This window comes from Nycticebus coucang, chromosome 5 (genome assembly GCF_027406575.1).
Source record: "Nycticebus coucang isolate mNycCou1 chromosome 5, mNycCou1.pri, whole genome shotgun sequence".
Classification (NCBI taxonomy): domain Eukaryota; kingdom Metazoa; phylum Chordata; class Mammalia; order Primates; family Lorisidae; genus Nycticebus; species Nycticebus coucang.
The window spans coordinates 62,474,553-62,618,731 of record NC_069784.1 but is presented as its reverse complement, the minus strand read 5'-3'; the positions used below and the strand labels follow the sequence as shown (position 1 = coordinate 62,618,731).

General features: G+C 40.7%; 2 protein-coding genes and 1 pseudogene across 5 annotated transcripts; 2 read left to right on the top strand and 1 right to left on the bottom strand.

Moving 5' to 3' along the window:
• Nucleotides 1-88,067: 88,067 nt before the first annotated feature.
• On the bottom strand, nucleotides 88,068-88,163 carry LOC128586845 (uncharacterized; annotated as a pseudogene).
• Nucleotides 88,164-89,026: 863 nt separating this feature from the next.
• LOC128585696 (elongation factor 1-alpha 1-like) lies at nucleotides 89,027-90,773 on the top strand. The gene has a single exon (XM_053590857.1). The coding sequence runs from the start codon at nucleotides 89,085-89,087 to the stop codon at nucleotides 90,471-90,473; it is 1,389 nt and encodes a 462-aa protein (XP_053446832.1). The 5' UTR covers nucleotides 89,027-89,084; the 3' UTR covers nucleotides 90,474-90,773.
• Nucleotides 90,774-106,370: 15,597 nt separating this feature from the next.
• Nucleotides 106,371-133,954, top strand: CNR1 (cannabinoid receptor 1). Of its 4 annotated transcripts, XM_053590853.1 has the most exons (4): nucleotides 107,676-107,799; nucleotides 109,247-109,284; nucleotides 110,345-110,449; nucleotides 128,490-133,954. In XM_053590853.1, exon 4 carries the CDS (start codon nucleotides 128,550-128,552, stop codon nucleotides 129,966-129,968), a length of 1,419 nt encoding a protein of 472 aa, XP_053446828.1. In that variant the 5' UTR covers nucleotides 107,676-107,799; nucleotides 109,247-109,284; nucleotides 110,345-110,449; nucleotides 128,490-128,549; the 3' UTR covers nucleotides 129,969-133,954. The 4 variants fall into 4 exon arrangements, with proteins under 4 accessions (XP_053446830.1, XP_053446829.1, XP_053446828.1 ...); XM_053590855.1 differs by lacking the exons at nucleotides 107,676-107,799; nucleotides 109,247-109,284; nucleotides 110,345-110,449 and adding an exon at nucleotides 106,371-106,476; XM_053590854.1 differs by lacking the exons at nucleotides 109,247-109,284; nucleotides 110,345-110,449 and having other exon boundaries at nucleotides 107,663-107,799.
• Nucleotides 133,955-144,179: the final 10,225 nt, after the last annotated feature.

Genomic DNA, 144,179 nt, shown 5'->3' with positions numbered 1-144,179 from the left:
GGGAAAAAAAGACTAGGAGAAAAAAGAAAAGGCAGATAGAAAAGGACAGACTGAGATAGGAAAAGAGCTGAAAAAGAGAGGGAAAATAAAAGTAAAATTTTTTTTTAAAGGAAGTAAAAAGGCCGGTAAGTGAGAAGTCTGTGAGCTCTATGACAAGAACTGGAGTCTTGCTTGCAAATCTTCTGGATACATGTATCCTTTCAAATCCTCCTAGTCCCCAAGTAAAATTTCCAGATCCTGGATGCAGCCATAAGAAAGAATCCTGTGTATATTTCACAAGTATCCTGCAATAACAGATCCAGGGAATATTTTTGCTGGCCTATTTTTAAGATATTTTCTGACCCTGCCTTAGGCTTCAGGAATTTTAGAATTATGAGATAAATCACCGGTACAGTGTCTCTAAAGTGTACCTGATCTTAGACACAAAAACAGTAGGAGTGAAGCCACTAGACTATGCGATGCTAAATCAGAAATACAGCCCCATTCAGAGTGCCTAAAGTTTCAGATAAATGGAAAGACTAAACAATATTCTCTCCTATAATGTCCTTTGAAATTTTCAGTAAAAGCTAAGCTATTTGCATGTACTTCCTACTTCAGTTTGATGGTCACTCTTGCACAAAAGTTGAGTGAGATGCCACTTGGGATCACAATGACATCATTTTTAGAAACACAATTTTCAACGTAAAAGCTGCAATTATTACTATTCAAAACAGCTTTAATCTCTTTCTTTAAATGCTGTGCCTGAAAAAAATAAAAATAAATAAATAAATGCTGTGCCTGTTAAGTGCCCCATTTTACTCCTTCATACTATAATGTTATCAATCAATAGTGATTTATTCTAGAAAATAAAAGAATAAGAACTGAAAAGGAAGTGATTCACTAGAAGAGTTATAACTATATACCACTTTAATGTTTATTTGGTAGAGATTTGAACAATTGTCTGCTAAATTCTCTGAACTATCTTTTCACCCTATGTGAATTGTAAAAATATTATAAAGTCTTATAGTTTGAAGATTATAAATGTTCAGGATGTTTTACAAGAACATTTAGAAAAATATGTAAGTGTGAACAAAATCATCACTGCTTCTTTGAAAAGCTTTAGCCTTTATATATTCTTTATAGGATGGGAGAAAAAAAGGTCAAATCTTAATGTTTAATATGGAGCTTGCCTGTTTACTATTGTTGGGACAAGGCAACTTCAGGTGTTGAACATTCATAAAACTGAGATGAATTCAAGTCATGACATCAGAACAAAAAAATAAAAGATAGGGGTGGCGCCTGTGGCTCAAAGGAGTAGGGCACCAGCCCCATGTGCTGGAGGTGCAAAATAAATAAATAAATAAACAATATATACTCCTTGATTCCTGTGCTGCAGCAAAAGACAAATAAATAAAAATTATAAATGTACTCTTCCCAGAGTACATTTTAGTTCAGTAGAAATGTCAGTTTCAGAGCCTCATGACAGATATGCATACACAGCACCCACATAAGGGCCCTGCCATATACATGTTACAGGTACCAGATAGACATGTACCATGTACACACTGAAATCATACAACCGCATATCACACACACACCACATACATACACACTTAGACACAGTTACACACACACACACATGCTCACTCATACACACCACACATTCACACACACACATCAAATACACACACGCATGCAGTTCTGTATATATTCATTTGACAGCATGAGATAAATAGATGAAAGGTTAAGGAATATTTTATTCATTACTTTTCTTTACTATCCTCATGAACAAAAAATTTTGAAGGAAATTTGGTCCTGATATTTCCAAACTCTCTCTCTATATTGCATACATATAAACCATGGGAAAATGTGAGGCCTTAGATTTGCAGCACATTTTTTTATGCAACAAAAATGCAAAGAAATATTGTTCTATCTTTATCTTAGCCACTCTGGTCCTCTCATAAGTGTATACTATCTCATAATATTTCCAGAGTAAATTAGAATTTGCACAGTGCTTTCAGATAAACAGTATTATGTAATCCTCACAGTGATGTCCTTAGATAAGTATAACTACTCCCTGATGCAGGCAAAAAAATCTGAGGCTTGGCAAGTTTAAGTTTCTTGTTGAAGGGCCATGATTAGGAAGAAACAGTGTTACAATTCCAAACTAAACCAAAGACATTTGCTTTTTCTACATGACTTTTCCTGTTCATACTTGCCCTTTAAAGCTGTTGTGTGGATTACTGGATATAATTTCTGTGCTTTGAACTGCTCTAACATGATCCTCTTTAATTTCTATTCTAGATATTGCCACAAGACCTGGCTGACAATAACTGTGGGAAGACTGAAGTGCACAGTCACATTCAGGACACTTGGCAAGCTCAATTCCCTAGCTAACTCGTGGATAGATTGCTCTAGTTTACATGATAGTTAGAGATACTCTCTGAGAAGCTGATTACATGTAGGGACTTCCCCATCTTGGAAATGGTCAGTCGTCTACTCTATCAAAGCAACCAATACATTGTAGAAAGGAAGATTTCAAGGCTGAGAGAAAACTTTCAGGTCATATACAACTTCTGTGTTGCCCTGCACAGTGCCTTCACATTTCATTTGTCATATATATCATGTGTTTGAAATTAGGTGACACTTAGTATATCCTCTATGGAAAGTAGTATGGAGATATATTAAGGAACTACAACTTGACCTAAGTTTTGGTTATAAGTAGCAATCCCACTACTAGGTATTTACCCAAAGGAAAAAAAGACATTTTATGAAAAAGACAATTGCACTCAATTGCTTATAGCAGCACAATTCACAATTGCAAAGTTGTGGAAACAACCCAAGTGTTGACCAATATATCAACAGTCTTAAATTGTGGTATACATATGCCATGGAGTACTACTCAGCCATAAAAAGATGGTGATTTAGCATCTTTTGTAAAAACCTGAATAGAATTGGAGATCATTTTTCAAAGTGAAGTGTCACAAAAATAGAAAAACAAACACCACATATACTTAGTACTAAATTGAAAATAGTCAATAAACTCTCAAGTACATAGATAGAAGCAAAACCCAAAAGAAATTAAGTAGGTAGGAGAGGAGAATAGAGGTTGTGTAAATTCCCACACCAAACTGGTGAAATGCACATATATTCTGGGTAAAGGATACTTTTTTTTTTTTTTTGAGACAGAGTCTCACTCTGTCCCCCTTGGTAGAGTGCTGTGGTGTCATAGCTCGCAACAACCACAGCCTCTTGAGCTCAAGTGATCCACTTGCCTCAGCCTCCTGTGTAACTGAGACCACAGGCGCCCACCACAATTCTTGGCTATTTTTCAGAGATGGGGTCTCACTGTTGCTCAGGTTGGTCTCAACTCCTAAGCTCAAGCACTCCATTCACTTTGGCCTCCCAGAGTGCTATTGAAGGGCATATTCATAACATTGACTTGCAATGTGCAAAAGCAAATTATGTAACCAAAATGTGCATACCTCTGTAATATTCTGAAATTAAAAAAAAAGAAAGTAGGTGACACTGAAAAAAATTATAAAATTTATTTTATTCATTTTGCTACCAAGATTTCTCCACAATGGAAGGTCAGATATTTTTCTTTCTTTTTTCCTGTTAACTCATTTTCTTCCTTCCTTTCTTCTTCTCCTTCCTTCTTTATTTTTCATGGGTAGCTTATTTACCTCATATTTTAGCAACAATTTATATCTATGCTTATCTTCACCAAGTTAAGAGTTACAAACATCAATTCATCCATGTGTAAACTATACCATAGCCAATTACAAAGCTCTGACCATAGCATGAGTTGTTTGGAAAAGTATTCTTTCCAGAAAGAAATGTCCATGCAATAAATGATGAAAATTTCTGGTTGGCATTCACAAGCTCTCTCTCTACTAATTATCATTTATCAAAATGTCAACATAAAACTCTGCTCCACTTATAAATAATAAAAGAATTTACCCCCCACAATTCCAAATAAGAAAAACAATTATCTCATGTTCATTTCCTGAGTTTCTTTGTAAATAGCACCTCTATTTGGGGGAGGCTGGACGCCCCTTTTAAAGTGACTTTCTTTGTCTCATTGTAGTGAAGTTATCTAAGTTACAATCATGTCAGCAAATAAACATACATGTTAGTAAAGTATATTTAAATCAAGGCATTTCCTTGGCATCTAGTTTCTATACATCCAAATACTTGTGTGAAATATAAAACTTTGGTAATTCATTTGAGGTATTCATAGTCAATAAGTAGAAATAATTTATGAATAAAAATAGCATAATATCAAAGTGGAAATGTTGAACAGGCCTATATCCATTCTGCATATGCTCTGCATCTGGATCTTAAAGGCTGGAACTAATGTTTGTTAAAGATTCAGTGGGAAACAGCATGAGGATCCCTAGGGTTAGGGTCTATTACTAATCTTTGTCCTTCTGAAAAACACTTAAATTGAGAATAGGTGGCAATTTGGTCATGAACTTACTGCATTTGGCTCCAAACTTGACAGTTGCTGCATATCAGCACCCGGGACAGATGCTCTCCATCCGAGTACTTTTGAAATGATTCCAGAGCAAAATACGGCAGACTACCTTGTGTTCCCCTGCAGGATACGGCTAGCATGACATCTTTAAACATTTTGCTTTAATTCACTTTCCAGAAAATTTCACAATGATATTTGAATCCAACATTCCAAACAAAACATCTTCTGGTTTTCTAAAATGAGTTAATTAAAAATTTCACAGTCTATACTACATTATACTATTTTTTGTGGTAAATTACATTTTTTTATTGTTAAATCATAACTGTGTACATTAGTGCAATCAAGGGGTACAATGTGCTGGTTTCATATACAATCTGAAATATTCTCATCAAACTGTTCAACGTAGCCTTCATGGCATTTTCTTAGTTATTGTATGTAGACATTTGTATTCTGCATTTAGTAAGTTTTGCCTGTACCCATTCTAAGATGCACTGTAGGTGTGGCCCAACCCATTACTCTCCTTCCGCCCTAACCTCCCCCACTCCCTTCCCCTCCCTTGGCCCTTTCCCCATATTCTTATGCTATGGTTGAGTTATAGCCTTCACGTGAAAGCTATAAATTAGCTTCATAGTAGGGTTGAGTATATTAGATACTTTTTCTTCCATTCCTGAGATACTTTGCTAAGAAGAATATGTTCCAACTCCATCCATGTAAACATGAAAGAGGTAAAGTCTCCATCTTTCTTTAAGGCTGCATAATATTCCATAGTATACATGTACCACAATTTGCTAGTCCATTCGTGGGTCGATGGGCACTTGGGCATCTTCCATAACTTAGCAATTATGAATTGGGCTGCAATAAACATTCTGGAACAAATGTCTTTGTTATATTGTGATTTTTGGTCTTCTGGGTATAAACCTAGTAAAGGAATTATAGGATCGAATGGCAGGTCTATTTTTAGGTCTCTAAGTATTCTCCAAACATCCTTCCAGAAGGAACGTATTAGTGTGCATTCCCACCAGCAGTGTAGAAGTGTGCCCTTTTCTCCATATCCACGCCAACATTTCTGGTTTTGGGATTTTTTTATGGATGCAGACAAAAGATGTGCATCTCAGGACCCAAAAGCCAACTAAAGAGTTGTATTTATTATTTTATAATAATTTTATTTATATAGTGAATTATTTTACTGTGCATAGTTGTTATTGAAGATATAAGAGTTTAGTTGTGTGTGTGTGTGTGTTTTTTTTTTAATTTTGACACTCAATAACTCTGTGACCTGAGGAATTTCACTTATCTGTCTGAATGTGAGTTCCTTTGCTTGTAAAAGGAGAAAATAAGTATTTCCCATGGTTTATTTTCATGGGAAATATTTTCTCTTACTTACCTAAATGAAAGCTCTCTGAAGACAGGGATTTATTTTTATTTTATTTTATTATTATTATATATATATATATTTTTTTTTGCCAAGGCTGGGCTTTAACCCACCACCTCTGGTATATGGGGCTGGTGCCCTGCTCCTTTGAGCCACAGGTGCCGCCAAGACAGGGATTTTTATCTACTACTTTGCTCACTGATCTAAGTGCTTAGGCTAGTTTCCCAGAACACAGTAGGTGTCCAATAAATAGTTGCTAAATAAATAAATCAGCAAAAAGAAATTTCATTATCTTGGAACTAGCTAGGAGAGACATAAGGTAAAATGGAGTTAGATAAGTAAAGGTAGAAAAATAAAATAGAAAAAAAAGAAAATGAGAATTTAAGAGAAATGTTATGTTTGATAAGACAAATTTGATAAAAACCAACTGGTAGCTGAGTATCCACTTGGGGGAATATATTTCAGGGGCATAAGTCTTTACCCTAGATACTTGGTGCATTTTTGGAAAGTGCATTATTTTTAAAAAGCTACAGTACCTAACAATATACTAGCATTACAACAGGTACTTTGGATCATTTAGAATAGGCCTATGATATTGTCAAGAAGTCGTACTTTGGCCCCTGGGGTAATACTTACTGAGGCTTTATGTTTCAGAGAGAGAAATACAGTGGAATCTCTGTAAGTTCACCGCCGAAGGGACTATAACAAACTGGTCAACATACAAAAGTGGTCAACTTCAGGAACTAGGCGTACTGTACTGATATGTACATGTGGTACATGTCAGGTCTAAGAAAATTAAGTCAACTTGAGGTGATCAGTGTAGGAGGTGGTCAGCTGTGGAGGTTCTACTGTATTAATCCAGTTCCTCTTTTAACCTCCTATTCAAAAGCCCTATCTTCTGGGATTTCTTACTGTGACCCTGTCCTCTATTTTTCACTGTTGTGGACAGCCTGGCTCTTTCTTACCCTTGTACATGTTCATAATGTTTTTTCCTGTCAGGAAGAGTGGTCTCTTTCTTTTCCCCTAATAAAATGCTACATGATTTAAAGGTACACTTAAATATCAGCAACTCTCATGATAATACCTCACTCTATTCCTACACCATTGATCTCTTCCATTAATAAGCTTTCATTATCATTAATGCTATGCTATTCACTTTGTCATTTGTACATATATCACTCAATATTATATAGGTGTTTTCCTTGCATAAGTGTTTTCTCATTATTTGAAGGTGATTTCTTATATTTCTATCATATACTTCAAAATACCAACTACATTCCTCTGATGCATAAATGGCACAAAATAAATGTAATTGAAATAAAAAACTGATTTCTAGAGTTTCTCTTTACATATACCTCACATAAACTCCTCTTGAAGAACCATGAATAATTAAGCTTTGTTCTACAAATGGGTCACTTCATATTCTTCTGGTCAGTGTAAGGTTCATTGCCATTTAATATTTTGTTAATGACACATTTTGTTGTAAATTTTCATGACACATGTAGATGATACTAACATGGAATCATTCCTAGTAATCTGAAGGAAGATAAGAATTTAATAGAATTAAATAAGAATTTACCTCATTGGAAGTAAAGTCATTGACAATGAAATTAGGAAATCAAATAATCAAAAGTATATTATAGTACATATTGTAAAAAATAAATGCTGTAGAAGTCCAGTAAAGAGTCCTATATTCCCAGAGACAAATATCACTCACTTCACATCATATCTTATTCATGTCATTGCTTTTTGGGAGCACCTACATTTGTGAGCACTTATTTTCAAGAATGAAGCATGTTAAGTGTAAAATTAGAACCAAATATCTAATGAGCCCTTTGAGAACTCATTGAGAATTGCAACTACTTCCATCAAACCAGTTATTGAGGCATTGGTTTCTCAGATGCAATGTCAAAGATCCTACCGGTTTTATGTTGCCCATTTTTCTTTTACTTTTATAATAAAAAATATTTTTAAAGTTTTAAAAAATAAATTCTATAGATAATTACTTAGAAACAAATCAAGAAAATTAAAGTGTCCTTCTTGATTCTCATACATATTTTGAATCTTACACCCACTAGTCTGCCCACCCTGACCCCTGGTCATCAATCCTATTTCCCCTACCCAGAGCTTCCTTTCCACATTCACTTTTGTCTCTCTACCTTTGTTCAACACATCCGTCACATGGCCCCAATTTCTCCTCTTTCTTTTTTTCTCTGGGAGGAAACTCTCTCTTCACTGGGAACTGTGAAGACTTTTTTGATAAGCCCACATCACGCAAAGGACTAAATTTACCAAAGATTGTAGAACATATTGTTTATTCAATTGATTATTCCAAGTCTTAAACCAATTTTGGCCTAAGTCTTATCTTCATAGATGGCTGGCAAACTAATTAAGTGGAGAGGTGTCTAGTAGAACTTGAGTGTGACATCGGTGCACAGGAGAGAGTCTATGTGGAAAAGAGCTGTCCCTCTACCTGGAGCCACTCTCAGACAAGGGCAATTGTAGTTTTATAAAGAGGTAAAAAGGTATTATTTCTCCTGAGAGGTATTATTTCTCCTGAGAAATAATAAGTGCTCCCACCTACTGAATGGTAGCCTAGACACCATTTCCTTAGGCGAACTTACTTAATCCTAACAACGTTATAAGGTAAGTATTGTCTTAAACTCAATTTTACAAATGAAGAAGCTGAAGTTAAATTTTGATAATTTCTAAGAGCTAATAAGTGATGATACCCACAATGTGAACTCAGGCAGGCTGACTGCAGAACCTGCACTCTTAGGCTAACCTGCCTCTCAGAAACTGATGCTAGTGTCAGGAAGAGGAATAAAGGAAACAAACTCCCTGCAATGGCTGTTTACACCATGTGGCCATCTTATCCACATTCAGCTGCAAGTCACTCTTAAACTAAGCTGCACCAATAAAAACTTCAAGAGTAGCCAAGGACATAAAGATTAATGGTGTTTATTAACAGAAGAAAAGGAATTCTTCACTGGCAAAAACTTTCACAGCAAAATTGCAGCATTCTAACAAAGAAAAGGACAGGAAAAGATAAAGGCACACACACAGTGGATGAGGAGGAAAAAAGCTAGAAGTTAAAAGGAGAGTGAGTCTGTAGAAAATATTATGAAGAGTAAAGACAGTGACTGAGGTGACCCCCTCAAAGGAAAAGGAAAGAAACCACGGCTAACGTAGCACAGTTCTTGAGGACTCTGTGGAAAGCTCTCTTGAAGATATCACAGGAGAAAAGGACCCAGTTCATGTCAATAAGAGCAGTCTGGCAGCACAGCATGGTAGGACTGTGTGGGAATGAAAATGCTCAATATTAGCAGTGCCCAGCTTGGTGGCAAGTAGCTATCTGTGGCTACTGAAGAGTTGAAAGGTGACCAGTGCAGATGAAGGATTATACTTTTATTTTTTAAGTATAATTAGTTTAAATGTAAATAGCCACATGTGGCCAGTGACTACTGTATTTATTAAACAGCAAAAGTCTATTGCTTTCAGGTGGCAAAGTGATTCCAGGGATTTCTGTACAAAAGTGTATTCTATAATCCCCTCACTCTGTATGCTGACCACACAGAAAAATACATGATGTCTAAAACTCAGATTCTGAGCAAGGAAGAAAAGGCAACTTTAAATTCTGCTTATTAAATATTATGGGCTAAATATGACCTCTAGAAATTCCTTTGTTGAAACCCTAACCCTTAGTACCTCAGAATGTGAATGCATTTAGAGATTGGACCTCTAAAGAGGTGAATAAGTCAAAATGAGGCCTTTTAGGTGGGTTCTAACCTAATCCAGCTGATGACCTTATAAGAAGAGGGAATTTGGCCACTCAGATGCCAGAAATGCACATACAGGAAAGGCCAGATGAGAGCACAGCAGGAAAGTGACCATCATTTAGCCAAGGAGAGAGGATTCAGAAGAAACCACACCTCATCATGGACTTCTCACCTCCAAAACTGAGAGAAAATAAATTTCTGTTGTTTAAGTCCTCCAGTGTATAACATTTCATTATAGCAGCCACAGCAAACTATTACATGAAGACAGTTAAAACAAATGCAAGATTTTTTTTAGCTCAGTGTGATTTAAGTCAAAAGTTTCAGGACCTAAATGTTTAACCTTTATTTATTTGTATTTTTTTTTAAGTTTATAAGGAAAATGATTTTAATAACAGTTAAATCTGATCAATTCAAAAGAATAAACCTTATCACTTCATTTCATTTTAAAAGATAATTCCACAAACTATCGAATAATTCTATTTCATAAACACTCAGACATAATGAAGGATCATATACACATTCAAAAAGTGGCACAAAGCTAAGTACCAATAAAATTTCCAAGGTACTTTATGAAAATTAATCAGAGTTGATCACTTTTGCTAGACTGTAGTATATATGTAATTCTTTTCTTTTTCTTTTCTTTTTTTTTATTATTAAATCATAGCTGTGTACATTAATGCGATCATGGGGCACCATACACCGGTTTTATAGACCTTCTGACACATTTTCATCACACTGGTTAACATAGCCTTCCTGGCATTTTCTTAGTTATTGTGTTAAGACATTCATATTCTACATTTACTGTTTCACATGCACACTTGTAAAACCTTATTTATTTATTGACCCTCAAAATTGAGAATTCATAATCAAAAGCTATGTGTAAGGCTCAGAATTGTATAGCAGGACATTCAAAGAAGGAAACAAATTAGAAACGACAATTACCTGCTGCTAAGAAATACTTTATATGCCATTCTGTTTAAAAATTAATGGTATTTCCCTATGCAGTATGACAGGTTCTAAAATGTGACCCTTTTGTGCCAGACAGAGGGGAAATTTTTGGTTGCTGGGCCCTGGTTTGGTGCTGGGAAGGTCAGCATTCTTAAGTAGGAAATTCAGTGTCTGGGTGTTACAAGAGCTGCATAAACTGCCTATGCAATAGCCAGCTCTTTTAAAGATCCCTGCTGGCAGATCCGGTGAGTGTGGGAAAGACAGAGGGAGGCTCTCTCTCTATTTTTCTTGTCAACAAAATATGTTGTCATGTTTTATCCCATTTTTTTTCTTAAAATGAATATTGTTTTCATACATATTTTGTTTTGTGTGATATGCTTCAATTAATTACATGATGGTAGGCCTGGCCCAACCTGTAACTGTATTTTGAATCTTGCAGATATCAGTGTATTATGATAAGAATCACTATTTTGCTGAAACGCGAGGAGGTCCGCAGCCTAGCAGAAAGCTGCATGCTTCAATAGAAATTTTCTGTGAATTGGAACAACTGCTACATATCTGGCAGCAGATGAGCAATCTCACCTCGCAGACGGGAGAAGGTGCACATTTATTGACAGAGGCTCGGGGGTCTTAATAGGAAGCTGCTTTCCCCTGATGTATTACTGACATACATCTCTAATTATGGATGTTTTTCTCAAGAAAAACCTCATTTGGAATCAGTGTTGTTAACTGGCTGTTCTCCAGGATGATATCATGAAGCTGGCAGAATCCGTTGCTCACACTCTCCCACGCCTCCCGAGTTACTTTTCCCTGCATGGAGTTGGTTTGTTTGGGCCATCCCAAAGACTGCCCAGATGGTCATTGTCTCTTTCTTGAGGCTGGACTGTAAGGGCCCTCTTGCCACTATGGTTTGTGGATTTCTAGTTAGTAAACAACTCCTGCTAATATGTTAATGGTTATAATGGACTTTAAACCTTTCTAGGCATTATCTTTGTCACCTTCTGGTGACAATGTTGCAGGTTAAATGTACATGAATGTAGGAAATTTGACTTCATGGTAAGTTGTGTGTGTGTGTGTGTGTGTGTGAGAAAGAGAGAGAAAGAGAGTGTGAGAAAGAGAGAGGGAGAAAGGGAAACAGAGAGAGATTCCCTTGCAGATGGAACCTTTGTTCTTCTGAAATCATACTTCCCATGAAGCTCTCTACTCTTTCCAGCTTCGTAAAGGCCTTGGGGATAGGTAGGTTATTAGACAAGAGGATCCTACTTACAAGCTGAAAGAGTAGATACACTCACCATGTAAGATGCCCGTTGAGCATTTTGTAAGTCATGTGCCTGGTCTGTTCATTAGAACCAGTGGAAATATCTGAACCAGATAGACTCAACCTTTATTTTCAGAGTAGGAATTTAAAATACAGTTGACCATTCAAAGCACCTGTATCAATCCACGTAGTCTAGGGAATACTTCCATAATAAGTGATTCCCAATTCTTAGTGACTTGCTATAATAACATTTATTCCTCTCTTGTGCTGTATATCCATCACAATGAGCAGGTGCTCTGATCCAAAACTCCTCTGCCAATGATCTAGACTAAGAACATAGCCATACTATCAAACATTGCCAATGCCAAGCCGGAGGAAAAAGAGATCTCTGGAAAGCCTCACACCAGCAATTCAGTGCTTAGCCAGAAATGACATATATTAGTTATGCTTATAACTCATTGTCTGAAAGTAATCATAGAGCTTGCTTATGCATAAGGGTCTCAGAAATGCCATTCCCATTTACTTCTTTCTGAAAAAGAGAAAAACTGAACACATTTGGCCAACAGCATGAATGACAGCCCCAGTACTCAAGGCACTCTTTTACTTTGGAATTTTATAGGTACAAGCATTGGCTAAAATTAACCAGATGTATATTATGAAAGGACTGTATTCATGTTACTAAATAGTTACAACAGTTATAAAACATTGTGTCACGAATTATAAATAACTCTAACCAAAGTGGCCAAAGAAGCATCTTATTCCTAGGCCTGGTTGAGATGATCTTATTTTGTTGCCCTGCCCTGTACTGTCTGCTTTGGCATTCTGGGTGACTATGTGTCAAACTGTCAAAGTGTCAACTTTTATCAGCATTGATGTATTATCTACAATGAGTTCCCACTTTTTACCTCCTCTTTAATTTTCAATGCATAGAAAATTTCTGCTTAAGTATATAGACTTTAAGTGATTATTCTCCTTTTTATTGTACACAATAAAAATATGTGAGTCATAGGAAATGTAAAGTGGTCCCCACTATGAATGTGCCTTGCACATCTGTGAATGTATTCTACAAAAAGAGTTACAGATAGATATGATCAAATCAAATGGCATTTTTACAGAACAAACAGTTGAATATTGTCAATTTCATATGTTTCAATCTAATAACATCTCCGTGGATTTAGATTTTAAAAAGTCTTTTAAATATTGCCCTTAGAGTCTCTCTCCTTCAGTGGTTATCCCTGGCAGGGTCAGTGGTGTGGCGTGTGAATTCGGAGAAACTTGTGCTTTCATCAAGGCTCTCCTCTTCTTAGTTACATGGCCTTATGCCGACTCTCTGGCCTTCAGATTCCTTGTGGGCAGAAAAATGATACCAACCTCATGGGAATGTTGTGTGAATAAAAGGAGATTGTGGACACATAGCACAGTTTCTGGCATTTAGGAAATGCCCCCAAATGATAGTATATATTTTTTCTTGCAAATACTATCAACTGCTACAGCTGTGTTAAAAATTGCCAATTAATAACTAAATTCTGCCCAGAGTTTTCCTGATTTTGTTTGGGTGCTGAAATAACACTTGCTTTTACAGGAATGGTCCACTCAGTTTAAGGACAGTTGGTACAAAGAAATGCCCTCACTAGGCCCCTTAACAGCCTCCACACCATGGCAAGTACGTTTGAGTTCCCTCTAGAGCAAGGCAGAACCTAAGATAAGGGCTAGAAAGAGATGGCAAGAACTCTTGCATTACCATGGTAACTATGATGCTGCCCAGGAGAGACATGGGGTGAGGGCTAGTAAAGGTGTGTGAGACTCTATCAGACAAAGAGCATTGCATTTCCATGGCCAGGCTCACACACTCCTCCTCCTGATCTCTCTCTGGAAAGTGCTGAGTTGGGATCACAGCACAGTAATTTGTCAGCACCTCTGTTTCTTTTCCTCAAGTAAAAACTTGTGTAGATTTAGTTAGATAAGGAGCACATGAGGGGTTGCCAATCTGTAGGAGTAATTAGTGTCTTTTACCCCCACTCTTCTTCCTCCTGTCCCCAAATACACATTTAATCGGAATTCAGTGTACTTACAAGCAAAGTTCATTCCTATATGAACTTTACTGCCATTCCTTGGCAGTCACCAAACTGAGAAGCCACTCAAAGAGAATTCCAAATTAATATTAATAGTAACAAAACATTAGGACAATTGCATTTCCTCTTCTCTAATATCTAACTAGAGACAGCACACGGAGTTGGTGGAGCATCTGTTTTAATTTCCTGTATGCTAACCATGATTCCTTAGAATTAAAGCTTAGAGCCATGTGATGTGAGACAAATAGGATGAATCCTCAGTGCCTGTTTAAGATGTTCCATCATATAGTTAGACACTTACAGTACACAAAGGGGGTTCCCAAGTTCCCAAATTCATTAAGAATACTTATCAATATTCATATCATATTATATCTTTTTATTTACTTAGTCCCTTTCTTAAATAGGTTACAAGTACTAATTGAATAAAGTTTCAGTTTTTAAAACACCTCTCAGAGATAGGAAGGAATTTCATCTATAATTTTATATGATGTCTCAGTCACCCTAAACATAGAAACAGGGTTACTTAAAAATCAGTAATTTTACAACCTCTACCACGAATAAGCATTGTTCAATACTTGGTACATACCAACTGTCATAGAAAAGTAGCACAATTAGAAATTGATCAGCACGAGAGAAATTGATGACAGTAAGAATCAGCTGTCACCCTGCATACTCTGGCACCATGGTGCTCTCCATTATCTGGGCTGGGCTCCCTGGCACTGTGTGATCAGCCAAGCCTGGGCCACTCCTCAAGATATGTAAACATATGCCTAATCAACACTCTACCATATTGTGGTGGAGCCTTGCCTGCCACTGGGCACAGGCCAGGTTGTGGACACACTTAACGACGGGGGTGCATTCTGAGAAATGCATTGTTAGGTGATTTCACTGTTGTGCAAACACTGCAGAGAGTCTTCCCATAAACCCAGATGTGACAGCCTATCACATACCTGCTTACCTGGAATGGCCTATTGCTTCTGAACTACAAACCCATACAGCACTTACCATGCTGAATACTGTAGGCAGTTGTAACATGACAGCAAGTCTGTGTATCTAAACACATCTAAATATAGAGAGGTACAGTAAAAGTAGGGCCACCATTGCTTATGGGGTCTGTTGTTGACAGAAAAGTCCTTATACTGCATGCAACTGTAATCAAAGGCCAGCCCAGGGAGCCCGTCTGGAGTTAGCACCCCTGCCAGGACAAGCTTCATCAGAAGAAAGAGGCTACCACATCCTTTCTCAGGATTCCTCCATGGAGCACACTTATGGAATCAGTGAGTTACATGGTCCTCTCTCTTCCTTATTTGGTAGGAGGCATTGTCTCTGGTGCCAGCCTCCCTGTGAGAGTTCAATCAATATTAATTGAAGGAATGAATGAACTGACATGAAGTATGTAGTAGGTGATACTGAGGGACTGGCCCTGCAATGGTCGTATGGCCCTACTGGCACACAAATAATAGAATTTCTGAAGGTTATTACTTTTCCTAGTTGGTGGCCAAGACAGTGGCTTTGCAATTGACAGTGCCCTGCTCTGTGAGAAAATGACAGCCTGCCTTCTGCCAACATTTGTTCTCATTCGGAATTAAACAGGGCTACAAAATTGGTTCATTCAGATAGCATTTTGGGTAAAAAAATAAAGGTGAGATAATGGGAGGCACACTCTGCCTTATAGTCATAAACTTGTAAGAGCTATCCAAGAATCTGCATTATTAAACAGTAATTTTTGATGACTTATCTTCATTGTATTTTTCCAAAGCATTTCATTTAATTTTCAAAACTGTACTTTTTCATATTCATTTTTCATTGTATTATATTTGTTTTAATTATTTTATTATACAATAATAATATGACTGGCATAAGTAAATTTGGGAAATAAACACAACTGACTTTGGTCAACAGGTGCAACACTATCTCAACAAATGACAGCAGAGGTGACTCATGTGTGGATCACAGGAAATACTTATGTATTTGTTGGCCTAGCAAATCCAGGCTGCTCATACAGCTATCTCCAGGCCCACTGACACAAGCATACTTTAATTTTCTCAGGCATGAGTCTTTGTGCCTCTCAATTCCCAACACATGTCAAAGTTCTCCAAGTCACCCCATGTAAACCTCTCTCATGAAGCTTGGGATAATGGAGCTAGTACTGCCCCCTTTCTTAGGGGATTCACAGAGTGGTAACAGCTCTCTCAAAAAAAGTCCTTACTAAGTTTTCTCCTTTTTTCATGCACTTTCACTATTGCTGCTTCTGATCTGGTTGGGGATGAGTCCAGAAGTCCTAGAAGCAGTTCTCCATCATTCCCTTTGCAATGTCTGCAGATGGGTTTTTCCTCATTCTCACTCTGGCTATCTATTCTGTTGGTACTTACGTCAAAACTGAGCCTTAAAGACTTCCACTCTAACAGCCTTTTAAATACTTTCTATATCATGCTCCTGGTAGAGATCAAAGCTGAAGAAACTGAGGCAAAGTACACAAGAAAGAAACAAGTCCAGGCACATCTAGAATCTAAGTAGTCCTCTAAAAGTCTATTTTATTTGATTCATAACAACTTTCCTCCTGTAAAAATTTGTTTTATGAAGTCTTTCCCCAGGCCAATATCTTCCAGTGTTTTTCCTATGCTTTCTTTGAGGATTTTTATTGTTTCATGCCTTAAATTTAAGTCCTTTATCCATCTTGAATCAATTTTTGTGAGTGGGGAAAGGTGTGGGTCCAGTTTCAGTCTTTTACATGTAGACATCCAGTTCTCCCAACACCATTTATTGAATAGGGAGTCTTTCCACCAAGGTATGTTCTTGTTTGGTTTATCAAAGATTAGGTGGTTGTAAGATGTTAGTTTCATTTCTTGGTTTTCAATTCGATTCCAAGTGTCTATGTCTCTGTTTTTGTGCCAGTACCATGCTTTCTTGAGCACTATGGCTTTGTAGTACAGACTAAAATCTGGTATGCTGATGCCCCCAGCTTTATTTTTGTTACAGAGAACTTCCTTAGCTATACGGGTTTTTTTCTGGTTCCATACAAAACGCAGAATCATTTTTTCCAAATCTTGAAAGTATGATGTTGGTATTTTGATAGGAATGGCATTGAATAGGTAGATTGCTTTGGGAAGTATAGACATTTTAATAATGTTGATTCTTCCCATCCATGAGCATGGTATGTTCTTCCATTTGTTAATATCCTCTGCTATTTGCTTTCTGAGGATTTCATAGTTTTCTTTATAGAGGTCCTTCATCACAAAATCTCAAAACTGCAGATGCTGGCGTGGATGTGGAGAGAAGGGAACACTTTTACACTGCTGGTGGGACTGCAAACTAGTACAACCTTTCTGGAAGGAAGTATGGAGAAACCTCAAAGCACTCAAGCTAGACCTCCCATTTGATCCTGCAATCCCATTACTGGGCATCTACCCAGAAGGAAAAAAATCCTTTTATCATAAGGACACTTGTACTAGACTGTTTATTGCAGCTCAATTTACAATCGCCAAAATGTGGAAACAGCCTAAATGCCTACCAACCCAGGAATGGATTAACAAGCTGTGGTATATGTATACCATGGAATACTATTCAGCCATTAAAAGAAATGGAGACTTTACATCCTTCGTATTAACCTGGATGGACGTGGAAGACATTATTCTTAGTAAAGCATCACAAGAATGGAGAAGCATGAATCCTATGTACTCAATTTTGATATGAGGACAATTAATGACAATTATTATGGGGGGGGAAAAAGAAAGAGGGACGGAGGGAGGGGGGTGGGGCCTTGGTGTGTGTCACACTTTATGGGGGCAAGACATGATTGCAAGAGGGACTTTACCTAACAATTGCAATCAGTGTAACCTGGCTTATTGTACCTTCAATGAATCCCCAACAATAAATAAAAAAAAAAAACCTCAAAAAAAAAAATTTGTTTTAACCTTTCATAATTCTTGGATCTGCCATAAAGGAAGCAATAGTGGTCACAAATGAAAACTACAGTTCCATAGAGAATGACACTAAAGGTTAGAGGCAACTCTTGATCAGAGGTTCCTGTGCCCTGGAGGGCTGGGACCATCTTTGGGTGGTTACTCTCCTGTTGGCTTTATTCCTCCCCCAGAGCCCTAAGAATATCTCTCCATTAGGAAGCCCACCGGGCTAACACACTAGTTTTCTCTTTCCTCTTTAAATTGAACACGTAAGTTCACACATAATTATGTTGGCACAGAATAACAAAAGACAATGTTAGTAAGAGAGAGAAAAAACAAACAAACAATGGTTATCAGGGATTAGACCCAGAGAGACGACAGCAGCCCCAAATCCTACAATCCTTATAACAGAATTTCCCAAGTATCATTTCCAATTTCTGAAGAAAGGACCTTTTCTTCCTGGGACTTGCTGTCACCTTTGCTGTGTTCTGCTGGCGTGAGCTGCTGCCATGTGGTTGGTTATCTTCCCCCTGTTAGCAAAATTGCTTCCACCTAGTCTACTCTGCACCAACACACACACACTCCCACCCCCCCACCCCCCAGGACAATGCCTGGCCTGGCCCACTCACCTCCCTCTTACGGAGCTTGATCTCCTGTGCTGAATTAATTCTTGGCCTGCTCCCCTGAATCCAGTGACCTTAATTGTGCACCTGTTCTGGGGAAGGCACTGAAGTGGACAGTGCTTTCTGGTTGCAAATGATAGAAAGACAATTTCAATTTGATAATTTGAAGCTGGAAGAAAGGGGAAAACGTACTGACTTGGGATCCAGGGTGGAAAAGGGATGACTGATGATGTGGTATCCGGGACCCACTTCACTAGGATTCCATTCCGTGGCACTCATGGCTCTCTCTCTGGCTTCATTCCCTCCATGTACAATTTTTTTCTTCTAGGTACTGAGGATATGTGCATGACCCACATCACAATCACACAGGTTTATGAAAGAAAGAGCCCCCATTTCTCTCGATTTCTGGGGTGAGCAGAATATTCTATAGAATGATTTGGGCTCACAAAGTATGAGTTCATGTCCTGGGCCAATCACTGAAGCCAGGAGGGAAGGATCATATCAACTTCTATTGTGGGAAGACAGCGTGGTGTGGAAGATGAAGGCTTTCTGGACAGTCTACACACCAAAGGCCCAGTGCCAAGCATGATGTAAATGGGAGAAAGCCTAAGATTCTCCTGACACAGGGATTCTTTACAGGCAGGCAACCTCTGTAACAAACTTCTGCTTTTACACTAAGCTATCAAGACAAAGAACTGCCCTTGAGGCCAATGGCTACTTGGGTTGTGGGGGGCCATTCCCAAGGGGAAAACTCTTCCATCATTCAGAAGTCCTTATGGCTTGACTTGGAAAGGAGTTAGGAGAGTTAAGTAAAGGTATATAGTGCAAGTTAGAACATCTCTGGGATCTTAATATTCTGCTAATAATTTTATTTGATTTATCAAATTTTCTCCTTATATAAACCTTGCTAACTTTTGAAGAGTTCTTGAAAATACAGAACGAACCAGTTGCATACAGAAAGAACCAGTTGCTGACAGAAATCAGAAAGATAGACTTCAGGAAGATATTACAGAAGACATTGTCATCAACTGCCCCTGAGACCTGCAGTGGGACAGGATGTGGAGGTGGAAGATGATCCCAATCCCAGGTAGACTGAGACTAGTGTGTGTTTGTCTTAATTTTTAACAAAAAATAGCTTAAAAAGTTAAAAAAATTTTAAAAGCTCATAGAATAAGGATATAAAGAAAGAAAACATTTTTGTACAGCAATATAATGTTTGTGTTTTAAGCTAAGTCATAAGAATCAGTAAATTAAAAATATTTCAGAAGTTTATGAAATTATAGTAAGCTAAGATGAATTTATTATTAAAGAAAGAAAACTTTTTTAATAAACCTTGGTGTGCAGTGATTTATAAAGTCTACAGTAGTGCACAGTAATGTCGCAGGCCTTCACCTCCACTGGCCACTCACTCACTGACTCACCCAGAACAACTAGCAATTCTTTCAGCAAGTGTCCTCTATGGGGGCACCATTTTTTAAATCTCTTATACCATAGTTTTATTGTAACTTTTCTGTCTTTAGATATGTTTAGATACACAAATACTTACTGCTGTGTTACAATTGCTCACAGAATTCAGTAGGGTAACTGCTGTATAGGTTTGTAGAGTAGGAGCAATAGACTGTACCACGCAGCTTCAGTGTGGAGTGGGCCACATCGTATAGCCTAGGTGTGTGGTAGGTTATGCCATCGAACCTCTGTGTGTAGTATGGTTCCCCACTTAGGTTTTTGTAATTACACTCTGTGATGGTTACAATAAGACAAAATTGCCTAACAATGCATTTCTCAGAATGAACCCCTGTCATTAAGTAATATATCGCTGTAATTGAAGCAAGTAATTATAGGTTTCCAGTTGTACCCAATTTCATTTTTACAATGAAAAATAATCAAATGCTGCTTTTCTAGAGATAAATTTCATTTTTATTATCAATTTTTAATTACACAATTAGTGCATCTAACTGCTTCCTTCTGGAATTCATTTTCTTCTCCCTGGGATATATTCTCTAGCAATTATTGCAAAGGGATATATGGATGGCAAGCCTTCTGAGGACTTGAATGTTTGAGGATGTTATACTCCGCCCTCATATTTGAATGGGAATTTATGTGTACATAAAATTATAGATGTAAACCTATTTCCCCTCAACTCTTTAAAGGTGTGGCTCCAGTAATCCCCATCACCAGTGATGCTGCTGCTGAGTATGAGTTAGTGTGATCCCAGTTTCTTCATAAGCAATCTGGATTTTTCTCTTCTAGAATTTGGAACTTCCCATTTATGCTTGATATAACTATGAAATGTCTAGATATGGGTTTTGTCACCACTGTTGCTCTTTTTGTTGTTTGTTCCTTGGTAGACTCAGAATTTTAGGACTTAAGTCTTTCTCAAGGTTTAGAATTTTTCTGGCTTTTATGTCATTAAATATTGTTCCCTCTACCTTCTTTATAGTCTCTCAGCTCGATTGAGAGATTGATGTTGATTCTCAAGCCCTGTTTTTCATGTTTCATTTTTGTTTTAACTTTTCTTTTATGATTGTTTTTCTTTTTCCCTTTATGCTACATTCTGGGATAATTTCCTGGTATAGTCTTCCAGATTATTAATTTCTCTCTAATTATGCTTATTCTGCTATTCATCTATTTTTTAATTTCAAAAGTTATATTAATTTCATTTCTATAACATATAATTGGTTCTTTTTCATAATCACTCATCCTGGTGTATTGAACATGACATTTCTTCCTATCTCTCTGAGGACATAAAATTAGCTTGTTACAGTCTTTTACTACTTCCACTGGTGTAAATTCTTCCATTTGTCCAGTTTTTTTTGCTTTCTGAAAAAAGTTGTCCTTCCATGGTGTTGATGTTCCTTGACCCTTAAGAATATTTTCGTCTGTTTTATGAATTTATTTTTGGCAGGTGAACTTCCCTGTGGGGAGAGGCAAGTACCTTGATCCAGGGAGGGTGAGGAGTGAGCCAGGGTACTCTGTGAGGTAGAAAAGTACCTGTTTCTTCTAGGGCCTTGGAGACACCTGAGGCAACTCATTGCAATGGCACCCCAGGCACCCACACTCAAGTCCCATGTGAGCTGGATGTGTGGGCTGTGCGTGTGCTGGGGTCAGTCTGTCTGGACAGCCCCAAGCTGGTGCCCTTACCCCTCACTCCCACTGGAAATGGAGTGATTGTGGTGCTACTCCTGTGCATGTTCTGAGAAGCAATTTTCCAATTAAATCTTAAACAATGTGCTTCCCAGTTTTCAAGTATTTATCAATTTCTCATCAAGTAAAGGTCCCCTTAAATTTTATTATGCATATATATTTTAGATGTGTGTTTTTCATCAATCGTATGGATATTACTTAGGAGCAGTATTTACTAATTAAATGTTCTACCGTTTTGAAACCAGAACTTTATTTTTTAAAGCTCATATTTACCAAGCCAACAATGTGTCAGATGAAGGCAGGCGTGGGGATTAAAATAGTCCCCCCAAAGTCCCTCTATTTCTCCTCATAGAGATTTTGCCTTGCCTCTTTAATGCAAAATTCAGACTGGGAAAGTAGAAGAAAGAAAAACATTGAGTTAAGGGAACACTCAGCCATCAGCTCAAAAGGTCAGATCAATTCTATCAAGTGAAGCGACATGTCAAACAAAGAGAGAAGTGGCACGGCAAGAAATGAGCTCTGCGGTCCTGCAGCGTCTTCAGAGTCCTCTATGGGCAGGGCAACCACGGGTCCCAATTTGCCCAAGACAGTTCTGGCTGATGCCTTTTGCCATGGTGTAAGTGCTAACAACATCCTTTTGACTCTCCAAAGTGACATATATGATCATCCTATTAAGACACTAAGTGAACGAGTTTCTTTTTTTGGTGATATTATTTGGAGCAGTTGGGGTCATAGGGAACAGGCACTGGGGTCTCCCTCCATGCAGCGGAGGCTGACAGGGGCCACAGGGAGCAGGTGGTGGGTCCCCCTCCATGCCCCAGAGGCTGATGGGGCCACAGAGAGCAGGTGCAGTGGGTCCTCCTCCATGCCCTGGAGGCTGACAGGGCCACAGGGAACAGGAGCGGCAGGTCTCCCTCCATGCAGCGGAGGCTGACGGGGCCACAAGGAGCAGGTGCTGCAGGTCCCCTTCCATGCCCCGGAGGCTGGCCGAGCTCTGCTGCGTTCCAGGCACCATGCTAGGCTTTGAATGTGCATTGGCAAGCAGCACAGACACACTCATGGACGTTTCCCTAAGAAAAGATTAGCAAACTAACAAATCTATTTCTCAGGTAAAACCAAAGATGAACTGTATGAGCTCTCAACATTTTTTCTAGTTCAAGGACTTGATAAGACACTGTGAACTCTCTGCCTACTCACTCATACGCTGACAGGTAAGTATTGAGTTAGCATAGCAAAGACACATCGTTGTATGGAAGAGAGATTAAATATTTATCTGCCAAGCAAGAACAAAGCGGGTCACTGTGCAGATGATAATGTATTTGAAATCACTGGATAACCAGCTTAGATAATTAAGCAAACAAAACATGCCTGTGCAAAAATTATCAACGTTGATGATTAGCATGGTTTGAAATTCAAAGAATAATTTCAGTGCCCTCTTTTTCACTTAGACAGTGAAATTATGTATATAATGGATCGATCACTTGCAATTTTCTATTCATTATGCGCAAACCCTCTTCATCAAATTCCCCACTTGGTATGCACATTTCCACAAAATCAGAAACAAAAAGTAAGTTGCAATCTGCAAACACTATTGTTCTTTGTAAAAAATGCAATTCCTTTGAAGAGTTTGAATAGAAAGTGTTCCTTTTGTTATGTTATTTAGACAAAATTTTGCAAGGAATTTTCCTCATATTTCCTAGAGATCAGTATTCTTAGAAAGACTCTTCGTTCTAAGCCCAGGGGAACTCTGAAAATGTCAGGAGCTTCTTAAATGGTGTGAAACTCACTTACAGCTTATTTCTTAGAAGCTTTGATATGGAAATAACAGAGTTAGTATATAAAGAAAAGAAATCCAGTGGCAATAGGAACACATTGTTTGTGGTATTATCCTAGTCAGTCAACTCCTGCTGAGAGGACACAGCTGAGGGCTCCTAAGGATGGGGACACCCTCCTGGGCGGTTATTTCCTCAGGTCCTGCTGAGAGGACACAGCTGAGGACTCCTAAGGCTGGGGACAACCTGTGGGCAGTTATTTCCTCAGGTCCTGCTGAGAGGACACAGCTGAGGACTCCTAAGGCTGGGGACAACCTGTGGGCAGTTATTTCCTCAGGTCCTGCTGAGAGGACACAGCTGAGGACTCCTAAGGCTGGGGACACCCTGTGGGTGGTTATTCCTCACTTGCTGCTGATAGGACACAGCTGAGGATTCCTAAGACCAGGGACACCCTGTGGACAGTTATTTCCTCAGGTCCTGCTGAGAGGACACAGCTGAGGATTCCTAAGACTAGGGACACCCTGTGGACAGTTATTTCCTCAGGTCCTGCTGAGAGGACACAGCTAAGGACTCCTAAGACTGGGGTAACCCTCCTGGGTGGTTATTTCCTCAGCTCCTGCTGAGAGGATATAGCTGAGGACTCCTAAGGCTGGGGACACCCTCCTGGGCGATTATTTCCTCAGCTCCTGCTGAGAGGACACAGCTGAGGACTCCAAAGGCTGGGGACACCCTCCTGGGCAGTTATTTCCTCACTTCCTGCTGAGAGGACACAGCTGAGGACTCCTAAGACTGGGGACACCCTCCTGGGCAGTTATTTCCTCAGCTCCTGCTGAGAGGACACAGCTGAGGACTCCTAAGACTGGGGACACCCTCCTGGGCAGTTATTTCCTCAGCTCCTGCTGAGAGGACACAGCTGAGGACTCCTAAGACTGGGGACACCCTCCTGGGCAGTTATTTCCTCAGCTCCTGCTGAGAGGACACAGCTGAGGACTTCTAAGACTGGGGACACCCTCCTGGGCAATTATTTCCTCAGTTCCTGCTGAGAGATGAAGCTGAGGACTCCTAGGGCTGGGGCCACCTTGTGGGCAGTTATTTCTTCTGTGGAGTATGACCTTTGCCTTGGTCTGAGCTTTTTGACAGATATGATCACAGAGGAGGATGAAAAGGTGAGTGTAGAAGGCAGTGAAAAAATCTATCTTCATTGCTATTAAAAGAAGAAGAATTCAAAGTCAATGGAGTCCAAAAAAACTATTAAGGTAAATATGAATGTCTTGATAGTATCTGTCAAGATATCAAATAAAGAATGTGTTGTCTCATGTTTGCTCATATTGTCATTCAGAAACTTCTTTCTCTCTGCCTCTAGACCAGCTCTACTTCTCTGTCATCTCACTTAGTGGCATCATGACCTACCCTAAGTCACCTGCCCCCAAAACTGAAGCTACCCTCAATATTTCTTTCCCCCTCCACATACAATCATCTTCAAATATTTCTACAGGTCTCCAACTGTATTGTCCCTTCTCCTGCTGTCCTGCTGCTGCCTTACATCACACTTCATGTCTCTCTCAGGCCACAGTGGCAGCCTTCTTAAGATCTCCTAACTTCATTTTCTGCCTCCTCCACTACAGGGATATATTCCTGAACTTGCTTCTCTCTGGGCTTAGGACTCTCCAGTGGCAGCCCTGCCACAACGAACAATAATCTGGACCCAACTCCACCCTGTGCCTCATGTCTCTGGACTGCCTCACTATGAGGACACACTGAAATATTTGTGCTCAAACACATGGACTTCTTTGAGGTGTCCACGATTTGGTATACTTTCAAAAATTCAGAAAAGCTCCTGCCACTTCTTTACATAGCAAACTCCTTTGCATCCTTCATAGCCCTGCTCTGCCAACCCTCTTCGGCACATATAAATCCACCACTGGAGTTTCTGTGACATAGTTATTTACTTACTTTTCTGCACCCATAAATCTTTATAATTAATTCCATTACATACTGTTATAATTACTTGTGTCTTCCAGAAGGCTCTGGGAATCATATTCTTTCTCATTATGCCTAATCCTTGAAGTTTTTGGAATGGCATGCCTTAAATATTGACCAAATATATTAGTTAGCATTTCTTTGATAAATAATACAATCTTCAAGAGTTACTATAAGTCTTGTCTATGAACTATTTCACAGAGATTCCCTTTTTTATTTATTTATACCACACTGGAATGTAGTGCATGTGTACAGATGATCTGTGAGTTGCCCCTGTGCTTCATGCCACCAAATAAAAGAAACAGGATGTTCTGATAATGCCTGCAGAGCCAGAAGCCACTCTGCTGGTGACAGAGCATGAGAGAGCTCTCTGCAGCCTCTTTTACAAGGGCACTAATCCCATTTCTGAAGGCTCCTCATGACCCAATCACCTCTGAAAGGCCCCACCTCTCAATACCATCACATTAGGGGTTAGATGTCAACATAGAAATGTTTGAGGGACATAAAAATTTAGTCCATTATAAGTGGATTCCCAAAGAATGGAGCCTGAGGCAAGGATTCCAGTGCATGTTGTTCTTTGGAAGGGGATCTGAGGAAGTGTGGGTAGGATGTTAGGCAGTGGAGAAGGAAAGGACAGGCAGCCATCAGAGGGTGCTAGAGAGGACCATGTGGTAGTGTGGGGTTCAATCCTGCAGGGACAGAACACACCTTAGTGATGGCCCAGAGAGGTGTATTTAGTCACCAGCTCCCGCTGTCACTAAGGGGTGTTCCCATGGGCATTTTCCCAACCACCTTGGCTCACCCTGCTTGGGCTAGTGTGCTGATGAACCAGAGAGTCTGGATACTTGCAGGAAGAAGACTCCATGAAACTGTGGATAGACACCAGTGGGGTCTTCCTACACTTCAGATGTAGACTCCAGAACACACCAGCCCAGCAGCACCGTTCATCAGCAGCTATCCAGCTTCCCATGTCCTTGGTAGTCAGCTATGAAGGGGTGGGGCCTTTCTTGAGTTTCCTCATCCCCATATTTCCTTGTTTCTCTTCATAAATCCCTCATGAAAAATGGAATCCCATGGGCCTCTTTATCACAGAAGATATTCTTAGTAGCCAAGACACACTTTGGATGTATTGTGAAGTTGCCACTCAACCCAGAATGTGAATAGAAATCTGAGAACTCTGATGAAAGCAATTATGAGACATACACTTTCCCACATTCATTTTTGCTACTGCCCCAGGTCAAGTCTAAGTTTCCTTACCCGGTACAGCCCATATCTCCTCAGCACCTGCTATGCCAACCTGCGGATGTGACACCAAGCTGACGCTTTCTCAGGGACAGAGTAAAACTGTTAAACAGTTTAACTATTAAAAACATGAGAAAGGCTAGTGACTTGTTATAGCACATAAACATGTGTATAATTTTTAAAGACTCTCTTGCACTTGCTGCTGTAAAATTTAAAGCACAAGTTGTGTTGGACACTGTAGTTAAAATGACCCAGTGATATATTTTGCCTGAAGAGTCCCCTCATAAAATAAATGCTACAATCTTACCTTTCTTCACAGTCAGAATTTCACTTTAGCTTTGTTCCATTTTGATCTTTGTAAGTTATTTTAAAGATTATATGTGCCTGACCTTACTGTATTAAGTGTCTCAGAATGATTTTTGGTCAGATGTAATAAAATTCTGCTATACTGCAGCTTACTTGTCTTACCCATCTCATCCATCTCACATTCCCTATCCTGCTTTACAGATGTTTCCACTGTGGCAATCTGTGCCCTGATAGCACTTGTTTGGAAGCTGTCCTTGAACCTCACCAGGAACCCATGTGGGGTGGAAGGAAGGCAGTTACTCCACATCTCAGGGTAGAGTAAGCTGGCCCCATGTTCCCTGGAATGCCAGTGACCTCACAATTGGCCCTCACCCCAGGTAAATAAGATGCCATCTGCCTTTTAGTTTTATAAGGTCTTGATCAATTCATTAGCCCCGTTGATCTCACCAATGCAAGCACACAAGGTGGGCGGTGTAACATGTCACAGCTGCGTGAAGCCATTGCAGGAGTGTGTCCTCAATTTTCCTGCTGGGCCTTTGTTCGTGCCTATTTCTTCCTGGAATGTCCTTCTCTGCCTACTTTGTCCTGATATTCAATTTTGTCTATTTATTTAACAAGGGTTAACTGATTTTTATTATAGGTGAGGCAAGTTGGTAGGCCCTGAAGACACAGTGATATGTGAAATGGACACTGGACTCCAACAGAATTTAAGTCCAGTAAGAGGAGAGAAACAATGAAATTGCAAGGCACAAACAAGTAAATGAATATACAGTTACACAGTGAGAAAATTGTTACAAATTATCTTCATGGTGTCATTGGGAAGGAGTATCTATGGAAAAATAGAGACAGTGAAGGAACAGCCTAGAACAGAGAAGCATCAGGCCCACAGTTTTTGAGACACGCAGGCCCACACCTCACATGAGCGCACCATGCAGCGCCCACTTTCTCTGCATATGACGCTGAGTAAATTACTGAGTCTCTCTCATCCTTAACTTTCTCATCTGTAAAATGAAGATAACAATGCTATCTACCTCTAAAGGTTCTGGGAAAATTGGACTGATTTATATAAAATACTTGGCACAAGGAACACATTCAGTAATGATCACAAGTAATTATTATTGTTAAGCTGAGATTTGAAGGCCAAGTATGAGCCAACATACTAAGTGTTTCTGGGAAAAACATCCCAAGGTAGGCCTCGGTTTTTTGTATGGTCTATCAAAAGATGAGCATTGATGGGCATTGCTGGAACTGCATGAGTAAGGGGAGGTTTCCTGGGAGGGGCCATGTGGTGACTGTGGGTTCTCCAGGAATGCAAAGTGCATGAGTGCCAGCCTAGGGAAGGCAGCCATGGGTTCATTCAGAATTAGTTTATCCCCCAAGAAAATGTGAAAGAGGAAGGTAAGGCAAGGATATAAGTGTAACAGGATGGTTCTAGTGAAAGACCATGAAATCTAAAGCAGATAGGAGAGGATAAAAGGTAACTGGAACTAATGAACAGAGAGAAAATATACTTTAAATCAACTCTACATTAATTGTGATACATAATACTATGTGTAATGTTATTACACTGTATTTTGTAATTTAATTGTTATATTCATATTATAGAAGAAAATAAATGAGTGGTATTATCGATAAAGAAAAATAATTTCAAGAAGATATTTGAGTAAGTGTGCCAGGGAGACAGGAGGTTAAGGAAGAAAAGTAAGATCTTTAGACTCATTGTTTTGAGGGTAGTCTAATCTCTGGGGGTTATGACATCCAAGGAGTGACTCTGGGATCATATGGCTGTAGTGGGGTTGCAGTCTAGGTGAATGGAGGGACCTGGGTATTGAATGAATTATCCTTATGCAGCCCTGCTGCTGCTAAGTTAATGTGGTGCCCTTATGCAAATTAGAATATGGCCCTATTTATTTAAGATGCTTCATCATCATCTGCCAGAATCTGTCAAAATATCCATGCAAATTAATGATGGCATTCTTGAGGCAGTGGTCTCTGGACTCACACAGCTGAAAGCAGCAGCCTGCCTATATTTGTGTTGAATCCAGCAAGAAAAATAGGTCAGTGTAAAGAGAAAGATGTTTCAGGCCAAGGTCTGCAGAGATTGAAAGGCAATGATCAGAGGTTGATAGCAACAAGGAGGGAAAGAAGTGGAAGCCCAGTGGCCTGCACCCTAAGGGGAGCAGAGTGTTTTCAGATGGGGGAGGAGCAATAATAGGGTGCAACCAGAGGACTCCAAGTCAGGCATTTGGGATTTGGGAAACAAGCAGTGTTCACTGGGCTGTGGCAGATAGTAGGGCTCCGACTTCCTTGGGCTTGAGCTCAAATGTTTTATCCTCTGTAAAATAGTTCCTGATTTTTGTAGCTGGAAATAATTTTTTTCTTCCTTGAAATCTCTAGTAACTAATTTATGCTTCTTTTATCTCTAAATCTTTTTCTTTCTTAACTGTAAGTCATTTGGGTAGGTTCTCATCAACCTCAGCAGAATGTTTGCTGTCAGGGCCTGGGACTGGCCAGGTCTCAGGCCCAGCTTAACTAGGTTCTGGACGCAGACCCCTAAGCTACCTTGTTCAGGAACAATTTCTCTTAGGTGCCTGAGGACTATCTACTTTAACAGGAGAAAGAGAGTCTTACAGAGAGTAAAACAGTCTTAGAATAGATAGATGTTAGTCTTTAGTAGAGCTTGGTAATCTTCAGCAGACAGACACTGTGTTGGCATTATGCAAGCAGGAGAGGAGACAGAGTCAGAGTAAGCGGATCCATGATAGAATGCACATGCTCTCAACTGCCTTCTCCTCCAGCCTAATATAAGGTTGATCTTGTGCCTCTCAACACCACATGTGTAGAGACTGTGAATTCACCAATGCTCTCATCTCGGGAGCTCTCATGCTTGTTAGGAGAGCTAAATCCCTCTCTATGCCCTGTTCACAAAGGTGTTCCATTATTGAGCTATATAGGTGTTTCTTATAACTCTCTCTCCTCCTAGCCATAGGCTATGCGGCTGCTACAGTTTGCTCTTGAAGGGTGGATCTCTGTTTGATGCACCTTTGTACCAACTATAATACTATCTCATTACTTCCTTAGCTGTGGTAGGGAACTAATAAATATAGAGTAAATTATTGGAGATTACTTTTTCTTTTGGTCCCAAGTCTTAGTTGGAAAAATTAGACCTGTTTATGAACTAGCCTTTTCTATATTGCATCTAGAGTCACTGTAAATGTGAACTTCTGATTTTGTTACCTGGGGACAAGGTACCACTTGAATTGTATTTAATTGTAGTGTCTGTTTTTTTCTCCTTTTAGTACAACAGAGTTATTCCTCCTTTTGTAGTTTTAGAGTGGCTACTAATAACTATTTGATAAAATTATCTTTTACAGCTTGCATTTTTATTAAACAATAAGAATCCCTTTTGTGTATTTAGAAATCTTACATGTATCTCAATAATTCAATTGTGTATTTTAAATTCACATTAATATGCTTCATCTCAGTATAACAGTTGAAAACAGTGAGGTACATCTCTGTTTTGCAGACAGTGGAATATATAAATAAGTACTTTAGAAGGCCTAAGATAGGTGACCATTAATTGCTTTATGCCAAATATTTGTGAATTTGACTATGGTAGAGTATATTTTTACTGTGGAAGAGGAAATAAAGTTTCTCCTTTATTTCATAAGAGATATCTAAACATTTTAAAAATTCCTTTTCTCTTTTCTTCAGGCAGAATGGGGACCGAAGACCCCATTCTTGGCAGGGTAGGGCATCCCCAGAAAAAGCATAAATTAAAAAGTAAGCTGAAGAAATGTCAGCTAGTTTACCTTTAAGCCAGCCACTAAATTTCTTATCTTAAAAAGTTTCCAGCTGAAGGACCCAGTGATGCCATTTTGGGCATTTCATCTTTTCAGTCTTTTGTCCTCCATTTTAAAAGCAACCCGAAAATCCCCAGTTTCATTTTCTCCCAGTTTTGTTTCTTAGGAAACCACATCTCTCCTACTTCCTGAAGTGCACCTGCCTCCCAGCCGTTAAGATTGGTGGGACCCTATCAGCTTTAAATTCTAGTATAGGCATAAGAGATAACCAATCCAAGGGCCACACTTTGTTTCCCACGCCCCTCATCCCATATCCACTGCATAAAAACCTCATGCACCAGGAACACAGCGCTCTCAGTCCCAGCTGCCTCTGGGAAGGCCTACAGCCCTGGATCGAGCCTGAATAAATGCCCTCATGTGATTGCACTGGTGTCTGGCTCTCTCGTATGGTCATTGGGGATTCTGATTCTTGGGTGTAACATTTGGTCTATTGGCCGGAAATCCCGAAGACCCCGAGAGACCCCACCCAGAGGGCCTGTAAGTGTACATGTCTTTGTCTTTGTGCTTTTTGTTCTGCTCAGGTTTTGAGTTGCAGTCGGAAGATGGCCTAGATGGACGCACTGGTGGGCCACCAACCAGAGGTAGTGGAAGATGTTCCCGCCTCCCTGGGGGAAGGCTGGGAAGTGGAATCCCCAACCTCCTACAGTGGGGATCACGTGGAATCTATCCCCCTAGGACTTTTGAGTAGGAGCGGGCTATGCCTGTGGACGAGCGCCAGGCCCTCCATTCACTTACAGTTTTGCTTCAATTCAGCCCTCGGCTGTGTCTGCCTTTGTCTCTGTGTAGTGTGTGTTGTGTTTTGTGTTGGTTGGGTGACTCTGACGATGGGACAGACTCAGAAGAATCCCCTTTCACTTATCCTTGACCACTTCCAGGACTTCCGGGCCTGAGACTAGAACCTGGGTCTAGTGGTAAAGAAAAATAAACTTGAAACCTTTGCAGGAGCGAATGTCTGATTTTCCACACTAGATGGCCACCTGAAGGAACTTTTCACCTCCCCTTTATCCTCCAGGTTAAGGATATTGTCTACAGGCCTAAGACGGGCCATCCCAATCAGGTCCCATACATTACCACCTGGCAGGACCTGGTTGAACACCCCTTCCCCCCGGCTGAAAATTATCCTACCACCCTGGTAGGAAAAAATTGAGGCCAGCACTGTGTTTGTCCTGCGGGAAAAGCCTAAACCCAAAGAGACTAGACCCCCCGCCTCCGCCCCCATGTATTCTGTGTGGCTGAGCCAGGCAAACCCGGAAGAACTTTTTACCCAGCCTTACCCTCCTTTGATCCAGGCACGCCATAGTGCTCAGCCAGTCCCAGGAGAGGCTGAAGCAGCAGCAGCACCACCTGTTGGCAGTCCACCACATACCTGCAGGAGGCCCTTAAAGGACACAGCTGGGCAGTCTGGGTGGGCTATAGCCGATTCTACGGAATTACCACTTGGGGCAGTGGGCCCTCCTGAGGAGGGTACCCTGCACTATTGGCCCTTTGCCACGAGTGACCTATACAATTGGAAAATGCAAAATCCTAAGTTCTCAGAAAAACCCACAGCCCTTATTGTCCTATTAGATTCTATCCATCAGCCCACTTGCGATGACTGCCAGCAGCTGCTACAAGTCCTCTTCACTACCGAGGAGAGGGACCAAATCTTGGCAAAGGCATGGAAGTCCATCCTAGACAACAATAGGCAGCCTACTACAAACCCAGTATTAATTGAAGCTGCGTTCCCACTGACCCAGCCAGATTGGAATTTCAATACAGCAGAAAGTAAGGAGAGACTCCGAGTTGATCGCCAGACTCTACTGGGGGGCCTCCATAAAGTGCCAAGGAAGCCAGCTAATTTGGCCAAGGTAGGAAATGTACAGCAAGAGAAAGATAAATCCCCTTCCGCCTTCCTAGAGTGGATCATGGAGGTGTTCCGCACTTACACGCCCATGGATCAGAGGCGGAGAGTAGTAAAGCTGTGGTTATGATGGCTTTTGTTAATCAGTCAGCTCCAGACATTAAAAGAAAACTTCAGAGAATAGACAGGTTGGCAGAGAAGTCCCTGCAGGATTTGCTGGTGGTGGCTGAACGAGTATACAACAACTGAGAGCCCAGAGGAACAACAGATGCGTGCAGCAACAAGCAAACCAAGGACCTCGCTAAGATTCTGCTCGCCACCACGGTAAGCGGCTCTGAAGAGAAGGAGCAGAGGCTGCAGAAACTGGCCACCAGAAGAGGTAGAGAGTCACCCTGGGGGGATCAAACTTGGCTACGGAGAGATAGTGTGCATACTGCAAGGAGACTGGCCACTGGACCAGAGAATGTCTAAAAAAACAGGACAAGAAGGATCTCCCTCACAACCAAGCCCATGTCCTAGAACTTGAGGAACTCAGTGACTAGAGGGGATGGTGTTCAGATACCCTCCCTGAGCCCTGGGTAACCCTCAAAGTGGAGGGGGTGCCAATAGACTTCTTAGTAGATACAGGTGCACAACACTCAGTCCTAGTTGAAAGTAGAGGCAAGTTAGCCTCCAAGAAATTCTGGGTGCAGGGTGCTACTGGAGTGAAATAATACTCATAGACCACTTGAAGAACAGTGGACATAGGGGCAGGCCAAGTGTCACACGCATTTATGGTTATCCCAGACTGCCTTTACCCCTTACTCGGTAGAGACCTCTTTAGTAAAATCGGAGCACACATTTCTTTCAAACAAGGAATGCCACAGGTTACAGACAGACAGGGACAGCCTGTCCATGTTCTCACTCTGTGCCTGGAGGATGAGTATCGACTCCATCAACAACGTCTGCCACCGGCCCAAGCAGATATCTCCGGATGGCTGGACTCCTACCTGTGAGCCTGGGCTGAAACAGGGGGAGTGGGGCTGGCAAAACACGGGGCCCCGGTTATAGTCTAGCTCAAGCCTGGGGCTGAACTGGTGTGGGCAAGGCAGTACCCTATGACCCCTGAGGTCAGAAAAAGAGTTCTGCCACACATTTGGCGGTTATTAGATGCCGGGATTCTAAGTCCCTATCAGTCCCCATGTAATACCCTCTTGTTACGAGTCAAAAAACCCCTCACTAATGATTACCAGCCAGTTCAAGACCTCCGGGAAGTTAATAAGCGGGTAATGGACATTCACCCAACTGTACCAAACCCCTACAACCTCTTGAGCTCACTGGCCCTGTCCCAGACCTGATATACGGTATTAGATTTAAAATATGTTTTCTTTAGCTTGTTGCTGGTGCCCCAAAGCCAGGCCCTGTTTCCCTTTGAGTGGAGTGATCCAGAGAGAGGCATCAGTGGACAGCTAACATGGACCCACTTGCCACAGGGTTTAAAAACTCTCCAACTATCTTTGATGAGGCTTTGCACGAGGACCTGGGTGAATTCCGCAGGCAGCACCCCAACCTAACTCTCCTCCAGTATGTAGATGACATCCTAGTGGCGGCCATCAATGAACAGCACTGCCTGCAAGGCACGCGAGACCTGCTCATCACACTGAGGAACCGGGGGTATCGAGCATTGGCAAAGAAGCCCCAGATCTGTCAGCAAACTGTGAGTTACCTGGGATACACCCTTAAAGATGGACAGAGGTGGCTCACTGAGGTCAGGACAGACTGTACTTAAGATCCTGACCCCAAAAAACCCCAGGCAAGTGTGAGAGTTTTTGGAGTTTGCAGGGTTCTGTCGACTTTGGGTACCAGGCTTTGCTGAAATTGCAAAACCCCTCTATGAAGCCATGAGGGAGGGGCACCCCTTCGAATGGACAATAGAAAGAGAACTAGCCTTTCAGAAACTTAAGACTGCTTTGCTCTCTTCCCCCACTTTGGGACTCCCTGATATTACAAAACCATTTCATCTATATGTAGATGAATATAAAGGAGGTGTTGACCCAGACCTTGGGGCCCTGGAACAGCCCATTAGCCTGCTTATCAAAAAAACTAGACCTGGTAGCATCAGGATGGCCCCCCTGCCTCTGCATTGTGGCAGCCACTGCGCTGCTAGTAAAGGACGCAGACAAACTCACCCTGGGGCAGGAACTGTTGCTGACCACTCCCCATGCCATTGAGGGGGTCTTGAAACAACCCCAGGACTGGTGGATGAGCAACACGTGTCTAACACACTATCAGAGCTTGTTACTAAACCCACCATGAATCTGGTTCTTGCCCAGCACTGCCTTAAATCCCACCACTCTCCTGACCAACCCGGATATAGAGACCACTCCATAATTGCCAGGATATCCTAGCCCAAGTCCACAGCATGTGCCAAGACCTGACTGAACAACCAGTGTGGGATGCTGAGGAGACCTGGTTCACAGATGGTAGCAGTTTCATTAAAGATGGCCAACAGTACTCAGGGGCGGCGGTGGTCTCCGAGGCAGGTACCCTTTGGGCTGAGTCTCTTCCAGCTGGAACCTCTGCCCAACAGGCTGAATTAATTCACCTCACCAAGGCTTTAGTTCTAGGCCAAGGAAAAAGCTTACTATCTATACTGACAGTCGGTATGCATTCGCCACCCCTCACATACACGGGGCCATCTACCGGGAGAAGGGGTTACTGACAGCAGAAAGGAGGACCGTCAAAAACAAAGAAGAAATATTAGACCTACTAGCCGCTATCTGGCTACCAAAAAAGCTAGCCATAATCCATTGTCCAGGACACCAAAAGCCCAATACTCCAACGGCAAAGAGCAATCATCAGGCGGACAAAGCCGCCATAAGTGCAGCCCTCAGAACCACACAGGCCTTGACAGTTAACTTACCTGATACTGGGCCTCTTGTCCTGCCAGAAGAGCCTGAACACACCCCTGAGGACTTGGCATTGAACCACACCATCCCTCAGGCACATAACTCCTCTCAGTAAAATGGCTGGTAGTGCACAGCCGATGGAAAAACAATCCTCCCTGCACAGCTGGGACTAGACATCTTGCAGTGTATGCACCAGGCAATCCATATGGGCAGTAGGAATTAAGAGATCTAATCCGACATGCATGGATTAAGATCGAGCAAATGGATACAAAAGTGGACCAGATAGTAAATGCTTGCAAAGCTTGCCAGCTTACTAATGCCCGAGCTGGGCTTAAGACTCAAGGCACCCGTACGAGAGGGACCATGCTTTGTGCATATTGGGGAGTGGACTTCACAGAGATTAAGCCTGGTCGGTATGGGTACAAATGTCTCTTAGTCTTTGTAGATACCTTCTCAGGGTGGGTAGAGGCCTTCCCTACCAAAAAACAAAACCGCGCAAACTGTGGCAAAAAAGCTGCTTGAGGACATTCTTCCCAGGTATGGACTGCCAGCTTTAATTGGCTCAGACAATGAGCCAGCCTTTATTTCTCAGATAACTCAGGGGGGAGCCACTGCACTGGGAACAACCTGGAAGTTACACTGTGTGTACAGGCCCCAGAGCTCAGGACAAGTAGAAAGAATGAATAGAACCTTAAAAGAGATCTTAACCAAATTAACCCTGGAGTCTGGCAGAGACTGGGTGACTCTCCTTCCCTTTGCCTTATATAGGGTCAGAAATTCCCCTTATACCCTAGGTCTCTCTCCCTATGAAATTCTCTATGGGAGCCCATCCCCTATTATTATCTAACAACCACATAGATCTTTTAACAGAGGCAAATGATGAAGATTTTCTCCTTTCCCTCAGCTGTTACCAGCACGTTCAAAAGAGAACTGGAACCAAAGAGAACTGGAACCACCTGAGTGCCACCTAGATGGCAGGTTCAATCCAAGAGCCTCACAAGTTCTGGCCAGGGGACTGGGTCTATGTCAAGAGACACTGGCAGGAGACTCTCAAACCCCAGTGGAAATGGCCTTACATTGTGATCCTGACCACCCCCACTGCGCTCAAGGTCTACAGCATCGCTGCATGGGTTCATCACACCTACGTCCAATTGGCAGACCCATTTGTCATCAAGGAAGATTATATGCCACAATGGAAGCTCGAGAAAGACCCTACCAACCCACTCAGGCTCAAATTCAAGCGTCCAACACAGTCACCCTGATGACAGTCCTGACACTCTTGTTAACTGTATGTGTCCCTTGCTCAAGCTCATGCCAAGTCCCCAGCAGCCCACACCAACTTTTTAACATCACCTGTCAGATCCTGGGAGGAGCCAGGGGAGGAATTCTAAACCAGGCCTGGGGCTTACACCCTCAGGGTGACTGGTATCCAGATCTACAGGTAGACTTAGACGATTTAATTGGAACCATTGGATGGGATACCAGCCCCTATTATGTGTGCCCTGGTTACAGGGTAGACAAGTGTGGCAGAGCTGAACATTTCTTCTGCCAAGCTTGGAGTTGCATCTCCACGAGCAATATCTGGTGGGATCCCCCTTACAAAGGGGACCTCATTACAGTAAGGTGAGCCACAGCAGCCCCACCATCTTGCCAGTGACCGGGAGCGCAGGGCCCTCCAGATCAACTTTGCCGCCCTGTCCTCATTAGATTCACAGCAGCAGGGAGAAAGGCAGAAGGATGGGAACGGGGAAAGACTTGGGGAATTCACCTGAATCACAGAGTTCAGATGCCCTACATGGACAAAGGGGGTATGTTCACCTTAAAAGTTATTTACTCCACCCCCAACTCAGGCCCCTCTTTAGCTGTTGGTCCTAACATGGTTTTGCAACCACACCCACCAGTTCCGGCTACTCCACCCCTACTCCCCACCTCTACACCCTCTGCTCCCCTCTCTCCTAGCCCCTTTCTCAGTCCCTCACCAATTAATCTCACCGGGCCCCTGGACCTATTTGGAACCTTCTCGTCAGCACCTATCAGGTACTTAATCAATTGCGGTGGAGTTGACTAACGTATCTTGGCTTTGCCTTAATGTGAAACCCCCCTATTATGAGAGCTTAGCCCTCCAAGATAGACTCCTGGTGAGGCCACAGCTTGCCGCTGGCATCTGCATAGTCGTCCTCTCCTCACCCTCCAATCTGTCTCAGGGAAGGGAACTTGCGTGGGACGGGTGCTCACCTCCCACAGGCACCTATGTAACAATATCTACCAGCGGAATGGAATCGAGTATTTACTGCCCCCCCCAAAGACATCTGGTGGGCTTGCTCCATGCATACATTCAGGAGTCTTAAATGCAACCAAAGATCACTGTGTCCTTGTGCAACTAATACCTACATTAATTTACCATGAGCAAGAAACTGTTTTTCAGATACTTGAAAGCACAGGCCTTCATTTCAAAAGGGAACTGGTGATGGCACTCACCATCTCCACCCTGTTAGGACTGGGGTTAGCAGGGGCAGGCACTGGGATCTCAGCTCTAGTCCTCCAAGATAAAAACTATGGGGCGCTAAGAGCAGCCATCCATCTAGATATAGAAAGGATAGAAAAATCCATTAATCTACTTCAGGACTCCCTCACTTCCCTCTCTGAAGTAGTGCTCCAGAACTGGGGAGGGCTCGATTTGTTGTTTCTGCAACAAGGGGGATTATGTGCTGCTCTGGGCGAGGAATGCTGTTTTTATGCTCACCATTCTGGGATAGTTAAAGAATCTATGTCCCTAGTATAGGAAAGATTACAGAAACACAGACACGAAAGAGAGCAAGCTCAGAGTTGGTATGAGACTATGTTTAATTGGTCCCCGTGGCTCACCACCCTTGACCCCTAATTCTGCTCTTACTAGCCTTAACAATAGGAACATGTATAATTAACAAACTTATAAAATTTATAAAAGAATGAATAGGGATGATGCAACTAATGGTTCTCAGGGCTCAATATCAGCCCTTGAGCTCCCCCCAAAATCTCAAACTCACCACTGAGGTCCTATGATTGGGTCCTCCTAGTTACAATGAGAAGGGGGGAATGAAGGACCCAGTGACGCCATTTTGGGCTTTTCATCTTTTCAGGCTTTTGTCCTCCATTTTAAAAGCAACCTGAAAATTCCCAGTTTCATTTTCTCCCCGTTTCATTTCTTAGTAAACCACACCTATCCTACTTCCCCAAGTACACCCGCCTCCCCACCGTTAAGATTGGCGGGACCCTATCAGCTTTAAATTCTAGTATAGGCATAAGAGATAACCAATCCAAGGGCCACGCTTTGTTTCCCAACCCCCTCACCCCATATCCAATGCATAAAATCCTCACCCACCATGAGCACAGCGCTCTCCATCCCAGCTGCGTCTGGGAAGACTGACAGCCCTGGCTCGAGCCTGAATAAACGCCCTTGTGTGATTGCATTGGTATCTGGCTCTCTCGTTTGGTCACTGGGGATTCAGATTCTCGGGTGTAACACAGCCTTTCCTGAAACACTGGCCTATTGGGAATACAGTTCACACAAATACCCCCTGCTAAGTCTATGAGCGCTCTGAGGAAAATAATGGTCATAAAAGAGCATATGACAAGTCCTAGAAAAAGTACATCTTCTAGGTCATTTCCTGTCCATTAAACAAACAAAGCAGATACCCACTGTGGAGATTTGCATTTGGCTGGAGTAGAGATCAATGGAACAGCTCCAGCCCCAACATACAGGCAGGAGGGCTTACATCCCATATTGCAGAGGAAAATCCTGTGTGGTGGTGATGAGAGGAAAATGCCTCTCTCCCACTGATTCCTCAGAAGAGATTAACACTGGTGGTATTTTACTCCACAGTGAATTAGCACAGTTTAACACCTTCCTAGGAATCTGTGCATGTGACTTCAGACAGTAGCCTTCCCCCACATGAGGCTCAAGTCTCAGATTCCTCAAAACTGCTCAAATTCTTAAAGTTAGTAATAATAACAATAGAAGCTGATATGCTCACTCAGAGAAACTACTGGTGTCTTTGTTCCCTCCCTCAGCTTACCACCTGGGCAAAGAGATTGGAATAAAAGCTGAGTGGAACAGAGACGGGGCCACTTGCCAGAACCCACAAACAGGGAGTGGTGTCCTGAATTCCCACCTTTGAAAATTCTATTCTGTGTCTCATGTCTCTTTCTTTATCATTGTTCCTAACTTTATATTTCTTCAGTCAGTCCCAGCAGTTCCATAGGTCTTACAGAACCCTGCCCCTGGGGCAGAACCCCAACATTTTCTTTTCAACAACTGATGCTAGGACAACTGGACATCCACATGTAAATCAATCAGTTAATTTATAGAGACACAGACACTTCACAAAAATTAACTCTAAATGAATCATAATGTAAACATAAATGTAAAACTATGAAACTCCTTTAACATAGGAAAAAACTAAATAACTTGGATATGGAAATAAATTTTTAGATATAACATCAAGGGATGGAACATGAAAGAAAAATTGATAAGCTGGAGCTGGAGTTCATTAAAATTAAAAACTTCTGCTTTGTGAAAGACACTGTCAGAAGAATGAGAAAGCAAGCTATCAACTGGGAGAAAATATTTGCTAAAGACCTATCTAATAAAGGTTGGTTAGCCAAAATATGTTATATGAAGAACTCTATAAACAATAAGAAAACAAGCAGCCAGGTTTTTAAAGAATGGGTGAAAGAGTGAAGAGACATCTCACCAAAGAAGATGTACAGATAGCAAATAAGCATATGAAAAGATGCTCAATCTCATATGTCATTAGGGAATTGTAAATGAAAGAACAATGGAACACTGACACCACCAATTGCTGGCAAGGATGTGGAGCAACAGGAACGCTCACTCACTGCCCACAGGAAGGCAAAACCCTAGTCTCTTTGAAAGACTGGCAGTTTTTTATAAAACTAAACATACTTTCACCATGTGATCCAACAATTGCTCTCTTTGTTATTTACTCAAATGAGATGAAAATTTATGTCCATATAAAAATCTGCACATATATCTTTATAGAAGTTTTATTCATAATTGCCAAAATTTAGAAGCAACCAAAGCTGCCCTTCAGTAGGTGAGTAGGTAAATGAATTGTAGTACACCCAGACAACAGAATGTTATTCAGCACTAAAACAAAATTAGCTATCAATTCATGGAAAGACACAGAAGCAGCTTAAACACATATTACTAAGCAAAAGACACAAATCTGAAAAGGCTACAGACTGTATGATTCCATCTACATGATGTTCTGGAAAAGAAAGAAACTGTGGAGACAGTAAAAGAATCAGTGGTTGCCAGATGTTAGTAGGGAAAGATGAATAGGCAGAACACAATTTTTTTATTATTATTATTTGAATGAAGTAGAATTGAAAGTAGCTTCTCCAACATGAATGAAAGAACGTCATTAACATAATAGGTAAAATTCATAAAAATGTTTCAAAATACATAATGCAAAATTCTTAGCATATAGCAATAATTTGACATAGACACTTATTAACTTTAATAGATATTTCTGAGCCTTTAAATAATTATATAGAATATATAAGAAATTAGAATAATCAAATTCAAATTTTATATATAACAAATTTTGTAAGCCTTTAAACCAAGTTAACCAGTATATATGGTCCTTAAAAAAACTATACAGATAGATAAGTAGTCTGCAAAAAGACCAGATAAATTCCAGTGTTAAAAATATGGTAAGTACATTCTTTCTGCAGAAGAGCGGAACTAGATATTGAGAAAAATATTAAAGAAGGACTCCAATCAGTTGACAATTTGAAAATCGTTTCCTAAATGTATATCAAAAATACAAATCTATAACTTTTTGACTGTGATTTTTTTAAAATTTCAGAATATCAGTGAGTACATATGTATAAGAGTCCCATTTATTATTTGAAGCTATTCTGCATGTTACTGTAACAGTGGATCCACTGTTACAGATCTGCCCAAACTCCCAGGATGTGCAGCACCAAGAGTGAACCCAAATGTAAACTAAAGACTTTGGTGATTACGATGTGCCAATGCCAGTTCCCTGAGTATAACAAATGCACCTTCAAGTGAAGGGTGTTGATAGTGGGGGAGGCTGTGCATATGTGGTGGGAGGGGTTAGATAGGAAATTTCTGTATCCTTTGCTCAATTTTACTTTGAACTAACAACTTCTCTAAAAATAATAAAGTTTATTTAAAGAACCAAACCAAAACAAAAAACACTCTTAGTCTTCCAGGTAAAGATTATTTTCCTAACATGGTATGCCTGTCTCTTCTCAATCTGCCCATTATATATCCCTTCTGCTTTGTCTCCCACCACATCCCTCCATCCATCCATCTATAGAATATTTATTTAGGCTTGGCGCCCATAGCTAAGTGGTTAGGGCACAGGCCACATGCACCAGAGCTGGTGGGTTTGAACCTGGCTCAGGCCTGCTAAGCAACAATGACAACAACAACAACAACAAAAATAGCTGGGCATTGTGGCAGGTACTGTAGTCTCAGCTACTTGGGAGGCTGAGGCAAGAGAATCACTTAAGCCCAAGAGTTTGAGGTTGCTGTGAGCTGTGACTCCATGGCACTTTACCAAGGGTGTGAGACTATGTCTCAAAAAAAAAAAAATATATATATATATATATTATTTATTTAGATTTTCCTGTGTGCCACCTGTTGCTAGATGTTTAGGCAAAATAGTAAGACAGATACTATTATAATATTTATGAGAATTGTAAATATCAATTTTTTATTATTTTAAGATTTTGAATTTTTTGAGGATAAAGATTTTATCTTGTTTATCTGTATGATAAGTATTCAAACAAAGGTTGTGGTTAGACATATGAATAAATAAATAAATAACAAATAAAAAATTCCTTTACAACATTTTAAAATTGGGGGTCCAGTTTGTATATTTATATTTCCCTCTGCAATTTTTTTCTGAAGACTTTTAAATAAATGTGCACTTATTAAAGCACATATACATTATTAAAATATTATCCTCACTATCCAGTAGCTCCTGAGTCACAACCCAACAGCACAGCTCATGGTTGTAGCTGAACTTGTGTCCCTTTGGAACAGTGGGAAGGCAAACACTTTCTCTGACTGCTGACTGCCAGGGACTGCCTGGCATCTTGGAAAAGGAAACCATAGCTTCAGAAAAAGAGTTTTCTTTTGAGTGTTTACCAATGGAGGAAAAAAAAGATTTCTGATTCATATCTGAGTTCTTATTTGGTCGTCATTGTTTTCTTTTACTTTGACATGGACAGGCAAGAAAAGGTATTAGAAAATTTTTTTAAGGAAAAAACCTTCAAAAATTTGTTAAATATTTAATTATGGAAAATGTCTAATATTTACAAGTGTTGAGAAAGTAAAATAATGAGTCTTCACAAATAAGCTCTTAGCTGCAATGATTATCAACTCATGGCCAGATTTGTCCTACCCACATCTTCTCTCTCTGTTAACTACCTGTATTATTTTGAAGCCATCCTTATCTGTAAATATTTCTGCATATAACTCTAAAAGAACTTGAAAAATATACACTTAAATAATAATTGCTTACTATTGTCAGATATTCTGTTAGTGTTCAAATTTCTCCTTTTACCCATCGTTTTCAAAATGGTTTTACTGTTGAATCAGTCTTAAATAGGATTCATGCATTGCAATTGGTTGATATATCTCAAATCGCATTTAGTGTATAGATGCTTCTCCCCTTTTGTTTCCCTGGTAGCTTATTTGTTGAAAATAATTTTGGTTTCTTGTTTGTCCCGTAAAGTTTCCAGATTTTGCTGACTGCATTCCCATGGACAGGTTTAATGTGTTCCTCTGTCCTCTGCATTTCCTACAATATGGTCACTGGTTTCAGGGGCTGACAAGATCAGGCTCGATTTTTGCCAGGGCTGGTTCACAGTCAGGAACGTTAACTCCCACCAAAGGCACATGGTGTCTGCTGGCCTTTGTTATTGTGGTGTTAGAAGCTCACGATAATCACTGCTGTTGAATAATGGATAATCAATACATTATTTCAAGATTGAAAAATGTCGATATTCTAATTTTCTCATTCCTTTTAAAACTATTGGCTGAGATTCTATAAGTGAAACTTTCCCTCTTCAAATATTTGGTTATTTTTTGGGACAGTTCACCAGAATAAATATTTGATTCTTTCCCTTTATTTACTAGTTTTCAAAATAATGAAATGATTCCCTAGCAGCCTCCAAAGCTGACAAATGAGTGTTTTCTTCAATGAATTTATCCCCCAGTGTCATTATGAACTTACGAATTCAAGTATCTTTTATGTGTTTCAATATGGGAATCAAATATATTTGATAATCTAATAATTCCATCTTTGAGTGAGTGAATTTCTCTATAAGTTAGCTCCTGATTTTTTTTGACATGATTCCAATTGACTTTAATAGCTTCCTAGGTTTCTTTTATTATTATTATATTATTTTTCACTATTTATTTAAATTTCAGATTAATGTGAGGATACAAATGATTATTTGCATTAAAATCCCAGTTGTAGTTGAGCCCTTCAGCCAGGGGGTGTGCTGTGTACTCCTACATTGTGCCCATTAGATGAGAGCTCACCAATCCCTCTCCCTTTTCTCTTCTCCTTTTTCCCTCCTCTTCCCTCCCCCCACTTGAATTTAATTGTGTTTTTCTCTTATGTGGGCATGTCATCATTTTTTCTATTGGTTTCATATTAGTATTGAGTACATTGGATTCTTGCTTTTCCTCTTGTGATACCTTACTAATAAGAATGTGTTTTCTGGCTCAGCGCCTATAGCTCAGCAACTAGGGCATCAGCCACATGCACCATACCTGGCAAGTGTAATCCAGCCCAGGTCTGCCAAACAACAATGACAATTACAACCAAACATAGCCAGGAATTGTGGTGGGCACCTGTAATCACAGCTACTTGGGAGGATGAGGCAAGAGAATCACTTAAGCCCAAGAGTTGGAGGCTGCTGTGAGCTGTGACACCACGGCCCTCTCTCGTCGGTGACATAGTGAGACTCTGGCTCAAAAAAAAAAAAAATCGTGTTTCCATCCAGGTAAATACAAAAGATGTAAAATCTCTGTCTTATTATGGCTGAATAGTATCCCATGGTGTACTAATGGAATTCTATTAATATACCACAGTTCTTTAATGGGTTGCTTCCATGTCTTGGCAATTGTGAATTGAGCTGCAATAAACATTCTAGTGCAAATGTCCTTTTTTCTTCTGGGTAGACACCTAGTAATGGGATTGCCGCATCAAAAGGAAGGTTAACTTTTAGCTCTCTGAGTATTCTCCACACTTTTTACCATAGTGGCTTGCAATTCATGTAAAAGTGTTCCCTTCTCTCCACATCCACACCAGCATCTATAGCTTTAGAACTTTTTGATGTGTGGTAGTCTGCTGGGGTTAGGTGATATCTCAGAGTTATTTTGATTTACATTTCTCTGATGATTAGGGACAATGAGCATTTTTCATCTGTTTGTTGATCATTAATCTCTCTTTCTGTTCAGGTCTCTTTCCCTGTGGCAGATGAGATTGTTTGCTCTTTTCTGATTAATTTGAATTATCTGTAGATTCTAGTTATCAGCTTTTATCAGATTCATAACATGAAAATATCTTCTCCCATTGTGAAAGTCATCTTTTTCCTTTAGTTATTGTACCCTTAGATGTGTAGAAGGTTTTTAGCTTGATCATTTTCTATTCATATATTTTTGCTATTGCTGCACTTGACAAGGTAGTCTTCTTCATAAAATCTTTTCTAAGGCTGACATTGACAAGAGTTTTTCTTATGCTTTCCTCTAGAATTTTTATTGTTTTTTGTCTTACATTTAAATATTTTATTCAGCATGAGTCAATTTTTGTACATGGTAAGAAGTGCAGGTCCAGTTTCAGTATTCTACATGTGACTAACCAATTCTATCAGCACCATTTATTGGACAGGGATTCCTTTCCCCAGTGTATGCTTTTTGTTTGCTTATTGGTGATACATGGTTGGTTTTGTGTTTAGATTCTTTTTTATGATTCCATATTAAATGAACTACTACTTTTTCAAGATCTTCAAAGTACGACCTTGGTACTTTGATGGAGATTGAATTAAATCTGTAGATCTCTTTGGGTAGTATGGAGAATTTGACAATAGTGTTTCTTCCCAGCCATGAGCATGGTAGGTTCTTCCATTTGTTAATGTCTTTTGCTATTTCTTTTCTCAGGGTTTTGTGGTTCTCTCTGTAGAGATCTTTGTTAAGTATATCCCCAGGTATTTCATTTTCTTTGATGCTACTGTGAAGGGTAATGTGTCTTTGATTTGATTTTCAGCTTCACTGTTATTGGCTATAAGAAAGCTACCGATTTGAGGACATTAGTTTTGTATCCCAAGACTTTACTGTATTCCTCAATCTGTACTCCTGGAAGTAAGTCCCTGGAGTTTTCTAAATATAAGATCATATCATTGGCAAAGAGCAAGAGTTTTATCTCCTATGTTCCCATTTGAATGCCTCTGATATCCTTCTCTTGCTTGACTGCATTGGCTATAACTTTCAGTACTCTGTTGAATAACAGTGGTGATAGTGGACATCTTTGTCTGATTCCAATTCTAAGTTGAAATGCTTTCAGCTTTACTCCATTCAATATGATATTCTCTGTAAGATTATTGTAGATAGCCTCTATTAGTTTCAGAGATGTCCCATCTATGCCTTTTTTTTTTATTAAATCATAGCTGTGTACATTAATGTAATTATGGGGTACAATGTGCTGGTTTTATATACAATTTGAAATACTTTCATCAAACTGGTTAACATAGCCTTCAAAGCATTTTCTTAGTTATTGTGTTAAGACATTTATATTCTACACTTAGTAGATTTAACATGTACAATTGTAAAATACATCATAGTTGTGGTCCCACCAATTACCTCCCTCCATCCTCCACGTCCCTCCCCTCGCCACCCCCTCCACTTTCCCCTTCATCTTGGGCTATAGTTGGGTTATAGCTTTCATGTGGAAGTATGGGTGATTATAAATTAGTTTCATAGTAGGGCTGAGTACATTGTATACTTTTTCTTCCATTCTTGAGATACTTTGCTAAGAAGAATATGTTCCAGCTCCATCCATGTAAACATTAAAGAGGTAAAGTCTCCTCTTTAATGTTTAAAGCTACACAATATTCCATTGTGTACATATACCACAATTTACTAATCTATTCATGGGTCGATGGGCACTTCAGCTTCTCCATGACTTAGCAATTAGGAATTGGGCTACAATAAACATTCTGGTGCAAATGTCTTTCTCATAATGTGATTTTTGGTCTTCTGGGTATATACCTAGTAGAGGAATTGGAGGATCGAATGGCACTTCTATTTTAGATCCCTAAGTTATCTCCAAACATCTTTCCAAAAGGAATGTATTATTTGCACTCCCACCAGCAGTGCAGAAGTGTTCACTTTTCTCCACATGCACACAAACATCAATGGGTTTGGGATTTTGTAATCTTGCTGCAGTTAGATGATATCTCAAAGTAGTTTTGATTTGCATTTTTCTGATGATTAAGGATGATGAGCATTTTTTCATATGTCTGTAGGCCGTGCGCCTGTCTTCTTCAGAGAAGTTTCTCTTCAAGTGCCTTGCCCACCCTGAGATGGGATCACTTGTTCTTTTCTTGCTAATATGTTTGAGTTCTCTGTGAATTCTGGTTATTAAACCTTTGTCGGAGACATAACCTGCAAATATCTTCTCCCATTCTGAGGGCTGTCTGCTTGATTTACTTACTGTATTCTTGGCTGCACAAAAGATTTTTAGTTCGATCAGATCCTAGTAATGTATTTTTGGTTTTGCTTCAATTGTATGGGGCGGGCGTATCCTCCTCATAAAATATTCTCCCAGACTGATTTCTTCAAGAGTTTTCCATGCACTTTCTTCTAGTATTTTTATAGTTTCATGTCTTAAGTTTAAATCTTTAATCCAGTGAGAGTCTATCTTAGTTAATGGTGAAAGATCTGGGTCCAAGTTTCAGTCTTCTACAGGTCACCAGCCACGTTCACCCAAAACCATTTGTTAAATAGGGAATCTTTTCCCCACTGAATGTTTTCAAGGCTTATCGAAGATCAAATGACGACAAGTCACTGGGTTCATCTCTTGGTTCTCTATTCTGTTCCATACATCTACCTCTCTGTTTTTGTGCCAGTACCATACTGTTTTAATCACTAACAATTTACAGTATAATCTGAGATCTAGTAGCATGATTCCTCCTGCTTTGTTTTTATTTCTGAGTAATGTCTTGGCTATTTGAGTTTTTTTCTGATTTCATATAAAATGAAGTATTATTTTTTTGAGGTCTTTAAATTATGACAGTGGGGCTTTAATGGGAATTGCATTAAAATTATATATTGCTTTGGGTAGTATGGACATTTTTAACATTGTTGATTCTTCCCAGCTGTGAGCATGGTATGTTTTTCCATTTGTTAACATCTTCAGCTATTTCTTTTCTCAGAGTTTCATAGTTCTATTTATAGAGATCTCTCATGTCCTTTGTTAGGTAAATTCCCAAATATTTCATCATCTTTGGCACTACTGTAAAAGGAATAGAATTCTTGACTATTTTTTTAGCTTGAATATTATTGGTATATATAAAGGTTACAGATTTGTGAGTATTAATTTTTGTAACCTGAAACATTGCTGTATTCCTTGATCACTTCTAAGAATTTTGTAGTTGAATCCCTGGGGTTTTCCAGATATACAATCATATCATCTGTGAAGAGTGAAAGTTTATCTCCTCTGACCCTATATGGATACACTTGATCACCTTTTCTTGCCTAATTGCAATGCAATGACTAAGACTTCCACTACAATTTTAAAAAGCAGTGGAGACAGTGGGCAACCTTGTATGCAGCAGACATCTGGCCTGAGTTTTTGTATCCATTCAGCAATCCTGTGCCTCTTTATTTTATTATTATTATTTTTATTTATTTATTTATTTTTTTATTAAATCATAACTGTATACATTGATATGATCATGGGGTATCATACACTCGCTTCATAAACCATTTGACACATTTTCATCACAGTGGTTAACATAGCCTTTCCGGTGTTATCTCAGTTACTGTGCCAAAACATTTACACTCTATCCTTATCAAGTTTCGCAAATACCCCTGTAATATGCACCACAGGTGTGATCCCACCGATCCCCCTCCCTCCACACCCCCTCCCTTTCCCACTTCCCCCTATTGTTAAGTTGTAGCTGGGTTATAGCTTTCATACCTGTGCCTCTTTAGAGGACAATTTAAACCATTCACATTAATTGAGAATATTGATAAGCCTGGCAGAATTTTGGGTATCAAGTTTTTCAAAAGTCCAGTAGACATTTTTAATCCTTTCACCACTGTGGAAGTTGGAATTTGATCAAAAGTTTTTGAGTGAGTTTACTTTGGTGATAGAGCATTGTGCTGGTCATTGTGGAGGATAGGTCAGAGAATATCCTGGAAAGCTGGTTTAGTTGTGGCAAATTTCTTCAACATGTGAATGTCATTAAAGTATTTCATTTCTCCATCAGAAATAAAATTCAGTTTAGCTGGATACAGGATTCTAGGTTGAAACTTATTTTGTTATAGGAGGTTAAAGTACCACAACCACCTCTTTTAGCTTGAAAAGTTTCAGCAGAGAGATATGCAGTCATTCTAATATTCTTCTCCTTGTAGGTTATGGTTTTCTTATGTCTGGCTGCTTGCAAAATTTTCTCCTTCATATTAACTTTGGCAAAGTTAATTATAATGTGTCTGGGAGATGCTTTATTTGGAGTGAGTCCTGCTGGGGTTCTGAAACTATCTGTTATCTGAATTTCAGTGTCTCTTGCCATGTTTGGGGAGTTCTCCTGAATTATCTCTTGGAGTATAACATCTGGGCCTTTCAAAGAAACCTCATCACTTCAGGAATTCCTATAAGGCGAATGTTTGTTTTTTTGGAATTTTCCCACTGCTCTCTGAGAGAATGACCCATTTTTGCTCTTCACTTCTCTTCCTCTTTGAGCATTTTGGAGTGTTCAAAAGCTTTGTTTTCAATGTCAGAAATCCTTTCTTCTGCCTGCTCCATTCCGTTACTGAGGGATTGTAGTGTATTCCTCATATCTTGGAAGGCTGCAAATTCTTGTCTCAATGTGTCAAAATCTTTGGTGATTTTGTCTTTGAATTCATTGAATTCTTGAGACAACTTTTGAATTATTCCTAGAATTTCTAATTCCAACTTTACTTCCATTTTGTTAATCTTATTTGCCATCCAAATTCTAAACTTGATTTCTGACATCCCAGACATTTGTTTATGAATGGAATTTTGTGGTGTGCCCACCTTATCATTACTTGTGGGAGTTGATCTACTCTGAATATTCATGTTGCCAGAGTTTTTCCACTGATTCCGCCCCATTATTATTTTTCAACATTTGGCTAGATCGGGCATCCTCAAACTGCGGCCCGCAGGCAACATGAAGCGGTGTGAATTGTATTTGTTCCCGTTTTGTTTTTTACTTCAAAATAAGATATGTGCAGTGTGCATAGGAATTTGTTCATAGTTTTTTTTTTTTTTTTAAACTATAGTCCGGCCCTCCAGTGGTCTGAGGGTCAGGGAATTGGTCCTCTGCTTAAAAAGTTTGAGGACACCTGGGCTAGATGAACAGGTAAGGTGAAATTGGATTAGGGGCTCACTAATCCTTTGCAACCAGCCCTTTGCACAAGATCTGGGACTGGTGACTGCAACTTTCTTCCTATATCTTTGCAAAGGACCCATACAGTACTACAGCCTGAGACACAGGGGACCTGTTTGGTGGGGCTAGGTGGCTCTGTCTTGATTTTAGCTGGTCTCTGTCCAATCCTAGTGAATCAATTACTCTGGGTCTCAGCTGTGGAGAAATACAAGCAACTAAGACACTCAGCCCACCATGGGCAACAATTGGAAAAGGAAAATAAAAATTTCCCATAGCAACACTACCAGAGTACCACCTTGGATGGTCCTTGGGTGATTGGTCCAGGTCAAGAGTTCCAAATCAATTGTCCCAGGCAGCACCAAGTGTCAAGTGGGAGAGTTCATAAGGTCTCCAGCAACAAGATAGCAGGGTTCAGCTGGCAGCTTAAGTGTGGCTTGCTCTGGTGCTCTATGGAGTCAGAAGGGCCCACCCAGAAAATGAGTTAGTCTGGGGAGGTTGCTGCCTCCTTTCCCACCTTGCATCTCTGTCACACCCAGTTACTGGTAACCCCACAGGGCTGTGGCCCAGTTCCCCTCCATGAGCAGATGTGCTAGGCATTTGTGCCTGCCTGAGTCACAGGGAGATCTATGTCTCCTCAGCCAGGCTGCCACTGTCTGCCTCCAGCCAGCAGGGGTAGCTGAAGCCTGACTACCTTGGGTGCTTAATGGAAGCTGGGGAGTGTCACTCAGTTCCAGCCCCACCCCAGATTGATGTTGCTGCGTTTATATATTCTCGGGGAATTTGTGTTTCTGTCATGGTTGTATTCCACTGCAGGCCAGGCACTGTTTGAGTTCACAGAAACTGTGACTCAGCCCCACTCTATGCCGCTGCTGCTGTGCCAATTCTCAAGGAGCTGGCCTCTCTGTCTTCACTGCACTCTATGATGGGGTGAGCATGGTTAGAGCTCACAAAGGGCTCTCAGTTCCTGCCCCTCCCTGCACTCATGCTGCTGCTATACCTGCTTTTGTCCCAGCTATGCTTCACTGGGGGTCGGGTGCATCTTGGGCTCACAAAAGCAGCAATTCTGACTCAGCCCCACCCTGGGAGTATGCTGCCTCTGCAACGTACACCACCAGGGCAGGTATGGCTTTGGACATACCCTTTGCTTACGGGGCCTGTGTTTACCTCCCAGATCTGTTCCGCCTGTGGCTGCCACTGGAGTAGAGGCCAAGTTCCTTCTGGTTGCTAAGAGAGATGGAAAGTGCTTCTCCAAAATATCACCAGGGGTCTGAGACCCATTGGTCCTGCTGCGACTACCACCACTGCGATGTATTGTAGGGCACCATTTCTCCCTCTCCTGTATGGCTCGCTCACACAACAGTCCTTGCCTTATACCTGTGCAACTGATTCAGCACAAACTTATAAGAGTCCATGCCTTCTCCATACCTCTAGAGACAATGCCAAAGAAACTGGACTCCGTGGGGGACAGGCTTCCAGACCTCGGGGTGGTAGTGAAGGGGAGTGGTGGGAGTTCATAATTGCAGTTAGAGTATATGCTCAGTTTTATGCCTGGCTCAACATTGCCATGGCACACTAATGGGTCCTCTCTGGGGAAGGAGATCTGGTATTTATTTATTTATTTATTTATTTATTTATTTATTTATTTTGAGACAGAGCCTGGGTAGAATGCCATAGCATCACAGCTCACAGCGACCTCCCACTTCTGGGCTCAAGCGATTCTCCTGCCTCTGGCTTCCAAGTAGCTGGGACTACAGGCACCCACCACAACACACAGCTATTTTTTGGTTGCAGCCGTCATTGTTGTTTGAAGGGCCTGGGCTGAATTCGAACTTGCCAGCTCAGGTGTATATGGCTGGAGCCTTAGCCACTTGAGCCACAGGCGCCATGCCTATTTATTTATTTTTTAATTAAATTATAGCTGTGTACATTAGTACAATCAAGGGGTATAGTGTGCTGGTTTCACGTACAATCTGAAATATTTTCATCAAAATGTTTAATATAGCATTAAATGTTCATGGCATTTTCTTAGTTATTGTATGAAGACATTGCATTCTACAATAAGTAAGTTTCGCCTGTACCCATTCTAAGATGCACCATAGGTGTGGCCCCACAACTTACCCTCCCTCCACACCAACCTGCCCCATTCTCTCCCCTCCCTTGACAATTTGCCCATATTCTTGTGCTATAGTTGAGTAATAGCCTTCATATGAAAGCTATAAATTAGCTTCATAGTAGGGCTGAGTACATTTGATACTTTTTCTTCCATTCTTCAGATTCTTTGCTAAGAAGAATATGTTCCAGTTCCATCCATGCAAACATGAAAGAGGTAAAGTCTCCATCATTCTTTATGGCTGCATAATATTCCATGGTATACGTGTACCACAATTTATTAATCCATTTGTGGGCCGATGGGCACTTGGGCTTCTTCCATGACTTAGCAATTATGAATTGGGCTGCAATAAACATTCTGGTACAGATGACTTTGTTATATTGTGATTTTTGGTCTTCTAGGTATATGCCTGGTAAAGGAATTATAGGATTGAATGGCAGGTCTATTTTTAGATCTCTAAGTATTCTCCAAACATCCTTCCAAAAGGAACGTATTAGTGTGCATTCCCACCAGCAGCGTAGAAGTGTTCCCTTTTGTCCACATCCATGCCAACATCTCTGCTTTTGGGATTTTGTTATGTGGGCTAATCTTACTGGAGTTAGGTGATATCTCAAAGTAGTTTTGATTTGCATTTCTCTGATGATTAAGGATGATGAGCATTTTTTCATGTGTCTGTAGGCCATGAGCCTGTCTTCTTTAGAGAAGTTTCTCTTCAAGTCCCTTGCCCAGCCTGCAATAGGATCACTTGTTCTTTTCTTGCTAATATGTTTGAGTTCTCTGTGGATTCTGGTTATTAAACCTGTGTTGGCGACATAACCTGCAAATATCTTCTCCCATTCTGAGGGCTGTTTGCTTCCTTTACTTCCTGTGTTCTTGGCTGTGCACAAGCTTTTTAGTTTGATCAGGTGCCAGTAGTGTATTTTGACACTGCTTCAATTGCCTGTGGAGTCCTCCTCATAAAATATTCACCCAGGCCGATTCTTTCAAGAGTTTCCCCTGTACTTTCTTCTAGTATTTTTATAGTTTCATGTATTAAGTTTAAATTTTTTATCCAGTGAGAGTCTATCTTAGTTAATGGTGAGAGATGTGGGTCCAGTTTCAGTCTTTTACAGATTGACAGCCAGTTCATCCAGCACCATTTGTTAAATAGGAAATCTTTTCCCCACTGAATGTTTTTAATTGGCTTGTCAAAGATCAAATAATGGTAAGTAGCTGGATTCGTCTCTTGGTTCTCTATTCTGTTCCATACATCTACCTCTCTGTTTTTGTGCCAGTACCATTCTGTTTTGATCACTATCGATTTATAGTACAGTCTCAGGTCTGGTAGTGTGATTCCTCCAGCTTTGTTTTTATTTCTGAGTAATGTTTTGGCTATTCAAGGTTTTTTCTGACTCAAGATCTTTAAAATATGATAATGGAGCTTTAATAGGAATTGCATTAAAATTATATATTGCTTTGAGTAGTATAGACATTTTAACAATGTTGATTCTTCCCAGCCGTGAGCATGGTATGTTTTTCCATTTGTTAACATCTTCAGCTATTTCTTTTCTGAAAGTTTCATAGTTCTCCTTATAGAGATCTTTCATATCATTTTTTAGGTATACTCCCAAATATTTCATCTTCTTTGGCACTACTGTAAAAGGAATAGAGTCCTTGACTGTTTTTTCAGCTTGGCTATTGTTGGTATGTATAAAGGCTACAGATTTATGGGTGCTGATTTTGTAGCCTGAGACACTGCTGTATTTCTTGGTCACTTACAAAAGTTTTGTAGTAGAACCCTGGTGTTTTCCAGATATACAATCGTATCGTCTGCGAAGAGTGAATGTTTGATCTCTTCTGACCCTATGTGGATACCCTTGATCTCCGTTTCTTCCCTAATTGCAATGGCTAAAACTTCCATTACAATGTTAAAGAGCAATAGAGACAATGGACAACCTTGCCTGGTTCCTGATCTAAGTGGAAATGATTTCAATTTGACTCCATTCAATATGATGAGTTTGCTGTAGATGGACTCTTTAGTTTAAGAAATGTCACTTCTGTACCAATTTTCTTAAGTGTTCTGATCATGAAGGGATGCTGGATATTATCAAAAGCGTTTTCTGCATCAATTGAAAGAATCATATGGTCTTTATTTTTTAGTTTGTTTATGTGCTGAATTACATTTATAGATTTACGTATATTGAACCAGCCCTGAGACCCTAGGATAAAGCCCACTTGGTCATGGTCTATAATTTGTTTATTGTGTTGTTGGATTCTGTTAGTTAGGATCTTATTGAATATTTTTGCAACAATATTCATTTGTGATATTGGTCTGTAATTTTCTTTTTTTGTTGGATCTTTCCCTGGTTTAGGGGTCAAGGTGATGTTTGCTTCATGGAATGTATTGGGTAGTATTTTTTTGTTTTTCTATATTTAGGAAGAGGTTTAGTAATATAGTTACTAGTTCTTCTTTAAAGGTTTGATAGAATTCTGATTTGAAGCCTTCTGGTCTCGGGCTTTACTTTTTAGGGAGATTTTGTATAGTTGGTGCTATTTCAGAACTTGATAAAGGCCTGTTGAACATTTCCACTTCATTTTGGTTAAGTCTTGGTAGATGGCATACTTCCAAGTATTGATCAATTTCTTTTAGATTTTCGTATTTCTGAGAGTAAATTTTCTTGTAATACTCGTTAAGGATTTTTTGAAGTTCTGAGGTGTTTGTTGTTATTTCATCTTTACCAGTTCTGATTGATGAAATTAGAGATTTTACTATTTTTTTTTCTGGTTAGGTTAGCCAAAGGTTTATCTATTTTTATTGACCTTTTCAAAAAACCAACTTTTTGATTTATTGATCTGTTGTATAATTCTTTTGTTTTCAATTTCATTTAATTCTGCTCTAATTTTGGTTATTTATTTTCTTCTGCTGGGTTTGGGGTTGGAATGTTCTTTCTTCTCTGGTTTCTTGAGATGTCCCATTAAGTTGTTAACTTCCTCACTTTCTGTTTTCTTGAGGAAGGCTTGCAATGCTATAAATTTCCCTTTTAGGACTGCCTTTGCATTATCCCAGAGGTTCTGACAATTTGCATCTTCATTGTCGTTTTGTTCCAGAAATTTGGTAATTTTCTTTTTAATCTCATCTATGACCCATCTATCCTTCAGCACAAGGTTATTTAGCTTCCATGTTTTGGTATGAGTATGCAGATTCCTGTTGCAATTGAGTTCAACTTTTATTCCATGATAGTCTGAGAAGATGCTAGGCATAATTTGTATTTTTTAAAATTTGCTGAGGTAAGACTTGTGACCTAGTATGTGATTTATTTTGGAGTATATTCCATGGGCTGATGAGAAGAATGTGTATTCAGTTCCGTTGGGATGCAATGTTCTATAGATGTCTGTTAAATCCAGATGTTGAATGGTTAAATTTAAATCTAAAATTTCTTTTCTTAGCTTCTTTTTGGAGGATCTATCCAACACTGCTAAAGGGGTGTTAAAGTCTCCGACTACTATAGAACTGGAGGAAATCAAGTTGCTCATGTCTGTTAGAGTTTCTCTTATAAATTGAGGTGCATTCTGGTTGGGTGCATAAATATTAATAATTGAAATCTCATCATATTGAGTATTACCTTTAACAAATATGAAGTGTCCATCCTTATCCTTCTTTATTTTGGTTGGTTTAAAGCCTATTGTATCTGCGAATAGGATTGCAACGCCTGCTTTTTTCTGCTTTCCATTTGCCTGGAATATAGATGACCATCCCTTCACTTTGAGTCTATATTTATCTTTTAAGGTAAGATGAGATTCTTTTATGCAGCAGATATCTGGCCTGAGTTTTTTATCAGCCAACCTGTGCCTCTTTAGAGGACAATTTAAACCATTCACATTACTTGAGAATATTGATCACCCTTTCAAGAGTCCAGTGGACACTTTTAATCCTTTTGCGACTGTGGAAGTTGGAATTTGATCAAAAGTTTCTGGGTGAGTTTACTTTTGTGATGGAGGATTACGCTGGTCTTTATGGGGGATAGGGCTGAGAATATCCTGGAGAGCTGGTTTATTTATGGCAAATTTCTTCAACATGTGAATGTCATTAAAGTATTTAATTTCTCCATCATAAACGAACTCAATTTAGCTGTATTCAGAATCCTGGGTTGAAAGTTATTTTGTTTTAGGAGGTTAAAAGTCAATGACCATCCTCTTCTAGCTTGAAAGGTTTCAGCAGAGAGATCTGCAGTTATTCTAATATTCTTCCCCTTGTATGTTATGGTTTTCTTGTGTCTGGCTGCTTTCAGAATATTCTCCTTCATGTTAATTTTAGTGAAATTGATTATGATGTGTCTGGGGGATGTCTTATTCAGGTTGAGCCATGGGACGTTCTGAAACTGTCTGCTATCTGAACTTCAGAATCTCTTGGTATGTCTGTAGAGTTCTCCTTCATGATCTCCTGGAGAAGAGACTCTGTGCCTTGTGAAGCTACTTCATTGTTTTTGGGGATCCCTATAAAGCGAATATTGGTTTTCTTCAAATTATCCCAGAGCTCTCTGAGAGAATGATCTGTTTTTGCCCTCCATTTCTCTTCCTCTTTGATAGTTTGGGAGCATTCAAAAGATTTGTCTTCAATGTAAGAGATCCTTTCTTCTGCTTGCTCCATTCTGTTACTGAGGGATTCTACTGTATTTCTCAGATCTTTGAGGGATGCAACTTTTTGTCTCAATGTGTCAAAATCTTTGGTCGTTTGGTCTTTGAATTTGTTTAATTCTTGAGACATATTTTGGATTGCTGCTTGGAATTCTAATTTGATCTTATTTACTATCCAGATTCTGAAATCGGTTTCTGACATCTCAGCCATTTGTTTATGCTTGGGATCTTGTACTGCGTCTGCCTTGTTTTTCTTTGGGGGAGTTGATCTACTCTGATTATTCATATTGCCAGAGTTTTTCTGTTGATTCTGCCTTGTGATTGTTTTTCACTGTTACCTCTGGCCGTCCTCAGAGTTGAGGAGGTTTCTCTCAGAGATTAGACCCTGGCAGGATCAATATTATTACTGCTGCCTCTTTGTAGGTTGTGACCCTGTGTAGCTCCTCTGGGACTGCCCCAGTCAGGGAGTTCTAGCTTTGGGAGCTGCTCCAGAGCATGGCACACCCGGATCCAACAACAGGGTGGGTGATGGTGCACATGGTTCTGTTAGAACCTGGCTTCTGTTGACTTTGGCACAGAGATCCCAAAGCTCCAGAAATCTCTGGCCAGGAGAAGGGCTCCGTGCATAGGCCAGGAGGGCTCCAGAGATTGCTCGGTTACCAGAGTCCCTGGCCAGATAGGTGGAGGCAGGGAGGTTACAGGAGGAAGGATGTGGTTTGTACATTTCCCAGAGTTCCTGGCCATTTGGGCGAAAGTCCTGTGGGCACCGGGTGCAGGCATGGGGCCTTGCCTTTGTCGGCGGAATCCCTGGCTGGGGCGGGTGTGGGGAGGCCCGGCGGGCGCGGTGCATGCCTTACTGTATTGTGCAGTTCCTGGCAGAGTTCTCTGGCAGGGGCCGGCGTGGCTCACTGGGTCACACGGGCACCTGCAGAGTCCCCTGTCCTTGGTGGGCATGGCTCGCTGGGTCACGAGGACGCTGGCCAAGTCCCCTGGCAAGGGCGGGCGTGGCTTTCTGGGTTGTGCAGGTGCTGGTGGAGTCCCCTGGCAGGGGTGGGTGTGGCTCGCTGGGTCGCGTGGATGCTGGTGGAGTCTTCTGTCTGGGGAGGGCGTGGCTCACTGTGTCGCGTGGGTGCTGGCGGAATCACCCTGCTGGGGTGGGCGCATCTCTCTGAGTCACATAGGCACCGGCTGAGTCCACTGGCTAGGGCAGGCGTGGCTTGCTGGGTCATGTGGGTGCCGGGATATTCCCTGATAGGGGGTTCTGGGGGTGGGACTCAGCTTGGCCCCCAGAGTCTCTTGCTGGAGAAGCGCTTGGCCTGGCAGACAGGGAGGTGGGGCACTACTCAAGAACTTCCTCCCTCAGTCTCAGCAGGGGTTACGCTTGTGGTTCATCTAGTAAGGGGGAAGGGTGTACTGGAAGTTTAGAATGGCAGTGAAGACTTTAGTTCAGTTTTTCTGCCTAGTGAGATAGTGTTCAGAGTCACAGCAGGGTCCCTCTGAGGAAGTTGTCCCCACGTCCCATAGCACTCACCCGTGGGGTTAACAAGATGTCCACAGTTCACCGTTTGTCTGTAGAAAACCCACAGGAGCAGACAAGGAGAAAAAAACAAAGGAAACAGAAGAACAAAAAGACCACAGCTTTCTTGGGGGAGGGGACGGACACTTTTCCTTTCAGATGAATTTTGTACCTGAAGCTTGGTTTCTTAAAGTTGCAGCTTGCCTCAGCAGAGGTGACCTGCAGTTATCATTTCTCTCTCAGCTGGGCTCCCAGTCTTCAGCTTTATTGGGCTGTCTTTGGACAGTGTCTTCCCTTTTGGAGAGGAGCCTCTTTTGGAAGCTGCTTGCAGTCAGCCATCTTGCCCTTCTCTGATATCTGGTTTTTAGCAGCTGTCTCTCATGGGATAGAATAAGAAGAGATCTGAACTCTGCTCACTTGTTTGTAGAAAGTGCACTGTAAGCTGTTCTCATGGAGGAGGGGACTCCCATCTGCTTGGCAATGGGTTTTGTACCTATTGTTTGTTTCCTTGGGGTCGCAGCTCATCTCAGCAGGGCTGATGTGCGTTCTTCAATCTTCTCTTTTGGTTGAGCTCCAAACCATTAGCTTACTTGATAAACTTCAGTCCTTTAACTCTCCTTCTGGATGGGAGCCTCTATGGAAAGCTGGCTCCAGTTGGCTATCTTGCCTGCCCTGCTTTGCCTATTTTCTTAAGTGTTCTTGTCAGAAAATGATGCTAAATTTTGTCAAATGCTTTTTCTATGTCTATTGAGAGGATCATATGGTCTTTATTTTTGCTTCTATTTATGGGATGAATTACATTTATGAATTTACATATGTTGAACCAACCTCATACTCCTGAGATAAAGCTCATGTAATCAAGGTATATAATTTTTTTTTTTTTTTGAGACAGAGTCTCACTATATTGCCCTCAGTAGAGTGCTGTGGAGTCACAGGTCACAGCAACCTTAAATTCTTTGGTTCAAGTTATTTTCTTGCCTCAGCCTTCCAAGTAGCTGGGACTACAGGTGCCTGCCTCAACTCCTGGCTATTTTTTTCTTGTGGTTGGTATTATTGTTTACCATGCCGGTACCAGGCTTGAACTCACCAGCCCAGGTGTATGTGGCTGGTGCTGTAACTACTGAGCTATGGGTGCTGAGCCAGGATATATAATTTTTTTAATGTGTAGCTATGCTCTGTTTGCTAGGATTTTAATGAAAATTTTTGCATTGATGTTCACTAATGCTATTGGTCTGTAGTTTTTTTTTTGGATCCTTTCCTGGTTTTGTCATAAGGGTGTTTCTTGCTTCATAAAATGAATTGAGAGGGTTACTTCCTTCTCTGTGTTTTGGAATAGGTTCTGTAATATAGGTATAAGCTCCTCTCTGAAGGTTTGGTAGAATTCTGGTATGAAACTATCTGGTCTAGGACTTTTCATTTTTGGAAGACATTTTATTGTTGTTGCAATTTTGGTGCTTAATATTGTTCTATTTAAAATTTCTAATTCTTTCTCGTTGGGTTTAGGGAGATACTGTGATTCCAGGTATTGTTCCATTTTTTTCCACATTTTCAAATTTCTGGGCATAGAGTTTTTTTTTATAATAATCAGTGATGATTATTTATTATTTGTCTCTCTGTGGTATCTGTTGTTATTTCTCCTTTGTTATTTCTGTTTGAAGTTATTAGAGATCTCACTTCTTTGTTTCTAGTTAATCTGGTGATGAGTTCATTGATTTTTTTTTTTAATCTTTTCAAAAACTCAACTTTTTATTTTGCTGGTCTTCTGAATATTTCTTATGTTCTCAATTTCACTTGGTTCTGATATAATTTTGATTATTTATTTTCTTTTGTTAGGTTTGGGATTAGATTGCTCTTCCTTTTCCAGCTCCTTGAGATACTTTATTAGCTTTTTCACTTGTTTTCTTTCTGTTTTTTTAATGTGGACATTCAATGTGATAAATTTTCCTCCTACAACTACTTTTGCAGTATCCCACAGGTTTTATTAGCTTGTGGCTTCATTGTTTTTTTTTTTTTAAGAAATCGAATGACTTTCTCCTTTTCTTCTCCCAGACTCACCTTTTTTTCTGCATAAGGTTTTTTAGTTTCTAAGGTTTTATGTGGAGATAAAGATTTTTGTTGGAGTTTTTTCTACTTTTATTCCAAGATAGCCTGAAAAGATATATGATATTATTTATAGTCTTCTAAATTTGTTGAGATTTGACTTGTCCCCTAAGATATATCAATTTAGGGGGATGATTCATGGGCTGATGAGAAGAAAAGATACTCAATTTTATTGGGATGGAATGTTATGTATATGTCTGGTAAGCCCATTTGTTCTAAAGTCATGTTTAAGTCCATTGCTTGTTTGTTTAGTTTCTGCTTAGAGGATCTGTCCAGTTCTGTCAGAGGGGCACTAAACTCTCCAGTTATTATTGTGTTGGAGGATACCATATTTTTAAAATTAGTTAGGGTTTGTTTTATATATTTGGGAGAATTTAAGTTGAGTACATAGACATTTAGGATTGAAATGTCTTCTTCTTATACTGGTCCCTTGGCCAGAACATAGTGTTCATTTTTTTTCTCTATTTTTGTTGTTTTAAGTCCAATTGTATCTGCAAGTAAGATTGCAACCACTGCTTTATTCTGATTTCTATTTGTCTGAAATATTGTTTTTCAACCCTTCACCCTGAGTCTTATTTTGTCCTTAGACATTAGATGTGTTTCCTAAAGACATCATATAGATAGTTTATGCTTTTGTATCCAGCCAGCCATCCTGGGCCTCTTCAGTGGGGAATTCAAGCCATTCACATTTATTGAGACAATTGATAAATATGGTGGAGTTCTGTTTGTCTTATTTTGTGAAGGTTCCATTGCTTAGTTTTATCCCTTGTACCATTGTGGAAGCAAGGTTTTTTCCATTAGTTTCTGAGTAACTTTACTTTGCTGGTGGTCTATTGTGATGGTCAGTGTGAAGAATGCATCTGAGTAATTCCTGTAGAGCTGATCTTATTTAGGAAAATTTCCTCAATGTTTGTATGTCATTGAAAGATTTGATTTCTCCATCAAATAAGAAACTTAGTTTAGCTGGATATAGAATTCTAGGCTGAAATTTTCTTTTGCTTAGGCAGGTTAAAGGTGGATAGCCGCCATCTTCTGGCTTGAAAAGTTTCAGCTGTAAAGTCTGCTGTCACCCTGATACCCTTATATATTTTCCCCTTGTAGGTAAGAAGTTGCTTACACTGATAACTAGCATAATTTTCTCTTTCACTTTGACTTTGGCCAAGTTAATTATTATGTGTCTAGGGGATATTTTGTTTGAATTGAGTAATTTTGAGGTTCCAAAACTAGTACCCAAATTTCTGGGTCTCTTGTAATGCTTGGTAAATTTTCCCCCATTATGTCTTGAAGTAGAGTTTCCATATATTTAGGACTCTCTTCTCCTTCAGAAATCCCCGTGATGTAAATATTTGTGTGTTTGGTGTAGTCTCATATCTCTCAGAGAATTTTCTGCTTTAATTCTCTTATTTTTTGCTTCTTTGAATGATTGTGTTAGTCTTGTCCTCAATTTCTGAGAGCCTTTCTTCTCCATGTTCTCAGTCTATTACTGAGACTCTCTACTGTGCTTTAAACAATACTTGAATGCACTTTCAATTACTTAAGTTCTGCTATATCCTTCCTAATTATGTCCAGATCCTTGGGAACTTTGTCTTTAATTTCACTGATTCTTGAGACAGTTTTTGGACTTCCTTTTGGATTTCCTTTCCCAATTTCTCCTCAATTCCATTCATCTTGTTTTCCATCCATATTCTGAATTCTATTTCTGTAATTTCAACAATTTCTCTGTGGATAGTATCTCCCTTGTAATCTCATGGGCAAATTGGTCTGGTTAATATAGCTTTCCTGGCATTTTCTTATTTTGCTAAGACCTTTACATTCCACATTTACTAAGATTCACATATACCCTTGTAAGATGCACCACAGGTGTAATCCCATTAATCCCCCTCCCTCCACCTTATTATTATTATTTTAGAGACAGAGTCTCACTTTTTGACCTCTGTAGAGTGCTGTGGTATCACATCTCACAGCAACCTCCAACTCCTGGGCTTAGGTGATTCTCTTGCTTCAGCCTCCCCAGTAGCTGGGACTACAGTTGGCCACCACAATGCCCGGCTATCTTTTTTGTTGCAGTTTGGCTGGGGCAGGGCTTGAACTCACCACTCTCCGTATATGGGGCTGGCATCCTAGCCACTGAGCCACAGGTGCCACCCATATATGTTTATTATACTATTAAAGCTGGAATGTTGGGTTGTCCCTAAATTTTTACTGAGAGATATTATAGTTTGGGTCCCTTAGGCATCATCCAGGAGACCTACATGGATCCTAAAACTGGTGGCTGAAGTCAGATCCAGAGGCCCCAGGATGTGGAGTTCACCATTCCCCTTCACCACTGACTGTTCAAAATGGCTGGTGCTTGTAGCTGTGGCCCTTCCTGCTCACAGTCCACCAAAACTCCCTTACAGAACTACAACATATGATAACCTACCCTGTTTTATCCAAGCTGGATGGCATGAGACTAGGGACAGGACCTCCAGATGACACTCCTAGGCCATAAGTGGCTCCCAACCTGCAACCAGAACTGCTCCCACACCAGCAAATTGAAAAAGCTGTGGGCTTTGCCCCAGTCCCTGCCCAAACATATTCAAAATGCTGAGGCTTCATCTGCAGTTGGGAGAGGGATTTCTGGCTTGTTGTTTGCTTACAAGGCTTTCTCAGAGTGAGATCATCCTCTCCAAGTCAGTAGGAGGGGAGCTGAAGGCATCCAGCAGTTCTGCTGGGCACAGATGCTGGGTGAACAGCACCACTCCAGAGGGTAGGGCAAGTTTCCTGGTAACATTCTCTCAGGAGAGATCTGGCTTCACCAAAGCTAGTGTCATTGAGCCACCATTTCCTCCTGTAGCGAGGGTGGGGCACACTCAGTTGGCCTAGCCAGGCAATGTAGAAGTCCCTCAGAGTTCCTGCAAGACACATTGCCAGGCAGGGCCTGTCTCCTGTTCCTCCTATGGCCAGCTAAGGATCTTGCTGGTTGCTGGTGACAGAGCAAGTGGCCTCTGTAATTCTTGCTTCCTCTGTTGGTCTGGGGGCTGGGTAGGGTCCAAAGCTTCTTTGCCTTTTCGGTGACTGGGGTGGAGCAGCCTCTCCAGGCTGTCTGGCCATGGCTAGTGTACTGACCCCACCCATGCTGAGAAGTTGGACTCTTGGGGGACAGTCTTTTGGGCCACCAAGAATGAAGACAGATGGGTTGTGGCCAGAAGGGCATCATGTTAGAGCCAAAATTGCATTCTGCCCAGCAGGTTGGGGACCCACGGGAGGATATTCATAGGTACAGGAAAACTAGGTCTTTCTTCCCTCACAGCCCCCTCTTGGAGTGAGAGCTCCTTTGGCTTGCTGCTCCTAGAGCCCCTGTGGGGAGGTGGCAGGGAGGACTCACCCTTCTATTCTCCAGTTCCAGCCTGGCCTGCTTAGTGTGTGTCCTCTGTTCTCTTTCTTCTTCTTCTGCTCTTCCTCACATTGTGTCTCAGTGGGGGATCTGAGAGCCTTGATTTCTTCTCCTTGCAATCTACCAAGACTTTCAACTGCTCTGGGTTCCCTTCAGTCCAATTTTCCTTCTCTGGATGGCATCTTCTAACAAACACTGCCTCTAGTTGGTCCTCTTGCCCTTTGCTTTCTGGGCTACATGGTCCAGACTACTGTCCTGAGTGTAGCATTTCCCAGCTTGTGGGTGTCCCCCAGAGTTCACTGTACCTGCAGGTCACAGTGCAACAAGGGAGGCCTCAGAGTGCCCAGCCCTTGGGAACGTGAGAGTCACAGTCACCTGTTGGCTTTCATATATGACAAGCAGGCCCATAGCCCCTTTGCTTGAAATCAACCACTCTACTAGCCCTTGCTGTGTTTCAAAGGGAAAGGGTTATTTAGATACCACAGGCTGGCTGGAGTGGGGCTTCATTGAGTTGGTCACTGTTTCTAGGCCTTTTTAGTAGATCCAGCAAAATATTAGTATATAAAATATATTTGTTTTAAGGAATATAAATAAATATGATGGTAAATGCTTTTCATCTATTTTTACTCAAGTTATTTGATTAACAAAGCAAACTATTTTCACATATACTATTGGAGTGACATTATCAAAGGCCTCAAAACTTCAAACTATAATATCTACCGAGAGTGGGAGATAATATTTGAGTAAAGAGTTTATTTTAAACAATTGTTCTTCTGATATGAAGCCCTTCCTTCAAATGAGTTGTTCAGTTGAAAGGTATATTAAAATTTTAAAATTGAACTTATGAAGTTTAGAACTGTCCACAATGTTGAATTATTTTAAATCATCTTTATGACAAAAATAAATATAAAATTATATTTCATAAAAAAGTAAAATATAGAGGGAAAGTGCACATAGCACAAAATGATTGTGGTTAAGTATGGTGCCACAGAAAATAAATCTATCTGGAGCAGTGTTGAACACTTAATGAATGTCCTTTGTAAGAAATATAAAATTCTAGTATATTAAGATTTTTGTTTTGAAGTTGTAAGACACTCAGAAAAATAAATGTACATAAAACTCTAGTATCAATTTTCATCTTTAAAAATTTGCATACCTATTTTGAAAAATAGTATTTCCAAAAAATAAAAAGTCTTCTTTCCTACATTACACATGTATACTACATCCTTAGCCTAACTACTTTTGCTTCTAGAATAATAGATGGATTAATTTCCAACTTTATTGAATTTCCTGGTTATATCAGATTTGGATAAAGTAAAATATTTTTAGATATTCCTGTTCATTTCTTTAATATTCTGTTACATCACATACATTAGATTTCTGGGTTTGTCATTTTTTGGCATTTTCATCTGCTGTAAATGGATGAGAGGGGAAAAGCGCAGAAATAGCTTTACCCCAGAATCAATTTCCCATACATTCTAATTCAGGAGTGTGGAGGAGAGGCAAATTATGAAGTCCCTATTTTTGTCAGTCTCTTGCTCCCCACCATTACATTCTCATCCCTGAAAGGTTTCTATCCTATCATTAAAAGGACTGCCAGCAAAGTATGCCTGTATTTCTGCCTTAAACTGGTAACTATTGAGAAGGCGTATATGTCTCCCCTCCAGCTGGATGATGAATGCATCCTTAACTGTTGTTGAAGGAGCCCAGTCACCAACGTCAATGCCAACCATTTCCATTTCCATGTGCCTCTGATGTTGCCAGCCTGCTGAGAGCACTGCTTAGACCCACCAGGGGCCTACCTTACATGAAGAGCAGTTGCCAGGTGCCTGGGCTACAGGCTCCACAGCAAACCCAACCTGATACAGACAGCAAACGGCACACTGAGAATGATACCTTGCTCTGTGTAGTGTCAGGTTTTTTTCATTCCACCTTAAATGGGAAGCAGATGGAAAGATACAAAATGGAGAATGAATCTCCCATGTAAAGATGAAAGGAATGAGGGTAGTTCAGTGTGATAGAAAATTCCAGGTTTTGTTGCTGCCACACTGGGCTGGGTACTGAAGCTGGAAGGGGGACAAGGGGCCCAGGAATGAGGAAATTCCATTTCTTATCAGAGAACATGCCTTCATTCCATCCTACCCTTTATTTTAACACAGATTCACTTCACGTGTACAATGAAATTTCACTAACATGAAGGAATTTAGGAATGAACAACATATACTTGAGAAGAAAAAAAAATAAATCTAATCTTGGGTTTATCAATGCTCTTGGCACAAGTGTAAAACAAGCAGTTCTTTTAAGTGGTCCCTAATGATGAAACATTACTCCCTAAATGTTATATTTCATTTTTAGTTTAGTGACTTTTTGCTAGGTTTTGTTGTTGTTATTGTTGTTTGAAGTGGGTAGGAGGAGAAGGTGGGATGAGCAGCACTGACCTCTTTGCAACCCTGATGCCTGCTTACAATGTGACCTTCTCCCCAGGGAAAAATCCAGAGGTGCACACATTTTTACACACAGAACTGTGCTCACTCTCCTTTCTGTACCTTTGGCCTCTGCACTGACTCTGTTTTTTTCTCTCTAATCTGAACTTTTAAGACTTTTCCACTCTTGCCTTCTCACTTGCCATCTCCAGACTGCAGGACCATATCAGGCCCTTCTCAGGGTCTCCAAGCTGCAGGAGGTGTCTTGAAGTGCAGAGATTCAGTGCAGCCTCCTTCCCCTTTACCATCACAGGATAATGACAATTCTGCAGTCTTTCCTTGCAAGTTTTTTTTTTTCCTTGCAAGTTTTAAGGCACTCAAGGCGGTTCCATTTACATTTAACAGGAGAATCATTAGTCCCTTGATGAAAAGAGCTTAGCTCTCCAATCATGGCATTTGAAAAAAAATTTTTTTTATTATTATTTTTTTTTATTAAATCATAACTGTATACATTGATATGATCATGGGGCATCATACACTCGCTTCATAAACCATTTGACACATTTTTATCACAGTGGTTAACATAGCCTTTCTGGCGTTATCTCAGTTACTGTGCCAAAACATTTACATTCTACATTTACCAAGTTTCGCAAATACCCCTGTAAGATGCACCACAGGTGTGATCCCACCGATCCCCCTCCCTCTACCCACCCCCCGCTTCCCACTTCCCCCTATTGTTAAGTTGTAGCTGGGATATAGCTTTCATGTGAGAGTCTCAAATTAGTTTCATAGTAGGGCTGTGTACATTGGGTACTTTTTCTTCCATTCTTGGGATACTTTACCAAGAAGAATATGTTCCAGCTCCATCCATGTAAACATGAAAGAGGTAAAGTCTCCATCTTTCTTTAAGGCTGCATAGTATTCCATGGTATACATATACCACAATTTATTAATCCATTCGTGGATCGATGGGCACTTGGGCTTTTTCCATGACTTAGCTATTACGAATTGGGATGCAATAAACATTCTGGTACAAATATCTTTGTTATGTTGTGATTTTTGGTCTTCTGGGTATATGCCCAGCAGAGGAATTACAGGATTGAATGGCAGATCTATTTTTAGATCTCTAAGTGTTCTCCATATAGCTTTCCAAAAGGAATGTATTAATTTGCATTCCCACCAGCAGTGCAGAAGTGTTCCCTTTTCTCCGCATCCATGCCAACATCTCTGGTCTTGAGATTTTGTGATATAGGCTAGTCTCATTGGAGTTAGATGATATCTCAAAGTAGTTTTGATTTGCATTTCTCTGATGATTAAAGATGATGAGCATTTTTTCATATGTCTGAAGGCCGCCCGCCTGTCTTCTTCAGAGAAGTTTCTCTTCAAATCCCTTGCCCAGCCTGCGATGGGATCCCTTGTTTTTTTCTTGCTGATGCGTTTGAGTTCTCTGTGGATTCTGGTTATTAAACCTTTGTCAGAGATATACCCTGCAAATATCTTCTCCCATTCTGAGGGCTGTCTGCTTGCTCTGCTTACTGTGTTCTTAGCTGTGCAGAAGCTTTTTAGTTTGATCAAGTCCCAGTAGTGTATTTTTGAAGCTGCTTCAATTGCCCGGGGGGTTCTCCTCATGAAATACTCACCCAGACCAATTTCTTCAAGGGTTTTCCCTGCATTCTCCTCTAGTATTTTTATAGTTTCATGTTTTAAGTTTAAATCTTTAATCCAATGAGAGTCTATCTTAGTTAATGGTGAAAGGTGTGGGTCCAATTTCAGTCTTCTGCAGGTTGCCAGCCAGTTCACCCAGCACCATTTGTTAAATAGGGAATCTTTTCCCCACTGAATGTTTTTAATTGGCTTGTCAAAAATCAAATAGCGGTAAGTAGCTGGATTCATCTCTTGGTTCTCTATTCTGTTCCAGATATCTACTTCTCTGTTTTTGTGCCAATACCATGCTGTTTTGATCACTATCGATTTGTAGTAAAGTCTGAGGTCTGGTAGTGTGATTCCTCCTGTTTTGTTTTTATTTCTGAGTAATGTCTTGGCTATTCGAGGTTTTTTCTGATTCCATATAAAACGAAGTAATGTTTTTTCAAGATCTTTAAAATATGACAGTGGAGCTTTAATAGGGAGTGCATTGAAATTATATATTGCTTTGGGTAGTATGGACATTTTGATAATGTTGATTCTTCCCAGCCATGAGCATGGTATGTTTTTCCATTTGTTAACATTTTCAGCTATTTCTTTTCTTAGAGTTTCATAGTTCTCTTTATAGAGATCTTTCACGTCTTTTGTTTGGTAAATTCCCAAATATTTCATCTTCTTTGGCACTACTGTGAATGGGATAGAGTCCTTAACTGCTTTTTCAATTTGACTGTTGTTGGTGTATATAAAGGCTACCGATTTATGAATGTTGATTTTGTAACCTGAGACGCTGCTGTATTCCTTGATCACTTCTAGGAGTTTTGTAGTAGAGTCCTCAGTGTTTTCCAGATACACAATCATATCATCTGCGAAGAGCGAGAGTTTGATCTCTTCTGACCCTATATGGATACCCTTGATCGCCTTTTCTTCCCTAATTGCGGTGGCTAAAACTTCCATTACAATGTTGAAAAGCAATGGAGACAATGGGCAGCCTTGTCTGGTTCCTGATCTGAGTGGAAATGATTCCAATTTAACTCCATTCAATATGATATTGGCTGTGGGTTTGCTGTAGATAGCCTCTATCAGTTTAAGAAAAGTCCCTTCTAGACCAATTTTCTTGAGTGTTCTGATCATGAAGGGATGCTGGATATTATCAAAAGCTTTTTCTGCATCAATTGAGAGAATCATATGGTCTTTGTTTTTTAATTTGTTTATGTGCTGAATTACATTTATAGATTTACATATATTGAACCAGCCTTGACACCCTGGGATAAAACCAACTTGGTCATGATGTATAATTTGTTTGATGTGTTGCTGGATTCTGTTTGTTAGGATCTTGTTGAATATTTTTGCATCTATATTCATTAGTGATATTGGTCTATAATTTTCTTTTCTTGTTGGGTCTTTTCCTGGTTTGGGGATCAGGGTGATGTTTGCTTCATAGAACGTGTTGGGTAGTCTTCCTTCTTTTTCTACATTTTGGAACAGGTTGAGTAATATAGGTACTAATTCCTCTTTAAAGATTTGGTAGAATTCTGACGTGAAACCATCTGGTCCTGGGCTTTTCTTTTTAGGGAGGTTTTGTATAGTTGATGCTATTTCTGAACTTGATATGGGTCTATTCAACATTTCCACTTGATTCTGGTTAAGTCTTGGAAGGTGGCACGCTTCCAAGTATCGGTCTATTTCCTTCAGATTTTCATATTTCTGAGAATAAAGTTTCTTGTAATATTCATTAAGGATTTTTTGGATTTCTGATGAGTCTGTTGTTATTTCGTCTTTGTTGTTTCTGATTGATGATATTAGAGATTTTACTCTTTTTTTCCTGATTAGGTTGGCCAGAGGTTTATCTATTTTATTGACCTTTTCAAAAAACCAGCTTTTTGATTTATTGATCTGTTGTATTTTCTTTTGTTTTCAATTTCATTTAATTCTGCTCTAATTTTGGTTATTTCTTTTCTTCTACTGGGTTTGGGGTTGGAATGTTCTTCCTTTTCCAGTTGCGTGAGATGTCCCATTAAGTTGTTAACTTCCTCTCTTTCCGTTCTCTTGAGGAAGGCTTGCAGTGCTATAAATTTCCCTCTTAGAACTGCCTTTGCAGTGTCCCAGAAGTTCTGATAGTTTGTGTCTTCATTGTCGTTTTGTTCCAAAAAATTGGCGATTTCTTTCTTAATCTCATCTCTGACCCAGCTATCATTCAGCATAAGGTTATTTAACTTCCATGTTTTTGTATAGGTATGCAGATTCCTGTTGTTACTCAATTCAAGTTTTATTCCATGATGGTCCGAGAAGATGCATGGAATAATTTCTATTCCTTTAAATTTACTGAGGTTAGACTTGTGACCTAAAATGTGGTCAATTTTGGAGTAAGTTCCGTGGGCTGATGAGAAGTATGTGTATTCAGTTTTGTTGGGATGAAATGTTCTGTAGATGTCTGCTAAATCTAAATATTGGATGGTTAGGTTTAAATCTAAGATTTCTTTGCTCAGCTTCTTTCTGGAGGATCGATCCAACACTGCCAAGGGAGTGTTGAAATCTCCGACGATTATGGAGCTGGAGGAAATCAAGTTGCTCATGTCCGTTAGAGTTTCTCTTATAAATTGAGGTGCATTCTGGTTGGGTGCATAGATATTAATAATTGAGATCTCATCATATTGAGTATTACCCTTAACAAATATGAAGTGACCATTCTTGTCCTTCCTTACTTTTGATGGTTTAAAGCCTACTGTATCTGCAAATAAAATTGCAACACCTGCTTTTTTCTGATTACCATTTGCCTGAAATATGGATGACCATCCTTTCACCCTGAGTCTGTATTTGTCTTTTAAGTTGAGATGTGACTCTTGTATGCAACAAATATCTGGCTTGAGTTTTTGTATCCAGTCAGCTAACCTATGTCTCTTTAGAGGACAGTTTAAGCCATTCACATTGATGGAGAGTATTGATATGTCTGGTGGAATTTTGGGTATCGAGTTTTTCAAAGGTCCAGTGGACATTTTTAACCCTTTCGCCAGTGTGGAAGTTGGAGTTTGATCCAAAGTTTCTGAGTGAGTTTACTTTTGTGGTATAGGATTGGGATGGTCATTGTGGAGGATAGGTCTGAGAACATCCTGAAGAGCTGGTTTACTTATGGCAAATTTTTTCAACATATGAATGTCATTGAAGTATTTAATTTCTCCATCATAGATGAAACTCAGTTTAGCTGGATAAAAGATCCTGGGTTGAAAGTTTTTTTGCTTTAGGAGATTAAAAGTTGATGACCAGCCTCTTCTGGCTTGAAAAGTTTCAGCAGAGAGATCTGCAGTTATTCTAATATTCTTACCTTTGTACGTTATAGTTTTCTTTCGCCGGGCTGCTTTGAGAATCTTCTCTTTCATGTTAACTTTAGTGAAGCTAATTATGATATGTCTGGGGGATGACTTATTGGGGTTGAATCGTGCTGGGGTTCTGAAATTGTCTGCTATCTGAATTTCAGATTCTCTAGGCATGTCTGGAAAATTTTCTTTCATAATTTCATGCAGAAGGGCCTCTGTGCCCTTGGAGGCCACTTCATCATTCTCAGAAATTCCTATAATCCTTATGTTGCTTTTTTTCGAATTATCTGAGAGTTCTCTGAGTGAATGATCCATTTTTGCTCTCCATTTCTCTTCCTCTTGGAGAGATTGGGAGCGTTCGAAGACTTTATCTTCAATGTCAGAAATCCTTTCTTCTGCTTGCTCCATTCTGTTACTGAGGGATTCTACTGTATTTTCCATATCTTTGAGGGCTGTAAGTTCTTGCTTCAGTGTGTCTAAGTCTTTGGTGGTTTTGTCTTTAAATTCGTTAAATTCTTGAGACAATTTTTGAATTTCTCCTCGAATTCCTAATTCCATTTTATTAATCTTGTCTGCAATCCAAATTCTGAATTCGATTTCTGACATTTCAGCCAGTTGTTTATGAATGGGATCTTCAATCATATCTGCCGTATCTTTTCTTGGGGGTGTTGATCTATTCTGGTTATTCATGTTACCAGAGTTTTTCCGCTGATTCCGCCCCATGGTTATTTTACTCCCTTTGGTTTTTCCCCTGGGGTTTTATCGAGGGCCCGTACAGTGTTGTGGCCTGAGAAACTGGGGCCCTGTCTGGTGTTTTGGAGTAAAGTGGTTCTGTCTTGCTTTCAGCTGGTTTCTGTTCGATCCTATTGCAACTTCTACTCTGGCTTGAAGTCTCAGCTGCGTGGAAAAATCAGCAATTAAGTCACCCCGCCTGCCCACCTCTGGCCCCAGTTGGAAAAGGAGAATCAAACCTTCCTACAATCGCACACCCAGGGCACAGCCTGAAAAGTCCTCAGTCTATTAGCCCAGTTCAAAAGGTCCAAATCCGCTGTCTCAATCGGCACTTGTCTTGGGTGGGAGAGTTCAAGAGGTCTCTGGGAACTGGATCACAGGGGCCTGGTGACTCCTCTGACATGGCTCACCCCAGTGCAGCGTGGAGTCAGGAGGAGCCACCCAGCAAACAGAGCAGTCTAGGAAGGTTGACGTCTCCTTCCCCACTTTGTCCCTCCATCGGACCCAGTCACTGGTATCTCTGCAGATGGCTAACCCAGTTGCCTGCAGTGAACAGACACTCCAGGGGTTTGTACCTGCCTGAATCACAAGGAAGTCTGCCAGGCCCCCGCAGACTGCTGCTATCTAGCAGGAGGAGATGGGGCCTGACATCTTTGAGTGTTTAATGTAGGTGATGGGAGGGAGGTGTTCACTCAGGCTTAGCCCCGTCCCTGATGGATGCTGCTAACAGAACAGAACAGAACAGAACAGAACAGACAACTTTGCGGGGTTCTGTCTCTGTTCCTGTCGAAATCGCCTACAGAAGACGGGCTGTTTTGAGTTCAAACGTCTTTGCTGCTGGAAATTTGCGTTCGAACACCTCTCTGGGTCAGCCCCGCCCTGGAAGTTTCCCGGGTTTGTGAGCCGTGCCAGGAAATCCCCCACTCAGCTCACCGGTGGCCTCCTCTGGTTTCCCAGGGAGACAGGGGGTGTGGCCTCAGATTATCCAGAAGTGAGCGTTCTGCCGTTAAAGAAAAAACAGCTGTTGATCTACCTCCAGGGAACTGCTGCTCTGGTGTGGGCACTCAGGCGACCCTTTTCTCCTCTGTCCCGTGCCCCAGAGTCAGCACTGAGTGGCCGCAGTTTGTGCTGGATCCACACTCCTCAAGAGATCCCCCAAGAATCAGAACTCTTGGGGGATGGGCCCCCAGACCCCGATTGGGAGTGGGAGTGGGGAAGCTAGAGTTTCATTCAGTTTTATGCAACACTACGGCCCGGGGAGGGCTCCTGCACTGCACCGCAGGGAAGTGCCGCCAAGGCTTGATTTCCCCTCAGCAGAGTGCCCTCTCCTCGCTCACATATCCCAGAGTCAGCGCTGACCTGACGCAGCTCAGGCACTGTGCACTCCCCTCGAGAAATCACCCAAGGATCCGAACTCCTGGGGGATAGGCCCTCAGACCCCGAGTGAGAGTAGGGGCTCTCAGCTCTCAGCGGGGAAGCTAGAGTCTTATTCAGTCTTGTGCCCCGTAATGTTGCCCGGGGAGGGTTGGTGCACTGCACCGCAGGGAAGTGCCGCCGAGGCATGACTCCCCTTCAGCCCGGTGCCCTCTCCTCACTCGCGTGCCTCAGAGTCAATGCTGACCAGTCTCAACTCTGGGACTGTCCACTCCCCTTGAGAAATCACCCAAGGTTCCGAATTCCTGGGGGACAGGCCTCCAGACCTCAGTGGGCGGGAGGGGAGCACTGGGGATTCAGGGTTGCCGGCAAAGGATTCCCAAAGTTTTATTCAGCCCTATGTCCGGCAGGAGAACGCCACGGCACCCCAGTAGAGGAGGTAGGTCCAGTTTTTAGAAGGTCTCTCCCTGGAGTGTAGTGGGAGGACCTTTAATTTCTGCCCGCTTGTTCAATTGTGGGGCTCTTGAGCCGGTCTCATGGGGGAGGGGGACTCCCGTCCGCCTGGTGGTGGATTTTGTACCTTTTGTTTGCATCCTTGTGATCACAGCTTGCCTCAGCGGTGTTGATGTACATTCTTCAACCTTCTCTCTTGGTGACGCTCAAGTCCACCAGGACACCTACTAAATTCCTGTCCCTTAACTCTCCTTCTGGACGGGAGCCTCTGTTGAAAGCTGGCTTCAGTCCGCCATCTTGTCTCGATCCTGAAAAAAAATTTTAACAGTAGGGAACATTTTATCACAAGCCCAGATGAAGAAGATAAATACCGAGTTAATGGGCTGCCTTCATGCATATATTTTAGTAGAGACTGCTCTATTTTCAGAACTACCAAAATCACATTATTTTCATAAATTGAAAATAAGTTAAAGTGGCATATTTCTTACCCGACCAGTTGACATTTTACCACAAAAGTGACAGGATGTGAAAGCCCACTTAACATTTTTCTTATTTTTATTGATATATAACAGAAAGTTGATTAAAATTACATTGTATAACATCCCTTTACACATGATATGCATAGAGTCCTTAATCACAAATTTAATTATAAACATAATAAAAGTATTATTTTTTCCAGAGGTAAAGTAACTTTGAACAATTCTAATTAATGACTGATCTGAATTTCAGGTTATACGTAGTTTGTCACCAAGTACATTTTTATCATTATTTGCTTTCTTTGTGCTTCTTTTTTTTGTAGTTTTTATTTTTGGCCTGGGCTAGGCTTGAACCCACCACCTCCAGCATATGGAGCCTGGTGCCCTACTGCTTTGAGCCATAGGTGCCGCCCTCTTTGTGCTTCTTTTTTCTGTGTATGTATGTACCTTAACGAATTGTTAAGGATAATGCCTACTGAAAACAAACAAACAAATAAAAAACTCTGAGACGTCTTATAATAGTAAGGCAAACCTTATTCAGAACCACTGTGGAAAGAATAGGGGATTAATTACTTCAATGGGGTTTTGCAGCAGAGCAGAGAGATTGGGTTTAACACTGAATACAACAAGAAAAAGTAGGGGTTGATAGCCAAGAAGCAGATCTGGAGGTTTGATGGATGTGTTAGGTAGATAGTGAGGGACCTTCAGCTCTCCTGGGGACAAAGGCAGGTGCCTTGAACAATTGCCACCCCTGAGGAGGAAGGAATGCCTTGCCAATCTGTCAATCAGAACTTAGTGGCTAACTTCAAAAGAACACAGAGCATGCCCCAGCCCACAGGCCAGATAGCCCAAGCACAATGGGTTTGGAAGATGGCCTACTGCAGCATAAGGCAAATTATCATGTCATTAGCTTAAATCTGAACTGTCCCCCTGTCCATGGGCTTTCAGAGAGGCTTATGGGAGACCCACCTGTGCACTAAGACTCAAGTCATGTAAGTCTCAATTGTCCATCAAAATGGTTTGATGGTGACATTTGAACCACAAGGAGGGCCCAGCCTAGGCAATATAAAACAGGACCCCAGATCATAATTAGTACCCTCCTGCTACTACAAGGGGTCTGCTTGCTGCCTGTGACAAATGTATCACTGTGTGCAATAAACTTCACCTCAGGATTACCTTCCTTCCAGTGTGACTGGTCATTCTTCAACCAGAAGAACAACAAGAAGCAGGAACAGACTGCTGACCCAACAGACAGAAAATTCCTAGGAAGTAGGGTGATTCTGCACTAAACTTACCAAATCATCAGGCCAGGGTGATCAGATGTCCCCTGAGATATAGTGGGAATGGGTACAGGTAATTGGATGAGATGTGGAGGGTGGGCTATCCCTGCTAACCTGAGTTGGCAGGATTCTTGCTAAAACTGGACTCTAATAATGCAGGAAGTAGAGGCCCAAGAAGGGCCCAGTCTAGAAGGGGACTCAGAGACTTACTAAAGTTTGGTCAGGGAGAAAGTCTTTGTCAATCAACACAACATAGAGCAATTTGAAGAGCGCCCTATGTATTCTTTATTTGAATAAAAAAAATTTTAAAGATTTTTGACAAGACAGCAAATTTTTCAAATTTCTGGGAAGCTGAACCGTGTTAGTGGCACTATTTCTCCTACTGTGATAAGGTTTAGCAGCAAAAAGAGATAAAAAAGTGGCAACAGAGTAGTATTGCAAACTCCTAATATACTTTTGAGACTATGATTTTTTAATTTTTTTGTTTTTATTAAATCATAACTGTGTACATTGATGCATTTATGGGGTTCAGTGTACTTATTTGATATACAATGTGAAATGCTTACATTGCACTGATTAACATATCCATCACAATTTTACTCTTTTCTTAATAGTTTTGAAATGTACCATTACCTCATGCACATTAGGTGAGGTACCCCCAAATACCCTCTCTCCTCCTACCTCCCCATTCTCCTCCCTTCCCTCTCCTCTTCCCTTCTATATTCTGGACTATAGTTATATTTTACCATTCATATAAATGTGTAGGGGATTATATATTGATTTCATAGTATTATTGAGTACATTGGATACTTTTTTCCCCTTTCATGAGATACTTTACTAAGAAGAATGTATCCCATCTCCATACAGGTAAACATAAAAGATGAGAAGTCTCCATCTTTTTTATGACTGCATAGTATTCCATGGTGTATGTATATCACAATTTGTTAATCCATTCATGGGTCGATGGGCACGTGGGCTGTTTCCATATCTTGGCAAGAATGAATTGGGCTGCAAGAAACATTCTGATGCAAATGTCTTTGTTGCAAAATAATTTTTGATCATTGGGGCATACACCTAGTAGAGAAATTGAAGGATAGAATGGTAGATCTACTTTTAGTTCATTGAGTATTCTCCAAACTTCTTTCCTCAAAGTTATATTAGCTTACATTCCCACCAACAGTGTAGAAGTGTTCCCTTCTCTCCACATCCACGCCAACATGTATAGTTTTTGGATTTTGTGATGTGGGCTAATCTTACTAGAGTTAGATGATATCTCAAAGTGGTTTTGATTTGCATTTCTCTGATGATTAAAGATGACGAGCATTTTTTCATGTGTTTGTAGGCCATGTATCTGTCTTCTTGAGAGAAGTTTCTGTTCAAGTCTCTTGTCCACATAGAAATAGGGTTATTTGTTCTTTTCTTATGATTAGTTTGAGTTCTCTGTGGATTCTAGTTATCAGACCTTTGTCAGAAGCATAACCTGCAAAAATCTTCTCCCATTCTAAATGTTGTCTGTTTGCTTTACTTACTGTGCTCTTGGGTGTGCAAAAACTTTCTAGTTTGATCAGATCCCAGTAATGTATTTTTGGTGTTGCTTCAATTGCCCAGGGGGTCCTCCTCATAAAATATTCTCCCAGGCTGATTTCTTCAAGTGTTTCCCCTGCACTCTAATCTAGTATTTTTATAGTTTCATGTCTTAAGTTTAAATCATTTATCCAGTGAGAATCAATTTTTGTTAATGGTGAAAGATGGGGGTCCAGTTTCAATCTTCTACAGGTCTCTAGCCAATTCACCCAGCACCATTTGTTAAATAGGGAATCTTTCCCCCACTAAATGTTTTTGATAGGCTTGTTAAAGATCAAATGATGGTAAATAGCTGGGTTCATCTCTTGGTTCTCTATTCTGTTCCATAAATCAACCTCTTTGTTTCTGTGTCAGTACCAGGCTGTTTTGATCACTATAGATTTACAGTATAACCTAAAGTTTGGTAAAATGATACCTCCTGATTTGTTTTTATTTCTGAGTAGTGTATTGGCTATTTGAGGTTTTTTCTGATTCCATATAAAACAAAGTTCTATTTTTTTAAAGCTCTTTAAAGTATGTCAATGGTGCTTTAATAGGGATTGCACTAAATCTGTGGATTGTTTGGGTAGTATGGACATGTTAACAATGTTGATTCTTCCCAGCCCTGAGAATCATATGTTTTTCCTTTTTTACACATATTCAGCTATTTCTTTTCTCAGAGTTTCATAATTCTCTTTATAGAGATCTTTCACATCCATTGTTAGGTAAATTTCCAGATATTTCATCTTCTTTGGCACTACTGTAAAGGGAATAGAGTCCTTCACTATATTTTCAGCTTGACTATTGGCATATATAAAAGCTACTGATTTTAAGTATTGATTTTGCATCCTGAGACACTGTTGTATTCCTTGATCACTTCTAAGAGTTTTGTAGTTGAGTCCCAGGGGTTTCCAAGTACAGGATCATATTATCAGTGAAGAGTGATCATTTGATCTCCTCTAACCTCATTTGGATATCATTCACTGCTTTCTCTTGCCTGATTGCAATGGCTAAGACTTCCATTACTCTATTGAGTACTGGAAGTGCCTTCTTTTGCCTGATTGTGATGGCTAAGATTTTCATTACTATGTTGAATAGCAGTGAAGACAGTGGGCATCCTTGCCTGGTTCCTGATCTGAGGGGAAATGCTTTTAATTTTACTCCATTCAATATGATATTGGCTGTGTGTTTGTTGTATATGGCCTCTATTAGTTTAAGAAATGTCCTTTCTATGCCTATTTTCTTAAGTTTTCTGGTCATGAAATGATGCTGGATATTATCAAAAGCCTTTTCTGCGTCAATTAAGAGTCATATGGTCTTTGCTTTTTATTTCATTTATGTGATGTATTATATTTATAGATTTATGTATGTTGAACCAACCCTGTAACCCTAGAATAAAATCAACTTGATCATGATGTATAATTTTTTGATGTGTTGTTGAATTTTGTTTGCTAAGATCTTAGTGAATATTTTTGCATCAATATTCATTAATGATATTTGTCTATGTAAAGGATTATTTGATCCTTTCCTGGTTTGGAGATCAGTGTGATATTTGCTTCATGGAATGTGTTGGGAAGTATTCCTTCTTTTTCTATGCTTTGGAAAAGATTGTGTAATATAGGTATTAGTTCCCCTTTAAAGGTTTGATAGAATTCAGATATGAAGCCATCTGATCCTGGACTTTTGTGGGGGATGGGGGAGATTTTGTATTGTTGATGCTATTTCAGTGATTTATATAGGTCTATTCAAGATTTCTAATTCTTTCTGGTTGAGTCTAGGAAGGTGGTGTGCTTCCAGGTATTGGTGTATTTCCTTTAGATTTTAATATTTCTGGGAATAGAATTTTTTGTAGTAATCATTGAGGATTTTTTTGAATTTCTGAGGTGTCTGTTGTTATTTCCCCTTTATCATTTATCAAAGATGATATTAGAGATTATACTTTTATGTTTCTGGTTAGGTTGGCCAAAGGTTTATTAATTTTATTAGTCTTTTCAGAAAACCAACTTTTTGTTTCATTGATCTTCTGAATGATTCTTTTTTTTTGTTTCAATGTCATTTAACTCTGCTCTGATTTTGGTTATTTATTTTCTTCTGCTGGATTTGGGGTTGGAATGTTAATCCTTTTCCAGTTGCTTTAGATGATCCATTAAGTTGTTGGCTTTTGGTCTTTGTGTTTTCTTGAATGAAGGCTTCCAATGTTATAAATTTCCCTCTTAGGACTGACTTTGCAGTATTCCACAAGTTTCGACAATTTGTGTCTTTATTATCATTTTGTTCCAAAAATTTGGTGATTTCCTTCTTAATCTTGTCTTTGACCCAGCTATTATTCAGCCTTAAATTATTTAGTTTCCAGAACTTTGTTTGAGTATGAGTATTCCTATTGCTGTTGAGTTCAACTTTTATTCCATCATGGTATGAGAAGATAAAAGGAATAATTTCTATTATTTTAAATTTGCTGAGGTTAGAGTTGTGTTCTAAGATATGATAAATTTTGGAGGGTGATCCATGGGCTGATGAGAAGAATGTATATTCAGGTTTATTAGGATGAAATGTTCTGTAGAGGTCTGTTAAGTCCATTTGTTCTAAGGTCAGGTTTAAGTCTAATATTTCCTTGTTTAGTTTATTCTTGGAGGATCTATCTAAAACCGTCAAAGGGGTGTTAAAATCTCCAACTATTATAGTGCAGGAAGATATCAAATTGTTCATATCCATTAGAGTTAACTTTATAAATTGAGCATTCTGGTAGGGTTCAGAAATGTTTATTATCAAAATCTCTTCATGTTGGGTATTTCTCTTGACAAATATGTAGTGACCACCCTTATTTTTTTTTATCTTTGTTAGTTTAAAATCAATTGTATCTGCAACCACTGCTTTTTTCTGATTTCCATTTGCCTATATTATAGATGTCCATCCCTTCACCCTGAGTCTATTTTTATCCTTTAAGGTAAGATGAGATTCTTATATTCAACAGATATCTGGCTTGAGTTTTTGTAACCAGTCAGCCAACCTGTACCTCTTTAGAGGACAATTTAAGCCATTCACATTAATTAAGAGAATTGATAAGCCTAGTAGTTTTTTGGGTGTCATGTTTTTCAAATGTCCAGTGGACATTGTTAATCTTTTTACTGCTGTGGAAGTTGGGTTTTGTTCAAAAATTTCTGAGTAAGTTTCCTTTGGTGGTAGAGCATTGTGCTGGTCATTGTGGAGAATGTGTCTGAAAATATCCTTGAGAGCTGGTTTAGTTATGGCAAATTCCTTCAACATGTGTATGTCATTAAAGTATTTGATTTCTCCATCACAAATGAAACTCAGTTTAGCTGGATACAGGATCCTGAGCTGAAAGTTGTTTTATTTTAGGAGATTGAAGGTCAATGACCACCCTCTTCTGGATTGAAATGTTTTGGTTGCGAGATCTGCATTCATCCTGATATTTCTCCCTTTTTAGGTAAGGCTTTTCTTAAGTCTGGCTGCTTGCAGAATTTTCTTCTTCATCTTAACTTTGGCAAAGTTAATCACAATGTGTCTAGGAGATGCTTTTTTGGATTGAGTCTTGCTGGGGTTCTGAAACTGTCTACTATCTGAATTTCTGTGTTTCTTGCGATGCTTGGGAAATTCTCCTTCATAATCTTTTGGAGTAGAGCATCTGTACCTTTAGGACTATCTTCTTCTCCTCCTGGAATTCCTATAAGACAGATGCTTGATTTTGGGGGGAGATCCCATAACTCTCTCAGGGAATTATCAGTTTTTGCTCTCCATTTGTCTGCTTCTTTGAGCATTTGGGAATGTTTAAAAGCTTTGCCTTCAATTTTAGAGATTCTTTCTTCTACCTGGTCAACTCTATTACTGAGGGATTCTACTATATTTCAGAGGTCCTTGAATAACTTTTTTATTTCCTTAAACTCTGCTATCTCTTTTATCATTATGTCCATATCTTTGGTGACTTTGTATTTGAAATCATTAATTTCTTCAGACAACTTTAGAACTACTCTTTGGATTTCCATTTCTAACTTTTCTTCCATTCTATTCATCTTATTTGCCATCCATATTTTAACTTCTATTTCTGACATTTCAGCCATTTGTCTGGGCATGGCATCTTCAGTTGTATCTCCTTTGTCATACCTTGGGGGAGGGGGATGTTATTTACTCTGGTTATTCATGTTGCTGGAGTTCTCTGTTGGTTCCACACCATGTTTATTTCCCACCATTTTGTTATTAGAACTGACAGGGTGAGAATTGAATTGGGGTTCCCAGGTAGTAAAAATAATCAACTCCTTACCAAAGTGCTAGGATTTATAATTATGGCTTATCCCCTACAACCTTACACAGGCCCCTTTCAGAGTTTTGGTCAGAGACTCTGAGGACCTACTTGGTGAGATAACACAAGCCGGCTCTGTTTTGAAATCAGTCATCCTCTATCCTAACCTAAGAAGCCATGGTAGTAGCTTTAAATCTTGCCTGTGGAGAGGTACTGACAGCTGTGGCATCCCACCAATACTCTTTAGTTCTTTTCCACTACAGAACTTCAAAGGTCAACCTCAGAGAGTCCCCAGGTGGACAGCCCCAGACCTGAGTTCCAATCTAATTGTCTCTGGCAGTACAAAACCTGCTCAACAAAGAGGGATCCAAGGATCTCCAACAGCACAATTGGAGCCAGGCATCAATGACCCTGCCTGCCAGACTCAGTCCACGCTGGTGTTTGCTTCTCTGCTCACCAGCCCAGTTGGAGTCAGGGGATCATGCCCCTGCCCACCAGTCTCAGTAATTAGCAGGCAAGCCTCTCCTTGCTGGCCCAGGTGGAGTCAGGGGACTATGCCCCCACCTGAAGGTCTCAGTCTACTCCCGGAGGCTTGTCAGCTCTGTCTGAGTCAGGGGACCAAGCCCTTGCCCTCAGGTCTTGGTCTACACCTGGCAAACCTCTGCTTGTGCCCAGTTGGAACCAGGACCAGTCCCACCCACCAAACTTAGTCCACACTGAGCAACCTCTCTCCTGCTTGCGAGCACCATCAGAGTCAGAGGTTTTGCACACCTTCCTGCCAGACATAGCCCAAGGGTCAACACCACCAGTGGCTGGGCAAAGTCATAACCAGAGGACTGGTCCTCTTCCTGCCTGGTGTCCCTTTCTTCCCATGCTATCTTTCTTCCCCCTTAGTCACAGATTACATCCCAATGTTTGGAGGTCCATACTATGCCCAGATCTCTCAGGAAAAAAACAAACACTCTGCACTCTGCAAGATCAGAACTTCAGACTGCCATGCAAGGGGGGGAAGAGTAGACTGAGAGTTTGGAATTGTGGGGAAAATATTTGTTCAATTTTATGCCCAACAGGGTGGTATCTAGGTTCATAAGTGGGACCTCCCTGGAGAAAGAGACCCAGTGTTTAGTAGCTCTCTCCAGTAAGGTAAAATGAGAGGTCTTTTGTTCCCTGCTCACTGGCAGAGAGCCTGGGGTGGGCTTCCTACTTATGGGAGGGGTATTCCATCCTCTAGATAATAGGCTTTGTACCTGTAATTTGTTTTCTTGAATGTTCTTCCTTTGAGTCACAGCTTGCCAAATTTCTTTCTTGGCTCAGCTCCCCACCTTTGGCTTCATACAGTCTGATTCTGTCCAGTTTTTCTCCCTCCAGCCAGAAGCCTCTGCCAAGGGTTGCTACTAGTCATTCATCTTCCCAGAATTCCCAAGAATATGATTCTGATGGGACTTAAGACATGCTACCCCAAAATATGGAACCCTGAATTTGAGAAAACCGCAGAATCAGGAAGGTTTCTGTCCTTCTCCTACTCTTCTCCCTTGAAATAGACTATAAAACCTAGAAGTTTCTGACCTTCCCTAGAATGGCTCCTGTGAGCTCCAAAGACCTGGAGACACAGCAGAATCTAAACAAGGAGGCTTAGCTAAGTTCCCTGTGTGTTACCATTAGATAACACCTCTTTTGTCCCACCACACTCTCTATAAGCTATTCACTTCTTCATCAAATGTGACATAAAAATACACACGTTTTCTTGTTTCTTTGTGTCCTAATTCTGTGTTATATAAAACATATTATATAAGTCTATATGCTTTTCTCTTATTAATATGTTTTTTGTTATAGGGGCCTCAGCCATGAACCTAGTGATAGGTGAGAAAAGGAAGATATTTCCTCTACAATTTTCATTGACAAGGATGATAAAAAAATATGAACATGAAACTTATTAGTGCCACTTTATTTATAGTTCCTCTAAACAGACATGTAACACAGCAATGTTTTGAGGACACAATGATCTGGGCTGAAGGGCAGCCCACCAAATTGGACCTCTTGTCAGCATGGAATGAGAAGATGGGATGACAGCGGCAGTCAGACTCTCTGCAGTGCTCTGAACATAGCTCTCATCAAGGGCTTCTATAGTGCTCATCCTGCTTCCCTCTGGGACTTCTCAGTCAAATGCCTAATATTGGCAGTGGCTCACACCTATAATCTCAGCACTCTAGGAGGTCAAGGTGGGAGGATTCTTGAACTCAGGAGTTCAAGACCAGCCTGAGCAAAAGCAAGACCCCATCTCTACTAAAAATAGAAAAATTAGCTAGGTGTGGTAGTGGGCACATGTAGTCCCAGTTACTTGGGAGGCTGAGGCTGGAAGATCACTTGAGCCCAGGAGTTTGAGGTTGCTGTGAGCTTTGACACCTGGGGCACTCTACCCAGGGTGACAGAGTGAAACTCTGTCTCAAAAAATTAATAAATAAATAAAAATGGCATAGGATTTAATATATTTTATTTGTTGTGTCCCCAGTGCCAGCTCCATATGGATGATCAGTAGATGCTTCTTTAATGTAGATTTAACATCAGTTCCCTATGAAAATGTTCTGAAGATTCTCAGATTATTTTCATTGATTCCTGTGTCATGTTTACTCAATACCCATTGAGAACCAACCTGATAGTAGATACAGATGATTCTTCATCCTGGATTTCTGCTGAGGTGCTTTCACTGATTAAGACTGATTAATCTTTGGTCTCGAGTCAGACCTCACTTCCTTCTGAAGTCCCCTGACCATGCTAGACCCAACTGCCCCCTCCAAGGTATTCCCATCACACCTGTACTGTAGCTATCATAACCGTATGAAGAGGCCAGCAGCCCATCCAGCTACTTTAAGTCCTTCAAAGTGTCTGAGCATCTGAGCTTCAGAAGATACAGAAAGAAATCTTCTTTGAACCTCTCTCATCACACTAGAACAGGGCTTTGTCAGAGTCTATTGACATAAACCCCCCTTGACAAGGTCTCTAGTCAAAAGGTACTGACATTGGGCACCAGGGCGATTCAGAAAAATTGTGCAAATAAACCCCATTGGAACCTTTCCTTCTTGAAGCCCTCACCCATGCTCCTCTCATTAGGCTGGTACATGAGACTTTACCCTTAATGATTCCAGAAGCTGCTCTGTGAGATGCTCCTGCATGGAGTAAACTTTTCTCCTGTCAGTCTGTCTATTGCCAGTTCACAGGTCCCTGAGCAGCAGGAACTAAGTTGGCAGAAGACATGTTTTCCCAACTAGCACAGGGCATTGTATTATTACAAATTGACTTTAACGTGACTGTTAAGTTCAGAGTGCAGAGACTGAGTCTATCTTCTACTCACTCTAAAGCTGCAGTCTCCAACCTCCCGCTGTGGACCAGTACTGGGTCAATGGGGCCCAGGCCACACAGCAGGAGGTGAGCTGCAGACTGGTAAGTGAGGAAAGGTTCATCTGCGTTTACAGATGCTCCCCATCACTCACACCACTGCCTGAGCTCCAGCCCCGTCACATCAGCGATGGCATTAGATTCTCACAGGAGCAGGAACCCCACTGTGAACTGCACTTGCGAGGGCTCCAGGCCACATGCTCCTTATGAAAATCTGATGCCTAATGATCTGAGCTGGAGCTGAGAACATACGTGACACACTTTGGTGTCACTGTCTCCTGTTACTCCTATATGGGACCACCTGGTTGCAGGAAAACAAGCTCAAGGCTTCCACTGAATCTGTGTTATGCTGAGTTGTGTACTTATGTCACTATATATTACAATGTAATATATATACAATTGTTACAATGTAATAATAATAATAGAAAGAAAGTGAACAATAAATGTAATGTGCCTGAATCATCCCACAAACCGTTTCCCCACCTCACATCCCCACTAAGTCCAGGGAAATACTGTCATCCAGGAAACGGATCCCTGGTGCTGAAAAGGTTTGAGATTGTTGCTCTAAAAGTTTCCTTAAACCCTTGCTTATCCTTGACTTTTTTCTTTATTTCATCCACACATGAGCAACATATTAATTAGCACAGAATCCATGCACTAGAATCTTTTTCCCCCCACAGGTAATTGGATATTTCTCAGTTGAACTTGATCCTCGGTGGATATGCTGACTAATCCCCTTGTGTAAGTCTCACCCTCCAAACTCTGGCCATGATTCTCCACCCTGCTCTGATCGTGAAAGGCTCATAGCCTTCCGTGTACTCTGCCTCCCTCTGCATCTTTGCTCACTAGCTCTTGGGTCAGTTCTGCCAAAGGAAAGTGCCAGGAGGAGATCAGAGGGCAGGAGTGCTGGGAGGCAGCAAAGTTACCTTTTCTCTGTTTCCCCCTTCTCAGTGCAGAATCTTCCTCTGGTGGTAGCTGTATCCCCCTGTGAATGTGGAACACTCAAGGTCTCTCCTGTGTCTCAGCTTACTGGGTTCTGCTAACCTACTTTCTTTCCTTGTTTCTTTAGCCCAGGAGATCTTGACAGGTTTCCATCCTTGCTAATATCTGGATGCCTCACCTATCTTGCTTGTCCTTTTAACTTTCAGTGAGTTAAAGTCTCTTTGTTAAACCATCCAGAGTGCAGGGATCCTCAATGGCACACTAGATAACTGGATGGCTGGCTCTGGTTTTACCATGTGTGTGGAGGGGTGTGCTGCAGGTGTCCAGGACTTTCAGATTTCCTTAATGGCTGAATATTGTTACTGGCTTGTTGTGACATTGGCCTGGGAATGTTACTCATCTTCTTAATGTTTAGGCTGACTTTCTTTAGGCCAGCCAAGTTTTCTGACATTCACATTTTGACCTTTGTTTCTGGCCCATCCTTCTGCTTAGTTATCTCCTTTGAGTGTGCTACATTCTTTGGTTGAATCTCCGAGATCTTTTACCTATGTTTATATTATTTCCTACTTCAATCTTTTATCCATTCCTATGGGTTCTGGGAGAGTTTTGCAAATTATTTTGTAATTCACTAATTGATTTTCTTCAATATACCACTTCTACCGACTGCTTCCATCTTTTTTAAATGTGGCAGTTGTGTTTTTCAAATTCAGGCAATCCTTTATTAGTAATCAGATTTTCATAATTGTTTATGCAAGTTATATAAGTGAAATTCTCTTCTGAATCTTAATAAAATGATAAATTAGTTACTTTCAAAATGGTCTACTGAAAATGCTATTCTCTGAGTGGGATTGCTGTCCCCACCCGCCACATTTTGGGGGTTTAAAAATATATTTGTATGGGCGGTGCCTGTGGCTCAAGGGGGTAGTGTGCTGGCCCCATATGCTGGAGGTTCCAGGTTCAAACTCAGCCCCGGCCAAAAACTGCAAAAAAAATATATATGTATATATTTATATGTATATATATAGTTTGTAGGCAACATGATTTTTCTGTTTACCCATTGTTCAAAGGATGCTGTGTGCTTCACAAGTTTTGCTTACAATTAAGTACAATTTACTTTGGTTCTATCAAAGATTGGTATAGCTATATAAATCCTGCTTGCAGAGGAGCATTAGGATTGAAGAAATAAAAGGAAAGAGCCTTCAGAAGATACCAGTTCTTGGAGCCAGCAGGGAGGGAGTCAGAAATGACCTGGATCCTGAGTTGTCACAAATCATGTTTTATTCTTTTTTGTATTTCTATCACAATGTCTGGCAACAAAACCTGGATGAGTTCAAAGTTTCAAGAGTTTTTAAAGTAGACACTGAGAGAATCTGTCCATGTTAAGAAAAACATCAAACTTTTAAATATTCATTATTTTAACACACTGTCAAGAAAATTGTGCATTGAAAAAATACATTAATTTAATGTTTTTAGTTCCAACATGTCATTTTTATTACAGTGCCATTGTTTTCTCAGTCCCAAATCAATATTCTTTTTCTCTGTAATTAGACATGACAAATATGTAGATGAGTCATCTGACTTGCAGACAGGCCACGGGAGGCATGATGGTGTAAAGAAAAGAGCAGACCAATCTAGTGAGAGACCCAAGTTCCATTTCCACTTTCTAGCTGTATGACCTGCATGTGTCATTTAAATGAAGTCTCAGTTTTCTTATCTGAAAAGCCTGCTTTCTCCACCTGAAAAAAAAAGGGGCTGAAATTGCACATTAGCCACGAAGAGAAAAACTGTGCAAATCTTAGTTGTAGTCATTATTATAATTCCACCTACCTTGTTGATTTTAAACAAAATGTTCCTTGCATTACAAGGTGAAGAATATGAAAGAGTCTAAGAACGGGAACTAAAAATCCAAATGATCTCTGGACACACTGAAGTAGGACAAAAGGAAATGAGTAGGACTAAAGAAGTAGAAATTGAGTAAGTACCAGAGTCTTTGACTTTCAGAGGAAGATCAGGGAAGCTGTCTCTTCCAAAAGGGCATCAAAAAGAGAATATAAATAGATCATTCTATATAGACCAAGGTGGCAGACTGACACCTGCACCCCACATCTGCTTCCTAGATGAGTTTTATTTGGCCAAGAAAGATGCTGCTGTTGTTAATTTTTGATTTTGAGTTTCAGTACCCTTAGGCATCTAGTCTTTCTGTTAGTGCCCAGGACTCTGTAGTCTTACAGGCAATCCCTTATTCAACCTGCAGAGCCCAAAAGGCTTTTGAAGTTTTCATTTCTACTGAAGGCCAATGGCCTCTGTTGATGCCCTTGCTAGCTCCCCTCCTAACTCTTCTGTAAAGGATTCTAATGGTCACTATGTCTTCAGCCTATCTTCTCTCCATCCTCTAGGGAATAAATGGGTCTGGTAAGTACTTCAGTCTAGTAATGAACTATAGAAATGATCCCTGAAAGTATAGTCTTAGTACTTCAGTCTAAACTATAATATATAATATGTCCTTTAAGAAAAATTTCCCAGCTTCCATGTTCAGTCTCATCTTCTGCCTTATTTTCATACTTTTCAAACCTTTCTACTGGCTAAAGACATCATCCTTATTTATACTTCTGAGCCTTACTTCTGTTTTCCACAATTAGCGTGTTTTTATTCTTCAAAGCTAAGGTCAAATCTCATTCACGTGAAGCCTTTTCTAATTTTCTGCCATTATCCCAATATTCCCTTTAGGAAGAATCAGTTACTCTTCTTTTCCTGTGTTTCCTGAGTACACTACTCAATTCATTGATGACTATATCCTCCAACCACATTATAAAATCTTCAAAGTCAGGAGCTTCATCTTATTTATTCTAACATCTACCTTGGATTCTAATATGATGGTTATATTATGATTGTTACTGAATAAAATTTATGAAGGATGCATAATTTTCAGCAGATGTCCCAAAGAGTAGATAAATAAATGAAGAAGCAAGGAAGAATGCTTGTTATTTTAGGATCAATCAGCACTTTATATGGATCTTTTTGATTGAGAAGTGATAGTTTGTAAGGCACAGTCTTTTAAACATGTACCTTTGATGAAGTACACTGGGCTAGGAACAATGTCAGGTCATCCATCTACTGACATTTGCACTCTCCTTCCATACCTCAAAATGCAAAAAAATGGCAGTGAAAGCACAGGCTGAAGAGTAATTGTCTGATAAACTCCAGGTCACATCAAACTTGAGCAAACGCAACAAAGCTTGATGGACTCTACCCCAGAACACACCATCTTGGTGATGTCAACAAGCAGGACACTTAGTTTTTCCGCATTGCTTTAAAAGTGAAGCAAGCTTTTTCGCAACGGGTTTGCCGCCAGAACACAGGTGTTGTGAAAACCGCCCATATGATCCAAAATGGGGAAGGAAAAGACTCATATCAACATCGTTGTCATTGGACACGTAGATTCGGGCAAGTCCACCACTACTGGCCATCTGATCTACAAATGTGGTGGCATTGACAAGAGAACCATTGAAAAATTCGAGAAAGAGGCTGCTGAGATGAGAAAGGGCTCCTTCAAGTACGCGTGGGTCTTGGATAAACTGAAGGCTGAATGTGAGCGTGGTATCACCATTGATATCTCCCTGTGGAAATTTGAGACCAGCAAATACTATGTTACTATCATTGATGCCCCAGGACCCAGAGACTTTATCAAAAACATGATTACAGGCACATCTCAGGCTGACTGTGCTGTCCTGATAGTTGCTGCTGGTGTTGGTGAATTTGAAGCTGGTATCTCAAAGAATGGGCAGACCCGTGAGCATGCCCTTCTGGCTTACACACTAGGTGTGAAACAACTAATTGTTGGCGTTAACAAGATGGATTCCACTGAGCCGCCCTACAGCCAGAAGAGATACGAGGAAATCGTTAAAGAAGTCAGCACTTACATTAAGAAAATTGGCTACAACCCTGACACAGTAGCATTCGTGCCAATTTCTGGTTGGATTGGTGACAACATGTTGGAGCCAAGTGCAAACATGCCTTGGTTCAAGGGATGGAAAGTCACCCGGAAGGATGGCAATGCCAGTGGAACCACGCTGCTTGAAGCTCTGGATTGCATTCTGCCACCAACTTGTCCAACTGACAAGCCCTTGCGTCTGCCTCTGCAGGATGTCTACAAAATTGGTGGTATTGGTACTGTCCCTGTGGGCCGAGTGGAGACTGGTGTTCTCAAACCTGGCATGGTGGTCACCTTTGCTCCAGTTAATGTTACAACTGAAGTAAAGTCTGTTGAAATGCACCATGAAGCTTTGAGTGAAGCTCTTCCAGGAGACAACGTGGGCTTCAATGTCAAGAATGTGTCTGTCAAAGATGTTCGTCGTGGCAATGTTGCTGGTGATAGCAAAAATGACCCACCAATGGAAGCAGCTGGCTTCACTGCTCAGGTGATTATCCTGAACCATCCAGGCCAAATTAGTGCTGGCTACGCTCCTGTACTGGATTGTCACACAGCTCACATTGCCTGCAAGTTTGCTGAGCTGAAGGAAAAGATTGACCGCCGCTCTGGTAAAAAGCTGGAAGATGGCCCTAAATTCCTGAAATCCGGTGACACTGCCATCGTCGATATGGTTCCTGGCAAACCCATGTGTGTTGAGAGCTTCTCAGATTATCCTCCTCTGGATCGTTTTGCTGTTCGTGACATGAGACAGACAGTTGCTGTTGGTGTCATCAAAGCAGTGGACAAGAAAGCTGCTGGAGCTGGCAAGGTCACCAAGTCTGCCCAGAAAGCTCAGAAGGCTAAATGAATATTATCTCTAATACCTGCCACCCCAGTCTTAATCAGTGGTGGAAGAACGGTCTCAGAACTGTTTGTTTCAATTGGCCATTTAAGTTTAATAGTAAAAGACTGGTTAATGATAAGAATGCATCGTAAAACCTTCAGAAGGAAAGGAAAATGTTTTGTGGACCATTTGTTTCTTTTTGTGTGGCAGTTTTAAGTTATTAGTTTTTAAAATCAGTACTTTTTAATGGAAACAACATGACCAAAAATCTGTCACAGAATTTTAAGACCCATTAAAACAAAGTTTAATGAGAAAAAAAAAAAAGTGAAGCAAGAGTAATAGATTTTTTTTTTATTAAGTCAATAGGTTTGATTTGCAAAAGAAAGACTGAAAAAAAAAAAGAAAAGAAAAGATTTAAAGAATGGGGTTACCTAGGAGTGTTTATGAGTCCCAGGTTATGCCCACTGTGCACAAGCCCGGGCAGTATTCCTACATAACAGTGATCTATCACAAAACTAGTTCTTCAGGACATTGGAGTAGATTAGCAGATTAAGGTTAAACAAGGTTGTACAAAAATACTTCTGAGTTTTGAAATGTAAGCACGTTACATGGTGAAACAAGCGGCAGATTTGTCACATCTCTGAAACCACAAAAAATGGAAAGAACTCTACAGAATGTCTAAACTCACTAATTCAATAAATATTGCTGAGACCTTATCAGACATTGTTCCAGCTGCTGGAACTAGCTGTTGGGCTCTGTATGCATGAAATTTGCATTCTGGTGGATGGAGCTGATATTTTAGTGGCATTTTCATATTTCTTGCAATAAATCATTTTAGGAGACTAAGGAAGAGATTGAGAAATATCCTAAAGTGTAATCAAATAATATTCTAAGTAATTTGACACAACAATTAAGTTTGTTCTGGAACCACAAGAATCTTAGCACGCTGCACAGTGAACTGTATATATCTTGGACTTGTACTATTTCCTTCTGTGCTTAAAGCTGCAAAAAGCATAAGTTATAAAGCATAAGCAGGGAGCAAAGGGTGCTTCATGGTCATTGGGTTGGCTAACTTGCTTTCTCCTAGGAAAAGAGAGATGCTCTTCCACCAACAAATTGCCTATCTCTTCTGAGGGCACTCGGAGCAATGGACTTTTCTCGACTGGGCTGTGTTCTCTGAGGCTGCTGTATCAGACTGGAGTGACTCTAACCTGTGGGTTCTGGGCCATGAAAGAGTAGGGGAGAACCTTAGGATCAAGCCAAGAGGAGGCAGAGAACTAGAGGCCCCATGAGGCAGCACAGCCCATCCTGATGGGGAAACATGAATGTGCTCTAAAGCAGTGGGTTTCAAGCCTGCCAGACCCTCTTTTTATAATAAACATTTTGTAGGGTAAACCTAACCAAGGTGAGGTAAAATTTATGGATATAAATTTACTCTATATGTGCTTCTTAAAACATCAATATAATACTGTAAATAAAATACAAAACAATACCAAAGGAAAATAATTTATATAATACCTGTATCACATATAAGCTTAGGCATAGTGGTAGCATAGTCAGTTAAACACAGAATCCCTGTGAATGCACAAGTTATGTGTATATGTATAGATTAACAAAGGTATGTTTGTTTAGGGCTTAAATGCCACAATGAGCCAATTTTCCAAAGTGTTTAACTCTCAATTTACATGGTGGTTGTAAGTTTGATGCATCTTAAAACCATGACAAAAAAAAAAAAAAAAAAAAAAAACACCAAAAATCTTTGGATTTATATGTAAAATGTTGTTAGGTTCTAGGCCCAGAACAATCAGCAGGCTCTTCACCAACATGGATCTCCACCAAACATTTGCAAGTTGTATGGGACACAGGATGACTTCAGTGGTGTGGAACTGCCCTGCACACTGCACCATGTCTCATATCCTGTCCCTGTTTTCTACGGTCCAGTCATGGCTACAACAGAACACCTGGAATAGCCCTACCTGTGAGCTCTGGCCCATCACGGATTGATACTGACTCTGGTCTACTATCTTTGAGGCAGCCCACTGCTGTCCCAGAGATGGGGTCAGGTTGTTGTATCTAGCCATGTGTCTACATGAGTTGATCAAATTCATTTAAAGGGTGACATTTGAAATGCCCAAAATTTTGACTCAAAAATTCTACTTCTAGGAATTTGTTCCTTAACTCACCCAACGAATTATATGTACAAACAATGTCTAAAAGTATATACACATCACAATTAACAGCAAATTTCTCTGGGTAAAGAGTTGAGAAATGGGGGTATAGAGTTGGGACTTTGACTTAAACTTTCTATCACAAATAAGCATGTTTTACTGCTTATTAAAACAGTAATTTTGATGATTAAACTGGACTTCGGGAGCAAGATGGCAGCCGAGTAACAGCTTCCTTGCATCTGGGCACTGTGAGTCTGGGGATATAGGACTCCAGGCATCTCTGGCTGGTGGGATCTGCCTATCATCACCCCTGAGAGGATACAGGGAGTCAGCGAGAGACTTCTGGACCCCAAGAGGAGGACTAAAACAGTGGAAAACCGGCAAGTGGTCGCGTGTGTTCAATCTGTCTAAACCTGCCGCAACTTTAAGTGCAGTAGCAGCGAGACTGCAAACCAGAAAGGCCTTACCTGTGAACTGTTTTGGTGTCTTTGGACTTGGCACTCAGCTGAACTGCCTTGGGGAGAGCCTGAGCGGGAGTGCGGAGAACTTTGGCCTTTGTCTAGGGCCCCAGTCTGAGCCGCTGAGCCAGACGGAGCTAATAGTGTTTGGCTCTGGGTCACGGGCAGACATTGTGAGCGATCTGCCCAGGCAAGCTCCGCCCTCAGGGTCGCAGAGCTGGAACTGGGTGGGAGCTGGTAACCCAGCGACCAAGTAGCCTAAGGGCGGGGTCTGAGCCGCCTTGCAGCCCTAACCCTCGGGGGCAGAGGGAGACCAGTTTTGACACACAGGGTAAGTGCATAGCCACTTCAGCAGAGATTCCAGAGAAAAGCACTTCCCTGAGAAAGCTTTTGCTCAGTAAGTGAACAAGATCAAAGTGCCTTTTAAGTGGGCTGAAGACAGATTTAGGGTGTCTACCTGCTGGGGTTTGAGAAATTAGCAGCCTCCAGTCGTATCAGAACTGTGATTAACATCTCATACCCCAGAAGACCATGTGTTGCCCAGACAATATTCAATAACATATACATACTGCTTTGTTTTTGGTTGTGTTTTTATTTTTATTTTATGTTTTTTATTTTGATGGTGTGGATTGTTGTTTTGTTTTTTAAGTTCAACCTTTTCCATACAGATCCTTTTTCTTTCTCAATTTTTCTAGTTTAATAATAATTTCCCATTGCTGCCTATTTCAATAATTAGAACTTCATTTTTGTTAGTGTTTCTACCGCTATTATTTGGTTTTTCCAGCCAATTTTATCTCATAAAGTTTTCTGTTTGCTTGTTTTGGTTTGATTTATAGCATTTTTGTCTTTCCTCTCTACTTGGTGGAGGTGGGGTACGGTGTCTGATCAGGTTAGCAAAGAGCTGCTGACCTCAAGGGAACCACCCAACTGGGGACCCCCCCCCCTTAAAAAAAAACCTTTTTTTTTTAAGGTTGTATCAAAGTACCCTACTGTACACGTATATTGCTCTGTCTCCCTCTTTCTGTGCCTCTCTTCTTTTTGTCAATATTCCTTTTACCCACCCCCTCTCCTTTCTCTATTTTTCTTTTTTTTCCTGATCACTCAGTCCTCCTTTCTTTCATCCCTTTTTTGCTCCTAAACCTTCTCACCCTTCTGGTCCTGTAACCCTTAGTCCACAGGCACAAGAACTTAAAGAGCAAGAGGAAGTGAAAGGAAAATTAGGGCAAGGAAACAGATAAAAGAAATGACCCATGAGGAAGAATCAGCAGAAAACTCCAGGCAACATGAAGAACCAGTCCAGAACAACCCCGCCAAGGGACCATGAGGTAGCTACTGCAGAGGATTCCACCTGTACAGAAATGTTAGGAATGACAGAAAGGGAATTTAGAATACACATGTTGAAAACAATGAAAGAAATGATGGAAACAATGAAGGAAACTGCTAATAAAGTGGAAAACAACCAAAAGGAAATTCAAAAACAGAATCAAATCAGAAATGAACGATATGAAGAATATAAAAAGGATATAGCAGACCTGAAGGAACTGAAACAGTCAATTAGGGAACTTAAAGATGCAATGGAAAGTATCAGCAACAGTTTAGACCATGCAGAAGAAAGAATTTCAGAGGTAGAAAACAAAGTTTTTGAGATAACTCAGATAGTAAAAGAGGCAGAAAAGAAGAGAGAGAAAGCAGAACGTTCACTGTCAGAATTATGGGACTTTATGAAGCGTTCCAACATACGAGTTATAGGAATTCCAGAAGGGGAAGAAGAATGCCCCAGAGGAATGGAAGCCATACTAGAGCACATTATAAAAGAAAATTTCCCAAATATCACCAAAGATTCTGACACACTGCTTTCAGAGGGCTATCGAACCCCAGATCGCCTCAACTCTAACCGAGCTTCTCCAAGACACATTGTGATGAACCTGTCCAAAGTCAAGACAAAAGAAAAGATTCTGCAAGCTGCCAGGAGTAAGCGCCAGTTGACGTACAGGGGCAAATCCATCAGAGTGACCGCAGACTTCTCTAATGAAACTTTCCAAGCAAGAAGACAATGGTCATCTACCTTTAATCTACTCAAACAGAACAATTTCCAGCCCAGAATTCTGTACCCTGCTAAGCTAAGCTTCAAAATTGATGGAGAAATCAAATCATTTACAGATATACAAACATTGAGGAAATTCGCCACAACAAGACCAGCTCTACAGGAAATACTTCAACCTGTTCTGCACACTGACCACCACAACGGATCAGCAGCAAAGTAAGAACTCAGAAATTAAAGGACAGAACCAAACCTCCACAGTGATGCAAAAGATAAAACTAAGCAATGGACTCTCACAAAATAAGACGAAAAGAATACTACCACACTTATCAATTATCTCAATAAATGTTAAGGGCTTGAATTCCCCACTGAAGAGACATAGACTGGTTGACTGGATTAAAAAACACAAGCCATCCATTTGCTGTCTGCAAGAAACACACCTGGCTTCAAAAGACAAATTAAAGCTCGGAGTCAAGGGTTGGAAGACAATTTTTCAGGCAAATGGAATTCAGAAGAAAAGAGGAGTTGCAATCTTATTTTCAGATACATGTGGATTTAAAGCAACTAAAGTCAAAAAAGACAAAGATGGTCACTTTATATTGGTCAAGGGAAAAATACAACAAGAAGACATTTCAATTCTAAATATCTATGCACCCAATTTAAATGCTCCCAGATTCTTGAAACAGACCTTACTCAGTCTGAGCAATATGATATCTGATAATACCATAATAAAAGGGGACCTTAACACTCCTCTTACAGAGCTGGACAGATCCTCTAAACAGAAATTAAACAAGGATATAAGAGACTTAAATGAGATCCTAGAACAACTGTGCTTGATAGACGTATATAGAACACTCCATCCCAAAGATAAAGAATATACATTCTTCTCATCACCCCATGGAACATTCTCCAAAATTGATCATATCCTGGGACACAAAACAAATATCAACAGAATCAAAAGAATTGAAAGTTTACCTTGTATCTTCTCAGACCATAAGGCACTAAAGGGGGAACTCAACTCTAACAAAAATGCTCGACCCCACCCAAGGCATGGAAACTAAACAATCTTCTGTTGAATAACAGATGGGTGAAGGAAGAAATAAAACAGGAAATCATTAACTTCCTTGAGCATAACAACAATGAAGACACAAGCTACCAAAACCTGTGGGATACTGCAAAAGCAGTTTTGAGAGGAAAATTCATCGCTTTAGATGCCTACATTCGAAAAACAGAAAGAGAGCACATCAACAATCTCACAAGAGATCTTATGGAATTGGAAAAAGAACAATCTAAGCTTAAACTCAGTAGAAGAAAAGAAATATCCAAAATCAAATCAGAGATCAATGAAATTGAAAACAAAAGAATCATTCAGAAAATTAATGAAACAAGGAGTTGGTTTTTTGAGAAAATAAATAAAATAGATAAACCATTGGCCAGACTAACGAGGAATAGAAAAGTAAAATCTCTAGTAACCTCAATCAGAAATGATAAAGGGGAAATAACAACTGATCCCACAGAGATACAAGAGATCATCTCTGAATACTACCAGAAACTCTATGCCCAGAAATTTGGCAATGTGAAAGAAATGGATCAATATTTGGAATCACACCCTCTACCTAGACTTAGCCAGGAAGAAATAGAGCTCCTGAACAGACCAATTTCAAGCACTGAGATCAAAGAAACAATAAAAAAGCTTCCAACTAAAAAATGCCCTGGTCCAGATGGCTTCACTCCAAAATTCTATCAAACCTTCAAGGAAGAGCTTATTCCTGTACTGCAGAAATAATTCCAAAAAATTGAGGAAGAAGGAATCTTCCCCAACACATTCTATGAAGCAAACATCACCCTGATACCAAAACCAGGAAAAGACCCAAACAAAAAGGAGAATTTCAGACCAATCTCACTCAAGAACATAATGCAAAAATTCTCAACAAAATCCTAGCCAATAGATTACAGTTTATCATCAAAAAAGTCATTCATCACGATCAAGTAGGCTTCATCCCAGGGATGCAAGGCTGGTTTAACATACGCAAGTCTATAAACGTTATCCACCATATTAACAGAGGCAAAAATAAAGATCACATGATCCTCTCAATAGATGCAGAAAAAGCATTTGATAAAATCCAGCATCCTTTTCTAATTAGAACACTGAAGAGTATAGGCATAGGTGGCACATTTCTAAAACTGATTGAAGCTATCTATGACAAACCCACAGCCAATATTTTACTGAATGGAGTAAAACTGAAAGCTTTTCCTCTTAGAACCGGAACCAGACAAGGTTGTCCTCTGTCACCTTTACTATTCAACGTAGTGCTGGAAGTTCTAGCCAATACAATTAGGCAAGACAAGGAAATAAAGGGAATCCAAATGGGAGCAGAGGAGGTCAAACTCTCCCTCTTTGCTGATGACATGATCTTATACTTAGAGAACCCCAAAGACTCAACCACAAGACTCCTAGAAGTCATCAAAAAATACAGTAATGTTTCAGGATATAAAATCAATGTCCACAAGTCAGTAGCCTTTGTGTACACCAATAACAGTCAAGATGAGAAGCTAATTAAGGACACAACTCCCTTCACCATAGTCTCAAAGAAAATGAGACTAATTAAGCTAATTAAGGACACAACTCCCTTCACCATAGTCTCAAAGAAAATGAAATACCTAGGAATATACCTAACGAAGGAGGTGAAGGACCTCTATAAAGAAAACTATGAAATCCTCAGAAAGGAAATAGCAGAGGATATCAACAAATGGAAGAACATACCATGCTCATGGATGGGAAGAATCAACATTGTTAAAATGTCTATACTTCCCAAAGCAATCTACCTATTCAATGCCATTCCTATCAAAATACCAACATTGTACTTTCAAGATTTGGAAAAAATGATTCTGTGTTTTGTATGGAACCGGAAAAAACCCCGTATAGCTAAGGCAGTTCTCTGTAACAAAAATAAAGCTGGGGGCATCAGCATACCAGATTTTAGTCTGTACTACAAAGCCATAGTGCTCAAGACAGCATGGTACTGGCACAAAAACAGAGACATAGACACTTGGAATCGAATTGAAAACCAAGAAATGAAACTAACATTTTACAACCACTTAATCTTTGATAAACCAAACAAGAACATACCTTGGTGGAAAGACTCCCTATTCAATAAATGGTGTTGGGGGAACTGGATGTCTACATGTAAAAGACTGAAACTGGACCCACACCTTTCCCCACTCACAAAAATTGATTCAAGATGGATAAAGAACTTAAACTTAAGGCATGAAACAATAAAAATCCTCCAAGAAAGCATAGGAAAAACACTGGAAGATATTGGCCTGGGGAAAGACTTCATGAAGAAGACTGCCATGGCAATTGCAACAACAACAAAAATAAACAAATGGGACTTCATTAAACTGAAAAGCTTCTGTACAGCTAAGGAGACAATAACCAAAGCAAAGAGACAACCTACACAATGGGAAAGGATATTTGCATATTTTCAATCAGACAAAAGCTTGATAACTAGGATCTATAGAGAACTCAAATTAATCCACATGAAAAAAGCCAACAATCCCTTATATCAATGGGCAAGAGACATGAATAGAACTTTCTCTAAAGATGACAGACGAATGGCTAACAAACACATGAAAAAATGTTCATCATCTCTATATATTAGAGAAATGCAAATCAAAACAACCCTGAGATATCATCTAACCCCAGTGAGAATGGCCCACATCACAAATCTCAAAACTGCAGATGCTGGCGTGGATGTGGAGAGAAGGGAACACTTTTACACTGCTGGTGGGACTGCAAACTAGTACAAGCTTTCCGGAAGGAAGTATGGAGAAACCTCAAAGCACTCAAGCTAGACCTCCCATTTGATCCTGCAATCCCATTACTGGGCATCTACCCAGAAGGAAAGAAATCCTTTTATCATAAGGACACTTGTACTAGACTGTTTATTGCAGCTCAATTTACAATCGCCAAAATGTGGAAACAGCCTAAATGCCCACCAACCCAGGAATGGATTAACAAGCTGTGGTATATGTATACCATGGAATACTATTCAGCCATTAAAAAAAATGGAGACTTTACATCCTTCATATTAACCTGGATGGACGTGGAAGACATTATTCTTAGTAAAGCATCACAAGAGTGGAGAAGCATGAATCCTATGTACTCAATTTTGATATGAGGACAATTAATGACAATTATGGTTATGGGGGGAGGGAAAGCAGAAAGAGGGACGGAGGGAGGGGGGTGCGGCCTTGGTGTGTGTCACACATGCAACACATGATTGCAAGAGGGACTTTACCTAACAATTGCAATCAGTGTAACCTGGCTTATTGTACCCTCAATGAATCCCCAACAATAAAAAAAAAATAAATAAATAAAATAAAAAACAGTAATTTTAAAACACTGTATTTATTTAAACATAATAAGAGGCTGAAAATGAGATTATCAACTTCAGTACTGAACCCATGACTCATATACTGTGGCCACATCACTGAAAGATGTTGCCTTGATATCATATTATCTTTAAATAATTTTTCTTTCTTTTTTTTTTTTATTGAAATAGTGCCTCACTTTGTCACGTTCAGTAGGGTGCTATGGTGCCATAGTTCACTGCAACCTCAAACCCTTGGGCTCAAGGGATTCTCTTGCCTCCGCCTCCCTAGTAGCTGGGACTATAGGTGCCCGCCACAACAACCAGCAATTTTTCTTTCATTCTTTTTTTTAGCAGGCCCGGGCTGGGTTCAAACCTATCAGTGCTGGAGCAAGCGGCCAGCGCCCTAACCACTGAGCATGGGAGCCCTCTTTAAATCATTTTTCAATCAAATAAAATTAAATACCCATTCTTTGTCTCAATGTGCTCTAACTTTCAAAGATATTCCCGGACCAGTCCATTTCTCTGAGGTCTTTTAGAACAGAAATAAATTAGTCAAGGGCCTGCCCTTGCAAAGTCAGACTCTTGGGGGTACTCTGTGAAAGCTGAGCACCATTGTCACTTCACATTAGGCAAAGTGTCAGGTCACAAATTTCACATAGCACCTCAGTTTCTCATTTTTATTATTTAAAGTACACTAAGAGATATAAATATTCCTATACTTGCTCTTAGCCAAAAAGCCGAGAAGCGATAAATATTCCTGAAAAATCCTTATTTTCTCCTTTCCTCCTTTTCCCTTCCATTTATTTTTTCTTTCCTATATCTATACTCCACCCCACTCCATAGGCTCTTTATTAATCAAAAACAGCTAGTGAAGGGAGAAAGAACTGGAATAAGGGGAAAGCAAGTCTTCCTTTAGAATGTGACAGAAGACAGAAGATCTTAGAGTTCTGGAGCACGGCCCTAATGTCAGAATTCTCCTCATACTGGAAAATAATAGAAAGCTCAGAACTAAAGATTTGTTTAAATGACATTTACCAATGGTTCATCCTCTCCATGTATGCCCATTAATAACTTTAACACTACAAAATTACCATCACATAATTTTTGTTCCTAGAGTGCTGTGATAAGTTGATACATGAAATTATATCTAAGAAATTATTAATAGCACCTAAGTTAAATTCTTGGTGGGATTTTTGCCCTCATAGTTTTTTTCCTGATGCCTGTGAACCACATGCAAAGCAGACATGAAGTTACTACTATTTTATTAAATGCCTACTACAGTTGAGTATATGAGTTATATTGCCTTAACACTCAGCAGTAAGTTTTGAAGAAGATGATATATATATATATTTTTTTCTTTTGTAGAGACAGAGTCTCACTTTATGGCCCTTGGTAGAGTGCCATGGCATCACACAGCTCACAGCAACCTCCAACTCCTGGGCCTAAGGAATTCTTCTTGCCTCAGCCTCCAGAGTAGCTGGGACTACAGGCGCCCACCACAACGCCCAGCTATTTTTTGATTGCAGTTCAGCAGGGGCTGGGTTTGAACCCCCCACCCTCGGTATATGGGGCTGGCGCCTAACCAACTGAGCCACAGGCACCACCCAAAGAAGATGACATTTTTAAAGGATAATAATTTTTTTTTTTTTTTTTTTTAGTTTTTGTATAAGCTTATGTCCCCTTGAGTTGAAAAAGTAACCCCAGTCTGCAGCGTTTGGCAGTTATATCACAGGTGGGTCAGCGTCTCTGTCCTTTCTGTCTGCTATGACAAAACACTACCAGACAGGATAACTTATGAATAATAAAAATGTATTGCATGCAGTTCTGGAGGCTGGGAAGTGCAAGACCAAGGTGTGATGGGGGGGGAAAGCTGTGTCCTCAAGTGGCAAAGGGGCAAGGCAGCTGCCTTCACTTTCTTTCTGAGGGCATGAATTCCATTCACCAGGGCAGAGCCCTCATGGCTTCATCACTTTCCCCAGATTCCCTTCTCTTACTTTTATCATATTGGGGGTTAAATTTGACATATGAATTTTGTTGGGGACACCAGCATTCAGACCAAAGCAATCAGTCAATCTGCCAGCTAAGAGAGGCCATCATGCCAGAACTAAAATTCTTTTCAATATACTCAATCATTCCTTACATACATCTAGTATTTTTGCTTAAGAATCTTCAACTTGGTTATTAGCACATTATATCCTCTTCTATGGGCTTTCTATCTATGCAAAATAAATGACATCAAAATCTAAGATTCACTCTATTTATTGCTCCTTTTTATGAAATAAGCAGAATAATTACATTCTATGCAACTTGATATAATAGAACTCTGTGGACCATTTAGTCAAATAAATTATTAATGTTAATAAAACCTTCATTTGAATTTTTCATGAAGCTCTTATCAATGTATTTCTACCTTTATATTAGAGACTCTCATAGACTATGTAAAGGAACTTAGATTAGTGTCATTCCCATCCCACAGAATAGAAAAATGAGGTCTAGAAATGGCAAGAGACTGCTTGGGCCATCAATGCTGGAGCTAGGGGGTAAAATCTATATTCCCAGATGTTATGCTCCCAAATATCCCCTGCATTCTGTCTAAATCAATAATTGTTCAAACAAACAAACAAAAAAAAAAAAGAAAGAAAACAATCTAATACTTTCAATTCTTTGATAAGGCCTAAGCTGTACCTATTTCTTTAACAATACTATAGACATGACAATGAACTCACAGACCAATCATACACCCCATTGGCTTTTGCCAATTCTCATTTTTATTGGCAGCTACATTTCAAGGAAAAACTAGTGAACTGCAGGACGTAGATAATGGGGACTTCTCAAGGTATCAGGATACGCAGGCCACTGTGAAAAGCAGATAGTCTACAGCATCTGTTTGGAATGGGAGAGACAGCAAAGAAGTCATAGCCGAGCCCCCAAAACCCTCAAAATGTAAGGGCTTTATTTACAAATCAGCTACCTGTCCTCTGGTTTGAGAATTAAAGAACCTTCGTTCATGCTATGGTCCTCTCCACATACTTAACACAGATGCAGCTCCAGTGTAACACAAGTCACAGGAGAAATAAAAACAGGAATCATTTATTGAGAGCCTAAGTTCCAAGCAGCAGACTGAGGTTTTATGTATTTTTTTTATTTAATCCTCATAGAACAAGTTGGATGGTCATTTCTATTTCTTTTTTAGTTTCGACCTGAAGTTAAACTACAAGCACTAGAAAGAGGGTTTACTCAAAAGGAAGGCCAAGTGACTATTTAAGAAGTATGTATCTTTTAGTACTTTTTTCCCTATCATTTGACATATTTTGACATTACAATACTGCTGTTTTATCTATTTTTAAAAAATGAACTATTAAAACATAATGTATGTAGCCTTTTAAATTATAGAGTCTGGATGACTCGTCTGTAGGAGAGTTTAATCCAGGGGGAACAAAAGCCTTATCAACCTGCTTCCTTGCTCTCTTATCTGTACTTTTTGCATATTTAATCTGTTAAACACGCTCTTCATATGGCTTAAAATGAAAAGATGAACCATCTCCTCATTACCAATCTTCTGCTTGATGATGAAAAACAAAACAAAACATATGAACAAAGGAAAAATGTCTTCCTGTCACTTCTCAGCCTGCCTTCCCTGTAACTGCTCAGCTGGGATATTGAAGATTGAGGTTTAATGAAAGAAGGTAACAGGTAAATAAAAAAAAAAAAGCCCTAATGAGCGTGTGTTTAGTTGTATGGAAAGATCACAGAGAGGCGGCAGGGCCTCTTTGTGCCTAATATCATTCAGTCAAAGAAGGTCAAAGAAGCCCTGGCCCTTCCTTCCTCGCCTATCCTTTCCCTACCCTGACAACCGGCTTCCCCCACCTATAGCAGATTTTGTGAAGTTTAATTTCTGGAGCTGGAGTGAAAAAGAACCTCACTTTCCACCTCCGACCTGTTCTCTCGCTTGCTGGCCTTGCTGGTGCATCTCAAGAGCAGACATTCAGGCCCCATGCTGCCAGGGACAGTCTCTGACAGGTCTGCAGGCTTTCTGACACTGATTCCCTTGCCTGAGAACCCGAGGTACATTCCCAGCTAGTGATGTGGAGCCACTGAAACACGAAATGCTTTGATGCTTCGAAGGAGAACCCGTAACAGCTGTTGAAACTCTAAAGCAATGCTCCGAATTGGAATGAGAATGTGCAGTCATAATATCATTCCAAAAATGTCTTTAATCAGCAAGTTCCAGCCCTCTGGTGTGAGCATCACACTGAAAATATCAAATGAAGCATGAGGGCCAAACTTGGACCAAATCCCCAAAATTCTAAAAGAAAGTGATGTTTTTGCTTCACCTGTTCCCAAACCAGGAAATCATTATTCATTGTTCCCAACAGACCACCCATTTAGGGAGTGGGAGAGAGGCGCTGTAAGTAAGGAACACAGACACCCAAGCAGTGCGGCTCCTTTAGGACCAACACTCTCTCACTGAGGCGGACCTGCTTCTCCGGAGCCCCATGGCCAGTGTAACTACTACCACTGTGGCAGGCAGAAATCAAGATCTTTTTCTGAAGTTGACATAACTATACTTTCATCGTCTATGTTTTACTGAGTGAATAAGCTAAATTACATGGAACGGCAGCAAACTGGCTCATCATAGTCCTGTTCTAATTTTGAAAACATAAAGATCTAAAAAAGCAGACAACCAAACACTGAAAAGACCAGGGAAATCTGTTAAGGGGCTGGAGGGTCTTTCCCCACAAGGTCACAGATTCAATTTGACCTAGGTTTGTGGTGACCAAGGCCAGTTAACATTTTGTGTTAAATTTATACGTGCCCTCGACATGACACTCCTAACAGGGATGCTGACAGCTCACATGTGTCACTCTGGTTCTCTCAGGACCAGACTGGATGGCAAATCACACATGGAAACTAAATCATCTCCTCCCATTTAAAGGTGATCCTTGCAAAGGGCAAACTCCAAGGCAGTCATGGGCATCTTGCCTTCATGCTATCTGCTGTTTGCCCCTCTTGCAGTTCTTCCAGTCAGGGAAAAGTACAGCAGCTCTTCGATTTGATGAGATTTTAAAGACATACAGGTATGCCCACAAGAATGGTATTTGTCAAACAATGTAATAACTCTCTCGGTTTGGACAAAGCATTTGCTTGAAGAGATAAAATGCCAGGTTACAAGTCAAATTTTGACTCCATTACTGAGCATTCTCTTTGAGCTCTAAATGGAAAGACAGTCTAATTACCAGTTTCCAGGCCCCAGTTTTCCTCCACTCTGAATGACAACAAAGTAGCAGGCCTATCCCTGCTGGAGTCACTCCTGGATTACATTTTGAATGACTGGCTCTGTCTACAGGTGACTTCCACCAATCAACAGACTTAAAGTCATTCTGATCTTAGGTTTCTGCTGGGAATTTCCTAGAATTCAGTGAAGAAATCCACCATTAATCAAAAGAGGTTTGGGATAACTCAGAGACACTAGTGATAATTAGATTGCTCCCATTTATGAAAAAGCAAAAGTTGGCCAAGATCCCATGCTGGCCACCACTGGAACATAGAGCAGTGTGTGGGAGAGGCTGCCAGGTGCACCACCTGGGGGAGGGAGGGTGTCAATGTGGTCTTCCTGAGTGACACTGAACAATTCTGCTGCCAGCTCCCAGAAAACACTTGAGGAGACCAGCTCCCCAGGTTTCTTGTGACTCAGAGATGTCCTTGCCACAGAAAGGGCTGTCTAGATTCTTTTTCTTAATTATTAGCAATCATTTGAACTGTGCTACCAGGCAGTGGAGAGACTTTGAAGGTATTTCTTGCCAAGTCTCTGGACACTTGGGAAATCAGAGTCTAGGAAGTCTCAAAGAGGGCAAAATTTTGCACATATTTTCTCCTGCCAATGGGTAGCTCCCACAGCAAGATCCCTAAAAGAAAAACACAACAGATGTTGAACCCTCTCCCCATCCCTGTAAATCTCCAGATGGAATCATCTTGCAGAGGTGGGCTCAAGATGGCTGGGAGCAGAGCCAGCGAGGGCACACGGACAACGGCACCACATCCAGCCACCTCTCCCCATCATTCGCCACCTGTCCTCAGATCTTCGCTTAAAACCTCTTCCATTTACCTGCTTAGTAGAACTTGATCATTTCCACAATGGACTCTATTTCAAATGACCACTTACCTGATGGGAAATGCCTTTCCTAGCGTTTGAAAAGGGATCTACTTTTCAAAGATTGAGCTAGCCCCCTGCAGGAAGTTTTATCTATTTGGCTTGACGTTTGTAACACGATTTACAGCCTTCCCTTCTAAAGGACCTTGAACCCAGCAGTTGGCGGCTTCCTGCCCACCTCTTTCCCTTCTTTCCTTGAGAGGCCTGCCTTCCCGGTTCTACCAATGGTCCAAACGTGGGCCGCAGACAGATGACCATTGCTGAAGGGCTGTGTGTGGGGGGCGGGAGGGGATCTTGGAAGTGTGTGAAAGAGGACCCTGCGGGATGAGGGCGGGACAGACCTTGCCCAGGTGTCATAAAATGAACGCCAAGGCGGCCACAAATAGAGGGCCAGGAAGCCAACCAAATGCCTGTAGAGGGGCCCGTGTGGCCTCCGGGTGTGACGTGGCTCCATCAGGTGGAAACCGTGCAGTCCTCTCCCGACCCCACTCACAAGAAATAAAGATGTCTAAATAACCAGGACCGCCGCCGCCACAACCCGGCCCGGACCCTGGGGGCCGCGGGAGGGGTAGCCTTCTCGGCTGGAGCCGCGGCTGGGACTTGCTTGTAGGTTCGTAATTCACCATGATGAATGTAAAGACCAATTAAGGTTTGATCCGTGCACACGGGAGGCAGACGGCGGCTGATAGTGGAACCAATTAACGAGCATGTCCCCTAATTCCTGCAGCGGCCGCGAAGCGCACCGCGGATCCCCAGGCGCCCGCGGCGGCCGCCCCCGAACCCCGAGAGGCTCCCACGCTGCCCTGGAGGGGGGCGTCCTCTGCCAGCAGAAGGTGTGAGGAACCGGGCCCGGGGAGTCTGGGGAGGGCGCGCGGGTCAGGGAGGCTCGGAGCCAGCCGCCTACGGAGCCCAACTGTCAGCAGCCAGGGACTGGCGGGTGGGGCGCACCCGAGTGGTCGCGCCGGGAGGGGCGGCAGGGGCTGGAGAAAGCGCCCAGCGCTAAGCTGGGCGGCGCCTCGAGGGCTGAGGACAGGTGGTCGCCGGGTCACGGCCAGGTAGCAAGCGCCTCAGGGGCTGCGCGGCGCGGTCTTAGGGTTTCCTCCGCTCCGGGGCCCGGCTTGTTGGGAGCCCGCAGCGGGGATGGCCTGGGGTGGAGGGAGAGGGGCGCCAGGTCGCAGCCCCCGGGCCCGGCGCTGGTCGGCTTCTCAGCTCCGGCTCCCTTTCCCTTTCTGGCTCAGCCGGCTGCCCCAGACGTGACCCCCGCGCAAGGTGTTGGCGCTGCGCGCAGCCCGGGCGCGCGTGATTAATGGCCCCAAGGTCCAGGGCGTTGCAGGCAGAAGCCCCTCTTGGCCCAACCAGGGTGTAAGGGTATCCAGGAGCAGAGCGGGTCATGGCAGCGGAGGTCCTCGGGAGCACCGCGGCGGAGGAGGAAGAAGAGAAGTAGGTGACGCGGGCCAGAGAGGCTCGTCCTCTCTTGGCCCCCAAGGCCGGCGCCGCTGCGGGTTCCCCGCGCCAATCAAAGTTTGGAGCCGCGGGCGTCCTGCGCTGGTCCCTCCCCGCAGTTCCCTCGGCGGGGTCTGTGCCGCCGCCGCCGCCGCCGCAGCTGCCAGGGCAGGACAAAGGCTCATTAACACGTGATGGGACCGCGCTTCATAAATGGGACTGGAGCGAGAGGGAGCAGAGACAGAGCGCGAGCCGAGGGAGAGGCAGGGACCGCGCGAGCGGGGCGAGGCGACGGGCGCCCGGGCTGGCGGAGACCGGCGGCCAGGCGGAGCTCGCGGGAGGACCCAGAGAAGAGCCCAGGGAAAGGGCGAGACTCGCTGTCGCGGGCGGACGCTGGGGACGGGGGAGCCGGCGTGGACAGACCGCGAGGCGCACCCCGCTGCACCCTCCCTCCGCTGCCGGCGTCCCGCTGGCGCCGCCTCCCAGTGCGCCCTCCGCCGCCCCTACCTTCCCGGCCGCTGGCCACCCCCGCCTCTGCCCGGCTCCCGCCGCGCCGGAGCCTCCCCTGGCCCGGGCGGGACGCCGTGGCTCCCTGCAGAGCTGTCCCTCGTCAAGGGGGACATTTCGTTTGGTTCTAGCGGAAAACCAGCCCCTGGGCTGGTCGAGGTGTCTGTCGAGGGAGCTTCTGCCCCGAGGACCGGGGAATGCGAAGGGTAAGACTGGGCAGAGTTGTGTTTGGAAATACTTTCTCCACCTCCCTCCCCCTCAGATACTGACCAGTGTGGTCCTCAAGTGTCCTTCGTGGATTCTTATTCCGTGTGAGCAGTCGTGTGTCGGTGTTTACTTAGCTGTGTAGCCCCAGCCGGTGCCACTTCTGGAGGTTTCTACCATTTACTATTTACTGAATGTGTGTGCACCTGGCTGTCTGTGTGCATTGATGTCTGTTTGTGGAACATGTGTAATTGTGCATGTTTAAAAAACAGGCTCTTGAGTTAATGCTTAATGTCTATAAACCATATCAGCAAGTAAGTCTTTCCAGAGACACATCGATCTTTGCCCCAAATGTGTGGCACACAATAAACTTTTGATATAGAAAAGATAGCTACAGGAATCCCTTCTCTCTGAGGAAAAATAAATATGTATTTGTGATGCCTAAATTTGAATGTTGATGGAACCATTTAACTCAGAACTAGCCATGAGAGGAATAAAGTTGATGTTGCATGTTTAAAAGCCATTTCTTGGCTGAGACTCACACACCACACACCGTGCCTGCACCACCTCCTGAATGCAAATGTGTTTGATGCGATAGACGTGAGAACTGCCATTCGGTCATCTGAAAGTTTAATTGCTTCTCATGGTAAGAGAGTATTTATTTCTCAGAGATTTTGAATTGAACCAATGAGAAAAACAGAACGTATTTGGTAACCTGTTAATCATTTTGCCCCCATCTTTTTTGTTTTCCTCCAACTAAGTGCTCTCTTGCCTTGGTTGCTGATTTCTTAATGCATTAATCCTCCTCCAGCATTTAATCCAATAAGAGATTAGAGCAGATTTACTGGTTTTAAAGGTGTTGAAAGATATCTCTATTGGTCTCATAACTTCTCGTTTTTATTACCAAGTTAATATCTTTTGAACAATAGAGGAAATGGAAGTTCTTAGAGGAAACTCGGTGGACACTGAGTATCAGTGGGGTCACCAGTGCCTCAGTCTGTTTTGCAGAATATTGAGAAGCTTAGAGCGAGATCGTTAAGGTTCCCATAGGACTTTGTCTGATTTAAAGTGTGGCTTTTCTAATCTCACCCTACTGACAGTTTGCAAGGGAAGATATACTGATTGATATTTTTCTCCTTTATTTTTCCTTGGTACTCCTTCCTCCTCCCCCGCTCACTAATGCATTTAAGAGCAATTTCATAAAAATAAAAGATAATGTATAGTTTCTTAAGTGAGATGGATTATTTTGTAATTATGTCTATATGTGCATAGAAGACATACATGCACCTCGAGAATTCTAAACACCGCAGTCTGCAGGAGGCTATTTGTAGGCACAATGGCAATTACCACAGTTGAACCAGAGGCTTGATGTTGGACGTGATTTTAAGAACTAATCCATTTTAGCTTATCAGGAGGACTTATTGTAAATGGACTCTTTTTGTTTCAAAGATGTCTCCCACTCCAAGCGAGGAGCAGTCTTGGCTGAGGTATGTACCGAGTGTCTGGTGGGAAGAGGTCTCATTATGCTCCTCAGTCTCCTTGGGGTAAGATGATGCCACCGAGTGGACACACTCAGGTCTGACCTTTTAGAAATAAAATTACTATGCTTGCATACTCGCTGTTAGGGAGGCAAGTTAGGGATTCATGCCCCTTGATTTTAACAGCATTAATATACATGTATGTAAAAAGAATGTTACGACCAGACCCTGAAATAAGCCATAGCTGATATTATTTAATTTGGTGTGTAAAGTTTCGTATTATGGTGAAAATCAGATCTCACGCTGGAGTCCTGTGGGCTTTGTTTGTCATCCACTGTTTTCTGTCTATTCTCTCCCCTTTTCCCAGTGGACTGTGCTCCTCTCTGCCTTGCCAGTGAGATCGCTCTTCTCTAATAAGCTTCGCTGCAGGATCAGTGTGTTCTTTTTGGCATTTCAAAATGTTAAAATAGTGAAATTGTTAAATGTTACCAAGATGAAACTGCTGGGAATGAAATTCTCCAAAAGAACTACTATGTTTGTGGCATATCACAGTCTATTCCAAAAGCAAACTCCTTGAACTGGTTTACCTATTTTCTCAAGGAGGAAGCAGCCCCATTGATTGTGCTGATAAGTGTTCAGTATGCAGTGTCAGCTTGCTAATTAACTGAGGCAGAGCCTGAGAAACTCTCTCAAAACAATCAGGTGACATTCTTCTTTGCTTTGACTCAGAATTAACATTAACCACCAGGAAATTTAGACAGGCTCCTTGGTTGTCTTGCATATTAGTGTTTGGAATTAGAATCGAAATACTTTGTTGTGTAAGAATAAACTATTATGAAATGGAACTTATAATAGCAGTTTATAGTTCACCACGCTTACCAAATGTTTCTTACCAGAAAACAGTTGGCCTTATAAGGAATGGGATTATTTCCCATAACTACCTCTCTAGGAATGCTGCAAAAAAGAGTAACAAATTGAATTTGGAAATACCTAACAATGCATAATTAGCAAAATGAGATTGGGTTATAGCTTCTTGAATTTGGTTAGTAAGATGAAGCCTGTCCTTTAGGTTGCTGCTTGTTATTCTTGGGATAATTATGTTAGTTCGGTTGCATAAAGAACACAGACGAGAGCTTTCCTTCCCTGCTAAAAAGGATGCCATGTCTCTACCAGTGTAAGTCTGTCTCTTTTATTGTATTCATCATTTTCTAATTGAACTGACAAATAGAGTGCAACCAGTGTTTGGGTTTAAATGATTTATAATTCTACTTTTGACTCTGAAGCAATCTGGACCCAGTATTGTTTGTAAGACCGTGCTGGGACCAGGTTCACCTATTGCATATGTATAGTTAGAGAAGTAGCCAGTTCTGCTCATTTCTCTCTCCTTGACTTAAGGTAGAGAACTTGATAAGAGGAATCAAAACCAACTCATATACTTCATCTTGGCAGAAATTTAACGTCATATTGTCCCCTCTAACTCTCCAGTTCTTTCCTAATCTTGTTCTTATAAAAATGGTAACTTTATATTATAACTGCATGAATGCTGTTTGGGGGTGGGGGGCTTGGGGATTCAAAATTTGCCAGTAAATTGTTATCTAATACTTTGATAACCATTTAATTCACTTATATATATATATTCTTAGATGAGATTGGTATAACTTTGTAACAGATCAACTCAAATTTCTCTAAATATTTTCTGGACTAAAAGAAACAATAAATGTCATCCAAAATAAATAAATAAATAGATAGATAGATAGATAGATAATAGGCTGCATAATTTGAGACAATTAGATGTATAAATGTACCTTTATATATATGCATAAACTAACTTTTTCACAAATGTAGATCAAGACTGAAGTAAAAATTTAGTCACTTTTATATTTTTAAATATACAATGCTGATTTTAAATAAATACTACAAATTTGAGGAAATGTTCAAACAGCTGTGCATATGGACATTGAAGACTCAAGGCAAAAGGAATTATCCACCTTGAATCAAAACAAGGCTGTTCTTGTTTTCCAGGATAGGTGGGAACCCATTCTAGTCCTGTGTGTTCTGAGAATCTTGCAGACATGTCAAGATGAATGTCATTACATTTTATAACAATTTTATCATAAACACTTATGAGTTTAAGACAGTTTTTAGCAGTCTTGCTAGTTGTTTGTTATTTTTGTAAATTAGAAGAATACAGGTTGGAAGAAAATATAGAAGGTTATTACTGTATCACAAGGTGCATATCAAGATATTTATGTTTGTTATATAACACATGAGAACACTATCACAGGTAAGTTAAAATTCTAGGAAATTTGTTAAGGAGGTGGGGAAAGGTAGGTTGTTTTTAGTGGACCCTACAACTGTTCTTGCTACTATTCAAACTGTTTGATATCAAATGATATCAAACTTCTATTTCAAACTTTCCCACGTGGTATGTTTATGACACATTAGTAGTAATAGGTCAAAGCCGTTACATAACCAGTATAATCACCTCTAGTTCTTAACATTAAATATTTATTGAAAGCTTTCCTAGGTAATGTTTCTTCACTAAATATGGTGCCTCATGGGAAAACATAGTACATTCATTATAATACTTTTGCTAGAATAATTACATGTACAAATATATTTTTGCTCTAGTTTTCACTGATGTTTTCTGTGTATTTAGAGTGTTTTCCATATAGGTTAGTAATGTTGGAATAGCCTCTAATTTGAAAGATTCATTTGGACAGGTTAGTTTAATAACTTAGTTGCTGTGTAATTCTCGAGGTTCATAGGTGTGTTTGTAAGGGTTTTTGAGGGAAGAATTGTTTAGTCCCCAAACCTGAGTAAATGTACCTAGCAGAGTCATCACAGTTGTTCTGGGAATACTATGAATTCTGTTTTAGCCCCAGCTGGAAAAATTTTCCAACCTGCACTTTAGGAAAGCTTTCAAAGTTTTTTCTATCTTTGTAGCTTTCAAAGTTTTTTCTATCTTTGTTTTGTTTTCTTTTGTTTTTTAGTATGTGAATTGAGACTGGTTAGGTGGGAACCATTGTTTTTAGCCAACTCTTTTTTAAACTCATTGTGCTGTGGCATTATATTCTCGATTTTTGAATAAGTTTCCTAAAGTAGATTTTGCAAACTTTGAATGTAAGAAGAGATTAAGTTCCCTTTTCTGCTAACACAAAATATAAATGATTTTTCATTAAGAGTACACTCTTTTTGGATTCTTGATTGTTTAGAGTTTGGATTCATTAAATAGAGATTTGGTATCTTTGACTTGATTCTTTACTACCATTATCAACTCAGAATAGCAATTTTATTTTTACTTTTTTTAACTTCAGGAGATAAAGTGCAGTATAGTTTCCTGAATTTGATAATATAATATCTATATTTTTTTCTTCTAGCAAATTCCATGCTATTGCTTTTTAAAGAAATTAGAGGCATTTTTCCAAGATGTGCCAGGCAATCTGTTGTGGTAGTTTAGTATACTGACAAATGCTTTCACAAACTGTGTGTGTCTACCGTATATTTAAATACAATAAAATTAATACAATATAATTAGAGAGTTCTGTTTTTCAAAGTTTATGTTTAAGTGGGAAAGTCCCCTCTTTTCTCAGTCATCCATTCTTTTAGACTGTCTGTTTAGAAAAGAAAATTAGAATCAATATGAGTTTTCCAAATTGAGTTAAGTTATAAGGAGTGCTGTAGTCCAGCAGGATGAATTCTATCATGCTTTTTAAAAAAACCAAATTTTCAAAATTTGTTTTAAATAAGTTTCTACGTAGTTGAACATTTGTACTAGCTGATTTCATAATATTGATTTCCATTGGCCACGAGGCTAAAACTGATGTTTTTAATACAGCAAGTAAACCAATATCATTGATCTCCCAAAAACTGATTACTTAGGTAACATGCATTTGTCACTTGTGTTTGCTTTTTGCTCAGCTATATTTAACAAATCAAATTTATTTATTCTTTATAAGAAGGATTTAATGTCGCTGTGTTCTGAGTATTTTGGTTTATTCCATGGTGGCTGGTTAAATAGATCAAATTTTTAACTAATTTAAATATATTACTACCATAATGTGTAAAATTTTTTTCTAGCTTTTGTGCTAGTTGTGGTGAGCAAGTGAAGAAAGGAAAATCAGGCAATTTAACATAAAACTGAAGTAAGCAATGGGCTGTCCAAAGAATTCTGTATCTCTGCACATGTGAACATTTGACTTTGGAAGATAGATACTACTATTGGAAATGACATCAAAGTTCTTATAAATAAAAAAGGGGAAACCTTTGAATGAACCTGGTCCTAAACTCTGTGATCCATTTTTATTGATTAAATACAGAGGGAACAATTTTCCCAGAGTCATACATTTAAGTATACTTTGTGATATATTTATAAATTTTACGTTTTTTTGAGGATGCCAGCTATACATATTATAAATTGCATAATTTACCAGAATGATTATTGTAAGATAGCTGACCTTAAATCAATTCAAGGTGGGGGTAGGGGGACTGAGGGAAGAGGATAAGTGTCCTCCCACTTAATGGGCAAATGTTAGGGTGTATGGCACACTTCTTGGGGGGTGGGGCACAATTTATAAGACTGACTCTACCTAACACATGCAAACATTGTAATCTATTTTTTGTACCCTCAAATTAACCTAAAATAAAACAAAACAAAAGATAATTTGCAGTGGATTTGCATTATTTGAGATTATTGCAAAATTTCCATTTTAGTTGGTTGTTTTCTTGGTTCGTTTATTATGATATATTATTTTATGGTTTGGAGGAAAGAAGTAGAGAAACAAATATCTCCAGCTTTAAAGAAATAAGCTGAAATGTTAATTATTTTTACTTGTTTCCTGTTCTGTTATGCTCAATAATCATGGATTCCTTCCCAGTAATATTGAAAGAAGTGGCTTAGTAGTCCTCTAAAGCTTTGCATTGACTTTGAATTGAATTAGGAGAAAATAGTATAGTGTTCTTAATTATGTCTACATACTGTGTCAGTATATGTTACCTTTTGAAGCCACTTTCCTTTACTAGATAGTATTTGTTATAATATGTTTTCTATAAAAGTCGAGAGAACCCCTGAATTGTAAACCGAAAAACCTGAAGAGATTCCCCACTCTTTATGATTATTTTCTGCATGGACTACATTATTCTTTTCCAGTCAAATAGGAATAACTTGGTTTTAAAGAGCCTTGGTGGAAGGCTGCTCTATTATGAGTGGATCCCTTAGCAATTCATTTCAATGATATAAAAATCTATACTCACAAAATATTCCTTCTTTCTGTCTAACTTCATTCTTCTTAAAGATTAATTTTATTCTTCCCTGCCTCACTTAGTATTTTTCATAAGTCTTCATAATCTTGAATAGCAGCTCTTAAACTTCAGAGCGTGTTAAAGTCTCCTAGAAGCCTTGTTAAAAAGAGAGATGTACCCCAACCCTAGAGTTTCTGATTCAATAGATCTGATCTCGAGTCTTGAAACATTCATTTCTCAGAAGTTCTAAGCTGCTGCTGCTGTTTCAGAGACCACCCTTTGAAAGCCACAGACATGTAGAGAAACGTGGCTGCTCTCGAGGACCATCTGTGTCACCTCTCAGTCTGCTCTTTAGGACACACACCTGAATTTCCAGCCCACATGCAACAAGCTTGTTTACTAAGTCCTTGTTTTCACATCACTTTTTCTGAGTATTTCAGTTCCTCTGAATCTCATAATTGTGTCACACGAACCATAAGAAGGGTTTGACCTTGAATGAATACAATAAAACTGCTTCATATTTTAATGGCATAAAAATTCTGCACTTATATTTAATTCACATGCGCATGTCTTAATCACAACTACATTTCCAAAGTATATATATACAAACCCCCTGGTTTGGCTTGTATATGATCATCTGCATCTTGAACGGACATTTTTCTGTTTCTATCTTGCATAGTTAGCACACACTGAAGAATTTTCTGAACATTTCAACTGAAGAAAGGTGATATGTAAGTGCCTATTTTAAAAAATCATGTTTGAAGTAAACCCTGGATTGGCACAATAATAAACCTTTTTATTTGAGTGATAGAATAATAGGAAGAAAATTAGTCTGCTTAGAAAATCACAGTAACCTCAATTTTATGAGTACTGGAACCTCCATTCACTTCTCTTGTGCAATATCCACCTTAGTCCCTGTAATGATAGAGAATAATTTTTCATTCTTTTTCATCACAGTTATAAATCTATAATGAAAGGTGGTGATTTCATATTTTGAAACTGGAAAGCCAGATATTTCATAAAATAGAACTTAGTTAAGTTTGTTATTAGAATTGATTTGGGGCTCCTGAGACCTCCCCTTTTACTTATTTTATATCGGCATAAAAATATTTATTTGCAATAGAACAACTTTCCTTTACTCATTCTTAATTACTTTCTTGAGGCAGAATTCCCAGTAATTAGAAATTTAGTTTTTGTACCCATTTTAACCCTCCATAACTTGCTTTCTTATTTATATTTTAATTAATTCAATTGTAAAATACATAAAATGTTGGAGCAGGAGGAGAAGTTGCTCAACCAAAGCAAGAATGATGTCCACTGACGGAATAACAAATCAGTTCCTAAGGGCTTATAAATGCAACTCCATCTAGTGGCTGAGTTTTCACACAACTTCTCTTGATAAGTCTGGAAACACAAGCGTTTGGAGAAACACATATGGGAATGATCAATGCATATTGACATGTGTCTTGGGAGCAAAAAAGCCCATTAGAATAAAACTTTTGTATATATTTTCTTTAAAGGTCTATCAACAGCATATAATTAGGATTTATTTAAGATTGTGCACAAAAATCACAAAGGAACTCTTTCTATCCATTGCTATGTGACTAAACATTGTGGCTCCTAACACATACTCAGGCTGAACAAGGTTTGGAATAAAAAGCAAATACTTGGTTTGGGCACTTTTTCTGATGGTTATTTGTATGAGACCAAGACTCAGGTTTGATGCCCTAACTATCAGCTGGCTTTATGCAGCAGAAAACTGTCCATAGTTAAAGCCTGTGGCTCAGTGAGTAGGGCGCTGGCCCCATATGCCGAGGGTGGCGGGTTCAAACCCAGTCCCGGCCAGACGGCAACAAAAAAATAGCCGGGCGTTGTGGCGGGCGCCTGTAGTCCCAGCTGCTCGGGAGGCTGAGGCAAGAGAATCGCGTAAGCCCAGAAGTTAGAGGTTGCTGTGAGCCGTGTGACCTCATGGCACTCTACCCGAGGGCGGTACAGTGAGACACTGTCTCTACAAAAAAAAAAAAAAAAAAAAAAAAGCCATTCTGTTGGGTTGCATCTGCCAGGCTGCCGAGGCATGCCAACATTTATTTAATAAACAAATATTGAATACCGACTCTGTGCTGGGCGCTGTATCAAGCAGAGGGCCTGCAAAGCCATTAAGATGGGTTCTAGCAATCGAGGTGTTCATTGTTGAAGGGCCCATGGCATGAAGGTGTTTATTCTATAGGATGGCTCAGCATTGCTCATTATCTCTTCAGGGAGAAAATCTCAAATCATATGTAGAAGAGGATTTATATAGCCGGATAATAAATATATTCTTATTATATGTCTTTATAGCCTAGTCTATTCTCTCAGTGGTGGAGGTGAGGACAGATGGACAGGCTTTCTTTGATGGGTGGGGTGGAATGGAGAATCATTTCCATTGTTTCTTTGACCTGACCTACCTCCATTACACAGGTGTGAAACATGGATAGACTTCAGAAGTCATAGAGTACAGAAAATGTTCACAGCTTGGAATATAACGTCTACAGTGCTAGGCACAGAGTACATGCCCAGTAAAAAAATGCATTAAATGAAGCCTGTGAAGGCCTGTAACTTTATTTCCATGACCTTATTGCTATAGTAACACAGCTTTCTACCCACTGGGCACCAGGCAGCTGTAACAGTCACTCATTTGTGGGAGTCCTGCTAAGTTTATATAGGTTGTCTTTCTTGATTCTAGCCAAGAACTTAGGAACTGGCCACAGATAGTGTTCCTCCCTCTGTCTAAGAAAAACACAGTGCTCATGGCAGGAACCTGAGTGATTTTCAGGGAGCTTGAATGTCTTCCTCTAAAGAAAGGCAATTTCATGATTTTGTTTATAAACAGCCGTCATGTCTTGTTCAGACTTATCAGGTCACCTCTTCATGTCTCGCTGGTGGTGCAGAAAGTGTCATTATCGTCTACAGTCCTGACAATTGACTAGTGAAGCAAGACAAAATAAAAACCTCTGATTAAAAAATATTGGCAAAGATTACTTAGATTGTATTTATTATTTGCCAATAGTTAACTGCAAACAAGGTGCTAAAAGTAGAGTTCTCATGAATTCTCCCAGAAGCCACCACTCTTCCTCTTCCCCTAAGTAGCCTGACGTGATCTGTGAAAATGGTTCGCTTGACCCAGAAAACCCCACAAAGTCGTGCAAGTCAAGAGGCTCAAATCTTCATGTTCACTTTAAGAACACACGTGAAACTGCCAAGGCCATCAAGGGTATGCATATATGAAAAGCCATCAAGTATCTGAAGGATGTCATTTTAAAGAAACAATGTGTATCATTCCGATGTTACAGTGGTGGAGTGCTAGGCCTAGGTGTGCCCAGAACAAACTGGGGCTGGACACAGGGTTGTCGGCCCAAAAAGAGTGCTGAATTTTTGCTGTGCATGCTTAAAAATGCAGAGAGTAGGGGCGGCGCCTGTGGCTCAGTCGGTAGGGCGCCGGCCCCATATGCCGAGGGTGGCGGGTTCAAACCCGGCCCCGGCCAAACTGCAACCAAAAAATAGCCGGGGGTTGTGGCGGGCGCCTGTAGTCCCAGCTACTCGGGAGGCTGAGGCAAGAGAATCGCTTAAGCCCAGGAGTTGGAGGTTGCTGTGAGCTGTGTGATGCCATGGCACTCTACCGAGGGCCATAAAGTAAGACTCTGTCTCTACAAAAAAAAAAAAATGCAGAGAGTAAAGCTGAACTTAAGGGTTTAGACATAGATTCTCTGGTCACTGAGCATATCCAAGTGAACAAAGCACCCAAGATGCATCACCGACTTACAGAGCTCATGGTTGCATTAACCCATCCATGAGCTCCTCCTGCCACATCGAGATGATCCTTACTGAAAAGGAACAGATTGTGCCCAAACCAGAAGAGGAGTTCGCATAGAAGAAAAAGATATCCCAGAAGGAACTGAAGAAACCAAAACTTACAGCAGGGAAATAGATGCAACATAAAATAAATACACATAACAGTAAAAAAAAAAAAAAAAAAAGTACTAAAGCAATGTTAAAACTTAAAGAGCTCATGTGAGTTGTCACGCTCTGCACTTGAAAATCACCAGCAAGGATGATTTGTGAGTGCTGTAGAACAGATATTTCACTGTCAACAGCACATGCATTCAGGTGTTAGTTCACTGTGTGAAATGATCATACACTATCTATTACCTCTTTCCCTCAAACCAACTCTTCTCCTTTCCTGGAAAGGAAAGAGAGAGTCTTATTAAATGGTTTCTAGACATCCGTGTTCAGAGCAGGACTTTGGGTAACGCAGATCTTGACTAAAGTTCTTACTCTGTTCTTACTCTGCCCCCTCCCATTGGAGACCCCAGGTGAAGCACTTTTTACCTCTCTAAGCATCAGTTTTCTTGTGTGTTGAATGGAGATTGTAATAGCACCTACTGCATGCAAACATTAGAGAAAAACACATACGCCTGGCATGACGGCTGGCATGTCTAAATATTTCTTAGAAATACTTGGGAATTGGGTTTCTGTAGTGCATATTTACTCACCCAGATTCTCTCAAACTTGAACCTGTAGAAGCAAGAGTTGGCTTTTAGTTGGACTTAATTTGTATGCTCAAGGATGCAAAGAGGAAATACCCCTCTGTTGATAGATGAAGGAAGAAGAAGCTGTGAGCTTGCTGCACAGCCGGAGGCCACTGAGCGTCTTTCAACTATTGCTATGGAATCCGTGATAATGAACTGAAAAGATAAGAGCCTGTTTACTGGGTTCTACATATTTTATGGACAAGAATAATATATCATTTTGTACTTTTAATGGCCAAATCTTATATGCAAGATAAAGGCACTCTCATGGAGCATTTTCTGGAGTATTTTGTGTATAAACCATGGCTTTTACCTAATTGAAAACATTATATGTTCTCTGTTGGAGGAAGGTTGCTTTAATAATTGCTTTCCTTATGGACCCTATAGAAAAGTCTGTCTCTTAAGGAAAAGGTGAAGGCACCTAGTAGGAGAAAACATTTAATCAAAAAAGAAGAATTAAATAGTATATGGAATTTGTTATACAGGTCAACAAACGATTTCATTTGTATCATTAATTCATCTTTGCAGCAGACTTTGTTTTATAGCAGTGTCACCAGTACTGCACATGCCAATGTAATTTCAAGGCATCGTTTTCTTGAACCCTGCAATTAAATTTTAAAAAACCTTTACATGTTAAATAATTAATGTATTTCACATTAAATTTGAACAGAAATATAGCCTTATAAATAATTAATTTCTTTAGTTCATATTAATTGTGATGTATTTTCATGAAAAATAAAACACTCACATTATTAGTAAAGAATAGACCAGATAAATGGTATATTAAATAACTTCTATTTTACTTTACAAAACACATGAAGAACTGAAGATTTGAGAGCCATCCAAGCATTAGCAGCATAATGGAATTTTCTTTCGTACACATGTAGGAAAAGAAACTGCTGTTAATACAAGGATGAAAGATTATATATTTTTGTTTAAATTGTCAGGATAATTACTCAGTTCTTTATTTAACTTTGCTATAGAGGATGATGTAAACTATGCTAATAATTCCCAAACTGTAACGATTGGGTAAGAGTTAGACTGATGGCCACTTCTGCTGGAATTGAAGCGTCATTCATCCAGTTAAACGATGTTGGCCCACGAGATCTGCCATGTCGACCCAGGGCCTGACGTAGAGATAATGCAGTTATAAGAGCAAACTACCATTTTCCCTACTAACTTTAGAGAAATGTATTAGCAAGGTATTTTTCTTGATCAAATTAGTAGAAACCAGATTTGTTCCCAGAAATGAATGGAAAATAACAAACGCATACCCACTGTAACCTTGCTTCTCTTGAACCTTTCCATAAAGCTCTTTTCTGAGTCCAGCAAAGCAGAATAGTCCAGAAGCAACAATGCAGGGAAACAAAGTGAAGCCAGGGCCCAGAGCTCCTGCACTTGGCATCTGGACCCTTGCCCATTTAAACACGATGAGCTTGGCATTGTCTCTTCAAAGCATTACTAAACTTAGAATATTGGAGAAAGAGTGTGTTGGGCTGGTGCAGTCTGTAATTGTATCAGGGAGTCCCAGTCTTTGTGATGCTTCTGGAGGATTTGCTGCTGTCCTGGACGTGATATCCTACAAGGAGCAAATACCAGCCAGTCTGTCCCACCAGTCATGCTATCCAAGCCAGAACTAGGTTTTGACTCCAGATGCAAGTGGCACGTATCTAAATTATTGAAATGTCTTTGCAAAACAAAAGGTCTGCAGTGGGGCAAAGACTAAAATAACTGCTAGTAAAGTGTATGTACATAGAAATGGCTCTAATTCTATTTGAAGTTTTATTTTGAGGATTTAACTCATGCTCTGCCTAATCTGAAACATGGATGTTTTATAATTTTAATGGTTAAAGAAGTAAAGGTACGGACCCTGGATAAACATTTAAAAAGACAAGTTTGCAGCTACCACACCCATAAAATCCCTTTGACGGTACTGTAGGCTGCCCTCTGTGAAGTGTGTACATGGATTGGTTGGTTGGTTGGTTTTTGATGGAGCAGCAGGTTTGCGTGCACAGAGTTGGAAAAAAAGAGTAGGTGATGTTATTCTAAAAATTGAAGTGATGTTAAAAAAATAAGAGATCGAATTAAAATATTTTTACTATTTTTTTCTATAAAGGCATGATTTATGTAGCTTAAATTGTTAGAATGTGTTGGCTATATTTTTAAAACAAGAATTTTAGGAAAAGTCCCTTAAATGTCATTCAGTGATTCTTTTATGAAAATAAAACAAATAGCTTCTTTAGTTGGTGCAGCTACACATCTTACTAGAAATCTCCAGTTTTGATTTTCCCAGAAGCAAACAAAAACAAAATTAGTGGCAGCCACTAATTTTGGGATTTTATGGGTGTGGCAGTTGCAAACTTTTCTTTTTAAATGTTTATCCAGAGTCCATATCTTTACTTCTTTAACCATTAAAGTATAAAACATCCATGTTTCTAATTAGGCAGAGCATGAGTTAAGTCCTCAAAATAAAACTTCAAATAGAATTAGAACAATTTCTTTATAAGCCCAACAACTCCTTCCTCCTCTCCTGCCATCAGGCCTTCAGGTTGATAAGTCACAGAATAAAACAGCACTCCATTCTGTGTTTGGAAACCATGTTCTGGTTATGGAAACAATGTATACATTCCTGATTGAATCATGTGAGGAGGCCTATTCCAGAGGATAAACTGAGGGACCTCGTTATGCCTACTGGGAGGGGCTGGTCAGGAAGGTCTATGAACTCTCAAAGAAAATTGTCAATGCAAAAAAAAAAAAAATAAGGTAAAAATTACTATAATAATCCAAATGTGGAAATAAAAGAATTATCAAAATGAAGAGAACAATTCTCCTACTATGATTCTATAAACTATTAAAATAGCCTGTGTGCAGTGATATTTTTACATTACTGAGATCCTTGAACTACATAAAATCCATGTATTTTTTAAAACAGCATTCTTTAATAATTTGGCTTGTATCAGGCAGAAATTCCTCTATTATCTTATGACCACATCATGCCCTGGCTTAGATTTTAACAAGCTAGTTTGTCTTAATGAAAGCGTTTGGTTGCATTAAATTAAGAAATTGTGATCACATATGTGATGATCTTAATATAGAGCAAATCACAGGAACACATGTGTTTGCATTACTGAAATAAGGTCTCTGATCCTTTGTCTTTACTGAAGAATCTTTATAGCTCTTCCAAGTACTGACTACAATTTTAATCCTTGAGGCCATGCATGTAGGCAGATTCAGTTAGATGGGCTGGTATAGGAAACAGTGAGTTAGTAGGAGGTAGTCTTAATTACTATTGGCAAAATACCTTAATTGATGTTTCTAAGAGGCTAGAAGATCTGAATGTAATATAAGATGCTAAGTGGTTTGATCTCCTTACTGCTGCCACTTAACACAGCACAGGGTCCAAACACAGAGGCTCTGGAGTCTGAGAACCATGGCTACACCCCAAATCTGCCACATTCTGGGAAATTCGCTTAAATTTTAGTGGCCCCATTTCCTCATATGTGAAATGGAGATTATAAATTAGTGCCTGAGAAGATAGCTGTGACAACTTAGTGGTAGAATATATGTAAAGTTTCTTGAATTCCTGAATATAATAGACATCGATAGGAGTCCCCTCCCACAATGTCTGTATCTTGTGTTTGCTTCATGTTTAAAGATAAAAATGAAATTGAATAAGCAGGCTATGATCTGATAGAGGCAATGAATATTCTTGAGATATGGTTGATATATATTGTATTATAATAGTATAGATGATGTATTTTTGAAATATGGTAACTATATAGTATATAGCAAAGAGCCATAGTACTGAGTAATGATGATAATGTTTACTGAGGACTTTTCTTTGCCAGGTGCTATGCTAAGTGCTTTGCATACATTTATTCCATTTAACTTTTTGCATATTTATGTGTTTTAGGCATTATCACCATCATCGTCCCCATTTTGCAGGTGAAATACTGAGAGTTAGCAAAGTTACCTGCTTGCCCAAGTGGGGTCTGCTTCCTTCTAATTCACTTCCCTCTTCATTGATCAGCACATTGACTGTGGGAAAAACAAGGAAGAGAGTGAAATTCCTTCTGCCTCAGTTTAGAGGGGTGGTATATCAAAAGGTCATAGGCAAGGACTCTGGACCCACACTGTCCAGTTGGCAGCCATTAGCTACATGAAGATGTTAAGCACTTGAAATGTGGCTGGCATCTGGGTCCAACCTTGGCTCTACTCCCTACTAGCAATAAAAATGGGTGAATTACCCTCTGTGCCTTTTCCTCTGAAAACAGGGATAAAGACAACACCTACCTCATAAGGGAATAAGAGTTGATACATGCAAAAGGCTTAGAATGCCATCAGCCCATAATCTCTGTACATATGCTTAAAAGGGGAAAATCAGCAAGACCTCTACATTATTGTAGAGGTCAAGAAGGAGGAGGCATCACAGTAACTCCGAGCTACGATTAGATGACTAGAAAGATCACTTGCAATGCCATAAATGTGAAAAATTATGTGGTTGGAATTAATTCATTGCACCATGATTTGTAATAGTAAAGGATGATGGACAACCTAAACCATCACCCTTAGGAGGCTGGTGACATGTGTCTGACAGACCCTTAAGGTGCCTGGTAGGAGGCAGGTTTTGTGTATAATAAGGAACTGTCCTCAGGGCAGACCTCTAAGAAGAAAAGCAGGGTGAGAATAGTGTGTGTTGTATGTTACAGTTTGTTTGAAAAGAAAGTTAAGAAGGGTAAATATGTGTTTGTTTGAATATGCATGGATTATGCATGGAAGGAGCAACAGGTTTAATTCTTGCCTCTGAGGAAGAAAACTAGGTTGCAGGGATATACAAGAAATTGTATTCTTGAAATTCTACAATTCAATTTCTAAGCCAACATTGCCTTTTTGTTTTATATTTTTCTGTCCATTTTGGATTTTGAATCTTGTGACTCTTAAATATACATATATAATCAACATTTTAAATAAATTTGTTACTAGTTGAAAGTGTGAAAGTAGAGCTACTTACTTGCAGGAAGGTGATTTAATGACTGGAATGCCCCCCCAGGAGCTGCTAGGAAATGTGGGTTCAAGCTTTGATTTCCAGGCTAAATGTCCATTGAGTTAATTATCCTTCTGTCCTCTAATTAATTAAAGAGCAAATAAATATTACTGCTTTAATGCTGTAGCTAATAAATATTCAACTGCCATCATACTAGGTTCAGCTGAACATCTGCATAGGAAGCCAACAACTCTCTCCTCTCCTGCCACCACGCCTTCAGGTTGATAAGTCACAGAAAAAAACAATATTCCATTCTGTGTTTGGAAACCACGTTCTGGTTATGGAAACAATGTATTCATTCCTGATTAAATCATGTGAGGAGGCCTATTCCAGAGGATAAACTGAGGGAACTGGGTATGTCTGCAGGGAGGGGCTGTCAGGAAGGTCTCAGACATGGGAGTGGCACTGGCACAGGGAAACTGAATGGGAAGAGAGCTTAGAGATGAGTGTGCACTTGGAGGAGGGGAAGGTGTGCATATGATGGTATGTGCAAGCATCAGCGGGTCACCTCTTACGGCCGGCAAACTGCTTGCTTAGGTGCAGGAATTGAGAGGCAGAAGTTAGGTTTGAGGAGATGCTGGGGCCTAATAAGGAACAGCTATCTCAAATACTATGGCCATAATGCTGGGACCTTGTAAGGAATAGCTCTCTCAGACACTGTGGCTGTACGGATGGGGCCTTGTAAGGAATAGCTGTCTCAGACACTGTGGCCATAATGCTGGGGCCTTGTAAGGCGCTGCTGTCTCAGACGCTGTGGCTGTAATGCTGGGGCCTTGTAAGGAATAGCTATCTCAGACACTGTGGCCGTAATGCTGGGGTCTTGTAAGGAACAGCTCTCTCAGACACTGTGGCTGTACTGATGGGGCCATGTAAGGAAAAAAGTCTCTCAGATACAGTGGCTGTAATGTTGGGGCCGTGTAAGGAACAGCCGTACTGCTGGAACCAGGCAGGGAACAGCAGTTTCAGACACTGTGGCTATCTCTTGTGTCTATTTGATTATGGATGAAATCTTTCCTGGATGTCAGGGATTTGTTTAGCAAAGAGAAGTTTGCAAAGAGGAAAGGTTGACTCCAGAGAAATAGCCCTGTGGTGGGCAACATAAGACATATTCCAGAAGAGATGGTCATGTGATAAAGGATATGACAGAGATAAATGGGGAACCTACAAATGTTTTAGAATTGACGCTTGATTCCAGGCTTTAGGTTGGTGACCCAAGAGAGAGATTTTAGATTAAGGGACAAGAAGCACTGCTTGGCTTTAGGTGTTGGGCATTTATTTCTGCATCTTTCATTTCTGCAGCCTTGGCCACTGGCCTTTGCCCTGGGACACTGCCATGAGTTGGCTGGGGCTTAGCACACTCTAACTGCACACGGCTGCCTCTGTGTGACTTGGACCCCGCAGCTCCCATCTGTGGCAGGGTGGGAGCAGCGTGCAGAACTGGCTCAGAGCCCAGATGAAGAAAGAAGCTCCATTTCCTGAGTGTTGGCAAAAGTTGTCCTTGTCCGGAATGCTTGTTTAGGCAGTTTCTCCCTGTCTCCTCGGCTGCACTGACCATGGGAGAGAGTCACACACTGTTCTGGGCCTGACCCATCACTTGGTGCCAAAGGCTTTCACTCTGCTTGGCACTTGTGATGACACTGCTGGTATTCTCGTCTGCCGCTCTCTCGCCAAAGTTTCAGAGAGTTCATTCCATGAGTATTTAGACTAGGTGATCATTATGTAAGCAATGCTAGTCACTTCCCCTAAGTAGAGCGTATTACTAGCATGACTGGATTAGGCAGCAGCCCAGGCTACTAGATACCTTAATTCAAGTTTTAGGATTGGGAGTCTTCCTCTCACACCTTGGATAGGACAGAGATTTTTTTGGTTCTATTTTGAAATACATATATTCAATCAACCAACCTATTTGGAGCTCCCTTCTGTAGGCCAGAAATAATATTAAATGCTATGAGTAATTACTAAGATAAATAAGGTCCCCAGTAAGAGCCCTGATGAGCTTACAATCTAGTGGGTGGGAGGACGGGGCAGAGCCGATGCAAACACAGAGAAATCTGAGAAAATTTCCTAAGTGCCATCATAGACTCTATTTGGGTATTCTAGGAAGCAGGGACCTATGGGAAGTTGTGACATCAACCTGAGGGGAGGAGTTAACCAGGCAGAGGGAAAGAAAGGGTGTTTGGATGAGGAATGTCAGGGGCAGTGGGAGAAAAGGTGCTGTGGTGAAAGCAGGAGGTTTGATGTGTTTCTGAACCTAGGATTCATCTGGTACAGTACAAGTGGTAAGGCCAGGGATGGCAAGAGGAAGGCTGAAGGGCTTGATCACAGGAGGGATTTTACTGAACTACATCCTGTAGTTGTGTGGGTGGGAGGTGGAGAACAGATATGGGGAGGACTGGGGAGGAGAGCGAGGATCAGAATTGGAAAGGTACTCAGCTAGGCTGGAACGCAGAGGCTGTGCATGTGAGCCTGGAGGGGATGGGCCTGGATGGGAAATTGCCTGAAAATTTTCATTTGGCTTTTAGGGCAAGCGGGTGGAAACAGGGAACTCACATAATCAGCAATATGTTTGTGAAGATCACTGCAGCAGCTGGTGGCAAGTGATCAAAAGGGAATAGTACCAGAGAAAGGCAGAAAAACTGGTGAGGAGGCAGGTGGCCCAATTCTGGTGAGCAGTGGTGGGAGCCTGGACTTGGGGGTGGCAGCGTATGGGAAGGCAAGCTGCATTCAGCACTTCATGCCTGTTCCAAATTTCTCTTCTAAAAATCACGACACTTAAGATATTAATTTTAAAATCTTTTCTTTGACTGTGTCCTGTCCCCACCCACACTAATTCTTGGCATAAGCATCCTTTCCTTGGGGAAGCCTCTTCCATCCTCCTCACCTGGACACTCGTACAGCACGCAGCATCTCTGCGCCTTCTCCTGAGTGTGGGTCAGCCATTTGTCTTCGTGCTGGACCCTGTGCTTCATGCTGGCAGGGACTCTTTCTTGATGCTGTCAAGACAACTCATGTCTAGTACAGTGCCTGGCACATAGTGGGTGCTCTGTGATTTGTTAAATGGCCAATATATTAGTGAGTAAATTACTAATTCAGAAATGTAGGATCTATGTATTCTGGCAGGAGAACCCAGCACTTTGTAATTTTGTCCCAAGATAGTAACTACCTTCCCCCTTCCCCATACAAGGTAATAGGGACAACACATGACAATCATTAATATAATATATTGTGTTTTATGATTATTTTAATTGTTATGCCTATGACTCTATACTTATATTTTTTCATAAACCAAAGAGACAAATGACCACATTTTAAATGAACATTTATAAATAGTAATATCAATTCTCTAGTTGTTTATTTTGAAACAAAACCAAATTGCTTAGCTGAGAATTGAAGAGCCCTTCAAATTTGGGCTTAGTCTTTTGCATAGAAGACTGCGATGCTGCTGGGCCTGTCACTGGGCAGCTGTGCCTCCTGCTCCTCAGGGGTGATGCTGTCGGGAAGCAGCCTCCACTGTCGCTGCCCCAGCAGTGAAGATCTTAGTCTTTCCTTAAGCCTCAGTGCCAACTTTGGCCTTTATGACCTTTTTTTCCTTCTTGATGTTGGTGTGGACATTTGAGAAATTCATTTCAGCTGCAGCTTAAACCTCACCTTCTGGGTGGGAAACTTGCCTGGAGAAGCAGAGCATCCCTGTGGGCCTGCAGCCACCTGGAGCTCTCTCCTCCCTCTGCCTCCTCCTCCTCCTTTGCAAACAGACACACAGCACAGCGCCTGGCTCTAAATTGTCACTTTCTCCAGTTATCTTTTACATTTGGTCTTTTTGTTTAAGTTGGATTAATATGAGGGTACAAAGGATTATGTTACATTGTTTGTTTTTCTAAGGTAAAGTTCAAATTGTAATTGAGCCCTTTGCCCAGGGTCAGGCTGTGTCCCCAATGTCTGGTCTTCCCTGTCTGTTGAGGAGCAGGGGCCCCATGACACCTCGACTCACCCTGAGCTCCAGCATTAGGATGCTGTGTGCATGACAGGAGATGCCCAAGGGTCACAGCCATAAAACAGGCACTGCGTCCAAGCACCGTTTCACAGCGCTTGACCTCTTCGACCCTGGAGGTCCATACAGGGCTTATGAGGTGACTTCAATCCAGAAAGCTTGGTGATGTGAGAATCGTGTGTTTGTGGTACATGCACTCCACCATCTCTGGAGGGCTTTTCTTTAACTGAGTGACTCACTGTGTTGACTGAAGCTGGCAAGGACTTGACCCTTGTCCAGAGGCTGGAATGCCTTATCCTGATAGTAGAGTAGGCAATGTTTTTATCATTCTCCTAGTTTTCTCACAGTTCAGCTTATTTGTTCTCTCTCCTATTAGGATTGTCCCCGGGGGCCTCTTTCTCAGTCTCCTTGAGCTTGGCCTGAGTGAACTGAGGTTATGAAGTCCGTCCTGGATGGCCTTGCTGACACCACCTTCCGCACCATCACCACCGACCTCCTGTATGTGGGCTCCAATGACATTCAGTACGAAGACATCAAAGGCGACATGGCATCCAAATTAGGGTACTTCCCACAGAAATTTCCCCTGACTTCATTCAGGGGAAGTCCCTTCCAAGAGAAGATGACCGCTGGGGACAGCCCCCAGCTGGTGCCCGGAGACCAGGTGAACATCACAGAATTCTACAACAGGTCTCTGTCCTCCTTGCGGGAGAGCGAGGAGAGTGTCCAGTGCGGCGAGAATTTCATGGACATGGAGTGCTTCATGATCCTGAACCCCAGTCAGCAGCTGGCCATCGCGGTGCTGTCCCTGACGCTGGGTACCTTCACGGTGCTGGAGAATCTGCTGGTGCTGTGCGTCATCCTGCACTCGCGCAGCCTGCGCTGCCGGCCCTCCTACCACTTCATTGGCAGCCTGGCCGTGGCGGACCTGCTGGGCAGTGTCATCTTCGTCTATAGCTTCGTGGACTTCCACGTGTTCCACCGCAAGGACAGTCCCAACGTGTTTCTGTTCAAACTGGGCGGGGTCACGGCCTCCTTCACCGCCTCGGTGGGCAGCCTGTTCCTCACGGCCATCGACAGGTACATTTCCATTCACAGGCCCCTGGCCTACAAAAGGATCGTCACCAGGCCCAAGGCGGTGGTGGCGTTTTGCCTGATGTGGACCATAGCGATTGTGATCGCCGTGCTGCCACTGCTGGGCTGGAATTGCAAGAAGCTGCAGTCTGTGTGCTCCGACATCTTCCCGCTCATCGATGAGACCTACCTGATGTTCTGGATCGGCGTCACCAGCGTGCTGCTGCTGTTCATCGTGTACGCCTACATGTACATTCTCTGGAAGGCGCACAGCCATGCCGTGCGCATGCTGCAGCGCGGCACCCAGAAGAGCATCATCATCCACACGTCGGAGGACGGCAAGGTGCAGGTGACGCGGCCAGACCAGGCGCGCATGGACATCAGGCTGGCCAAGACCCTGGTCCTCATCCTGGTGGTGCTGATCATCTGCTGGGGCCCCCTGCTGGCCATCATGGTGTACGACGTCTTCGGGAAGATGAACAAGCTGGTGAAGACGGTGTTCGCCTTCTGCAGCATGCTCTGCCTGCTCAACTCCACCGTGAACCCCATCATCTACGCTCTGCGGAGCCAGGACCTGCGGCACGCCTTCCGCAGCATGTTCCCGGCCTGCGAGGGCGCGGCGCAGCCGCTGGACAACAGCGTGGGCGACTCGGACTGCCTGCACAAGCACACCAACAACGCTGCCAGCGTGCACAGGGCCGCCGAGAGCTGCATCAAGAGCACGGTCAAGATCGCCAAGGTCACCATGTCCGTGTCCACAGACACGTCCGCCGAGGCTCTGTGAGCCTGCCGCCTCCCTGGCAGCACGGGAAAAGAAAGCATTTGTTTTGTTTTTTAAGCTCAAGATCTAGAAAAGTCTGTTGTCTCATCAGTTATATTTTTTTAAGTTAACCATGTTCAGTGAAAGGGTGATTGTCACCGTGATCATTTATCAGTTCGCTCACGTTTCCATGGTTGAGGCCCTCGAACTCTGTTCTCCAGGCGTTCACTGCGAGAAAGCGTGTTGCTCAGTGACTGATGGGCCCTTCCAAGTCTCGCCGCGGCAGGACGAAAACCTTGGGCCGCGCAGCTTGACGTCTAAATACACGTTGAAAAATACCATCAAGCAGCTTTCATTATAACGTGAAATGTCTGTCCAGAGTATCAGAGATGTCCATTTTTTACAACAGGTATAGTGCTAAAGATAGAGATGTTTTGTAAAATGCATTGTATCTTGTGAGAAATGTATCAGTGTTTATTTATCATGTGTTATTTATATTTGTCTAGCTCAGCAAAACTGAAAGGTAGACTTTTACTAGAACAATGAAACACACAGACTGTGGATATATGCCAATGAGACCCCTTTTTTTCCTATATTGTTAACCATGATATAACTTTAGAAACCTTAATATTTCTTCAGATATCTCTATTTGACACTGAAATCCCATAAAGATTTATTTTTCTGTTAACACAACAAGAAGAATTTGAAGATGTCAACGTACTGAGCAGAATTCATTGCCACTTACAGGTTTATCAGTCCCTCATTTTCATAGGCGGATACCTGTTATCTCTGGATGATAGCTGTTCTCTTGGGGAATGGATTATAATCAGAATGGAAGAGAGGAAACATATTGACTTTCCCGGGTGACATCTCTGACTCCTTTAGTCTTTAGCTACTACTGGCTTTCTTAAGACAGCATGTGTCAATCTTAACGTCTGTTGTTGCCACTGTGCAGTTGCTGTTTCCTTGGAGAGTATTGCATCCTCATACTCCAGGTTTAAGTACATTTCATGCCTGGGTGACCAAACAATAGTCTTTTTTTTTTTTAATTGAAAAGTATTGTCTGGATTAGTAAAATTATGCTGTGTGTGAGTGTGAGTATAAATGTGTTTCTACCCTATAACTGTTACAGTAATGTCATAAAGTGAGAAAACTATGACTGAGTGTGAACTGTTTCACTTGCTACACTCCTGCACATGAATTCACTTTCCAAAATTGAGTTCTTTCAGAAATCTTGCTGATAGAAGTACTGACTATAACCGTTCGGAAAATTCCCATCCTCTCTCCTCCTAAGAGATTGGGTCAAGTATTACTAAATCGATTTTTAGGTATTACATAAGACTTGCTAAGTTTAGCTAGGAAAAAAATCAATGACAGACATTCAAGAAAAGATTTGTATTTATAATGTTATCATAGGGAAATGAGAGTGCTTTGGTTTCTGAGCTCCCAATATTGATCAAGTCCATGGAGATTTAAGTTATTAAAAGGAAGATAGTTCTACAAAAAAAATCAAATGGAAATATTTTTCAGTTGCGTGTGTCGGTCTAAGTGGTACTGTGCACATTACAATAAAGTAGTGCTATCACACATGTCCCACGTGGCTAGAAAGGCTAATCAGACAGTGGAGGAGATGAGAAAGGGTTGCAAGACACCGACACGAAGCGTGGGAAACTGCTGCTGCGCTCTGCCAGGTGCCCAGGCATCCGGCTGGGTCTGGGCGAAGGAACAGACTTCTCTGCTCATGACCTGCAAGATGCAGCAGACATGCACGCCCCCTTTCTCCTTATGACCCCTTCTCACACCCCTGACTGATGCCATGGATGCTCAGAGTTGGGCCTTTTCCAGTAAGGAATGATAATGCTTAAGAGGCCACTTGACCCTGACAAATTTCACCTGCAATTGCTTCTCCTCATACAGCTAAGTTATGACTGCCACAAGGCCCTGGGGCCTACATAACATGAAGTGGACTGGAGAGCAAGCATCTGTCTGGTGATCTCCAGCTCTCAAGACACCCTGCAGCCTGATGGGCACTGCCTCTCATTGCAGTTCATGGTCTAAGGCAGAGTGAGGCCTCTGGACCAAGTGCAGATATTTCAATTGGCTGTCCATCTGTACAGCTCGAATCTGCTACTGGTCCCCCCAGTTTACCTCACTGTGAAATGCAGATGAAGGCTCAGGGTGCTAGAAATTAATAAGATCTCTTTAGAAGGAAAGAAGATTATTGATGAAAAAACTCACCAGGGTCTAGTTTCCATTTAAGAATTGCCAGTCTTTCATCCTGTGTCATTCTGAGTATTATTAGTCCACATATCTTTGAGCTCAGCAGGTAGCACCAACTCTCTTCTCACAGCTATGAAGACATAATGGAGATAGGTAGAAAAACTTGTTATAGGTAGAAAAACTTCGGGGTTCATTTCTGAAACTGTGTTTGTGCATATGCAATGTAGATTTTATAGTGTGTTGTACTTTCAAGATCTACATTATATATAATAAATTAAGGGACAATGGGGCTGACAGCACTAAACTTGGTGCTTATTGATATTCTAGGAAATATCTGTGAAACATCACCATGTACGTGGTATACTACCTTCATTTCAGAATGTTTAAAATTAGTTGGATTCACTTTGACATGTTTCATATCATTTCCTAACCCAAGTGACTAAAATGTTCTCTTCAATTAATATACTCATTAGGATGACCGTTTGTTAGCATTCATTAACTAGCCCCATAATTAGTTCCATTAATTTAAACATGATTTAAATTTAAGTAAGTTTTGTAAGGTCTGACACCAGAGGCATGGGCTTTCCTCTGAGGATAACATATTTTGCCTTGCATTTTGCCATCACACATGTCTTCAGAAAGGACCAAATCCCTAACCTGCTTAGTCTCTTCAGAGTAAGGATGAATCAGTCCTAGATTAACAATTTCATTCATATAAGGAGGACTGTTTCTGAGAATCTCTAATTTTGTATTACATATGAAATATATGTAAAAGAAGAAACGAATCTGGAAGATACTGCGGACATCTATCCATACTCAAGGGATCCCTAGCCTCTTTTTGAGTAAGGTCTATCTGGTATTAAATATCAAGGAGCTTTTGCCACCTGGACCCACTCTGCAGGAAATAGGCCCAACCACCAGACGAGAATTAGGCCCTGGATGAGCAGCACTCTGGTAACTGTCCTGTTCATTAATTTCTGCCATTCCATGTCCATAAAAGAGACCACCAATATCATGCACAAAATTGGATTTCTCACACTTTAGCTGTATATTTGTATGATATTTTAAAATCTCCTAAATGCTGGGCAGTGGCTATTAATAATTGTCTTGCACCGGCCTTCTGATGAAATGTTAACAATGCCTATTGTAATATAGACAACACATTCTATCTACTGATTTGGGTTGAATGTATGTAAATAGGTTTTCAAAAAGTCAAATGTTTAAGCAGTGGCCTATTAATCAGTAATTTTCAGATAGGAGAGTTTCTTTGCATTGCTGTGGCATCCTGAAAGATGTTTTCATGTAAACTTACTATTCTAAACTTACTGGGCATCAGATTCCTCAAGAAAGGAAACCTTTTCTTATAATAATATGAAGCAAGATGCCAGATAATTTGGATTCTTATTTCCAATGTGTCAAGAGGAAAATAACTCTTTATTGTCTGTAAATTTAACATTATTACTTTTCCTCCTAGAAGAATATTGTACTGTTAGATGTTTGTTGAGCTGGTAACATTGTTGCAGCCGCATTGTTGCAGTACCTTTGTTAGTAATATGTATAATGCTTTGTACACAAGTATTGGTAAGATTGTTATTAAATGTAGCTTCAGTCATGAAATTACTATAGCAGAGTAGTACTTCTGTAGTATTTACAATGTATTAAGCCCACAGTATATTTTATTTCAATGGTGTAATTAAACCATTATTTATTCAAAGAGAAAACATCTCATCATGTCTATTGTCCAAAATTAGCTGGAATAAATAAAAATTCTAGATTACCATGAAGAATATGAAATGCCTTTGAATCCTGTATTATTTCACAGTTTGAGGGTAAAGAACTTGGGAATTAATTTGTAAAGGATTGCTGAACAACTGATTTATTCCTCAAAAAGCACTTATGACTTTAGTTATAATGAAGGCAGATGGATTACCATATTTATTTTTAATGTAGAAAAAGAATTCAAAAACCACGCATTTATACAATAAACCGGAACAGCCTACCATGCCTTTTAACAGCATTACAGTAGCTGACTACCTCCCTACACTGACCATCTCCCTGCACTGACCACCTCCTTAAGTTGTCCTGATTTTCATAGACTGGACATACACCACATATATGTAAGGCCCAGTTCCTTATGTTGACCACTTCTGTATGGTGACAAGTTTGTTACAGCCCTTGAGGTGGTCAATTTACAGAGATTCTACCATATTTTGTTACAGATTTTAATAATTTTACAGTAAATTAAAACAAATGCACTATTCACAATGTGTAAATTAAATTGGGGCGTGGTAAAGTATAAATATGAAAAGTCTATAAACATCATATATTCTGAACCACATGAAAGAATAAATGTTGGCCTTGCCTGTAGCTCTGTAGGTAGGGCACTGGCCATGTACACCAAGTTGCTGGTGGGTTCCAATCTGGCTCAGGCCAGCTAAACAACAATGGCAACTGCAACAACAACAACAAAAAATAGCCAGGCATTGTGGCTGGCACCTGTAGTCCCAGCTACTTGGGAGACTGAAGCAAGAGAATCACGTAAGCCCAAGAGTTTGAGGTTGCTGTGATGCCACAGCACTCTTTGTCTCAAAAAAGAAAAAAAAAGAAGAAGAAAAAGAAAGAAAGAAAAAAATGTTTCTCAGCATAGTTTGTAAAAACTACATAATTTCCATTTGAGCAATAAGAGAAAATACATGTAAAATTGCAAATGAAGTAAAAAGAATGTTACGATGAAATTTAAACATTATTACTATTTGAAATAAAGTCTATTTGCAATCAATTTTGAAATAAATTTTAAAATTTATGTTATATTTATATTCTATTACAAATTTTTCAAATAAGAAATCGACCAATATTTGAAAATATACTACATTGAAATGTTGAAAATGGATTATCTTTGTTTTTTACTAACTATAATCAAAATGGATCATTCTGCCTCTTTGAGTAAACACTGTGGCTAGCTGCATAAGCTAAATACTTCTAATGAAAGGCAAATGATATACGTTTTTAGCTCTTAAATTTTATATTAGAACTTGATGGGAGAGATGCTTATGTATCTTCATATAGCATTTTTAAACTCAAAAACTAATCCCCAATGTGTCACCATCTGTATTGAAATACACATTTAGAATGATGTAGAAACAGAAAACCAATTAGGAAATGCAGAAACTCCAATTTTCCCTGGATAATTCCAACTGGAAAGCTTTTACCCTCACTTCCAGAATATTCTGTGATAAAAGTTTTCTTGGATTAAAGGTCTTGGCTCCATACTGGATGATAGGAAGTGAGCAGTGTACCTTGCTTCTGTCTTCACTCCCTCTCCCTGGTGTGCTGAGAAGGGAGGGCTGGAGTATTTGTATCTGGTTGGCTTAGGATGTAACAAGCTGAAATGTGGAACCGGTAGGTGTCCAAACACCTCAACAGTGCAGGTGGTTGGGCTGCTGTCTTAACCACTTCAAATGTTTCTGAGTAAAATAAAGTAGTTAATGTGTATGTTGCAGGGTACCTAGTTTCCTGTGGCATATCCAAAGAAAAGGGGAATGATAAGAAGTTAGCAAATGGGACAAATGATTAAAATACTGGAGCTGTCATCTTGGAGAGGACAAAGAGATGCTGTGACTCAAAGATTAACTGCAGCAACACCTCGCTCAAATGTTTGTAGAGCAAACAAATGATTTTTTCTGTTAACACTGAGAAATAGGGCGGTGCCTGTGGCTCAGTAGGTAAGGCGCTGGCCCCATATACCAAGGGTGGTGGATTCAAACCCGCCCCGGCCAAACTGCAACCAAAAATAGCCGGGCGTTGTGGCGGGCGCCTGTAGTCCCAGCTACTTGGGAGGCTGAGGCAAGAACATCACTTAAGCCCGGGAGTTGGAGGTTGCTGTGAGCTGTGTGAGGCCACGGCACTCTACCGAGGGCCATAAAGTGAAACTCTGTCTCTACAAAAAAAAAAAAAAAAAAAAACTTGAGAAATAGATGACTGATGTAGAACTTCAGCTATTTATTTTGGTAATAATAATAGAATTCTTTACATCTCTGGGTAAGCCTGATCTATTAGAAAATGTCCACATGTTCCTTCCTGAGTGCACAGTCTTTTTGGCTAACATCAGAATCCCAACAGATATCAAGGACACCCGGCTTGGACGGGCAGAAGCAGCTGCCCTGCTGGAGAGCGCAGCAGGAGGAGCTGGTGGACCTGAGGTGTCATTACGAGTTACTCACTTTCTGGTCGTTTGGACTCAGACAAGCTGCAGCCCCTGACTCGGTTTCTCATGGTGAAGGGGCCAGGTCTGTATAAACAGCAGTAGCATCAGATGATAGAAAACGTGAAGAGCTTTGAAAACTGTAAAGCACTCTACCAAGGCCAAGTTTTAGAGTTAATCTATGCAGAAATACTTCACTTTACCTTAGTTATCCAGTTGATGTCTTCACCAGGTTTGTAGCTAATGATCAGAAACAAGCAACATTTCTCTGTGCCTACAAGTGGCAGGTACCGGCCAGCACCTTACGTGCATTCTTCAGTCCTCGCAGGTCCCCATGATGTGAGCTAACCTCACAGCACAGGTGGGAGAAAAGCTCAGTGACGTAAAGACTGCCAGCTAAGGTCAGAACAGGCTTTCCTGGTTCCAAAGCCTATGCTTTCTTTTTTTTTTTTTTAATTAAACAATCGCACCTCCTTTCATTCATGCATTATCCACTTAAAGCCATACACTTCACAAGTATTTATTGAAAACTTCCAATGTGTTAGCAAATTTAAAAATGAAAAACACAACCTCGACTTAACAGAATGTCTAGCAAAAACAACATTCATAGTTCATTTCTACATATGGAGGCTCACAGAGGTCCATGGTCTTGTCCGAGTTCATGTAGGTGGACAGCAGTAAGTCCTATTGCTTCAGCTCAAAGCCATGGGATGTAATGAGGTGCATGATTCTAACCAGATACTCACATTTTCTTTCTTCATTTTCCAAATACCAGCAATTCAAAAACTTTAGCCCATTTTGAATGTCAAAATAAACTAAATTTGTGCTCTTCATTACTGACCTAGCATGAATTATCACTCGCTTTGGGTAGTTGAAAGAGTGGCTGAGGGAAGTCAGATTTATTTTATCCCCAGAGGTGGGCACTACAAATAATTCTTGATCCCATCTACAATGACTGCTTTTCCAACTCTTTAGCTACTTCCTACAGGAAATATTTGATTTTAATTTAATTAAAAATTGCCTTTATTTTTAGCTTATACATAGAATAAAGCATCCAGGAAATAATACTCTACTAGCCAATGAAATGGAACTTGTCAAAATGTAAAATACAATTCATCAAGTATTACTGAGAAACTATCTTGTTCTTGGCATTGATAACAATGGTCAGTATTTATCTCATTTATTGTGAGATAAGCATCTCACTTAATCTTCTCAACCCCCCTGTAAAATATTATTATTCACATTTGACAGAAGGTGACACACACTAGAAAATAGTGGAGCTCCAATTTGCTCTGAGCTACCAGACTCCTGAGTGGAGATCCACAAACCCATGTTCACTCAGTGACCTGTACTGTGCACTTATCCTGTTCATTTTGAGCAACATATACTGAGTATCTACCATGGTAAATAATATAATAACTTAGGATCTAACGAAAGAAGGTGAACACTTAAAGAGGCAATCTCAGTGCAATGTAATCAACTCTAAAACAGGGGGCAAGAGCTAAGAGAGGATGATATGTCCAGTGAATGACACACAGTCTCTTGTGGCTGGGATGTGGTTCTGGAGGGAGAAGGTTGTGGATGGGGGCCCAGGGCCAAATACATACCAAGCTCTAAGATGACCACAGCTGCTAAGGAGATCCTTTGTTCCTGGTACACCTGCACCATGATTTACAGAAGCCTGAGCAGATTTGTAACATAGTCAAAAAGGTCAAAATTTAGAGATTTTTTTACCAAATATTATATACCTATGTAACAGTGTCACTTCCTTCATGGCCGAGGAGGCCCCCGAGAGGTGGGGAGCGGGACTCCACACCCTGTGTTCTCATTAGCTGACTACATAGTTTCCAACCTGATGACATTGCTGTCACTGCTGGAAAGGGCGTTATTCACTTGAAACAGGGGGACATCAATTAGCTCCCCACACAGAGCAGTCGTCAGTCACAAAGGATTCTTGGTCATTAATCACCCTCTGCTCTCAAGATGACGGGGACCATATTAAACACTAGCCCTTTGGGCCTTCAAATCTCTGTCCTCCTTCCCCCTCTGTAAATAAGATTATTGCTGCTGCTATTGCCTGGTTTGCCTGAAGGGACACAGAAATCCTTCAGGGAATAAACAGATAAGGACTAAGGGTAGGGGAAATCTTTGAATTTGTCCAAAGCCACTCAACCCTACACCTGTCCCAAGTGTAATTGTTTCATTCATATTGAATAGCACAGACTGCTTTTCAATTACCAGTTTGAGGAAGGAAAAAACTAAAGATATCTTTGAATTATGCTACAAGGAGAAGAATAAAGCTGTAAAATATTCTGGCATTAATTGCATATTAATTGCAAATTAATTGCACATTTTCCCATTTTTATGAAGATTTGACAATACATACATTCACAAAAATTCTTTGTGTAAATTTTGTGGCTTTTTAAGACAGAGAGAACTTTGGCATGTATTTCTGACAGATTTTATCACTTACTCTTATGGACCTTTAACAATGATTTTTCTTGTTTGGGCATCACTTAAAATTCTGATTATTCTAGAAAGAGAACACACCTCTGATTGCTTGTCTTGTTAAATCCCAATCTTTCTAACCTGGATGGCTATGAGCAATTTATCTTACCCAGTGATCCACTGAGAATATTATCAGGTGTTAATCTCTTTCCACTGATGGGACAAAGTCTTTGAAAACAACTTCTGTTTCTTAAGAGAGGGAAAACCCCATTATTCAACTAAATTAGATTGATCTGAATATCCCTTGGAATGACTTGGAATAGGTCATGCTCACTACAAAATGCCACTACTTCCTGAGGACAGCCTCTTGAGAGAGCTGAACATGATGGGCTCATTGGCTGTTGTAGCAAACATGGTTCAACAAAGATCTTGGCACAAGTTGCTCCTCCCAGAGAAGATGAGTGAACTTATTTTCCTAAGAGCCCCAGTTCTTGTAGCCATTACATTGTCCAAGAAGAAGAAAAACACAGAGTCCATGCCCGAAGGGAGGCCTGTTGGGGAGTGCTTTCTTTAACCACAGTTCTGATCACTCCCAAAGCATGAGAACTCTTTGTTCTAATCACATTATGTCCAAGCAGAGGGAAATAGGAAAAGAAATATTGATTCCTGGAAACTGATTATGAAAGTAAATTCTTTAACAAGGTGGCCTCAGGAGATGTCTGAAGTAGAACAGGAAGCTTCTTGAGGCTTTGTGTGCATATTAACAGACTATCCTTGGTGTCTGGGGAAACAAACAAAACTATAGTTAAAATGTGGCACTCACCTTGGAGCTAGCTTCTGGGGTCCCCGTCTCTAATTATCCCTCCCCTGTCTTGTTGAAGAGGTCATTGTCATAATACATCACTTCATGTGAAATTTTCATGTAGGCCCAAGGAGCCAGAATAAGCTCATTTTTATTTTTCACTGAGCACAAACTTTATGAGGCTACAGGATGATCTGCTGCTTCTGACAGTGCTTCCCATCACAGGGGCAGAAATGAGGATGCATCCCCAAACCAAGGAGGGCCATGGACCGAGAGACTTGGAAACAAGCCTCAAGACTGTGGTTCTTGTTACTATCTCTCTGACAGTAAATAGTACTTCTAAAAAGCAAGTTCTCTCCTTTATGTCCCGGGCTGAACTATTTAGAGTGTACCTAATGGATGTCAGGCAGGGAGCCAAAAGAAACTCACACAGCAAGCAAAAGCAAAAGATTTACTCTGCTTAAAATTTTTTTTTTTTTTCAAACATCTGGCTTATTTTCTATGGCACTCTGTGCTTGTGCTAGAACTCTGAGTCTGTCTGCACAAAGCACAGTGAAGACAGAGGGATCGTCTGGAAAATGGGAGCCAAGAACACTACCTTTTGTCAGGAGCAAGAGAGCAAAGATGACACATACCGAGAATGAAACCGATAAATAAAAATGAGCTTATTCTGGGTCTAAATGAAAACTCTGTAGGCAAGTAATTAAAGTAGATGCAAAGATACCAGATTTAGAAACTTAAAAACAAATATATTACCCTTTATCACCCAAATATACATAAATATAGACTTTATGAACTACTTGTTTTCTCCTATATATGGAGAATGAGCTTTCAAGATGCAGTATAGCTTATTGAAAACTTTATGTTAAATTTAAAATAAGTAGCTTTGAATGTGGAAATAGCCAGGCAGTTTATGTTTCCCTGGGAAAATGAGTCCCTTCATCTGCTAGACATTCAATGAAAAGCATCTTGGAAGATTTAGCTCTACAGATGTTTTAAGACAACCCGATGTATTAAAATTCAAAATCATAAAAAGAAAAATGAGGGCAGAATTATTTCCTCATGTAAATACTTCACACCTGCAAGAGAGCTCACAGTACTGTCAGCGCTGAGCTGTTAACTCTTCTTGTAGATTTAAAATGTAACAAAATGTTTATAAATCCAATTTACAAAAACCTTTCAGAAACAACCCTATTGTTCAAAGTAAGCTGTTTTTACACTTTAAAACTTTTTCACCATCCTACCGTCTATCCTTACATAAGTGTTTCTTGCATATATTTATATTCTCTAACCCAGAATTCTTTGCCACAGATGGAGGTGATGACCTGTACACCCTCAGCCCTTCGGGGCATAGGATACCTCTACAAATCTGAGTCTGTGTCGGGGATAGAGACAGCTTTCAGCTACTCACAGTAATGGTGAGGAGGAATGGAGTGAGTAATGAAATCCATAAATAATCCCTAGATCCTCAAATTTTCCCTAGGAGCAGGAGAGCAAAGATGGTTGATAACCAAGTGTGAAGCATTCTATCCTCATCAAAGATGTTGCAACTGACCCTAACAAATGGGAGAGAAAGCTGATTAATGTCGGATGACTTCCTTTGCTGACCTCTGCCTGCTGACAGAAATCACAGGCAGGCAGCACAGGAAGGGACAGGGGCACTCTGCAGCCTGCACAATTAACCCCTAACACAAGGAGAAGGCCACGACACAAGGCGCGGCGAGCCCAGGGGGTTTCACTCCTCTTCAGCAATGATTTTGTCCTCATGGGTTGCAAGCCAAGAAGACACAGCACCTCAGCCCTCCGCACTACCTGCATCCTGTCCCAGGGCTCTCCAGAACGGACATCACCAGCTGTGTCCTAAGGCCGGTGCTGCACAGACGGGGTGAAGGGGCTGCATTGTTTCAGACAGGAAGCCAGGCCTGAGTTCAAGGCCCGTGCAGCAGCCACGCTTGATGTTGGCTGCACTTCTGTCCTCCCCACACACGATGCTCCAGTAATCCTCCTCTGGGCTCCTTCCCAGGGCCGGCAGGTCAGCATTGGCCCTGAATCAGGACACTTCTCTGGCCACACCATAAGCCTGTAATCTATGGTATTAAGGGAAGGTTTTACTCAGAAGGGTTTGAAAAATGAGATAAAAGTGCAAGTAATGTTGGATGGACCATGTCTTCCCACGATTCTCTCACAGGGCCCAATCCTTTTATTTGATTCCAGCTCAGGAGTTTGTTCACAACCTCCCTACCCACCTCCAAGAGCACTGATAGCCTGAAGGATTTGAAAAGAAAAGTGGCAAACTTTTGCTATATAGCTAAGTTGCTGGGAGAATTCTTTTTAAAATATGATTCTGTCTTCTGTGATCAAATTCAGTGCCACCTAACCCTCTTCAGAGCCTCCTGGTGACTCAGTAGCAGTCAATCTATGTGCAAAGAATTCATACATAATTTCAAACTCTTTTCAATATATATAGGGTGTCCCAAAAGTCTCCATACACAGGCAAAATTAACAGACTCCTGTATATTGGGATACATTGGCCATGAGTGGGCAAGACTTTGTGTGTGCGTGTGTGTGTGTGTGTGTGTGTGTGTGTGTGTGTGTGTGTGTGGAAGAAGGTGGCTGATATGTAAAGAAAATTTTGTAATGAATATTTTGCGAATAAATGTACATTTTGCTATAATTTCCCATTTTCCTTATGTATGGCGACTTGTGCTATGACCTGTAATGTTTTTTTCAAAGATCACATTTATTCAAAAAATTAAAGGTACTGAAATTTTTTACAGTTGATTCCTAGTGGATTTAGAGATATACTTGAAACTTCTCCATGTAACTAATACCTCCATTTCAGTCAAGATTTGAGATTTAATTTTGATAATCAGTGCAATACAAGTTGAAAAACCTAGCTTGCCCATCAGATATGATATTTTGGTATAAATGCTCATTGCTACATTGTCCTTGACTTTTTGTCCTCTACAGCACTGTGCAAAGGCCAGATTGTCTTGCATTCTCAATTGATGATAATTGTCATGAATCAACTAGAATTTGTTTGTTGTAATGTGTAATTTCCTGATTTTGAATATACATTATGGTTTCTGCTAAGTATCACTTCTTGCTCTAAGAATGACTATTTTTACCCAGTCCTATGAGATATGAAATCACTTATAAAGGTGTTTGGATAGAGAAGTGTAGGTGAGAGGAACCAGCTATTATAAACAGTATTACTCCCTGTATTTTATGCCTTCTTAGACTTGTTTGCAAGATAGGGAGAGGTTGACCACAGAAGGAGGGGTATGGGTTGATTGCTAGGAGGAGAGAAGCTGTAAATTTATCCAGATAGATATAAGTTCAGATTAGCAAGATCCTTCATTAGAGTGCAGACACCCTCATGGCACTCTGAAAATATAAATCATTTGCACCTCAGTGTAAATTCTTTTTAATTATAGCTTTAACTCCATGTGCTTTTTTCCCTAGTGATCACTTTTACCTCACCTGCTATGTTTTGGGCACTGTTCTAAATGTTTCTTAAATCAGTACTAGCTGACATCATAACATTAATTAGAGTGTTCACTGGCTATACTCAGGAAAGTTCTTCCTCAACTTTTAAAAACTGTCACAGCTTACACAGAAAGTGTTATTTCTAAGTAAAGCACGGAAGCTGCTTGCGGCTGAAAGTCACTGGCCTCAGGCCCTGTCTGGCCACTCTAAGGACTCAGAGAAATAATCCAGCACCAGAGCCTATTTTGGGCACATTGGTTGAGAATGTCTGATTTAGGAACTGAGATTTAATTTGGTGGTGATACAGGATATAAAAATTTTGGAGCATAAAGCATATTTGGGGGGCATTGCAAGGCATTGGACAATGAGAGGATGGCAAGAGTGGATTCTATTAATCTGCCCAAATACGAAGCAAGGATTTTTCTGCACCAATTGTCTGGAGTCATCAGGTGGATTTTGGAGCAATATGGCTCTGGTGCCTAGGAAGGAGGCCTGGCAAAGTACGGTACTGTACACATTTTCTTTGCCTAAATGAATCATATCTTTAACATGGGTCCTGGTCTATTCTCAACCTCCACTTCAGATAAGACATAGGCTTTTCTGGTAATTTTCCTGTGCAGGTCTTGACCTCATTTGTAAGAAGGTCTGAAGGATGTTTTCACCACCTTAATCTAATGCCTTTTAAGTTTCCAGCTCTGTCAATGAACTAAGTGCTTTTTTTGCACTTGGAATTTCAGTTCCCCCCCCAAAAAATATTATATGATAGTAAGTGCTTTTTCCAAATGAAATGGCTAAAAATGATTTTGATGGGCATCAATGTAAGAAGTCCTATGTTATTTAAAAATTAGTAATAATATTGTTATTCACACCTAGCATTTTTTTCTTCTTGAGAGTGCTTTCCAACAATTTATTAGTTTTACTCAATTGAGTGATTTGTCCTTTGATCTTCATGGTTCCTATTGTAGGCATGTTCTTCTATTTCCCAGTAACAACAGGTGTCGTGTCAGAACCTTTTATTTCTGTTTTAATTGATAGAATTCTTTGACCCAAGTAGTCAAAAGTCATTTACAAGCAA

Excerpts from the sequence above, each read along its gene's own strand:
- LOC128585696 (XM_053590857.1), top strand. The coding sequence starts at position 89,085 with ATGGGGAAGGAAAAGACTCATATCAACATCGTTGTCATTGGACACGTA.
- CNR1 (XM_053590855.1), top strand. The coding sequence starts at position 128,550 with ATGAAGTCCGTCCTGGATGGCCTTGCTGACACCACCTTCCGCACCATC.